The sequence below is a fragment of the Cryptomeria japonica genome, chromosome 6, assembly GCF_030272615.1.
Source record: "Cryptomeria japonica chromosome 6, Sugi_1.0, whole genome shotgun sequence".
Lineage (NCBI taxonomy): Eukaryota > Viridiplantae > Streptophyta > Pinopsida > Cupressales > Cupressaceae > Cryptomeria > Cryptomeria japonica.
The window spans coordinates 617,166,586-617,310,764 of NC_081410.1; the positions used below are offsets into that span (position 1 = coordinate 617,166,586).

Below are 144,179 nucleotides of genomic sequence, written 5' to 3' on the forward strand. Positions count from 1 at the left end.
AACATAAGGAAGAAAAAGGGAAGAAAAACCAAGAACAGTGGAAAAAAGGAATGGAGGAAAAATTGGAGAAGCTGGAAGCTCAGATTGGTAATCTTGAGGAAGGAAAAATAGCTATGAAAAACTTTCTGATGATGATCCCAGACATCCTTACCTCAATTACTAAGAATTTAGAGGATATTGCCAAGTTCCTTGAAGGTTCCAGCACCCCCAAACCTATAGTGGATCTTGATATGGATGAGGATACTATTGAGGGAGGAATAGTGGAAAGTGCTCCTGGTGGTGCAGCGAAAAGAACAAGGGAAAGCATGAAGAAAGTTGTTGCGGCCTCTTCCAAGGATATCCCTAAGCTTAGGAATAATATCAAAGATTTGCAAGGGATTAGCAGAAATTTGGCTAGTTCCCTAAAAAAAATGAAGTAATTTATTTTCTATTTCGTTTATGTCTTAGTTGGACTTGGTTGGTTTTGTTGGGCTTTTTTGTTGATTTATGCCCATGATTATGTTGGGTTTTTGGCAGATTGTCTTTTCTTGTTGCTTAATGCTTTTATCTCTTAAGGATGTTATGTAAAGGGTTTTGGGATCCCTTCAAAACTTGATTTTCCCGTAATCAAAAACATTCCTCAAGACATTGGTATCCCTACCAAACCCAGGTCCAAACATATGCCTTCCATGTCATCCCTTCAATCCATTTTAGGTTCTTATATCCCTTCATCCCTTATGTAAGATCAGGAAAGGAACACATCTTTGAGCACCTTCCATCCATCAAAATGACCTTAATTTAATTCCTATCCATCCATGCATTTCTTTCCCCTTCTCTAAGAAATTTGGATGCCAAGCATAAAATTCATAAACTGTCCAAAAATCCACATGTATTCAAGGATCAACGTGTCCAATCTAATCAACATGTCAAAACAAAGAAAAATATGATCCAAAAAGAAAAATAAATTTCCAAACGACCACAAAGGTCTATTGAGAAAATAAAATCAAACTCAAAATCTATATGGGTTCCTAAATCCCTTGCGCAAGCAATGAGTTCCAAGGAACCACAAAAGCATAAAAAATCAATAACCATGTAGATTCCCAAGCAGCTCCTTGAAGTACAAAAGTCTAAAGAAATCCAAATTGGCATCCAAAGTTTCTATTCCTCCATCCAAACCTTTCTATTTTATTCGTCCATCACCTTCATCCATTTTTGTTCTTTATGTCCTAAAATCCCTAGCCATTCCTCGATCAAAATCTCAATATCCAAAATCCACTTTTCCTCTATCAATCCACCACCCCTCAAGGTGTGTGCCAATGTTAATCTTTCCAGCATTTCCATTTTCTCAAGCCCAATTATTCCACCCCTCTATTATCCAGCACCTATTTTTCATCATTTCATCTAGCCTATCCAATCCTTATTATAAATCATCACCTTAGTCCCATCTCAATCCCATGTCATTATCCCGCCAACATCTTTGAGATTACTTTTAATAGTCATGGTCCATTTTTCAAGGCTACTATACAAAAAAAAGATGCTTGTGTCTTTCTTCCATCCCCTATCATGTGTCCATCTTCTATTGAAAAGTCAAAAATCAAAAAAAATGAAAAAAGAAAAAAATGAAAAAAAAATATCCAAAAAAAGAAAGAAAAGAAAAGAAAAATAATTCCTCCACTAATGAAAATCTGGCAAACAAGCACCTTGGGCAAGTACCATGATGAAAACCTAGCAAACAAGTGTCATGTGTAATATGTGAACATCTTTCATACCATACTTGGGGGCAGGTTTTATCCTATCATATCCTTTTGTCCTTCATTGCTCCATTATCCTATCGTACCCCAATCATGCCCTCCATTATCCTATCATCCTTCATGTCCATAATCCATTTTCCACCTTTGATCTTGACAAGGCTGGGCATCTTCATGAATGTCATGCATCCTATTCACAGCTTTCAGTCTATCATATCTTTTGGTCCTTATCCATTTTCTTATTACAACCTTTCATCCATATTCTTTGGCTTATTGCAACCTTCTACCACTATCCCTTAGCCTATTGCAACATGTTGTCACTGTCCCTTAGCCTATCACAACCTTCAATCCATGTCCCTTATCCATTTTTGCTCTTGCCTATCCTATACACATCCTATCATCGTCCATACACTCTTTTTTGTCCATTGATCTTGATCTAACATAAGCACGTAAAATTGAAAATCATGGTTTCAAAAACCTTTTGAAATGTTCGTCAAACCATGTCATTGCTTTACATTATCATATCCAGTCCTTTCTCCCATCACGCAATAGCCCTTGGAAATTGACTCCTTTGTCTCCATAATAAATGGCCTCTATCTTCCCTCTATCCACCAACATTTCAGCAAGCTTATTTGTCCATTTGTCATATTCCTTGCCTTGCTAGACAATGGGGGGAAAATCATTAAAAATCCCTAAAAATCAAATAAAGTCCTAAAAAAAATAACTAAAAATCAAATAAAGTCCTGAAGAAATCACTAAAAATCAAATTTCCTGAAGAAATCACTAAAATCAAAAACATATCCTAAAATAATCAAAAAAAATTGTAAAAATGTAATGTTCTAAAGTAATCCAAAAACATCATAAAATTGTTAGACGGTTCAAATAACTGGAAGACAACTGAGAGGGGGGGTGAATCAGTTGTCATAGATTACCGAAACCTTAAGCAATTAAAACTTTAAAACCAGAACCCAAAACATTAATACTGGAATAGCAATTAAACCAATTAAGCATAAACAATAATCAAAGAATAAATACCATCCACATGACACCAAGATTTGTATATGGAAAACCCGATAAAGGGAAAAACCATGGTGGGAAGTGTACCCACAGTTAGATAATACTTCTGGAGTAAGTATGTGAATTAGAATTGAGGGGCCTTCACTTGTAGAAAGGCCAACAGCCTAGAGCACACTCCTCATCACAAAAGGAGTATCACTGACTACATAGAAATCCAGAGTATAATCTGGAGAAGTGATTGAACTGCAAAGATAGCATCTTCTATGCTTGAGTATAGTTCTAGTTAAGCTAAATCCCAGAGGACTAAATCCTCTTACATAGACCCAATTCGATCTCCAATGATCAACCAAATCCTCTGCCTAAATGATATTACATTATTCGCACATTACATATCCATTTCCCATTACCACATATGATCTACAATGAGATCTTACATCTATTTATACAAACCCTCGACCATAAACAATCAGGTCGGCCACCAGACAATAAACCAATTACATAATTACAAAAAATATCATCCTTAGACCAAACAAACAATATTCAACACATAAGACATCCCAGAAACGTATCGAGAAGTCCAATCCACACGCTTCATTAAATCGGTCCATAACCTAGACCAACTGGGACCCAATATAGGTCCACACGCTAAAGAAATGATCTCCATCTGCCAAGTCTCGAACATGATCATCAACAGCATCCTGAAACTCCACCAGAAGATGCATCGACTCCACTTGTGCATATCTTCAAGGATCTTCATCAAAAGCGTTGTCGGTGAAACCCTCGTCGGAACCACAAGCCAAGCTTCCAAGAAAACAAGACAGCATCCGATCACCAGACCAAAACCAACTGACTGAATATGAACATGAGTATTATGAATAAGCCAATTCTATAGCCAAACCATACCGGATCATGCCAGATTCAAACTAACCAAAAACTACTCAGCCTATCGGGACCAAAAGGGTGTCAGTAAAGCATCCAAACAACTAGTGTTGGCATCAATAATAAAACATCAATGCAACACATAATCAATTCCTCCAAATGGCCAACAATCTCCCCCTTTGGCATTGATGGCAACGCTAGATTGAAAAACATCTAAGTACCAAGAAATACCAAACAAGTCTCCCCCAATGGAAGACAGCCAACAATCTCTCACTCAAAGATATAACAATGAAGTTCTGAAATAAAGACCAAACTCCCCCTGTGAATGATATCTCTGCAAATCTCTAAATTACACATATATCTCTCCCACTAATGTATACAAATCTTTAAGTCTTTCTTTTTCACATCAATATATCTCCCCCTTTGACATCAATGCCAGAAATCTGACAAAAAATATCAAAGCAAAAACATAGACCACTGAATCACAAAGCTAACTACTCCCCCTAAGTAATAGCATCCCCACATCAGTGTCGAAATGAAAAGTATCTCTGATAATGCATACGAGACTGATGTCAAGCCGCATCAATCAAGTCTCTACCGGAGGGGCAAAAACTCCCAATCTGTCTCTAAAGTACTCAAATGATTCCTTAGGCAAAGTTTTAGTGAAAATATCTGCAATCTGCTCTTTAGTGTTCACATAAACCAATCTAACTTCATTTGCTTCCACCTTTTCCCTCAAAAAGTTATACTTGATAGATATGTGCTTTGTCTAAGAATGAAATACCAGATTCTTTGATATGTCAATAGCAGCAGAGTTATCACAGTGATTAACTATTGGTCCATCGCAATCCACCTTTATATCTTTCAAAATTTGCTTCCTCCACAAAACCTATGTATAGTTAGTAGCATCAACAACACACTTAGCTTCAGCGGTAGATAAAGAAGTGCATGATTGTTTCTTGTTGATTCATGAAACCAACTTCTTTCCAAGAAAGAAAGCTCCACCGGAAGTACTTTTTTGGTCATCAACATCTCCAACCCAATCAGCATATGTATATGCACATAAAGTAAAGTCATCATCCTTAGGGTACCACAAACCATATTCTGATGTACCTTGTAAGTATCTAAAAATCCTTTTCACTGCACTCTCATGATTTCCTCTAGGATCACTCTGAAATCTTGATACCATACAAACAACATTCATTATGTCAAGCCTAGTCTGAGTCAAATAAAGCAAACCTCTGATCATGGATTTGTATCTTGAAGGATTTACTGGTGTAGAAACATCTTTTATTGTCAATTTCTCACTTGTAATCATAGGAGTACTTACCGGTTTAGAATCTCCCAAACCAAATTTCTTCAACAATTCCCTAGCATACTGAGTTTGACAGATAAAAATACCTTTATCAGTATGAATAATCTGCAAACCTACGAAAAATTTCATTTCCCCAATCATAGACATTTCAAATTCATTCTCCATATTTTTAGAAAATTTGATGCATAACTTATCTTCACCTCCAAAAATGATGTCATCAACAAATACTTCAATAATCAGTATATCATCATCAGTGACCTTATAATATAAATTATTGTCAGCATTACCCTTAGTAAAACCAAGCTTCAAAAGATATTTATCCAACCTTGCATACCAAGCTCTAGGTGCCTGTTTGAATCCATATAAAGCTTTCCTTAACCTACAAACCATATTTGTATCATCTGATAGTGAAAAAACATCAGGTTGCTCAATATAAACTTCCTCATCAAGATCCCCATTCAAAAATGCACACTTAACATCCATCTGATAAACCTTGTAGTTTTTATGGGCAGCATAGGCAAGAAATAGTCTCACAGCCTCAATCCTAGCTAGAGGTGCAAAAATCTCACCATAGTCAATTCCTTCCTTTTGAGAATATCCTTTACAAACCAATCTAGCCTTATTCCTTACAAATTGACCATCCTCATTCAATTTATTCCTAAAAACCTATTTAGTTCCAATAACATTCTTATTTTTAGGTCTGGGAGCCAAAGTCCATGTGCAATTTTTCTCAATCTGATCTAATTATTCTTCCATAACTTTCAACCAATATTCATCTTTATATGCCTCAATTACTGATACCGATTCAACTTGTGAAATTAAGCATACCTCATTAGTTGCCAGTCTTCTTCTTGTCATTACTCCATTGTTCTTATCCCCAATGATCTAATCTTCTTAATGATTCAATCTCACATACCTAGGAGTCCTCTAACTCTCTACTCCTCTTCCCAGTTCTTCAGTTACTGTATAATTTTCTGATATTGTCGGAGTAACTGGCTCAACACTTTATTTCGATAAAGGTGTTACCGGTTCAGATATAATCGTTTCCACCATCGGTTCCTTCTCATAAACTTTGATTTTACCTCTATTCAGTTCATCCACCTTGACATTAGCACTCTCAATAATTCTCTGCAATCTCTTGTTGTAACATCTATATGCTTTTCTTTCATTAGAATAACCAAGAAATATGCCTTCAGCACATCTAGGATCAAATTTTCCAATGATATCATCTCTCCTGATATAACATTTACTACCAAATATTCTGAAATACTTAACTGTAGGTGTATTGCCATACCATAATTCATAAGGTGTCTTACTAGTTTCTCCTTTGATATGTAGTTGGTTGAATGTATAAATTGTTGTGCTCGTTGCTTCTCTCCAGTAGATATGAGGTAGACTAGCTTCCATCATCATTGTTCTAGCATCATCCAAGATAGTTCTATTCTTCATTTCCACAACTCCATTCTACTGAGGTGTCAGGGGAGTAGAAAATTATCTCCTTATACCATGCTTCTCATGAAATTTATTAATCTCACTAGATGTGAATTCTCCACCATGATCTGACCTCAAACATTTAATCTTCAATCCTGTTTCAATTTCCACTTTAGCCTTAAAGATTTTAAACTTTTCAAATGCCTCAGATTTCTCCTTTCGAAAAGTAACCCACATCATTCTAGAATAATCATCAATGATTAGCACTAAATATCTATCACCTTGAAAACTTTTAACTCTAGCAATACCACACAAATCAGTATGAATAAGATCAAGATCATCATTAGATTTATCTTGTATACTCCTAAAAGAGGTTCTGACATGTTTTCCCATTTGACATTCTTTATATATCGGATTATAGGGCTTCACAATCTTAGGTATATCTCTAACTGCCTTAAATTTGAACTGATCTTCACAATGCAATCAAAATTCACATGACATAGCCTTTTATGCCATAGTCAACTTTCATCAATCTATGTAATCAAACATGTCTTCTTATCAGAATTCAATTGAAATATATTACCTTTTTTATGTGTACCGGTTGCAATCTCCAAACCAGTTTTGTTAATGATTTTGCATTTTCCATCCTTGAACTGTAATTGAAATCCCTTATCCACCAATTTTCCTACACTCAAAATATTATGTCTTTAACCTTCAACATAATAAACATTATCACTATTGTTCTTACCATCCAATGATATAGTTCCCTTTTCCTTTGATCATACATGCTTTGTCATCTCCAAATCTAACCAGAGCATCATCAAATTCTTGCAAAGATAGAAACTTCTCTTTATCTCTAGTCATATTATGTGAACAACCACTGTCAATTACCCATTCATCCTTGTCTTCAATTTTAGCAGCAACTGCCTTCTCTTCAGGTACATTCTCTTTCAGTGCCGAAACATCTTCCTTAATAGCCAGGAACACCCATTCCTTCCTATTGTTGGAACCACTAGCAGAGCCTTCTGTCGGTTCATCATCAGAGTCAGTAATGCCTTCCTCATCCGCTATGTAGCATGATTTGCCTTTGTTTTTCCTGTACTTATACTTGTTCTGATATCTAGGGTTAGGTTTAAATGATCTTCTAACTTTTTCTTCAGATGTTGAATTCCTTTCAGGACATCTAGATGCAAAATTACCAATCTTATTACATCCAAAACATTTAAAAGGTGATTTTCCTTCATACTTACTTCCTACCGGTCCTTTAGGTACTCTTCTAGCAAATAGTGCTTCAAGTTGCTCAAACTCTTCATCTTCTCTCTTCATATCATCCAATTCTTTTGCATACAAAGATTTCCAATCTTGCTTACCGGTTGATGATGCAGATGCATAAAAAGCAGGTTCAAACTTCACAGCTCCAGAAGGTCCAAATTCTTCAAGCTCAAAAGCAAATAATTTCCCAACCAAGGTATCTATATTGATAGATGTATTAGCTATTGTTCTCAACGCATTGATAGCAGTAGCCTTTATCTTGTAATCTAGTGGTAGGTCTCTCAAAACTTTAGAAACAATTTCATCTTCACTCAAAGTTCCACCACAACATTGAATTCCCATAACAATCTCATTTACCCTTTCCATGAATGCAGTAATCCTTTCATCTTCTTCCATCTTCAGGTTTTCATATCTCACCCGGTAACCATCAAGTTTAGCAATCTTCACTATAGGGTCACCATCATTAAGAGTCTCCAACTTATCCCATATAGCCTTTCCAGATGATTTGTCGATTTATCCCATTATTTGTTGATCAGAAAGTGCACACAAGAGGGCTTCTCTTTCTCTACAATCATTCTCAGGCTCCTTATCCAGGTTTTCCAGAGGAGGGTTTCCATATGGTGGATTATGATGTGTTACACCATTATGTGTGATCTCCCAAATCTCCTTGCCAAGATGTTGGATTATGAGGTGTGACACCATTCTGTGCATATCATCAAGGATCTTCATCAAAAGCTCTATCGATGAAACCCTCACCGAAACCACAAACCAAGCTTCCAAGCAAATAGGACAGCATTCGATCACTGGACCAAAACCAATTGATTGAATATGAACATGAGTATTATGAATAAGCCAATTCCATAGCCAAACCATATCGGAGCCTACCGGATCATGTCGGATCCAAACCAACTAGAAACTACTCAACCTACCGGGACCAGAAGGGTGTCACTAAAGCATCCAAACAGCTAGTGTTGGCATCAATGACAAAACATCAATACAACACATAATCATTTCCTCCAAATGGCCAACAAAAATGTCCTGAAAAAAGCATTAAAAAATCAAAAATTTACAAAAACCCTAAAAATTGAAAAACATGAAAAATCCAAAAACAAACACTTTTGTTTCATTTCACCAATAAACTATCCCTTTTGTACATAGATAGACATCTGCATAGACATCAAACAGATGACACATTAAACATTGTTCTTAATGAAATCATGCATCAACAGATGAACTATTCAATCAACCAAGCATTCAAACTGATCAAATTTGTTGCATCAATCAAAACAGCATCAACATCAATATCATTGGTCCTTGTCAACATTATCATGGATCTTATAAAGGATGTGTTATACTCAAAACCAAACTATGTCCTGTCTTAGACGGGGTATTACATTGTCTGACACCAGGCAGCATGATTGTCCTTTATACACAACATTCTCACTTCTAGCAATGAAGATCAGGATGTTTGTTTGAACTTGTGAATCTATTTTTTCTTTGATTTATCTTTGATCGTATTCCTATGCTACTTGATGGTGTCACAAATAATTTAGAGTGGTCAGGATGGCTCATGATCATTTTTGTTTTGTTTTCTATTTGCAGAGTGTTTCATAAATTTATGGGGCAAGTATGTCTTGGGTGTCCGTGATAAGTACGTTCGCTTTGTGAAAGTCGTGCATACCTTAACCTTTGACACACGTATTATCTTAGGCAGTTTTTTACGCATTCCTTGTCTGCAATGTGTTCATTTTACACAAACGGATTGCATTATCACCCTGGCCTTCAATGTCATGGTGCACTACATCCATTTTGCAATATTAAATAGGCTCTCATTCAATAATGTGCACTTGTGAAGACAAGGTTTCTTCACCATTTTTCTTTGTCTAATTTCCACTTACTAACATTTCTTCTATCAATCATTCAACTCTTTATCTCTAATCAATTAACTATGCTTTTGTTCCCACACATTTTTCTAACATTTCTTCTCTTCTTTCGAGAGATCATTCTGTAGACGTCTAAAAATGGTCAACGCTTGCAGAGTCATACTTTAACATTTGTGCATTGCCTTATTTTAGGGTTTTTGAGTTGCATTAACATTTCTTCTATGTTGCACACTTGGTCTTTATCATTTGCGAGCATCGAGTCCTTCTTCTGCATTCCTCATTTTTCTCGCTTTCGAATTTGGTCTTGTCAATAACAATCTTCAGTCATGATTTTGGTCGATCTTATCCTGTCGCATCAATGTGCGTGCTCATTTGTCATATTTTGGACATCGTCAAGTCGATTTCATTTTGGAAATCGTCAATCCTAATCGATGATAGAATTAGGGTTTTGTCCTCTTGTCACCTTGCGATCGATTCGTCATCGATCCTTGTCCTCTTGTCAATCATGTCATCTTGTGATCGATTCATCATCGATCCTCATCCTTGTCAATCTTGTCATCTTGTGATCGATTTGTCATCGATCCTTGTCCTGATCAATTTGTCATTTTGCGATCGATTTGTCATCGATCGTTGTCCTTTTCAATCATGTCAATTTGGATCAATTAGTCATTGTTCCTCATCAATTGGCGCCTATCAATTTGATCTCTTTGTCAATCTTGGTCAATTTGTCAACCAATCTTAATCGTTTATCAGCATTGGTCCTTTGTCAATCAAAATCATGATCAAATCAACATTAATTTCTTATTGTCTTGACCCAATTCCTTGTCCTCTTATTTCTAGGGTTTTATGATTTGATCATTTAATCCTTTTCTTCTTCTTTGTGGGTTAAATAAATCTATTTATTTAGTCCTAGGTCTTTTTCATAAATTAATTAATGGATGAAAACCTATTAATTAATTCACCTAATTCCTATTTCATCCTTTTCCTCAATTTTTTCCAATTTACTAATTTCTCCTAATTCCTAATTTCTATTTCTCCTATTTTCTTCAATTTTTCTAATATTTCCCCTAATTTCATGGGAATGGCATTTCAATTTTGTCATAATTTGTCATAATTTGCCAATCAATCAATCTTGCATGTCAATTTTGTCATAATTTGTCAATCAATCAATCTTGCATAGAAAATGTCAATTTTGCCATAATTTGTCATATTTGTCATTCTTGATTTGAAATTTCCTTTCAAATCTCTTCATGCTAATCTTGTCATCTCTCCAATTTGTCTATAAATTGGATGATTTTCTTCAATCAAAAAGGCTAATCACATTTTCAGAGGATCAATCACGCTTCTAGTATCCTTACGCTGCCATTTCATCTTGTCAATCTTGCTTTCATACTATACTTTTGCACTTGTAGGTGAGATCCACAAACAAAGTAATTTGAAGGAGAAAGAAGGACAATGGATAATTATGGAGGAGATATTCGCGTTTGTAATGCTTTGCATTTGGTTTGATTATCTTGTCTTCATACCTCTATTGAATGTTTTTAGGATTTCTTATCATTGCAATCTAGTTTTTGTGGTTGAGCTAGTTTAATATCTATTTGCTTTGATGAATTCCAAATTCCTATATACATTTTCTGGTGAACCTGATGTGAACTAACCCCTTAACCATGTTTTTGAGTGCTTTTGAGCTGATTTGCAGGTGAAAACCCAAGAAACAGGGCAACTCGAGGCTTTCTGGACACTTATGCGCCTATGTAGGAGGGGTATGCGCCTATGTTAAGGAGATCTGTGCCTGTGTCAAAGAGATCTGTGCCTGTGTCAAGGCATTTTGCGCCTATGTCAAGGCATTTTGTGCCTGTGTTGAGACATTTTGCGCCTGTGTAAGGCTAGAAATGGAGGTGAAACCAGTGTTTTTACTTGCAAATTACTTTGTTTTCATTCTATTCTTATATTCTAGTTTTTCTTTGGTACTGATTCTCTGTGCAGCATCTTGGTGTTACGTGTGACGAAGACTAAAAATGAAACTACTAACAAATCTTATGTAGGATGCGGTCAAAGACTTTTATTAAAACATCTTGCATGTGATTTTTTAAAGTAGTTGCACATTTAATTTCTTAAAGGTTAATGAACACCATGCATGCTTTGTTTGCTTTTAGTTTGATTGCATGTTTTAACCCTTAGAATTGGGCCTGCCTCCCGATTTGCCTGGCACTTCGCACAGGCATTGGTGAGAGGGAATGACCCTAAGTGGTGATGGGCTAAATCCAAGCTCTTTCAAACCACTCTAAATAATTGTGGATGCAACGAAAGTTGTAGACAACGAGTGCTGGAATGGTATTGCGATGATTTATTTGCCGGATCAATACCCACCTAAACAGAAGCCCTTACTAGAATCTCTTGTTTTTAGAGGCCAAAATCCTTCTATCTGTTGGCTAAGGCATTGTGATACGCGCATGCCGAAGACACCTCTCATATACTCCTTAGTTAGAGATAGCAAGTTCTTGGGAAGTGATGCCCCTTGAACTCGAAGCTTGGTATGCCCGAGAAGTGAGTGCATTGTAAGGGGGAGCCTAAGGGGGAGCCAGTGCTACCAAGCATCTAGCTATCCGGCTAAGTGTTGTATTTTATGGTTAGAGGACTCAACAGATATTTCCCTTGCCAGCCATAAGATTTGTTGTGAATGAGCATGATTGTCTTGGGTCTAAGTCCAAACATCTTATCTTTTGTGATTGTCAAAAGTTGAATTATACAATTGTCACAAAACATCATGTGTCAAACAAGTCCAAACATTGTCCAAACAAGGTTTTAAAAAGAGAACATTCATCCAACAAAGTTCAAAACATTTTCAAAACATGGCTTTCAAACACATTGAAAAACTTTGTCTCAACATTCATGTCACTTTAGGCTACGTTTTGCATAGTCCAACTTAGGTCCTAGGGCATATTATCATCTCCTTTCATTTTAGTCCTTTTCATTGCCAGCGTCCTCATTTTGCACTTAGGTCCAAGATCATTTTCCCTAAGTTTGTATTTCATTGTCATATCCAAGCTAGATTTCCATTTAGGTGACATTCATGCATTATCCTTCTCATGCCAAAATTAGGTCTTGCCTAGGTTGTATTTTGCATATTCCAAGTCATTGGTCTTCGCATATCCTTGTCATTGTATGGTCATCTTGTCCTGGCTTCATCTTGTCATATCATATCCGTAGATCATTTTCATGTCATATACTAAGTCATTGTCATAATCATTGCCTTCTTGCATTTAGTCTTAAAAATTTGATTTGTCAAACTTGGAAAATCAAAACTTTGGATGATACCCTAAGTTGTTGTTAGGGAGTCTTGACCTTGTCTAAAATTTGTCCTTTCATTAATATCATTTTGTCAAACCTAGCTTAGTATCCAAGCATATAGGTGAGACATTGTCAATTTGTCCTATTGTCATTTGGTCCTTTGTCCTTTAAGGTCTTGGCTTCATTTCAACTTCCCAAGGTTGAGTCTTTAGGTTTGCATTCCAAAAAGTTTGTCCAAATCTTGAAAAACAACAAAAACATAGGTTGCATTCTTGCCATAGATTACATTTTCATTTATTTAGGTTGCATTTAGTTGCATAACATTATCAAACCATAGAAACTCAAAGGTCCAAAGCAAGGTCACATTTTCATTGCATTTAGTTGCATTTTGTTGTCATTCCAAAAATTCAAAAAGTCCAAAAACATTTTAGTTGCATTGTCATCCTTTTAGGTTGCATTTGTCAATCCCATTAGTTGCATTGCATAGTGACATGTTTGTTGAAATGAGGTCTCAACCTTCTTACGAAGCCATGTCATCACAATTGAGCAATCAATGATGTCAATCCAATCTCTACATGTCTCATAACTTGGATCAAACTTATCATGATGATTTAAATGTCCAAATACAAAAACTAGAGGAGAAACTAGCTCAAGAAAAGGAGATTTTGGAACAAAAAGTGAAAAACATTGAGAAGAATAGATCACAAATGTCCAAAATGTTTCAAAAATTTCCAAGTCAAAATCCAAAGATTGAGCCAATTGATGTAAGATCTCTTATTGAATGATCAGACATACCAGCTCTCCTCTCACAAAAAGAGATGATGAAACAATTTCAAGAAAAAAGACAACAACATTATGTGCCTCCACAACAAGAACAAGAAGGTGTTTACTATCAATCAGATTTTCAACCATCACAACCAATTGTTCAACAGTTCCAACATATACAACCAACACAACCAATGGTCCAATTTCAACAATATGTCCAACCAACTATACAATGTCAACAAATGGTTCAACCAATGGTGGAATATCAATGTCAACAACTACAACCAAACATTCAAAAACAAAGGTTGCAGCACACACCAACCCAAATTTCAAACATGTCAGAACAATTGAACCAAGTCCAATATCAAAACATGACATCAAACCAAGACCAAATTCTTGCCAAGAAAGTTAAAAATATAAATCCAACCATGTCAAAACCTCACAAGGATTCAAATGTGTCTCCAAAGAAAGGTGGCCTTATTAGACAAATCTTAAAGAGAGTCCTAAGTGATTTTCCTGAGGATGATCAAAATCATACACCAATGTCTAGCAATGGCTCATCCATCCATCAAGAATTTGACCCTCAATTTGCCTCCACTTCCCCTCCCATTCCATCATATTTTGAAGTTTCACAAGAGCAATTTACACCATCGCCTCCAAATGATGTATCAAATAATGCATCCTCCCAAGGATTGTTTGCCACAGAAATATATGCTAATCAATTCATTTATACAAATCCCTTGTACTATTTGGAAATGCAAGATTTAATGCCATCAAATGCTTCCCTTTTAGAGAGTCCCATTCAAATTCCATCCCCTTCATGCCAAAACATTGATTCCTTGTCAGAATCCCCCATGCATATCCAAAGTCCAACCCCATGTCAAGAGGATAATTTAGAGCATGAAGAAACGTGTCTTAAAAAAAATCAAGATCAAGATCCTAAAACCTTATCATCCCATCCAATTATTGACCAGGACCCCATCTTCCTAGACACTCATGATGATTCCCCTATTCTTGTCCATCCTATCCAAAGTCCTATTGACACTCCATTCCTTGAGAAAGATCAAGATATCCCAGTCCATCCAATCCCAAACGATCCCATTCCATTTCATGAAAAAAATGTCCTTTCAAATCCCATTGACATTCCAGATATTCCTTCCATCCTTTCCGATGATCCCATTAAAAGTCAAGAGCAAAGCACCTTTAAAGAGGATTCCAATGATCTTCCTCCTTGTCAAGATCAAATTATTCCTTTAAATCCTCCACAAGATCCTTTTGTTCCTCCATCTCCTTGTCTTAATGCTCCATATACACTCCAAGATCACATTTCTTTTGATGATCCCATTATTTCTCCCATTCCATCTCTTGAAGAGCATGTCATTGAACCATGTCCACCACACAATCCTAGTCCCCCTCACAATCCTAGTCCCCCTCATGATCCTAATCCCCCTCATGATTCTAACGTGTCAGTGCAAGATGTTCATGAACCCTCGACATGCATAATGGGTTCTTCCACTTTGGTGCAATCCGATCCACTTCAAGATCTCATTATTTCTCTCATATCATATCCACCTCATAATGGACTCGCGTCTTCTTCCCAAAGAAAAGAGTATCCTACAAGTCAAAATATTCATAAAGGCAAAGGAGTAGACCTTCATGAGAAAGAACCCCTCCATATCAAAGAAGATCTTAAGGGTCATGTCTACACAACTCACTCTCAAGACGTTGGTATCCCTCCATCAAAATCAAAACATATCCCTTCCCTATCATCCCTTCCATCCATCTTAGGTCCTTATATCCCTTCGTCCTCTATGCAAGGTCAGCAAAGGCACACATCCTTGAGTAAATTTCATCCATCCAAAAGAACTCCATTTCATTCATATCCATCCATGCATTCCTTTCCCCCTCCAAGCAATTTGGATGCCAAGTGTAAACGTCATAAGTCTAGCAAGCCACATGTATTCAAGGATCAACATGTCCAATCTAATCAACATGTCAAAGCAAAGAAAAAGATGATCCAAAAAGAAAAGGAAAAATCCAAAAGGTCACAAAGGCCCATTGCTCAAAAACAAAAGTCAAAATATATATGGGTTCCTAAATCCCTTGTGCAAGCAATGCACTCCAAGGAACCACAAAAGCATGAAAAACCAAAAACCATGTGGATCCCTAAGCGGCTCCTTGAAGCACAAAAGCCTAAAGAAACATCAAAATTGGCATCTAAAATTGCTATTCCTCCATCCAAACCTTCCAAGTCTATTTCTCCACCACCTTCTTCATTCGTTTTGGGCCCTTATGTCCCAAAATCCATAGCCTTTCCTTCCTCAAAATCTCAATATCCAAAATACATTTTTCCTCCATCAGTCCATCACACCTCAAGGTGTGTACCAATGTCAATCTTGCCAAAATTTCTATCCACTCAAGCACAGTTCTTCCAATACCCTATCCATTATCCAATGCATATTTTTCATCCTTCGATCCCTTTGATCCCATCCTTTGCATAAATCCTTGCCTTAATTTCATCTCTTTTTCCATGTCCTTATCCTACCAACGTCTTTGAGCATACTTTTAAAGGTCATGGTCCATTTTTTTCAAGGCTACTATCCAAACAAAAAGATGTTTGAGGCCTTCTTCCATCCCCTATCATGTGTCCATCTTCTATTGAAAAAGTCAAAATACAAACAAACAAACAAAAAAAAAAAGGAAAAGGAAAAAAAAGTAAAGTAAAAATAATTCGTCCACTGGTGAAAACCTGGCAAACAGGCGCCTTGGGCAAGTACCGTGATGAAAACCTAGCAAACAAGCATCATGCATAATCTATGAACTTCTTGCACACCACAATTGGGGGCAGGTTTCCTCCTTCAGATCCTATTGCCCTTCATTATCCTATCATACCATGTCATACTCCTCCATTATCCTATTGTCCCTCATGTCCATTTCCTCTTTCCACCTTTGATCTTGACAAGGCTGAGGATCGTCATGAGCATCATGCATCTTGTTTGCAGCTTTTAGTCCATCATAGCTTTTGGTATTTATCCATTTGCTTATTATAACTTTTCATCCATATTCCCTAGCTTATTGCAACTTTCTGCCACTATCTCGTATCCTACCCCGACCCTCAGTCCATGTCCCTTATCCATTCTTGGTCTTGCTTATCCTATCCATATCTTATCACTATCCATACACTCTTTTTCATTCCTTAATCTTGAACTGACATAAGGATGCAAAATTTAAACATAGTTTCAAAAACCTCTTGGCATGTCCCTCATGCCATGTCACTACTTTACATTGTCATATCCAGTCTCTTGTCCCATCACGCAATAGCCCTTGAAAATTGCATCTGTATTGTCTCCATGATAAAAGGCCTTTGTCTTCCCTCTATCCACCAACATTTCAGAAAGCCTATTTATTCCCCTATCATATTCCTTGCCTTGCTAGACACTGGGGGCATAATCCAAAAAAAAATCAAATAATGTCCTGAAATAATCCAAAAAAATCAAATAATATTCTAAAATAATCCAAAAAAATCAAATAATGTCCTGAAAAAAATCCCTAAAAATCATATAATGTCCTGAAAAAATCATAAAAATTGAAAAATGTCCTGAAATAATCAAAAAAATCAAAAAAATGTCCTAAAGTAATCAAAAAAAATTGAAAAATGTCCTGAAATAATCAAAAAAATCAAATAATGCCCTGAAAAAAATCCCTAAAAATTAAATAAAGCCCTAAAAAACGAACAAAAAAATTTCAAAACATCAAAATCCAAAAACAATTCCTTTGGCATTTTGCATTTTGACAATAAATGGTTCCCTTTGTGCATAGACAGATCGTTGAGCATACATCCAATGACAATCAATCAAACATTGTGCTTTAATGAAATCATGCATTAATAGATGAACTTGTCAATAACACCAGACATTCAAACTGATCAAAATTGTCATATCAATCAATCAACATCAATATCATTTGTCCTTGTCATTATTATCATGGGTCCTATACAGGGTGTGGTATACTCAAAAGCAGACTGTGTCCTGTCTTAGACGGGGTACCGCATTCCCTGGAACCAAACAGCATGATCATTCTTGTGTTCCACTTTTGACAATGACGATCAGAATGTTTGTTTGACTTGGTCGAATTTGTGAGTCTTATCTTTTTACTAATTTATCTTTGGCTTCGATCATGTTCCTATGTTGCTCGAGGATGTCACTGAGTGATTTAGAGTGACCGGGATGGTTCATGGTCCCTTTTTTCTTTTCTTTGTTGTGTTTGTTTTTTGTGGAATGTTTGTCACAAACTGGGGCAACTATATCATTGGGTGTCTGTGATAAGTACGTTCGCTTTGTGAACACCGCACATACCTCGACCCTTGATGTATGCACCCTAGGATGATTCACTCATTCCTTGTGTGCAATGTGTCTGTCTTTTGCAAAAGGGGTTGTGTTTCAGCTCTGGCCTTCAATGCCATGATTCTCTGCATCCACTTTGCTACATTAAATAAAAGGTTCTCACCTACTTTTGTGCATTGGTGAAAGCAAGTTTTTCTTCATCTCTAACTGTCCTCTGTCTCATTTCTTCTTACTAACATTTCTTCCGTCAGTTTGGGCAGTCAGTTCGATCTAGTTCTCTGATCTCCACAAAAAAACATAAGCTGCATCATGCATTCATATTATATCAAGCATTTTATCCATTTCATATTATAAATGCATCAAAAACACATAAAAAATATATTCATACATGTTCCATAATGGTGCATAAACAGTGCATAAGCCATCCATACATGGAAAGTACACATCAGCCATAACACATTGCATTCCATCATATAGATGCATATCATCTCATATATCAAAACAATATCGGAGTACAAAGTTGGACTGTTTGTCCTACGTATGGCCCGCAAGCTGAGAACATAATGTCAAACTATATATGTCCCGTCATAAGGAGCACGTGCCTCTGTCACTGGGTGCTCCCTCTGTCCTCCTCATCCCTACCATGTCTCAAGGATGATGTCCCTCTTGTCCCTGGTCTTGGCTGTGGTGGTCTCCTAGGTCCACTCACCCCCATGTTGCTCACTGACCTCCATGAACGTGGCCTGCTCTTTGTCCTCGATCGTGACCGATATAACGTTGCTCTCTGCTTTGGAGGAACTGCACTCTCATATAGTGTCCTCCAATGGCATATCTCATCTCTAGTCTCTACCAACATCTATGCCATCTCACGTGCACCGGCATCCCTAATCGACCCAATATACTCGATCACTCTCTACTCTGCTTGCTGTGTCTGCGCTATTGCTGTATCTCGAGCCGCTGTCAGTCTGGCTATCTCTATTCTGAACTGATCATGCTCTGTCCTTAAGATAGCATTCTGTCTCTCTAATGTGGCAATGTAATCATGTTGACTCACTATGGTGACCCTACATGTATGCATCTCCTCTATGCTCGTTGTCTCCTGCCCTATGAGTATATCCTGCAATGCCTCCTGATTAGCTGGATCTGGCTCATCCTCCTCATCATCTCCATCCTCATCACCCCCTCCGTCCTCGTCATCCTCCTCATCCTCATCATCTTCGTCCTCATCACCCCCTCCGTCCTCGTCATCCTCCTCATCATCATCACCTCTATCCTAGTCATCCTCATCATCTCCCTCCTCCTCTCCAGCGAGTGGGAAGTCCTCCTATCTCCTAGGTACCGAAATATTAGGATCCGTCAATGGCACTGGCCGTCGTCATGCAAACTATCGCTCATACTCCTCTGTCGTCCCGACGTCCACCACATCTGATCTCCAATCCCATTGTCTTTGTTGTAGCTGTGTGAAGTCGGCATATGCTATGTGTGGCTGAATCATCCTCCCCCACTAACTCGTCTCTCTGTGATATCGGGCAAACTGTCGTCTGACTCTCTCTGGTAGGTACATCTCAATCACTCTCTGGTGGTTCACTGGTCACCCAATCAGGTATCTCTCCTGTTTGCAATACGGTAGCTCATCACTATCATCTGACCATCGAGGTCAATCAAGATATGGCCTCCATGTGAAATCTCTCAATCTGTCTAGCTCATGTCGCCAATACAATATGTATCCGAACGGACCCTGTCTCAATGTACACCCATAGCAGTACACATATGGTCGATGCGGTACTACCTATCTCTCTGCAATCGGATGACATATGGCTATGTGCTCAAATGCCCATACCTGTAATAGTGTGACCCCACAACTCAAAGTCTGCACTCTCTGATATGCTATCTAGTGCAACTGAAAATATAGCATGGCAAGCACACATGGTCCCCATGCATATATAGTCCCCTCTGTCACCATCCGCTCTAGCACTCTTCCCCATCCAATAGGGAATCCATGTCCTCATCTGTCCCCTGCTAATAGGCATGCTATAACCACGGCTATCACCACATATCATTGATCGTACTCTGCCGCCATAGTCTCCCAGCGGATCTCCCTCTCTACGATATCAAGGTCATCTGCATCGCACTCAAATAATCTGCACAACGAGTCTCTCCCTGTCACTGGGTCATATACTATCATCTCCCCATGAATCGGAATGCAGAGGATACGCCACATGTCCTCTAGTGTCACCATCGCCTCTCCAATCGGCAGATGGAATGAGGAAGTCTCTGAATGCCATCGCTCTGCCAATGCGGTGAGCAGTCCTGTGTTTGCCCTAATCTTGGGCATGTATGTGATGTAATATAATCCCACTCCTGCTAGTGTATCTTTGTTAGTACTCCTGAGTCAGTATCGCAACATGAAACAGTCGGGTCTGTTCTCCCGTGTAATCAATGGATATTGTTGACTCTGCATCACAATTGGGGCACACTTTGTCAGTTTTAGGGTTTTCTCCTAAGGGCTACATTTCCTTGTTTCATGCACAAATCAGGGTTTTTCTTATCTATTTTGACCTATCCTACCCTTATCCCTCTTTTCAGGATCATCTGCACGCTGTTTTCGGTCAAATTGGTGTTTTTAGTGCACAATTGCGCCTGTGTACCCTGTCCTGCACCTGTGTACCCTACACAAGCGCAGAACATCCTCACACAGGTGCAGAATGCGCCCACACAGGCGCAGATGTCCATTTTTCCATTCCCTATGGGCCCTGCAATGTCCCACAATCAAGTAAAATTCATGAAATTGACAATATGGGTTTTTGAGATACATACTGCTGCTCCCACGTCGTCCGGTCATCTGTAGGTGTGTACACATTCCCCAAGGTGATCTGCCATTGGAATGTTCGCCATCTCTATGCAAGGGTCTTTTTCCAGAGCAACAATTCCTCCACTTTGGCCAGTGCAAATGAACTCTTTTCATTCTCTTTGTCTCCTATATAGCTCTTTGTCAGTACCTAGATGGATGTGCATGCTCTCCATCTTATGCTGGTCGCGGTCTTTTCAACCTTCCACTACTTGTCATTTGTGTATCCGATCTCCGATCTTCAATCCGTTCGATCCTATCATTTTTTGTCATTCTTATCGATCAATTGGCCTCTTTTCTGGATGTTTCCGGCCAATTCCTTGAGGGGGCATGCATATGTCATTGTTATTATCTAGGGCATTTTCATTATTTTTCTTTGAAACAACGCTTAGAATCGCATTGTCTCAAAGAGGGGCAAAATGTAGACGTCTAAAAATGGTCAACGCTTGCGGAGTCATACTTTAACATTTGCGCATTGCCTTATTTTAGGTTTTTTGTGTTGCATTAACATTTCTTCTATGTTGCGCACTTGGTGTTTATCGTTTGCGAGCATCGAGTCCTTCTGCATTCCTCTTTTTTCTCACTTTTGAATTTGGTCTTGTCGATAACAATCTTCAATCATGATTTTGGTCAATCTTATCCTGTCGCATCAATTTGCATGCTCATTTGTCATATTTTGGACATCGTCAAGTCGATTTCATTTTGGACATCGTCAATCCTAATCGATGATAGAATTAGGGTTTTGTCCTCTTGTCAATCTTGTCACCTTGCGATCGATTCGTCATCGATCCTTGTCCTCTTGTCAATCTTGTCATCTTGCGATCGATACGTCATCAATCCTCGTCCTTGTCAATATTGTCATCTTGCGATCGATTTGTCATCGATCCTTGTCCTAGTCAATCTTGTCATTTTGCGATCAATTTGTCATCAATCGTTGTCCTTTTCAATCATGCCAATTTGGATCAATTAGTCATTGTTCCTCGTCAATTGGCACCTATCAATTTGATCTCTTTGTCAATCTTGGTCAATTTGTCAACCAATCTCAATCATTTATCAGCATTGGTCCTTTGTCAATCAAAATCATGATCGAATCAACATTAATTTCTTGTTGTCTTGACCCAATTCCTTGTCCTCTTATTTCTAGGGTTTTATGATTTGATCATTTAATCCTTTTCTTCTTCTTTGTGGGTTAAATAAATCTATTTATTTAGTCCTAGGTCTTTTTCATGAATTAATTAATGGATGAAAACCTATTAATTAATTCACCTAATTCCTATTTCATCCTTTTCCTCAATTTTTTCCAATTTACTAATTTCTCCTAATTCCTAATTTCTATTTCTCCTATTTTCTTCAATTTTTCTAATATTTCCCCTAATTTCATGGGAATGGCATTTCAATTTTGTCATAATTTGTCAATCAATCAATCTTGCATGTCAGTTTTGTCATAATTTGTCAATCAATCAATCTTGCATAGAAAATATCAATTTTGTCATAATTTGTCATATTTGTCATTCTTGATTTGAAATTTCCTTTCAAATCTCTTCATGCTAATCTTGTCATCTCTCCAATTTGTCTATAAATTGGATGATTTTCTTCAATCAAAAAGGCTAATCACATTTTCAGAGGATCAATCATGCTTCTAGTATCCTTACGCTGCCATTTCATCTTGTCAATCTTGCTTTCATACTATACTTTTGCACTTGTAGGTGAGATCCACAAACAAAGTAATTTGAAGGAGAAAGAAGGACAATGGAGAATTATGGAGGATATATTCGCATTTGTAATGGTTTGCATTTGGTTTGATTATCTTGTCTTCATACCTCTATTGATTGTTTTTAGGATTTCTTATCATTCCAATCTAGTTTTTGTGATTGAGATAGTCTAATTTCTATTTGCTTTGATGAATTCCAAATTCCTATCTACACATTCATTTCTTTCATATATAAACGATCTCTCGAGGGGAAATCCCACCTCCGTCTCTCGATCTACTGGGGCATGAGCTTTTTAATTATTCTTTGAAACAACACTCAAAATCGCATTGTCTGAAAGAGGGGCAAATTTTAGACACTCAAAATTGTTCATCGCTCCTATGTCGCTAACCCAATTTTTAACATGTCTTCTATGTCGCATTTGATCTTCATCATATGTTAACATTGTGTCATTCCTCTAGTTTCAGTCCATTTCAAATCCAACCCTAATCAAAATCATTATCAATCTTGGGTCTTTTTCGATCTTTGTCCTATTTTGTTGTCAACCTCAGTCAATTGTCATTAATTTTTATTATTTATTAGCCAATCAATCATCACTATTGGGACATAATTCAACAATCGGGTTGGTATCTTAAATTATTCAAATCATTTCCCCTAAATTAATTAATTAAATAATTAATCAATCCCCTTTCTTACTAACATGTCCTCCCTTTTGAATAAATAAATGAATATTTATTTATTCTTTCACTTTTTTCTCTACAATTAATATTTTTATATTAATTGGCTAATTTGAGTTATGAGTGGAATTAATAATTTTAAATTATTAATTGCACCTCATTCTTGTTTAAATGAAATATTTTGAGTACAAATGGAAGTTTCCATTTTCTTTTTGATTTAATGTTTTTTTCTCTTCACTTCTAATGGTAATTTCCCTTTTAACTCATTCTTGCATGAAATCTCAACTGTTGGATTGAGTTGATCTTGTCCGTTAAATGTGTTCTCAAAGTCTATAAATTGGGCTCTTGTTTCCTCATTTTGACATCTTAGTAGTTTACATTTATGTTATCATTCTATTGAATCCATATACTTTTAAATCTTCTAGTATTCTCACCTATCACGCTTTTTCCCTTGCTTCATATGAGTTGCATAATGGATTGAGCCAACATACCAACATAATTAGAGGAGAAAGAAGGAGCAGTGAGGCCATCGTCAAAGGAGCTTGGATGGTTTGACTGCTCAATTTATTCATTTAATTTATGCTTTTGATGACCTTATTGTGAATTTGTTTGATTTTATATATTTATGTGTAATTTCCTTGCTCTAGAAACAAACCCTATCACAATATCCTTTCACCCATTCAATCAAGATCAACCTATCCCTTATGCCAATTGATGCAAATCAATGACTGAAAATTTAAAAGGGTTATCAATCATTGCAACAAACTCAAGTACAATAATTTAAACCTTCAAAAACATAAAAATTATAATAAAAAGCTTGAAAAAGCATCATTTTTATTCACGGAATCCCTTACATAAAAAAAATATATGAAAATTGCACACTCCATGTTGGTGTTGGAAATAAGCCACACCCAGACCGATGATGGACTGGTCCAAGAGGGGCCAGTAGCTCAGTGGTAGAGCACTCCAACAGTGTATGGAAGGTCCTAGGTTCGAGTCCTAGCTGGTCTGTGTCTCAACATGGTATCAGAGCCAGGTCCAGGCTAGGAGCCCCAAGAACATGAGAGGTGTGGCTTGAGGGGTGTTGGTGTTGGAAATAAGCCACACCTAGATCGACGATGGACTTATCCAAGAGGGGCCAGTAGCTCAGTGGTAGAGCACTCCAGCAGCGTATGGAAGGTCCTAGGTTCGAGTCCTAGCTGGTCCATGTCTCAACACTCCTAAAGATGAATATTAAGTCTATTTACTCGAATCAAATCTCAGTCCAAACACTTTCGCTAATCATTTTTAAAATCAACAAGAAAACCCACTTGAAATAAACACAACAAAATTTTAGCTAGAGGCAAAAGGATTCATCACAAATCTCTAAGGAAACTACTTTATCAACCTTCTGGAAAAACTATCTCCTCCTTTGTAACCTTTACTCTTCACAATAATGGGTATTTTTAATTCCTGTCCAAGCCGATCCATGTTCAAAGCTTTTCCTCCCTAGTTTTGGTGTTGGATTCCTCTTTGTCCCTCCACTCCCCTTTTGCAGGAAAGAATCTTAATTCTTTTCTAAATTTTATGTTTGGCATCTTCATCCATTAACTACACCTATGATGCTTGGACTCCATTTATTTGCAAACAAGGCATGTTCATATTTTGAAATTAGAGTTTACAAAAAAAACTAAATACTCCTCACAGGCATGGGTGCGAATTTTTCCTTTTTGGCATTTCTAGATTAACAAAAATTAATGATACACATATAATACAATAATATTCAACATTTAAAATTTTCCACATCAGATATTAGACTTATGATACGCTGGAGAGGTAGACGAGATAACTATATTGTTCCTACAAGAAAACCAAAATACCTCACAAAAAAATTAAAATAAAATAAAATCATACTTTTGGTTGTGCAGGATTGCCCATGCACCCAAATGCTCTTGCATCACATTACCCATGCAATGAGAGTTCCTATATGTGTATATTTTTCATTGTTAGTTTTACACATTGAGCTTATGATTGTATTTTATGTGTTGTATATGTTTATGGCATCAATTTAATAATGTTTTGTATGCCTTAGAGGTATGGATGATTAGATTCATTACTATTAGTTGTGGTTTCTATTTCCCTCCATTTATGATTGTATCTTGGAGCCTTTTTTATCACTTGGATTTTATGCTTGTGTTCTTTGGATTGGTCTATTCACCTTGGCTTTTTCCTTTTCTTCCAAAGATGGTATGTTGGGGAGGATGACAGAATTTATTTTTGGAGATGGAGGACATCTTTAATGTTATTGCAAGTATCATGATGGAGCATGAGAGCATTGTGGATAATCATGTGGTTTCATGTATTGCTATGATAGTGTACTTTATTGATTGACCCTTATGTAATGTATACAACAAATGGTATAATGTTAGGATAGGTAATGTACACCTTTCAAAACATTCTTTTAATTTAATTATGTATTTTTCATATTTATTTGTGATACATCCTAGATGATGTGTTTATCCACTTAAAATATTTTTTGGGGTCACTTATAAAGTTGTATGTAACATTGGATTAAATATTTTATGTGGGTCACACTTGGGAAAAATATTTAATCTTTATATCAAAAAGCAAATGTGAAGTCAATAGTTTTGTGAACTCATGGTTTTTTGTAGTCACGTGGTTTTACTTTACCACTTGGTTGTATTTGTGTGAGTCTGTGTCAATAAGAGAAAGCACATGTTTAGTGGTTTAAGGTTGGCTTATTCAGGTTTAGTCTTCATTGTCATTTTTTTGAGTCTTTCTTTAAGGAGTGCATTTGTGAAGTATGGCATCGTATATATAGTTGCATGCTTGTAGAAGCTTCATGTTTAGAGGTGTTCATGGAGGCTTTCTAATTGTTTGTAGTGTTTCATTATTGAACAGCACATTGAGCATGGATGCTTTGGAGGTTGGGTTTTCTCTGTATGATGGTTTTCTCAAGGCATATCATGTGTTATCTTTGTATGTCTTTGATCTTTTCGTATGGTTACTTTGTATCATATATGCATGATTTTCTCTCATGGAAGGATTGATCATCGTGGTTGATTTTCCTAACATTGTAAGGCTCTAAATGCAACACCTTATGAAGTGTGGATAGGTAAGAAACCTTCTATTTTGCATTTAAGGGTTTCTGGTTGGAGCTTATCTTCGCGTGCCTAAAGAAAAGTGGAAGTCGAATCCAAAATTTTAAATTTGTATTCTCACTAGATATGGTGAGAATGTTAAATGTTATAATCTTTGAAATCAACTGAGCAATAAAATTATGTATTCTTGAGGTGTGATTTTCAAGGAACTTAGAGTAATTTTTTACCTTAAACAGCCAAAAGATAAAGAAAAAGGGAAGGAGGGCGCGATTTGAGACTCGGTAAGAAGATGCACCTCAAGAAAAACAAAGAGATGGATTTCAGGATGTGGAGGAAGAGGAAGAAGAGGGTTCAAATAAAAATTATGAAAAAATTAAAGAGGTCGGAAAAGATAACCAAGAAAAAATTAAGAAATCTTAAAAAACAATAAGATCCATGTACTCATATTCTGATGAGATCTACAAGACAACAAAATCTAGCTGACAAGTATATCCCACAAAATTCTATTATAAATTTGATTAATGGGGTACTAATGATGAATTGATATTCCATAGGAAATATATACTTAAAAATGATCGTGAGGCTTGACAACAAGCCATATAGGATGAGACGAAGGCCTTCAACTCTTTTAATACTTGGGATCTTGTTATTTTCCCAAAAGTAGAAAGGCAACTAGATGCAACTAGGTCTGCAAGAAAATTTAGAGAAAAAGGTTTATTAAAGAAGTGCAATATTAAACTAGTGGCCAATGGATCCTCCTAGAGAAGGAGCTAATTTTGATGAAATGTTTTCTCCTTTTGGTAAATTGTCCTCAACTAGATTCGGTTTATCCATAGATGTTGCTAATGATTTTGAAATTAAGAAAACAAATATTGAAACTATATTTTTGTATGGATACTTGAGAGAGGAATCCATAGAAACAACCTAAAGTTTTAGAGGTAGAATATATTTTGTGTGTGTATTAAAATGATCTCCTTATATTTCAAATAAATCACCCTATATATAGTATTAAAAGTTTGATTCATTATTTTATGTTTTGTTTTGTAAGGATTGAAGACCATTGTGTTTAGGTGTTATATATGGATGACCAAATATTAATTATTGCCTTGTATGTGGATGATATGTTATCTTTTAGTAACACCAAGGGTATGTGTAGTGAATTGAAAGCTCAAATTTTAGGTACATTTGAGATGAAAGATCTAGGGGTAGCAAGGTACATGTTGGGAATGGAAATTAAAAGAGATTAGGTAAACCAAAGCATTTTTTTATTATGGAGTACGTTAATACTATTTTGAATTGATTTAGAATGCAGGATTGTAGACCAATTAGAATTCATTTCCCAGTAAACACTAATATTTCATTAGGTATGTGTTCCAAAAATAAAGATGATTTAAAGGATATGTCTAATTTTTCATATGCTAGTGCACTAAAAAATTAATGTATGCAATGGTGTGCATTAGGCCAAATATTTTCCAAGTAATGAGTAGTAAGCAAGTTTATGTCCAATCCTGGTAGAGAACATTGGATTTATGTAGCACTTGTGTCAAAAAGAGCAACAATGTGTTACCCTTTAAATATGTCTCTGACCCTAAACAAATCATTTCTCTCAAGACTAGAGAGCCTAGCATGTATACCTTTACTTCCCTTCTCCTTTCCAAACTCTTTTGTTAATTTCTCTTCTTCACTTTCCTCTATTTCAGATTGTTGATGTAAATTTCTTTATTTGAAACTATTAACTAAATATGCCTCTAGTTGACTATTTTTTCCCTTTTTCCAAACACTTATGTCCTAGGGCCCATGGTTCCTTGCATGTGAAACAAGTATTTTTCTTCCTTAGCTCCTTTTTCAATTCATCTTCCACCTTCTTCAAGGAGGGCTCTTTGTGTTGAATGTTCTCCTTGATATCATGCTTCCTACCTTTTCCATCCTAGAAGGTCTTGAAGGAGGATTTTTTTTCGAGACAACAAGCTCCATACTCCTAGCCTTCCTCATAGCCTACTACAAAAACTTGGTGGATCAATGACCTTAACTCATCCTCTAATGGGCTCCATCATTCCCTCACTAAAAAGTACTACTAACCTCCTCTTTGTAATATTAGGAACCATAATGGATAATCTCTAAAACTCTAAAATGTAGACACCCATAGTATTGGGTTGACTTAACTGTGCTAGCTCTTTGGAATGTAACTTTAGGTCCTTGTCAAATCTCCCCTTGAGTTTGTTTGTGAACTCATTATAGGTAGTGATCAAATTGTGGCTAAGTGTAACTAGACCATGATATCACTACTCATAGTTTGTTTCGTCCAGATGCAAAGTGGCAAACTTAATTGCCCCATCCTCTACCATGGGCTTAAGAGCCAAATAGTTACCTAACTTATGAACCCATGCTCTGGCTATGCATTTGTCACTATCATCGAAGTTTGGCAAGGCTTTGCTCAATTCCTACTAATAGTCCCTTTGAACTGTTGGACCCCATATTTTCAATTCATCATCTCCTCTCTTCTTCCTCGCATTCAAGTACTCATTTAGAGTTAAATGGTTATGAATCTCATTTAGCAATGTTGCATACTCTACATAACCAACCCTCACCTCATCAACCAAGGAGTTATACCTCTGGAGCAATTTGTAATCCCTCTCTATGAATGAAAAAAGGTTGAAGGGGTCTAAGAACACCTATATGTTTATTTGTGTTGTGATGGTTTGAAAATTTTGTTTTAGAATTTTGGCCCTAGGTGACCTATAAAATTTTCTAATTCATCTTAGCAAGCATATGGGACATCATATCTAACATGGTATCGAATTTTATCTTCACTGTAGTGCTAGGACTAACTAAAAAAACTGTCCTTGCCCCTATCACCCACGTCACTAGAAGGGCTAGATAGATTGGGTGCAGAATCTAGAGTTGTCATTGTTACTAAACAACCCCACCTATAATCTCTAATCTCCTGCAAAAGGATTTTCAAATGGAGCTTGTGGTTTTGATTTAGTTTGTTCATGAGTATAATACTAGATTATACTTCTGCTACAACCAAGTGTTAAAAGCACAAGCTAGTAGGAAAACCAGTTGCCACTAAACTATCCAACCTAGGAAAAAACACAAAAACAAAAACAAATTGACAAGATATATTACAAAACAGCAATTAAAATGATAATCGGCTATTATAAGTAATACATCGTTTGGTGTTAACAGAGGCAAATATCAATTTCAAACACACGGCAAATGGCATGATATAACACCAAACTAAGGATTGTCACAAATGCCTTGCACTGTCAAAGGGCTCGTAACTCCTTTTGAATGCTGGTATCACATCTAGTTCAAGTCTGACATAAATTTGCAATGTTAGGATACTCTGATTTGCAATGTTAGGATACTCTTCTAATCAGAAATAGAAAAATGGAGCATGCCAAGCAGTTTGGATTTAGGGGTCAAAACAATGACGAAACATATCAAATACCTCAATTCGGAGAAATGTATGTATTAATTATTATCATTCATTAAATAAATATACTTTGAGAAAGGAATGTCATAGATGAGCATCATTCTATAATAAAAATACCTCATTTTGGTAACAACAAATTCCCCTTGAATAATACTTTTATATCTAGCTTGAAAATTCTGTCTTTTCTATGTTTAGCAGGTTTGAATGAATGAATTAGCATATGCATTTTAAACTAATAGGTTATTGTAAATTTGACTAGAAGACCCACAACAAGTATGCCTTCTATAACTATTTATTAATCGTTGTAATGTCTCCTTTTGGAATATTACTGATTTGTGCCTTAAACAATAATATTTACTCAAAATATGACACTAGATTTATCAAATATTCTAAATGCAGGATACATATCCAAATCAAAAGATCATAGCACAATACCCAAAGTAAATTAATCAATCATATTGAAAGTTGATCAAGTCATGAATTCCCTGTAAATACCTTACAAATCTTTTAAGTTAAAAGACCCCATATCTAAATCAACAATGATGAAACCAAAGACCCCTACCCTAGTTTGTCAAATGCAGGAAAATCCCCCTCCCTCCCAACCTTAGCCCACCCAATGGGCCCAGACCCTGTCCGATTTGCAAGTTCTAAATAGAATTTCAAAATTGATGGCTTCGTATTTGCTAGACTATTGCTGATTACAATTCAATATTTCAATATACTTGAAAGCTTTATAACAAAATCCTGCTTGAATTGACTATATTTAGTGCTGTTTAGTTTTCTGACTTGCTGTTCTAAATTGAGGATCTGAATTACTTCCTTGTTCAATGTAAATTTTGTGTTATGTCTGCTGCTGAATACATTTCTCAAATGATACTCAAATATGAATTGCCGATTGATTTAATACTTGAAATATGAATTGCCGATTTAATGATTGTTTGCTTGAACTTTGTTGATTGATAATTTGCTTGATTCCCTCATTCCCCATTGATGATCAAGGGATTTGTTGATTATTTGCTCGATTCCCTCATGCCCCATTGATGATCAAATGATTTGTTGATATGAATTGAATGGTTGATGTTTGAATGATAGATATTTAAATGATGGATGTTGGAATGATTGATGTATGTAATAGTTTGTTGTTATCAAATAGCTAAACAATATTTGGAGAAATATTTGGAATAGTTAATATCATTCATTAAATAAATGTACTTGGAGAAAGGAATGTCATAGATGCTCATCATTCAATAATAAAAATACCTCATTTTGGTAAAAACGAATTCTCCTAAAATAATACTTTTATATCAAGCTTGAAGAATTCGCCTTTTTATCGTTTGCATGGCTGAATGAAAGAATTAGCATATGCATGTTAAACTAACATGTTATTGTAAATTTGACGAGAAAACCCACAAGAAGTATACCTTCTAGAACTATTTATTGAACATTTAGTTTAAATTTATGTATTCCTATGCATTTAACATAAATGTATCTCATTCAAAGACTTCGAAGATTTGAAATGAATAAGGTACAAGATTAAATTAAATATGAAGAAGGTACAAGAAGAAAAAACATGAGTAGCTTGATCAATAATGTGATTTTTGAGTTCCAATTCTGTCATCAAGAAAGATATTCAGCATGATGGTTGTACATGCCTCCATTGTGCGAACGGTGAGAGAATGCCAATATTCAAAAATTTGTACAAGCAGATTACATTTGATAAACAAGAGGATGGTCAAAATAACGACATAAAACATCTAACCCCTCAAAAATACTCGGAGAAAGGATGTCATAGATCAGTATCATTCATTAAAAAAATATCTGGTCACAACAAATTCCCCTCAAACAATGCTTCTATATCTTGCTTCAAGCAAATCATTCTTGTATGTTTGCACTGCTAAATCAAAGAATCCACACATGCATGTTAAATTGACAGATTATTTAGCTTTAGTGAGACGATTTGCGAGGAGTTTGCTCTATAATAATTTATAGCAGACTAACATAAATGGATCTCAGTCAAAAACTTCCAAGATTTGCAAAGAACAAGATACAAGATTAAATTGAATATGATTGCCTCTGTTTACAAAAAGAAAACCAAGAGTAGCTTAAACAATCTTGTGATTTTTGGGTTCGAATTCTTTCATCAAACAAGTTATTCAGCATGATGGTTATTGTACATGACTCTATTATGCAAGCATCGATAGGGCACCAATATTTGACAATTGCTGTAAAAGCAGGCTACTCCATAGAATTTTTCAACTGCCCGCATGGCCAACATGTTTACATTACCAAATTGCCTTCTGAATCAAGGATATATTAGAGAAGCCATTTTAACTTAGGAACAGCAATTAACTTAACAAGAGCAAAAGTGAAAATCTCTGATAGGCACCCTCAAGTTGCTGCCTATAGTAGAGCAGCTACTATTTATCTGCATTTCTAAAGAATCATTTCAAGAAGATAAATGACAAATAAACTTCTTAAACCATAACAATAAGGGTAATTACTGCTGCTCTAGGTCAGGGCGATCTTCATCTGTACTGCTTTGGGAGAGCCTGTAATACAGAAGCATCATGGTGGCCATACAAGACCTGTACAAGTACCAATCAAGAAAATTGATTAGATCAATCTCAACTTTCAAAAACAATTGCCATTCTATTTCTTAGAGGAAAAAGCAGAGTTGAAATAAGTACAGAATTGCAATGAATAGTAGTATTCTCCTGGGATCCACAGTGGAACGCCGCCGTCGAGAATGTCCCTCAATCAACTCATCAGTTGCTAATCCATCTCGGTCTTCTTTACGTGGAGTCGTTATGGGCAAGGTAGACAATGCAGGAGACCAAAAAGGTAGCAAAACCCTCAAGAACTTCCTATGAAAACCACCTGTCAAATGCACCCAAACTTTGAAGGTTAAACAAGTTATAAGTTTGAAACCAGACAGCTAGTAAAAATAGTGATTGATAATGCATGTTAGCTTCCTACATAGAAAATGGAAAACCTAAAAGAAATATATTCGCATCTGAATAAATTCTGTAGAGAATTTGAGCATAAGAAAACTTCACAACCAATAGCATCATAAAATTGTACAATTAAATCCATGCACTGACTGAATTAAACAATAGATATTAAAAATATGAATTACATTTTTAACAATCATATATTCCTAATCATTATCTCATAAAAACAGTATATTCATAGTTAGATGTCTAATCATAAAATAAACATGCAAAAAGATTGTGCCCATACGCATAGCAAATTACAACACTAGAATTGGATATATGTTTTATTATTCATGAATCGAAATTTACATTTGTTATATGCTTTGTGCCAAAGAACAGACACCATTCAAGGAAGACACTTATGAAATATTTAATCTAAAAATTCACACTACATCAACAAAGTTCAGTCCGAGTATATCTCTCGTTATCTCACATCAAGATCAAACAATGAAGACTGACCATTTTTTATGTTTCTACCAAAATGCGGTTCAAATTACATGTAAAATTTCTTCAGCTAGAAAACATAAATAATTCATAAAGTTTCTTGTACAGATGTGTCGAGCAATATCCTTACGATAAAACTATAAAGCGGATGGATTGCAATACAGATGAACAAGGTACATGTATGGCCTACAATAGTTTGAAGTATTTCAAACCTACCTGCAAGAAAAATTGCAATCTCAAGTCTTTGTGCAATGCATCCCTTCACCATGCTGCTCAGTCATTGAACCCTCAAGTCAGGCTTCTCATGGCACCTTTGAGACTTGATCCAAGGCTATGGGCACTATTAAAATTGAGACTCAGTTCATTGTAATTTCCATTTGTTGTTCAAGATGCTGAAATGTTGAAACTACTGTAACAGAATTTAATAAAAGCCATGCTGAACAGTAGAATAAACCCTTATGTACAGCCCATCCCCTGACTTCAACTGGAAACCATGGGAGATTATTGTGTTTTGTGATGAAGCAGCTTGAAACATTGTCATATTTCTGCAGATGAGGTTTGAGCAGAAAGCCTAGGAAGAAGAGTTGGTGGGGCAATGTTCTTATGTTTTATGATGAATTCAAATAGAAATTACATGGTGATAGGAGGAGATGGGTATTGCGAGTGAGGAACACGTACGGATGGGTGTCTTAAAGAGGGGAATTGGGAGTAAACACAGGTTCATGAAAAGGGGGTTGAGGAAAGACTTGGAAAAAATAATATTGGTAGTATATAAATCATGATGGGAGAAGGAAAGATCAATTCAAGAAGAGGAATAAAGGAAGTAACCTCAAAAAGCGAAAAAACCATAAAACAGATTCAAGGGTAAATAGAAATAAGAGAGGAGAAATGATGGATGGTAACAGGTAGGTGTGAAAGGGGCTAAGTAAAATTCAGGAAAATTAAAATGGTTAAAAATATGAGTATATCAGAATTGTTGATAGCAATTTCAAATAGTTTTAGGTTTCAATGCATATCCTACAATGGATTTTTAGAGAAAGGTAATAAGGACCCTATTATCTAGACTGGTTAGTGGCATGCTTAGAAAAACGATTTGCCACTATATTCTTGTGTCGCTTTTCATGGCAGAATTTAATTCTCTAGAACTTAAGAAGTGGAGGGTGGATGGCATTGAACTATATTTGAAGGGACAAATGGAGATTCTCTGATTGACAGATTGTTGAAGATGAAATTCAGGATAGACACTTGGATATAGAGTCTGACAATGGATATGATTACTTTGAACTTTCTAAGTCCCCCTCAATATGCATATAAAGCTTTATTTGGAAGCTAATTGAACTCTTTGGTAAAAACCTCATAGCACAAAATAATTGTTTGATATCAAAGCCTATCCATTACCAACAAATTTAGAAGGTTTGCCCTTGTGGACTCCATAGAAAACCCCTAATTCCTGCCAAACCTGGATTTATAGAGGCGGACCCATCAAAATTGAGTTGCTTGTATAGATGGGAGAGAAGCAACCAAGAGCAAGGCAGAACTTGGAAATGACAATTTTAAAGTGAAACGGAATATCCTAACATCCAAAGGTAGATAAGGAAAGAATTGCCATTAATAATTGATTCAATAAGGGAAACCTCAATTATTGTCTTTGCCAATCCATCAAAGGTTCATTGACTCCTTTTGTGCCAAATATTCCAAACAGCAAGTTAGGATCCAATATTAGAGTGTAAACCCAAAACACTAGGTTCCTTTGAGTTATTGATAATTGTGAAAAAGCATTGGGTTATATGCAGCTTGCATGTGTAAATATGTACCTTGCATATGTAACTTGCACTTATACATACAAAAAGTAAGATTTGATCATCACTTGTATTGCATGAGTAACTTGCACTTATACTTAGTCATGTTTGTAATCATTTCATTTTCATGTAACATGTAATGCGGACAGTGAAGAAATAATGTTATCATCAGTTTCTTATACACTTTAGCTTTATCAATATTCTATGCATTGTGTCTTGCAAATGTCTTGGAAGGAAAAAAAAATGAATGAAGTCTTAAAACTATTCCAATCGGCAAGAAATCAATACTTCATTACATGTTACCACTTATTAACTTAGCAAACAAATTCAAAAAAGAATGAGAGGGTAACCATTACAAGTAAGGATTGCCGATCCTTCTTATTCTTCACAAAATGTGGTGATAAGACATCATCTAAAATCCCCTCTACATCTTCCAACAAAAACTTAGCAAACTAACCACCATTAAACAACTAAAATCTCTTCTTCACACTTCAAACCCATCAGCACAATTCGCCCAATCTTCAATTTTTGAAACACACCTAGCACAAAGGGTATCAAACAATCGAGGTTTTGTAATGTCCCCTTTTTTACAACCTCTCCAACATCTTTGGAAGCTCCAACTTTCTTAGAAAGTACCAGTTTTTTCAGAATGGATTTCAGAAAGTGGCATTGTGTTTAAGTGATCAAGTTGAATCCGCCAATTCTTGCCAAGAGCAATTTTGACATTTTGGGTGCTTTCCACAGTTCTTGATAAGTATTCTATTTTTGAAATATATCAATTTTCATTAAGTTGGATTTTCAATGAACTTCAAAGTATGATGCCAATATTAGAATTTGCTTTCAGACTATTCCTATATTTTCCACAATTTTGAATAGATGTGCTGAAAAAAATAAAAATATTGAATAATTAATATTTAAGCTATCAAAAAGTGAATTAGAAGACAACTTATATTAATTATTTATAGAGATGAATTTTAAGTGACTTAAGTGGTCGAAAAAGTAAATAATAAAATGAAGTCACTTTTATGGAAGGATTATTATTAAAAAGTAAAATTTATTATATAATTTCCCAAAAGTTCCACAAGGAGTTATAAAAGGAAGGTGAGGAGATTCATTTGATTCATTTTTGATATATCTATTTTCTTGAAAACCCTATTGGGAGCTTGAGTATTTGTTCAACTGTTCAACCTAGGACAAAAAGCCTAAGGCAAAACTTGGTTTTGTGGATGGAAACCTACCTAGCCAATCCTCAATGAATTCATTCAAAATTCACAAGTATGCCGAATATATTTAATTTATGTGAGGATTTGTGTTGCAATATTATTTCCAATTTGAAATGAAAGTTTGAATGAAAAGACATAAGCTACAGTCACTGCTACAATGATTCTGTACCTTCTACAGTTATGTTTGTACTTGCTACGGTGATTCCATACCTGCTACAATGATTTTTATACTTGCTACAATGATTTTTATACTTGCTACAATGATTTCATACCTGCTACAGTGTCTTCCATACCATTTGCAAGGGTTTCAGCAGTGAAATGGGAGTTATACAGCAGCAAAGAGTTTATTATTTCAGTCGTTGTTATTTAGACTCTAGAGTATAGGTTGCTGGATTGTCAGTGATTTCAGCTTATATTTCTAAGGTTCCAAAGACAACACCATGCTGGGGCAGTTTTGGGCAAAGTTGAGATTGCAATCACTATTATAGGCATATTCCAGAAGCTACAGCAGCAATTTATGTTCATACACGCTTGGGTCATAAGGGTTTACAAGTATAGTTCTTGAAATAAACACTATTGAATGAAAATGACTTACAGAAGAATTTTTACCAGCAGATTGAGTTAGTAGGACAACTGTTTGACAAAATGTCTGTGAGCTTAAGTGGAATGTCATAGATTGAGGAGAGGTTAAGTTGTTATCTGAATTTATGGGTACACACACATCAGTTTTAACTTTTGAAGCTTTCTAGTAAGTTTCAGACCTTGTAAGAGCTGTACCAATCCACTGGGAAGTCTTCTCTATCTCAGCAGGTGTATAAATCTTGTGAATTCTATTCTGGGCTAAATGCTTAACATCCATCAGTTTTCAGTCCAGCCTGCTACAGGACGCTCATATCCAGTTTGAAATCATGCATTTCAGTTTATACAAAGAGCTGCAGCAGTGTATGGTGTCCATTCTTATATGAATGAAGAGATGAAGCCCAGCTGCTAAGTGGGTTTTACAACAGCAAAGAACTTCAGTTTGAAGAGTTGCAATCAACAAGCTTCCATTGTATAGAGTTTCCACATTTGTAACAATTCCATTATCAAGTTTCAGATCAGCATTTTGTTATTGATATCATTGGTATGTATCACATGAATTCAAATAAGTAGGGTGTTTCCAATTTGTTTGACAGATTGCCTATGAAGCGTGTAGCATGACAACTGTATGACAAAATGCCCATAAACTATTGAAGGTCTACAAGTACTTGTGATTATGTTCATATGGAGCTAATATAGTTGCAGCTGTCCTAGACATTAAAAATCATATATTCTTCATTGGTACCACATTTCCTAATTGTTTGACAAAATGCCTAGGAGTCAGGTTTGAAATATTTGCAAGTTACTTGAAAGAAAATTGATAGGAGACATTACAGGTTCCTAGCCTCAATTGCGCGATGCCCTTTATGTCATAGGTGTTAATGTTTTAGCAGCAGGAGATTTCATTATGAACGCGTTGGTTTCTTCCTACACTTCAAGAGAAGCTGATGTGTAACGGCTTCCTTAATAACTGTCACCGACCTGCACATATGAATTGAGGCTTCGTGGGAACCTCATGCGTGATGGCAGCAGTTTCTTTCCTCTTCGCATTTCATCCGATATAAAGATTGTCTCTGTGGCTTATGTAACGGCATATATGTAACTGCTGATAAGCTTATGGTGTCTTTTGGCCTTCCGTCTACCTCCGACAAGAGATATTTTGAGCCTTGTCTTCTCTTTAAAAGGCATGTTGCTGTTTGTGCTTTAGTGGGGGGGTGAAGTTCTTGAGAGAGAGTCTATATTAGTGAAGTTCTCAAGAGAGAGTCTATATTAAATGTGATCATCCGTGTTGACTGTAGTGTAGAAGCTTTCAGTTATTCTGAGATGTTATCGGCTTATAGTGCTGATTGTTAAGTGTTAACAATCTTGCTTAAATCATTGCTTGATTAAGCTTGAGAGCATTGTATCAGATTTGTGTGTTTAATAAAGTTTGATTTTTGGTGTGGCTGGGTTTTTCACCCTCAAGTGGAGGGTTTTCCCAAGATAAAATTTTGTGTATCTTGTTCTTGTAAGATTTTCTAAGTTTCAGATTGTTGTGTCTTACCTTTCTTATTCTAACATTAACATGGTACTAGAGCTAGGTCTGAGGCCGTCTCAGGATTCTTGGAGGGTTGCTTGTTTATTGTTTGGTGTTATTCAAACTATGTTTTTTTGAAGACTACACCTTTCTCTAAGTTGCGACTTCATTTCTTCCTATTTCGGATTTCTTGAGCGACCTTCGGATTTCTTGAGCAGCCCTGCAAAACTCAGTGGGATCTCTGCAATGTGACTAATCTGGGTATCACATCGTGTGAGGTCCACTTTATTGTTTTGGAAGGACAAGATCATGGCTTCTCTGTGTCGTTTCTCTTATCTGGCATCTACATCCTATCAGCTTATATTTGTTATGATCATTTATCACATTGTTGTCATTGCTATAATCTGCGATCTCTGTTTTGTTCAAAGGATAGAACACTCAGTATGTGGTGTATTTGAGTAGACCTTAATGCATACCAAAAGATTCCTGATATAAAGAACAGTGTTGGATGAGTCTTATGAGAAGATAAGACTCAGCTATAGGACTAACTCAATGGGAACCGACAATAAAGAGATAAGTTTCTTTTATGTTTGAATGATGTTCATGAATTTTTATAACATTGTAATAGTGAATCATTATTTCTATTTGTGCTTGTTATTATGGGTGGAGGCTACACATGTTCTAGGTGCATAGCATGTGTTTGTGAACTTCCAACTGAATGTTATATCTGAGCATCATCTGAGCTATCATTACATTTCAGACTGCTGGAAGTGTTGGTCGCTCTACTGATGAGAGATTTGGAATTGGGGTATGCTCCAACATACTTCTTGACCGCTACAAGACTAGAGATATTAAAATTGAGACAAGAGGGCTCTCCCAGTGAGCAGGAGCCTGACATTTCAGCTTCAGAGGGAGCCTAACATTTCAGCTTCAGAAGGAGCCACATCATCATGAAGATTTTGTTAATACATTCTTCTCTACGATGGGCAAATTTAAGGTGAAAGCACTTGTAATGCATTTTTCTTTGTGACGAAGAAATTTGAGGTGAAAGCCCTTGTAATGCATTTTTCTCTGTGACGAAGAAATTTGAGGTGAAAGCCCTTGTTGCTTTTTCCACTCATGGGAGTAGCCATAGTGGATGTCATGTCGAGAGACTCCATGACAACATCACATTGAGTGACTCCATGATGAGAGTTTGTGTTTATTTCACACATAGGAGTAGCCATGGTGAACATCATGTAGAGGGAATCCATGATGCTATCACGTTGAGAGAATCTATGATAAAGTTTTGTTTTCTACACATATAGGTGTAGCCATTGTGTTTGTCATGTTGAGAGACTCCATGACTTGAAAATTTGTAAATGATATCTCCGTTGCTAAGAGGGAGTGTTAATGTTTTAGCAGCAGGAGATTTCATTATGACTGCGATGGTTTCTTCCTACACTTCAAGAGAAGTTGATGTGTAACAGCTTCCTTAATAACTATCACCAGCATGCATGTATGACTTGCGGCTTCGTGGGAACCTCATGTGTGCTAGCACTGGTTTCTTTCCTCTTCGCATTTCATCCGATATAAAAATTGTCTATGTGGCTTATTGTTGTGACATATTCACAAATCGCCCCATGCAAATGGGGACCCCTACTTTTTTGCTTTCTGGGGTTTGTTTCTAGGTCTTTTAGGGTTTTGTCTGTTAGCCCTTGCATGTTGGGTGTTGCCAGAGGGATTATTAAGAGGGCAGGCTCTGTTTTAGCTAAAGGTTAGTCAGTGGATGCTCTCGGTTAGGGTTTCTTTGAAAGACTTCCTTAGGGCCTGGTTTTGCTCTTGTTGCTAATTGTGTCTTGCTTGGTGAGTATCATTCTTGAAGGTCTGAGCTAGGTCAAGTTGGTGAGTGATGAAGTCTAGAATGTCATCCTGATCTTCAAATGCCCTGAAATTTGGCTAAGTCTGGAATGTCCTGATCCTGAAATTTGACTGTCTGGAAAACTGAAGAATCCTCCAAAAACTAGAATTTGCATTACAACTCCTAGAGGTCCGAAACCACTCTCAATCATCCTGACAGTATATATGGAATATAACTTTAAGTATAAGAAAGAAGAAAGATATAAGGAAATGTCACTTATACTTAAATGTTATATTCCATAAAATGATCCTAACGGAGAGGCTAAAATGTCAAATTTCGCTCTTGACCCTTCCAAAGGGTCCAGAGCGAAAATTCACCAAGGACTCAGGATCTCACCTAAGTCAAAGAGTGGTTGAGCGAACGGGCAAGGATATAGAAGGAAATGGATCTAGGATCAAGTCTAAGACAAAGTCAAGTCAGTTTGAAGGCGAATTGAGCCTAGAATAGGAATTTCACTCCTGACCCTTCCAAAGGGTCCAAAGCGAATTCCTCTACAAGACACTCCACCTTGACCCAAACTATAAGCTAACCCATTCCTAGGCTTGAATTTAGGTAAAAGCACTTGTTTGAATGAAGAAATGTGAAAAAATGAAGTCAGGATCATAGCCTAAGGTGAATTTCGCTCCTGACCCTTCCAAAGGGTCTAGAGCGAAATTCATATAAAACCTTATTTTCTTCACAAAATCTCCAAATGGATGCCAAGGTGAACTTGATAGAGATCAAAGGAGGCCTAACAAGTTATGTCCAAGCCAAGGAAAGGAGAAGGGAATCAAGAAATGAGCCTAAAATGAGAATTTCACTTCTGACCCTTCCAAAGGGTCCAGATCGAAAATCCTCCTAGACTTCATTCCCTTCCTTGTTTGACCAAATTTTGACATCCAAGGCATCATGAAAGGAAGATTGGACATGTTTTTTGCCTTGGAGAATGTTTGAAGCGTTGAAGAGTGAGGATTTTGTCCAGAAGGGTGAATTTCGCTCCTGACCCTTCCAAAGGATCCAGAGCAAAATTCCTTGCAAACCTATTTTTTGACCTTGCTTAGGCCTTAAACCTTGTTCCTTGGGTGAAGAGGGATGAAATTTTACCTTGCAATGAAAATTGGGATTGAAAGGATGAAGAATCAAGTCTAGAAATGGAAATTCGCTCCTGACCCTTCCAAAGGGTCCAGGGCGAAATTTCACTAAACCACCTTTTTTCCCAATTTTAGGCCAAGGCAATTGCCAGGGTGAATTGAGATGGGAGAGGTCCTTAGGAGTAACTTCAAGTTGCTATAAATCATTGAAATTGAAGGAATTGAGCCAAATCAAGAATTTCGCTCCTGACCCTTTGAGTGGGTCCAGAGCGAAATTTCTAAAATCACCTATTTTCCCTGCAAGTCTAGTCAAACGTTAGGTTTTCATAGCTTGGATGGGTGTGAGGAGACATGTTTTTGCCTTTTGAAGTTAATTGATGTTGAAAAATGATGAACATTAGCCCAAACCAAGGATTTCGCTCCTGACCCTTCCAGAGGGTCCAGAGCGAAAATCCTAGGATCACCTATTTTCTTTACAAGACAAGTTAGGTTTTTGGTTTTTATGGCCTAGATAGGAGTGAGGCGAGGTGTCCTCAGTCTTGGAGGTGGATTGGAGTTGAAAGAATGAGGAAATAAGCTCAAAACAAGATTTTCACTCCTGACCCTTCCAAAGGGTCCAGAGCGAAATCCTAAAAACCATCTTATCCTCCAAATTTTGTGCCAAGCCAGGCCTAGACCAAGGTGAGAGATGCCCTTGAGATTGCCCTTGAATTGATTGTTGTCTCCAAAAAGGATGATTTTGGGCTAGAGGAAGAAATTCGTTCCTGACCCTTCCAAAGGGTCCGGGGCAAAATTCATTATAGGTCCTGTCCCTGGCCATGATTTCTAGCGAAATTCTCTTTTCTAGTCATTTTGAGGTCAAAACTTTGGTTCCTATGGCGTATATGGAAGTGGAGTGATGTATTTTTGCTTGGCAATGTAGATTGGAGTTCAAGAAATAAAATTTCAAGCCTAGAGGAAGAAATTCGCTCTTGACCCTTCCAAAGGGTTCAGAGCGAAAAACACTAAAACCATCCTTTTCTCCAAATTTTGAATAAAGTCAGGCCTAGACTAGGGTGAGAGAAGCTATTTGGAATGCCTTGGAAAGATTTTTGATCATTAAAAATGCAAATTTTGAGCTAAAAAGAGAATTTCACTCCTGACCCTTCCAAAGGGTCCAGAGCAAAATTCTTCAATCTACCTATTTCCTCCTTGTGTCAAGTCGATATTTTGAGCCCTAAGGCGTGGTTGAGGTTGAAATGATATTACTTTGCCCTGCAAGAGGAATTGAAGTGAAGGAGATGAGGAATTGAGACCTAAAACTTGAATTTCGCTCCTGACCCTTCCAAAGGGTCCAGAGCGAAATTCCCAATTTCACCTAAATTGCTCATGATGAAGATCAGGAGATGGATTCCCACACCTTGGTGGAGAGAAGACTAATGTATGCTTGCCTTGGAAGGCATTTTGGAGTAGAGGCATGATAGATTGTTTCCTAAAATATAAATTTCGCTCCTGACCCTTCCAAAGGGCCCAAAGCGAAATTCTTAAAACCTCTATTTTGCCCCAAATTTACATCAAACTTGGTATGGATTGAGAATATAGAGATCCTTAGGCATGCATCTAAGCAAGCGTAGTCGCAAAGTGAGGTCTAAATGAGCCAGGAATGCAAAATTCGCTCCTGACCCTTCCAAAGGGTCCAGGGCGAAATTCTTATAAAGCCTGTCCCTAGAAAGAATCTTGAGCAAACTTCATTTTGATATCTTCTTGTTGATGATTTAAGGTAGAAAATGCTATGTTGAAATGAATTCGTTATATGACCTTAATCATCTTTTGGTTTGTCTTGCAGATGAAAGAAGACCAGGCCAGATCAAGGGCGACCTCCTCCAGTCCAGCATCATCAAGGACGACCTTCTCCAGTCTAGCATCATCAAGGACGACCTCTTCCAATCCGGCATCATCAAGGACGACCTTCTCCAGTCCAGCATCATCAAGGACGACCTCTTCCAGTCCGACATCATCAAGGATGACCTTCTCCAGTCCAGCATTTCAAGGAAAGGTACACCACCCATCCTACACATCAAAGACAAAGGAGGTTAAAGCAAGGGTCCGTTGAAGAAGCAAATAGTTTCAGAAGAGTTAATTAAAATTATCTTCTCAGCATCATCAAAGTGAACATCTACCAAGTTACAAGTGCCAGATAGGGTGGCGTCCCAGTCATCATTCCTCCTGTTGGATTGGTCCACCTCAGTGTGTCCAGATTCAATGCACCTAACTCATCGAAGATGACACAAACTTCGATGTACCTGCCCTAGTTATCCATTGGTTGAATATTCCAGAGAAGACATGTGTCCAAACAATGCAATTATTTCATTGGCTAGAATTGAGTTTGTTGTAACAAACCCTAATTAGGGTTTTCATTGTAAAATCTCGGCCATTGATCTCTAATTGATCCGAGCCATTGAATTGTATTGAGAGCACTATATAAGCCCTGGCTCCTCATTTGTAAAGGCTAATAGTTAGTCAATAGTTGATAGTGGGTGAATAGTTAGCTAATAGTGAATAGTCAACTGATAGAATAGCAATTAGAGTAAATTAGGAGGACAAGGCAAGAAATTGTTGCCAGTGATTGTAAACAAACTCCATTTTCATTGAAGTTATGGTGAAGTGTGTTGTTTCGTTGCAATATGCATGGTCTCTTGTTGAATCTTCATTTTAGATGATAGATAATTAAATTGAATGAAAGAAGTTGTTGAATGCACCTGTGTCGAATCCGTCCAATCCATACCACTAGCATCTTACTGATTGTAAGTGCGCCCTGCGTGGTCAACTGGCATAAAATGAGCTTAATCTTAAGTCATTATATGTCTATTGTTCATGCATTATCTTGAATGGTGATCAGTGTCTGATGGTGTACGATTTGAACGTATTGGAAGCATCCCTTAGAAGATCGCACTGAGTTGGTGTCGGATTGTTCAAGCCTGATGGTGAGACCCAGCCCAGTAGGACTCCACCTAGTCGTTCATCCATCTTCTCGCATTCTAGGTAGTAAAGTAGACTTCCTGAACCCTGCATCTTTTACCATTTGTTTGTCTTCCAGTTAGTAAATAGGACTTGTGATTCCAGCAAATCAGACGTTCAGGTCATCAAATGTAAGTCCCCTTGTGATTCCACGAGTAGAGATCCTACCACGAAGAGCTTATCCACGAGAAGAGATCCTACATAACAGAACCTTGAAGCTTCTCCGATTGATCCTTCTGCGATATCTTCAGCATTCGGGAGCTTTATTCAAGAGAGGATGAGGTACCTTTAGATATTTTATTTTGTGTTTGGTCGTGTACAAAAGACACATCAACACTTATGTAATGGCATATATGTAACTGATGATAAGCTTATGGTGTCTTTTGGCCTTCCGTCTACCTCCGACAAGAGATATTTCGAGCCTTGTCTTCTCTTTAAAAGGCATGTTGCTGTTTGTGCTTTAGTGGGGGGGGTGAAGTTCTCAAGAGAGAGTCTATATTAGTGAAGTTCTCAAGAGAGAGTCTATATTAATATGTGATCATCCGTGCCGACTGTAGTGTAGAAGCTTTCAGTTGTTCTGAGATCTTATCGGCTTATAGTGCTGATTGTTAAATCATTGCTTGATTAAGCTTGAGAGCATTGTATCAGATTTGTGTCTTTAATAAAGTTTGACTTTTGGTGTGGCTGGGTTTTTCACAGTCAAGTGGAGAGTTTTCCCAAGATTAAATTTTGTGTATCTTGTTCTTGTAAGATTTTCTAAGTTTCAGATTGCTACATCTTACCTTTCTTATTCTAACATTAACAATAGGTGCATATTGCATAGACGAATTTAAAATTGAATCAAGCCAATTTTCTCAGGAACAAATTTAGAATCCGCTTTCATTTTGCACTTGTATATTCCCTGCAAAACTGGAAAACCTAATCCAGGCCCATGTGTCCCTCTCAAGGGAAAATGTATCTTGAAAATTTGATGAAGATACTGTTGTGTTGCAAACACACACACCCCATGGAAAATGGGGATCCCCTTTTCTGCTTGTTAGCTTAGTTGTTTGCTTAGATTTAGTTAGCTTGGCAGTAGTTATAGTCTCCAGCTCCTGGGAAGGTTGTGACGTCTTGTCCTTAGGGTGTGTTTTAAGTCAGGAATTCAAGTCTTGAGACCAGAATCCGTGAACAAACATCGCGACTGTGAATTGAGTGCAAAATTTCACAATGTTGTCAAAGTTGTAAAATGTTGTCAATATTGTCGTAATTGTCAAAAATGTTGTCAAGGAAATTTACTGCTCTTCAACTCATTGCTTTGTATGAAATTCTTTATTGAGGCGCATTCGATTCTCCAAGTGCTCAAGTATTGCAATCCTGCCAAGGTTGGAAAAGGACTAAAGGACAACAAGACAGAAGAAACAAGGAGTCTAGAAGGCTTTAAAACAACTTGAAATTCAACACGATGCAAAAGTTTTGCATGAGTACAACATTGTGGTAGTTTGCATTTTGGCTATTTGCATGGTGATTTATGGACAGCTAGAAATTTGTAGACACTTGGCTCCTAAACATGCCACATGACAGCCTTTGATTGTTTCCACATAGCTTATCTAGAAAATCAAGAGTGACAAGTGTCACAGTCATGTGAGTTCCTGCCAAGTTCCAGTTTTTTATCGTTTAATTGAATTTTTAATTTTAAATGTGTTTTTGGGGGGAAATTGGATTTTGGTACATAACCTTGGCAAAGCATTTACAGTGCTCTTCACACATCACCATCTCATTTCATTTGGCAAGGTCTCCTTTATTTCAAAGGTATGTTGAGAAATGCAATGGTAGTTGGACCCTCTTTTGTTCCCATGGAGAACTTAAATTGTGTGCCACCCACGTCAACAAACAATATTCAAATCTGAACATATCGATAGAGAAGGTGAGGCAAGAATGGATTAGGAGAGGTTATTTTATCATTGTAAATGGGTGGACTGATGTTTGACATCGGCCACTCATTAACATTATTGTTGCATGTCCTACAAGTTCATATTTTCTTAGAGTTGTTGATTGCTCTAGGAAATGTTATGATGCTAATTACCAATTTGGCCTTCTGAAAGGAGACAATAGCGAAATTTTACTTGTGTTTTTAAGTTAGTTTGATAGTTGAGAGTGCTTACAAACACATTTTTCGGACTCCATGGTGTGTACATGCTTTGATAATGCTTTGAAAGACAGTGGCAAAATATATTGGGTGAAGATAGGAGTTGTCAAAGCTAGAAACAAACAAACATTTGTATGTAATAACCATCACATTTCAGTTGCATTATTCCAATCTTATTCAAAGAAAAAATACCCAAACCAATTGAGACTAGATATGCTAACTATTTTAGTTTACTAGAGAAGATGTTGGAGGTGAAAGATGCCCTACAATCAATGGTGGTTTGTGGAGAATGGAAAATTGGGCTCAATCAAAGACAAAAGAAGGGAAGATGATGAGAGAAAAGGTGCTTGATGCGTTTGGTAGTCTAATATCAAGTAAAAAGAATTATTTTATTAATTATGTTTCTAACTTTCTAGTATTTTACTTTCTACTTTGTTTGTAATATTTTATTTTTACTTCAAAATTTAAATATTGTTAATGTCTTCTAATTTTTTATATGTTGATTGTCGATATATTTTATTTTTACTTTAAAATTTAAAGTTTTCATATCTCCTAGTCTTGGAGAGATTCAGAGACTTTTGAAAGCATGTTTCATCAAATGAGGCAAGCAATTCGTGACAAGGATCTTACATTACAATTCTATATCGCCCATAGCAAGCCTAATGTAACAAAGACATTGAACACAATGAACAACCCCTCTTCGTTGGCTGCCTATGCTTTCATATCTCCTAGTCTTGGAGAGATTCATGAGCCTTTTGAAAGCATGTTTCATCAAATGAGGCAAGCAATTCGTGACAAGGATCTTACATTACAATTATATATAGCACGTAGCAAGCCTATTGTCACAAAGACATTGAACACAATGAACAACCCCTCTTCGTCGGCTGCCTATGCTTTTAGACCCAAGTGGTACAGAACTAAACCTGGCCATATCATTCCTTTTGAGGATGAAGTGATAGAGTGGTTTATAAAGACCCTTCATAAAATGTACAGCACTAGAGGCTAGGATGTATGTGACCACTGTTGCAAAAAAAGTTCTATTCAATGGTGGATATTCATAGAAAGGATGCACCAATGTTGAAGCAACTTGTTATTTGTCTATTCTCACAAATTGCTAGTTCCTTGTGACAAAGGAATCGACTAACCTCTAAATTAGCAAAAAAGCTAGTTGTAGTTCATAGTGCCTTGAGACTTCAAGATCAGCAAACTACCAAATATCAGCAGCACATTGGGATGCTGATCATAAAGATGCTAGGCAAAATTAACAAGGAGGTGCAACTAAGATTGGTTCGGCTTCCATTGGATGAACCACTACTTCAACTAGAAAGTGACACAAATAGCTCATTTGCCATCAATATCCCTCATTTGATATCAATATCCCAAATGAAACAATCATGTTTTGATATTTGAGACTTTAAAGTTAAAATTTTCCCTTAAAATTTTAACAATGAAACTTAAATCAGATATTTTATTGCTGTTGTTATTTTATGTAATACACTCATACTGCTGCTATACTGCTGTCATGATTAATTGTTGTTATACTGCTGTCATATTGCTCTTATACTGCCCTCGTGATTAATTACTGTTATACTGCAGTTATAATGCTGCCATTAACAGTTATAATGTTGTGTTTGATCTTGAACTTGTATACATCTCTCTCTCTCTCTCTCTCTCTCTCTCTCTCTCTCTCTCTCTCTCTCTGTTGCTGTTATGATGCTGTCATAACAGTTATAATATTGTATGATCTTGAACCTGTAGATATATATATATGTCCAACATTACATTCTAAAATGAATTCGCATCATAGATGAACTAGATTTTATTAGAAAAATTCTACAACTCAAACATGGTATATTAAAGCAAACACTTGTTAGAAAAGAAATATACTTGAAAATACTAACCACGTCGAGTATACTTTCGTTTGCTTTCATCATCATCATCATAAGTGGAGAATGTTGGATTGTATTTATCACCCCGGTAGGAGCCCTTTCTTGTTGTTGCCCCTGGCTGAAATTGACAACTCCCAGGAACCACCCAAATATTCTTAGAAATCAACTAAAACTAAAGTCGACAGATAGTTTCTGTCTACAAGCCTTACAAATCCTAAATTTTCTGCATTTGCATTTCTATTATCATTATCATTGATTTGTTTCAATGCAAGGATGAATTGAAAAGTAATTAAAAAACAGCGCAAACTTACACCAGCTGTATTTGGAGACTTTGAGAATTGAGGATCAGGAGTCAATGCAGATTGGAGACCAACAGGGATATCTCCATCTATCTCAACAATATCTGAACTTAAACTGATAGAAGTGCCTGACCTTGTTCCAGACAAAGATGAATCTCCCAATGCATTTGTCTCTTTAACACTGGCATTTCCTTGGGATGAAGCGGCAGCCATATTAACAAGTGGACCAGATGCAAAGGCTGGTGGAGCAGCCCGAGGCTCATATGATTTACCAGCACTTAGATCATTTCCTAAGAGATTCTTTGCCAATTCACTCTGCTGGGATAACAAGTAGTACCATTAAAATCTATGCAATCTCAAGAAGTTCATTGAAGTATTCATTTTCAATTCTGGAGCAAGGAAAGAGGGTTTCTACAAAACTACATGTAAACAAAGCAATATCATAAGTTCTTTTTGTTACTAAAAACTAGAAATGCCATCAACTCAAAGAAGAGCAGTCTTGCAACAAATTGTTTGGGAGATCAGTAAACTGTTTAAATAGTTTTCTAAAAAAATTCTCATCAAATGAATATAAAATTATAAATCAAAAAAAACATGTGTAGGATAAGTAAGAAGACAATAAGTGCTACTGTTTATTAATTACAGAGAACAAATGAGAACCATATGCTAGTGCAAGACGCTCGAAACATCAAACACACATTAAGTTATCCACCATTACAAACCTATCTGACCATTTAATCCTAGGTTATCCACAATCACAAACCTATCCACTCTATAACTTCAAAGGTACAATCTTTGAACATCACACTAATGTTATAATACCTACTATATATACCTTGAAAATTGATCAGAGCCCTAAGAATCACTGTAAAATAAAAAGAGCTGTCAAAACTATTCATCTAGCTCACTGGCATTCTCAATGACAATGTTAAACCAATGTTGAAAAACTCTCCACAAACTCTTTCGATTCGCAAGTAATCCCAAGTCAAAATGCCAGGCAAGTTACTAGGCCCCAAGTAAATGCAAAAAATCATGAATTTCTATTAAAAACTCCTCCAAATTCATATAATTTATTTTTTCTTGTTTACAGTTAAAATAAGACGATTTTCATTGGTGATAAAGGTTTCAAAGGCATTAATTTGGGCTCAGCTACCCCTCAACCCCATTATGGGCAATGCCCCCAACCCCCCACAAGGTGCACTGCTCCTTGAACCCATGAAGGGACCCCCCACAAGGGGCACTGCTCCTTGAACCCATGAAGGGCACTACCCATCCTCATTGGAGGATCCACCCCCAAATCCCCACTAGTTATTGGAATCTGTCAAACAAAAAACTTGATTACAATGAGGGGGTGACAGGGAATTGTGATATAATTCTTGAGTGTGCCAACTTAAACGTTATTATTGTGCAACTTGCCGAAAATCTCTTTATATGAGGCAACTTCTACATATGACATGGCTAGTGGGGGTATAGTTATAACTCATTTAGAGTTGAACTTGTTTTTTGGTCTATGGTATGTAATAAATTCTAATTTTGATTTATATATGGTGGAAATTAGTAATATGTGTGTTTTTGAAGAATATTTTTAAGCATTTACGTATATAAAATGTTCGATAAAATTGCCAACATATTGCCGAGCTTTTGCCGAGTCTTTAAAAATTTGGGCCAAATTATTGCTGAATTTTTCTCGAGTTTTTGCAGAGTCTCAAGGTTTTAAAAATTTCAGGCCAAAAAAGTTATTTCTGATTAAGAGTTTTTCAACTGTGTTAAACAATGTTTTGATACCATGACAAAATTATTCAATCTCTTTGAAATCTTAAACAAAGCCTTGACAAGGATAGATTTTATAACTTTTAAAGCCATTGCATTTAAGCAAACTTATCCTATGACAGAACTAATGTCTCAAAATTCAACATCAATGTGCAACTGGGAGAGATCATATCTGCATGAAGTTATCTTACTAATATCTATTGCTGAAGGTTATGGCATTGTTAGTGTAGTCAGCAGTTTATGCCAATTGTTAATAAATAAATGTTTTGTTAGCCGCAGTGTTATTTGAGTAAGTATTAGTCAGCTAGTTATGTAATCTTGTCATTCGTTCCAAACAAGTAGTTGGATTTGGTAGTTCCCAGTGGTTGGATAGTATTTATGGTACTATTTTTGTTGTGCCAGGAACCAGTTGATCATTGTACATATTGCATATGGTAATGAATGATACATCTTTCTGAAACACTCATATATGGCATCATTACATTCTGTTACTTCATGTTTTGCAAATGATATTTCTATTTACTTTGCACATTGAAAAATAAGTTCCCTACAGGAGTAAATAGTTAGAGAAGGTATACAAGATACAAGGCCAACATGCAAAAAGACAAAGCCCATCATTTTGGTAAGCATACAAAACAAGTATACATACTACATGACAAAGTGCTTACATTTTAGCTGATTAGCTTAGTGTCAATAGTTTTACTTTATATTTTATGTGCATTCTGACACGTCTTGGTAGTAGGTAGACCTTTACAATACCAAAATAATTGAAGGCCTTTTGAAACGCATTATGATCAATACAGCATTCATATCCCAAAGAATATAATGATGATTGGATGCTTCTCAATGTAATAACTCATCCAAGTTCACCAATAATTTGAGTTCTGAAGTATTGAAAACTAAGACAAGTGGAATAGAAGTGGCTTGAGGTTCAGCAAAGAACACAGGTTTAAGAAATCATAAGGTATTCTAAAACATCCTTTCACCCTTATGAAAGGGCTAAAATTTTGGGCATTGTTGTGCTTCACTTTTCACCTCACCATGAAAGTAATTTATGAGAACAGATGAGATTTGATTGAATCCTAGAAAAATGTAATGCAACTTTTGGAAAGGGTTATCCAGAATATTTGACTCCAAAAAATCCAGAGTCAATGTTGTGACATGATGAGGATGGTGCTATGCTTGTTGGGATTATGGTGTCTCAACCTTGCAAATCCTAACATTGACTCTGTTGTATTTATTTATTATTTTAATTAATTGCCTACAATTGTCTAGTTATCTAGTGGGACCTACAAGCTTGGTGGCATTCTACTTGGCGATGACTGTATGACACGTATGTTGCACATATGGAGGTAGACATCCCACTTTGAGGATCCTGAAAAGTGTCAACCTATGACAGATTCTTTGATAAAATGGACAAGTGGCAGGAGATACCTTTTGCATGGAGAAGGTGGGTGCCCAAGTTGGGTTATGATAAATTGTAAGAGAATAAACTAATAATAGACTGTTGTGACAGATTCTCTTACAACTGTAAGTGTTGTCAATTATGACAGATGTAAGATGCGTAAGAGCATTTGTCATGCCTCAAAATAGTATATTTTGGGTGCCCAACTTAGGAGGTTTGAATAAAGATTCGTTTGGAGATGTACATGTGTCATTTGCATGCTTTTTGATGGCGGAAAAATAGGGCCAATTGTTTTGCACGACCCCATCTTCTTGCTTCATCTAGAAGCTTCCTTCTTTGTTGTATTTCTCTATATAAAGTAGCCTTGAAGAGTATTAATCATGTAATGTTTGCAAGTGAAGTGTTATGCTACCAAAATCGATTCAGAGTGTTGTTGGATTGATTGTTGGAGACTCCTATTGAAGAAGCAATGTAGTGCTATTGTATTGTAACTGTTGTTTCAGTAATGCAAAGTATTGTGCTTTTGAAGTGTGGGGTTCTTCTCTCAAAAGAGTTTTCCGCACAGTATATCTTGTATTCATTATTGTATATCTTTATGCCTGTTCATTATCCCCTTATGAATGTGTTTCTATTTCTGTAATAGTTAAGATTTGTAAGAGAATTTGCAATATCTCCCCTACTAGATTAGTGTTCGGAAGCAAGTTGAACAAATCAAATGAGCATTTCACACATCGCCCCATCACAAATGGAGACCCCCTCTTTTGCTTTAGCTTTTAGGTTTTAGTTAGGTTTGGTAGTAGTCTAATCCTTTAGATAAGATGTAGTTGAGTGGATTTGCTCTTCAACACCTTGGCTATGAACGACATATGATGATCATTTCATTTGATCATCATCATCTAAGATAGAGACAATGAGGCAAGCATGGAGATCATCTTGAGGTTGAAATCATTGATGCAAGATGAAGGCTTAGACTGCATAAGGAAGCTTTAATAACAACTAAGGACCCTTTGAGTTGGCAAGGTGGTTGCTTCTGCTCAAAATTTGGCTAAATTAAGTCACAGTCAGTGACCCCCCAAAACCCCCACCTGACCTTAGCTGTCAGTCAATGACCCCCAAAAAGTCCAAACTTTCTTAGCTAACAGTCAATGACTCCTCCAAAGTTCGATCTCTCTCTTGCTCAATCAGTGCTTCCTCCAAAACCTGATCTCTCCCTTGCTCAATCAATGACTCCTCCAAAGGCCAATCTCTCCCTTGCTCAATCAATGATTCCTCCAAAGCCCAATCTCTCCCTTGCTCAGTTAGTAACCCCTCCCAGGTCCGATCTAAGATGAGGATACTTTTGTTGAGTGAGATGAACATTCTTAAGAGTCAATGCTTGAAATTTGATGGAGTGGAAGTGATTAAGTGAGGCTAGCTACTTTTGAGCACAGTGAGTGCCCTACTAAAAGCCCAATCTTCCTTAGCCAATGCCCTGTCTAATCCACGATCTCACTTGAAGATTAGTCAGTGCAGGTGAAGACCCCCGCCCAAAGATGGAAGAAAATGTTGAAATTAATGATCAAGTAAATGATGAAAAGAGGATAAATCCAAGGCATTAAGCATGAAATGAAGATTAAGGAAGATCAACAAGTTTGGAGGTTCAGTCGATGACCCCCTGGAAGTTCGAACTTTCTCAGTCAATGAACCCCAAAAAGTTTGAACTTTTCCAGTCAGTGGGGTACCAAAAGTCCGAAGTTTCTTTGTGCCCAATCAGCACCTCACCAAAAGCCTGATCTACCTTAGCATCTCAGTCGATGACCCCTTGGAAACCCGATCCATCTCAATTAGTGCACATGTAAACGTCCAAACTTTTTTAAGATTGTCCAAATCAGCGATGAGGTATGTTTTGAGCGCTTATGCTTAGAAGACCTCGCCTAAGAAGGAGATGAACGTTTTCATTTAATTTTAAAAGAAAATGCAAGTTGGCCTTGTCTTCGAAAACTTAATTGCAAAACATTTAATAGAAACATCAAGTCAGCCTAATGCATTGAAAGGACACCTCTTTACACCTCTATAAAAGATTGGATTGATCATTCCATTAGATCAATCCACGATTTCATCCTTTCATGCATTGATTTCTTACTTCATCAAGTGACAACGATTTTGATCAGGCTTCAACACCTAGCGATTTTGACAAGGCGAAGTCATTCAAAGGACAGTGAACTCCATCAAAGCAAGGCGAATTGCATCTAAAATCAGCGAATCACTTATCAGCCCACCGAATCGCCATTCAAGAACAGCAAATTCATCATCACAAATCAGCAAATTCAATAATAAGATCAGCGATTCTACATCTGTAATCAGACAAACATCAGCATTTGATATCAAAATCACATCAACAAAAGGGCAATTTTGGCCAAGTTAGCGACATATTTGAAGTTACTAGCCAGTCTAGAGCTTATTTGCAGGTCTGAATCAGGTTTTACTTGACCATTTTTCATTGAAATCAGACCTTAATATGATGCTGGTACAGCTTCAGGTCTAAGATGTTTATGAGGTTTCAGTCATAAGATGCTTCTTTTATCACATTTTGATCATCTAGCATGTTTAAAGGCGCAATTCATTTCATTAGATGGTAATTTTCAGATTATAGACAAGTTTAGGGTTTATATTCATGCCTAGGGTTTGTTGATGTGTTTTTTGTACACATACAAACACAGAATAAAATACCAAGGTATCTTATCCTCTCTTGAACAAAGTTTCCCGACTGCTGAAGATCTTGCCGAAGGATCGATTGAGTAACTCCAAGGTTCTTGTATTTAGGGTCTCTACGTGTGGATAAGCTCTTTGCGGTACGATGTGATTTTGCTGGAATCACAAGGGAACTTACACTTGATGACCTGAACGTCTGATTTGCTGGAATCACAAGTCCTATTTACTAACTGGAAGATAAACAAATGGCAAAAGATACAGGATTCAAGAAGTCTACTCTGCTACCTAGAATGCGAGAAGATGGATGAATGACTAGGTGGAGTCCTATTGGGTTGGGTCTCACCATCAGGTAGAACAATTCAACACCAACTCAGTGCGATCTTCTAAGGGATGTTTCAAATATGTCCAAATCGTACACCATCAGATACTGATCACCATTCAAGATAATGTGTGAACAACAGAGGTGTTATGACTCGAGATTAAGCTCGTTCTATGCCAGTTGACCATGCAAGGCGCTCTTACAGTCAGCAAAAGGCTAGTGGTTTGGGCTAGGTAGATTCCACGCGAGTACATTCAATAAATTCTTTCATTCCATCTAATCATTTATCATCTACAATGAAGATTCAACAAGAGACCATGCGTATTGCAAAGAAACGACACATTTCACCATATCTTCAATGAAAAGGGGGTTCATTTACAATCAAGGCAACAATTTTTTGCCTTCTCTTCCTACTTTACTCTAATTTCTATTCTATTCACAATTGATCAATAGCTATTCTAACCTCTATGAACTAACTATTAACCTTTACAAATGAGGAGCTTGAGCCTTTTATAATGCTCTCAATACAATTCAATGGCTCAGATCAATTTGAGATCAATGGCCGAGATTTTACAATGAAAACCCTAATTAGGGTTTGTTACAACAAACTTAATTCTGGCCAATGAAATAATTGTATTATTTGGACACATGTCTTCTCTGGAATATTCGACCAATGGATAACCGAGGTAGGTACATCGAAGTTAGTGTCATCTTTGATGAGTCAGGTACATTGAATCTGGACACGCTGAGGTGGACCAATCCGACTGGAGGAGTGATGACTAGGATGCCACCTTGTCTGACACTTGTAACTTGGTAGATGTTCAATTTGATGATGTTGAGAAGCTAACTTTAATTAACTCTTCTGAAACTATCTGCTTCTTCAACGGACCCTTGCACTGACCTTATTTGATTCTCCTCTATCTTTGACATGATGGATGGGTTGTGTACCTTTCCTTGAAATGCTGGCAACGCCTTTCATTGTCATCTTGTGGTTCCTTAGTGTGGCAAAGTGAAGATTCTAGAGGTAGCTGGCAATTCCTTGAACACCTTGAGTCTTCCCTTTTGCCTGTGGAACGTCCTTGACAATGATGGACTGGAATTGGTCGTCCTTGATGATGCTGGACTGGAAGTGGTCGTCCTTGATGATGCTGGACTGGAAGTGGTCGTCCTTGCCCTGGTTTTCCCCATCTACAAAATAAACATATGACATGTTCATTTCAACAAAGCATTTTCCACCTTAAATCATCAACAAGAAAACTTCAAAATAAAGTTCGCTCAAAATCCTTCCCAGGGACAGGCTCTATAAGAATTTCGCCCTGGACCCTTTGGAAGGGTTAGGAGCGATTTTTGCATTCCTAGCCAATTTAGACCTCATTTCACCATTATCTCACAGCTAGCCCTTTTGCCTAGCTCAAACAGGGTGAAAAATAGGAGTTTCAAAGGATCTCACCCTCGACCCTCTGGAAGGGTCAGGAGCGAAATTCTTGACTAAGCTCAAATTCCATCATTCTCCACTCCAAAATGCCTCCCAAGACAAGCACATGCTAGCCTTCTCTCCACCAAGGCTTAGGAATTCATACCTTGACCTTCATCATGGGCAAACTAGGTGAAATTGAGAATTTCGCTCTAGACCCTTTGGAAGGGTTAGGAGCGAAATTCAAGTTTTAGGTCTCAATTCCTCATCTCCTTCACTTCAATTCATCTTGCAGGGCAAAGTAACATCATTTCAACCTCAACCACGCCTTAGGACTCAAAGTCTTGACTTGACACAAGGAAGAAATAGGTAGTTCGAAGAATTTCGCTCTGGACCCTTTGGAAGGGTCAGAAGCGAAATTCATGTTTTGCTTGTCTTCTCCTACCTAGCTCCATTCTTTTCACTTTGTTTCCTCTAGACTCCTTCATTTGAATCCATTTCTCAACTTGGCAACATCTACTTAATCCTCAAAAGCCTTGAAAAGGAAAATTCGCTCAAAAACCTAGCCAGGGGCAAGACCTATCCAGAATTTCGCTCTGGACCCTTTGGAAGGGTCAGGAGCGAATTTCATGTTTAAGCTCAAAATTTGCTTTTTTGGTGATCAAAAGTCTTTCCAAGGCAATCCCAAGAGCTTTTCTCACCTAGGCCTAGGCCTGACTTCACACAAATTTTGGAGAAAAAGATAGTTTTAGGGTTTTTCGCTCTGGACTCTTTGGAAGGGTCGGGAGCGAAAATCTTGTTTTGAGCTTATTCCTCCATCCTTTCAACCTCAATCAAGTCCAAAAGGCAAGAAAACATTTCTTCACACTCACCCAAGCTATAAAAACCCAAAGTTTGACTTATCTTGCAAGGAAAGTAGGTGATTGTAGAATTTTCGCTCTAGACCCTTTGGAAGGGTCAGGAGCGAAAATCTTGGTTTTGCTCAATTCCTTCAAATTCATGGATCACTAGCAATTTGAAGTCATTCCTAAGGACTTCTCTCATCACAATTCACCTTAGTCTGCACTAGGCTTGGCATAAGATTGAGAAAAAAGGTGGTTCTAGTGAAATTTCGCCCTGTACCCTTTGTAAGGGTCAGGAGTGAATTTCCATTTCTAGGACAAAATCTCCACCTTTCATCGCTTTAAAGCACTCCCAAAGGCAAAAACATGTCCATTCTTCCTTTCAACATGCCTTGGGTATTAAAATTTGATCAATCGAGGAAGAAAATGAGGGCAGATTTTCGCTCTAGACCCTTTGGAAGGGTCAGGAGCGAAAATCATGATTTGGGCTAGATTGTTCATTTTTCAAACTTCAATCTTGTTTTGGGAGCAAACATAGACCATTCTCCTTGCATCTCCATCTTGGTCCTAACTTTGGCAAAGTGGAAAATGAGTGCTTTCAAGAATTTCGTTCTGGACCCTTTGGAAGGGTCAGGAGCGAAATTCACCCTCTAGGCTAGAATTCTTCATCTTTTCACCTTTACTCACTCCCTAAGGCTAGAACATTCAAAAAACACCTCCTAACAAGCCTTAGAAACTAGGAATTTGGCCTTGATAAATGAGAATTTGAAGTTTAAAGGGATTTTCGCTTTGGACCCTTTGGAAGGGTCGGGAGCGAAATCCCTATCCCTGGCTAGTTTCTCACTTCCCTTCATCTCATTCCCTTTCAAACTTGATCAAATCAACTTCCTCTTTTCACAATCAAGACAATCCATCATCCAACTGGGTCTAGGCAAGGTCAAACTAAGTTTTTAAGGCCAAAAGAAGGCTAAATTGAAGATTTCGCTCTGGACCCTTTGGAAGGGTCAGGAGCGAAATTCTCCTCCCAGATTGATTCTCATCATCCCAAGGCCTAAAACCTTCTCTCCAAGGAAAATATACATCAAAACCTTCTCATCTATGCCCCAAAAGTCTAAAAACTTGATCACATCAAGAGCAAAGTGGGGAAAAGGTAGATTTCGCTCTGGACCCTTTGGAAGGGTCAGGAGCGAAAATCATGCCTTAGGTCAAAAATCTTCATCATTTAATGCTTTCGATCACTTCTTAGGCAAGAAAAAACCTTGACCACAAGACTTCTTGAGCAAACAAGGTGAAGAATAGGTGTCTTCTTGGAATTTCGCTTTGGACCCTTTGGAAGTGTCAGGAGCGAAATTCACCTTCTGAGCTAATTTCTCACTTATTTTCTCCTCTTCATACCTTGGACAAACTTCATTAGGCTTCCCTCCATCATGATCACATGAATTTGCTCTTCAAATTGACATCTAGCCCAAGAATTTGGTGAAAAATAGGGTTTTATATGAATTTCGCTCTAGACCCTTTGGAAGGGTCAGGAGCGAAAATCATTTTTGGGCTCAAATCCTGACTTCATTTTCACATTTCTTCATTCAAACAAGTGCCTTTTCCTTCATTCAAACCTAGGAAAGGATTAGCTCAGAGCCCAAGTCGAGGTGGAGTGTCTTGTGGAGAAATTCGCCCTGGACCCTTTGGAAGGTCAGGAGCGAAATCCTCATTTTGGGCTTAATTCACCTCCTTTTCCACTTGACTTTGCCTTAGTCTTGATCTTTGATTCCTTCCTTCCATGTCTTAGCCAAATTTGCTCAACCACTCACTGACTTCCTCGAACTCAAACGGGACACCACCAACGAAACTAAGCCTAAGGAAGACCTTGAAAGAAACCCTAATTTGGAGCATCTACTGACTCATCCTAGCTCAAGCAGAGCTTGCTATCTAGCGATCCCCCTAACAGCACTCATCATGCAAAGGCTAACAGACAAAACCCTAAAAGACCAAGAAAGCAAACCTTAGAAAGCAAAAAGTAGGGGTCCCCATTTATAATGGGGCGATGTGTGAATACGTCACAACAGGGTTTTTACTAATTCAGCAAGATGTTGATGATCTTATATGCTTTTTAGAAGGAATTACTAACCTAGATGCATATAGACATTGAAATCATATCAAAACCCTATCTTAGACACCTCTTTCAGGTAGAACATGGCAGCCTCGAAGGCAGAAACGATCTCAAGGCAAACCCTTATTAAGGAAGACTCAAGAGGAGTGATGCCCGAATCAAAGATCACATCATTTTGGAGCAATGTGGGAGACACCAATCTCAGACAAATTGACATGAAGAAGTTCCAAGGTCCTCTATACACAAGTAAGCCATCTGGATTCTCAAAGAAGATGATTGAGAGAAGGATAGTGAATGCAGCAGGTTTCCTTCCAGCTATCCAATGCAATGAATTGATAGTATTATGTGCCAGACATTACGATGCCAGCGCTAGAACGACAGTGGCACCTGATGGTAGGGTACTTGCTTACCTATCTGAGACAACCATCGATGAAGCCTTCCACATCTAGGATCACAAAGGCATGGTCTACAAGAGCAAAGAAGGAGGGCAAGCAATCTATGAGGATGATCCCGATAGATGCCTGGGTATAATCAACAAGTATTGGGTATTGAGGACTAGACCTGGCCTATCAAAGGTACCTAGCCAGCTACACAGAATTGATTTCAAGGAAGAGTTTGGTGATTTGATCACTCTACTTAACTATGTTACAGGAAGTCTCAAGGATATCAATTTGAGAACTAGATGTTCTACTTCATGGAGCCAATATCAATTGGAAGAGAAAAGATCAACTGCGCAAGAATCATAAGCAATAACATTGATATACAGTTGAAGAGACTCCAATGCACTAAGACATTCTAGAAGAGTTCATATCTTATATATTCACTTGCCAGAGCCCATGAGTATGCAGGATTAATGTATAGAGGTCTAGTTGGAATGGGAACTGGAGAGCTAAGAGCATGTAAGTCATATGCACAACTACACTATCCTAGCAAAGCACGTTACAAGAGGGTGAACGACGCTTTTACCGTGCACTTGACAAGAACCTCGCAAGGCGGCATACATCAAAGACTATCTCCACAAGCAAAAGAGTTAATAAAGAAATCCAGTGCTTGGTATATCCAATTTCCCAAGTTCAACTAAATTAGAATTCAAGGATGCTCTTGTCTACCTTACATGCTACCGCGCTATCCTACCGAGAAATAATACTGCTCGAATTGGTGAGACAATTAATCACATATGACAAAGTGCAAAAGAACGGACACAAGACAGGAATTTCTTTTCCCATCTCAGTCGGGCAATCATTGGAAGTGTGTCCATCCTACAAGCGACAGAGAAATCAGAAGAAGAGTTAAGATCCCACTTCCTTATTCCATACTTCTCTAGAGATAAATTTGATCCTTACAGCAACATGAGAAGAGCCAACGAAAGGAAACAACCATAAGCTACAATTGGAAGACTACCGGATGAAGGCCCAGGATGATTTAGACATGAGGAGGATGTGCTCAAGACTACCAATTGACATCGTCAAGATGTGTAGAGTTTTCGATATCCCAGACCACGCACAAGATAGTGGAAAATGCCTTCAGCCGGTGTACGAGCAAGAGAAAGACAAGGAAGTGAATGTCAATTAGATTGATGTAGAGATCAAAGATTTGAAAGATTTGATGAAACCAGTCTTAGCATATACACAATGATGGGTAAACATCCAAATTCAAAAGTTGAAAAGCTAGAATACATTGCTGACTTTTGAATTAATGGGAGAAACAGAATCAGCTGAATTTTCAACCCGTTACGGAGACATTTTTGGGTGTTTAGCGCAAGGCCCTATAACTATATAGTATATACTTCTCCTTAATAGCATCGATTTATTTCATAAAAAATAATGTATGCAGCATTAATCAATATAAATTCACAGCCATTTCTTGCCTAATATTGACAGTCATAGTTTTATAATTAAAATTCTAAACAAAATATAACAGTCATTTTTAATTTTTTATGCATAATCCACTTGTTTTTTGGTTTATGCTATGTATTGAACTCAAACTTTGATTTATATATCATGGAAATCAGCATATGTTCTATAAATTTGGTGTAAATGTGTATTTTTGAATAATTTTTTTTTTTAAATGTATTTTCAAATGTTCGATAAAGTTGTCAAGTTATTGCCAAGTTTTTGCGAGTCCCGAGTTTTTAAAAAAAAATTGGGCTTGTCGAGTCATTGTCAAGTCTAAGTTTTTCAACTATGCTTGAAAGAACTCAAATCCTCATGGTAGCCTATGATACTTTCGTTTTCACTGGAGATTTCACCATGCCGAGATTGCAAGCAATGAAGAATCTACCTAAGCAAACTTTGGCTAATGGTGGAGTGTTGAAAGATGGACGGTCGCCTAATTTTCAGCAATGGTGTAACTTGCTCCGAATGGGGAAGGTTATTTCCAAAGACAATGGATGGACTAAGTCATTGATGCAATAAACTTGATAAATGACAAGATAGTGGAGGTGGCCGAAATCATACTTGTGAAAGAACTAAATGAAGGAATTCAAATAGATGTTGAGCAGTTGGCTAAGAGAGTGAAGGTCATATTCTTTGGAACAGCCGGATCGCCTTCAGAGAAACAACTGGATGATATACACTTATCCATGGTACTTCCCAGCAACACTAGAGATTTTGGGCCACGATGGGAGAAAACCTTTGCCTCTGCTTTAGATGAAGTGAGCTTCATGGAAGAACAGTTGAAGAACATGCCTGTTGCTCGAATAACAAAAATTGAATTCATGGTGTCCAGATTCGTTGAATTTGCAGCAAAGGAAAAGGATAAGGGCAACAAACTTCTAGAAGATAGTTTGTTATGATCCCATGTGGCATCAATTTTCTTATTGGAGGTTTTTTCCTCAATATTTGTGCCAAATGGATATCACATTCCCATTAGCCGATATTTAATAATTTGCAATAAGATTAGGTTTTGTTGTAGCAAACCCTAATTAGGGTTTAGGTGGCAAGATCTTGGCCCTTAATTTTGATTTGATCTTGGCCATTCATTGTATTTGGGAGCACTATATCAGCCCCACTCATTTCATTTGTAAAAGATCGATTAGAAGAGTTTTGAAGATTTGTTTATCAGATGCTGCCAAAATTAATAAAATCATTGAAGTGTTAGTGACTTAGTGTTTTGGAACATTTGCTTGTTTCTTCATCCTTTTATGAGAGAACTTAAAATTTAAAAAGAAAAAAAAAAGAGAGAATAGAATTTGCTTTTAAGTATTTAGTAGAATGAAAGATGCATGTGCATGATTGATAGTGAAGCTCCTATTGTTCATACTACTAGTATTTCATCAATAGTGAAGTATCTCGCGTAGTCAACTAAACCTATTTTTAGTCAATCTTAACTTCAATTACTATTTCTTCATTGATATGCTTCATCTTAAAGGTATCTATGCTTGTGGTAGTGATTTGAAAATCATCAAGCTATCCCTAGAAGATTGCACTAGCCTTGTGGAGATGTTCATGGCATGTCAAAGAAAAGCTAAGTTGAGCTCACTTGAGATTGTCCATCACCCTTGCATTCTTAGCATTAGTTTAGCATTCCTAAACCTTACTCCTTTTTCACTTTTTTTAATCAAAGATCATTAGTAATAGTAGTAGGAAAGAGCGATATTACAACATCGTTCGTAGAGCGGCATTCTGTGATAACCCCCACGATATCACTTGATGCAAATCATTAAATAATATTAATATCCTAAAGAAGAAATAAATCATTAAATATTGTAAATAAATGATTAAAATATTAATGTATTTAATATATAAAATAATCAAGAAAAATATTATTAAATATATTATTAAATGTCAATATAAAAAATAATAAAGAAAATATATTTAATATATATATTAAGAAAGTATTATTTGATATTTAAAAACATTTACGAAGGCAATATTTAATATATAGCATATTTAAAAAAAAAGGGAAACAACGAATATTTAATATATAATAAGTCCCCCCCCCTAAAACTCATTAATACCCCACCCCCACGATCACCCCCGCATGAAGGGGCGCGAGGGTAACCGCAGCCATACCCCACCCCCACAATCACCCCCGCACAAAGGGATGCGACGGTAAACGCAGCCTGGGCTGCGGTTACCCTCGCACCCCTTCATGCGGAAGGGGATCCGTGAAAGGGCACGTCCCTTCACGAGGATTTAAGGGGAAGGGAGGAGGGAGAAGAAGGGAGGGAGAAAAGGAAGGGTGACGAGGCACTGCAGAAGAGGTTACGGGTAGACAGGTAAGGGATTTGGTATAATAATAGTTGTTGCATTTATATATAAAAAAGTATATATAAATGCTATTCTATATATTATATAGGTTAATAGGAATAGTATGTATTAATAAATATAGAGATATAAAGATCGGCAATGGATTATTATATATATTAATAAGGAACAATTAATATATATGCATTAATAAATACAAATTCATAAAGATGGATATTGACATTATATATATATATATATATATATATATATATATACGTTAATACATAGAGAAATAGTTAACATATATATATATATATATATATATATATAGGAAGGAAGAACTTGTTGTATGCATATATAATGAATGATTCTTAAATAGTAAAGAATGATAGGAAAAATACATATCAGGGTAATAGGAATGTATGTTAAGGAATACATGTGAGTAATGGTTAATGAACATTTTATGAATATAGGTAGTGAATACAAGACTGTACATGTGGATTATAAAATAGGAAATAATAAATGAAAATGCAAAGGAATGTATTATGAATGAAATCACATGAGGGAGGCTATAGGGAGGAAACTCTCTTAGTCTAAGGGGGGATTATGATAATCCCTAGGGCAGTATATACTGAATATCTATATGCATATATACACGGCTTGGTTGATTAAGTTCAACCAAGAAGAGAAGGATCTGGTCAATTCCCTTGAGGACTTGGATGATGGAGGCATCACTCAAGACAAGGAAAGGCAAGGGTCTTCCTTGGCTGGCTTGGGTGTAAGAGGTTATACCCAAGACAGGACTCAAAGGTCGAGCCGATCCCCTCTGAGGACTTGGGTGATGAAGGCATCACCCAAGGCAAGGTAAGACATGGGTCTTCCTTGGAGGGCTTGGGTGTAAGAGGTTACACCCAAGACAGGATTTGAACTCATCTTCGATTTCCTGGAGGGCTTGGAACCAAGGAGTTCCAAGAAGGCGAGCCTCACGGCCGCCTAAGGACATACTTTGTATGGCATTCGTATCCTTTTTATTAGATGAAAATTATGATTATGTTAATTGAGCATTGAAGTTAGATTGCAATTTAAATTACTTATATATATATTTATATGTTTGTTATGTTCTAACAATCTGTTCTGCAGGTTAATGATCTCTAAATAGTAGGGACATTACACATTCCATAAGCTTGAGAAGTTTCACTTTCAAGAACAATTATGTAAGTCCCTTTAAAGGTACAACAAACACATCACACCATTGAAGCTATCCAACACGTCAAGTCCCGACATTGTAAACCTTGGAGTTGTCTCAAGTGATCCCTTTTTGTGTTCAGCATTTGAGAAGTCTTTGGTCAAGAGAGGATAGAGTATTCAATACTTTATCCTGTGTTCGATCGTGCATGGAAACCACGTCAACAATGACCTCATGATCTCAAACTTAATAAATAACTACAGCAAGTTGGATGGAAATTTAAAGCATGATAGCATTGTTTGAAATAACAAAACGTTTATTTGATGCAAAAACACAAGAATATTAAACATAATAGAATGAAAATGAAAGAAAGATGCTAAATCTGAATTGGAAACTAAAATGACAGAAGTGGTTGGAGATTTAACAGAGAACACAGATGCACAATATCATATTGTTCTTTAGGAGAGGGCATATTGTTGATGTGCTTTTTAGGCACATACGAAACACAGAATAAAATAACTTAATTATCTTATCCTCTCTTGAACAAAATCTCTCAAATGCTGAAGATTAGCTTAAGGATCATTCGAGACAACTCCAAGGTTCATGAATGTAGGGTCACTACGTGTGGTTAAGCTCTGTTGGTTGATGTGATTATGCTAGAATCACACAGAGACTTACATTCGAATGCCTAAATGCTTGATTTGCTGGAACTGGATCATTTGGTGTTGCTATATGGTGATGCTCTTTGTCCTAAACTAGCTTGATTTTGAAAAATGGCAAAAGGTAAAGGGTTGAGAAGGTCTATTCTAAGGCCTAGAATGTAAGAACATAGATGAATGACTATATTACTGAGTGAGGTCTCACCATCAACTTGAACAATTTGACACAAGCTCAGTGCAATCTTCTAAGTTAATGCCATCAAACATTGATCACCATTCAAGTTAATGCATAAGCAATAGATGAATAATGATTTGAAGTTAAGCTCATATCATTCCAGTTGACCACACAGGGCATGCTTACAATCAGTAAGATGCTAGTGGTATGGACTAGGCGGATTCCACATAAATATATTCAACATATTCCTCCGCTCAACCTAATAAATATGAGTAAATCGAGAAGAAAAGACCATGCGAGTTGTTGAAGTAACAAAGCAAATTCACCATAACTTCAATGAAATCAATTGTTCTTTACAACCATGTTTGGCAACAATCTTTGCCTTCTCCTACTCTAATTTGTATTCTAATTGCTATTCTATTCTCTCCTATTACTAATTATTCTCCAACTATTAACCTTTACAAATGAAGAGTCTGAGCTTTTATAGAGAGCTCATTTACAATGAATGACCAAGATTGATTTTCCATCAATGGTCAAGATTTTACAATGAAACCCTAATTAGGGTTTGTTACAACAAACTCTCCTTAGCCAATGAGAAAATTACATTCAATGAGTATGGACCAATAGATAAAAAGGGTAGGTGCCTCGGAGCTTGTGCCATCACTGGTGAGTCAAGTTCGTTGAATTGAGACGTGTTGATGTGGACCCTTCAGATTGGTGAAGGTAGTGATTGGAACGATGACTAAAATGCCACTTCAACTCGCACTGTGTAGGTTTGATAGATCATCATGAAGGAATATCTCTTGGTGCTCAACATTATTTAGCTTCAGGGATGATGACGATGATCTTCTAACTTTGATTAACTCTTCTGAAACTGTCTTCTCGAATGCCTTGATCATGGAAGTGCAAGGTATAGATCTTAGTTTTGAAGTATTGATGATGCCTTGAAACGACCTCTTGATGTCACTACTGCCTTTCTCCTTCGGAGTTTCAAACTCCTTCTCTTGTGACTCCCTTCATGTTGCTGATGTTGTAGATCATGTCTTTGTGTAAGTGAATGCCTCTTGTGTGATCTCCTAATTTCTTTCTTCATTTCCTGCAAAACAAACAAGCGAGTATCAAATATACTTGATATATAGATTTAATTAAAGCATATAAAGAGAATTCACCCCCATAAAGGGACACTTGAAGTTGCTTTTTGCTCATGAAAAGGAGCTCTTGAAGTCTACTCCTAAGCCTCTGCTCATGAAGTTCACCTTACTTCTCATAAAGTGATCTTTGAATTTTCATCCTTTCAATTCAAAATGATTCTTTCCCATCATCAAATCTCTTTCAATGTAGTGGTCTTGTAGTCAATCTTGCCAATTCACTCTCAATTAGGAACACATGAAGTAGAATTAACTCCGTAACTTTTCCCCTTGAAATTCACCCTTGAAGCTCAGAACATGAAGATCGCTCCCCTCTGTCCATTCCTGAAGTTCACTTTTATATGTGAGTTTGTGAAGTTTGTTCATGAATAGATAAAATTCGCTTCCTTGCTGTTGAAATTTCCAATCTGTACTTGAAATTCGCTGACTGCTACTCAAGAGAGAAAGAATAATCATTTGATTTGATGCTAAAATGATTATTTCACTCTTACCTTTATAGGCGATCAAGGTGAAAGGTTGTGCGTTTTCCAATGTAGACCGACTTTGTCACATTAAAACAAATAAAAATTAGCTTTGACCAACCTGCCCCATTTGATTTCAAATTTGTTTTGGGTACCTAAGTCATGCATTAGTCAATTTCACTCCATTTTATCAACTCATGAAGTTGCTTGTTATATGGAATTCGCTCCAACTCGTAAACTCCTCAAGTTCGCTTGTGATTATCAACTCATGAAGTATAAAATTCGCTCCTCCTTAGTAATTCATTTCCAATGAAGCCACCTTGATTGGACTTGGATAACCACTGAAACGATTCAAGTCTCAGATCTGAACTTTATATTGCCACCTTGGAGGTCAAACTTGCTGAAGAGTGACAAATTCACTGCCCTTTCAATCACTGTTGAAATATCATAACTCAATATCGTGGTCCTTCAAGCTCATCAGCTGAGTTCCAAAACAAAATCTCCTTGATCATATATCAGTGAGTGAATCAGATTGCCTTTGGGGTGATCTCTGATGATTATAATGCCAAAGTGAATTCATTGAAGTAAAAGATCAAGACTGCTGCCTCAAAACGATCAGAAATTGATCAATATCACAGTTGCTGCTGTATGCACTAGCTGGGCGATCCTCAGTGAATGTCTTCAAAAAAAATGATTTCACCACCTTTGAAGCGAATCTTCTCTTGTGAACCTGGAGATTTGGATTAAATTTACAGTGAAATGTGCTTTATATTCTCCATCCTAAAGTTTTAGTGGAGCCCAAATATGCCACGGGTGTGAAAAGAGAGTGGAAAGGTGTAATAGAAAAGAGGATATTGTGGCAAAGAAGATGGGGTGATGTGGTAAAGAAGTGCCATGGAGGGGATAAGGTGGAAGGGATGAAGGGGTAGAATGAGGTGGATGCTCTCCCTTTTATTTAAAATTCATTAAAAACCTTTTCTTTCATTTCAAGGTTTTGGTGGAGCCCATGCAATGCAAAAAACATTCTAAGTTCCCAATCCAAAAGTTAGTGGGTCCCAGCAAAGAGTCCTTTAAAAACTTATTTATTTCTCTATTTTGGAGTGTGTGGGACCCAGCATGTAATGTGATACGGTGGAGAGAAATAAGAGGTGGGAGTAGTAGGAAATGTTAAGGGTAGCTGCTACGTGGAGAAAGTAGGGGGAATGGGATGTTGGAGGAAAGGGGGACATAAGGGATATAAATGATGGAAGTAGGAGATACGTGGGGTTAGGAGGTATAAGGGGTAGAGGATGGAGTTAGGGGAGGTTAGGGAGTAAAATGTAATGGGAGGTATAAGGGGGTAATGAAAGGGTAGAGGGTGTGTAGGTTATCATGGGATGGGGTTTAGTCTAAGGGAAGGAAGGGTAAGGGGGTGTGAGATGCAGGGTAGAGGATGTAGGTGTGAGGTTATAGGTGAAGGGTAGGGAGGTATAGGTAAGTGTAGGTGAAGGGTAGGGGATGAGTATGCTAGGATGGGAAGAGGGTTAAGTAGGTGAGGGTATAGGTGAAGGTAAGGAGGTGAATGAGACGGAAGGGGTGATGGAGGTAAAGGTAAAGGTAGTGGAAAGGGTAGGTTAAGGATGTGGGATGGAAGTTAGGAAATATAAGGTAGGTTATGTAGGTGAAGTAGGTTAGGATATGGGGATGGGTGGAAGGAAGGGTAGATGGAGTATAGAAAGGTAGGTGAGTAGAGGATATGGTAAATGGAAGTGAAACGTGGTAGGGGAGGTGGAAATGGAAGGAAATGGAATGGTGAAATGGTGATGACAATGATGAGAAATGGAAATGGGGGTGATCGGGTTTGGGCACCCACAGGTAGGACTAGGAGAAGTGGAAGGGATTAAGCCTTCGCTGGGCAAAAGGAGTGTTGAACCTCACTTCATTCTTAAGAGGGGGAATTGATCAGCTCCTGAGCAACTACGAACAAAAGGTTAATAGCAAAGACTCAACAACAACTAACAACTAAGCTCAGACGACTAACCTAGAAAGAGAAAAAGTGGGGGTCCCCATTTGCAATCGGGCAATGTGTCAATACCTCACAACACATTGTCAATAGAGTTCGACAATTTGACAAAGGAGTGCTTGAGTTTGGCAATTTACCAGGAAAGAAATTTATAAGAATAGATAAGATTTAGTTGAATACTTGGAAAATATAATGTGGCCTTCAGAAAGTGGTATCTCATATATTTACTCTGGCAAACACTGATGTTGTGACATGATGGGTTAATGCTATGCTTAACTTCCAAAGAAAGCTGAACAAATCAAATGACTATTTTGATGTGAATTGGAAAGTAATGACCTCATGATCTCAATTCTTTAAAAATAACTCCATCAAGTTGAATACAGATTGGAAGCATGATAGCATTGTTTGAAATGGCCAAATGTTTACTAGATTTCAAATACAAGAATATTAAAAATAATATAATGAAAATGAGATAAAAATGCTGAAGGTGTTGGAACTGGGGGACCCTACCAATGATTGATGCCATTAAACTGAACAATCATCCCTCTAAGGGAAATCCAGGCCCTGTGGGCATGACAACACTTGATTAGAGAAGAAAAAAGCAATCTTGTGCACGTCTCCTCTCTCCCTATGGATATCTACCAATAACATGGCTGATACGCATGCTTTGCTTCAGGTTCTGAAAGGTGCAAGCATGCTAGATATCACAAGCCTCATAGTGGAAGATAATTCACAAGTATTCGTCAATGTCATGGTGGAAGGGCATTGTAATGAGTGCCTCCTCAACACCATCCTCAAAGAAAGTTGTTCTCTTGTGTTCCCCTTCAACCACCTTTCATGGGTTCTTGTGTTATAAGAAGCAAACAATCTCACAAATCACGGCTTGGTTAATAAAGGACTTGTCATTAACAATTGTCCTTTACTGGATAGTTTAGAAACTATTATTAATGATTAAGGGAATTGATAATGCACTTTATTGGAAGTTATTAATCTACATGGTAATTTGGAGATTTGATTGCCACACAAAGCAGCATGTGACAATTCTTTCAATGTGGCTCACTCAATCTATCACTTATTTCAGGACCTTAGATTGGATTCGACATTCAAGTTTCCTTTTACCTTGTCTTTGTTGTGCTTTGTCTTTCTGCATTATTTTCTCTCATGGCTTCTAAAAATGAATAGACATCCAATAATGTAGGACTTAATTTTGCACACAAGTTTCTCAAACCTTTGGGCATGGGTTCGCTTCACACTTTCAAGGAGCTTCAAAGTATTTTCTTAAGGCATTTAAACCACATTGTCAAACATCACATTATCTATACCTGCCTACGTCATATCTCCTTTAAAGACTTGCAAGTGAATGCAGGAAAGGTGGATTTTGGGTATGAGAATGCATATTTCATCTCAATATTGATGACAAGGCACATCCACCTTCCTCCTCTATCTAGAGGTTCCAGACAACCCCGAAGGATGGCCTTAAACCCTTGGCACGATTCCCATAGTCAGCATAAAAAGACTATTATGTTTTGACTAGTTTGTTGGCCTCAAGTTCGTTTCTTCGTTCTTAGTAGCAGTTCCCAATGGCTTGGTTCTAACTAACAACCATTGGGTTCCCTTATGTATTGAATAATTGTAGACAAAGAAAGCATTTAATTTTGGCTTTGGCTTCCTTGATCTACATATATGTACACAAATGCTACTGAATTAAGCTTATATTGTGTTATATTTTGTTCATATATATGGTATCCATTGTTAGTTTCTGATGTTAATTGCAAATAATAACTCCACTAGATAAGAGTAAATGCACCCCAACTTGGAAGAAGCCCTCTACAAATTGATTTAGGCTCTTTCTGCAATAAGGTTTGAACACAGTGGGAGCACCTATAGAGGTGCTGTTGCTAATGGGCATGTTGGAGGTGCAATTGGTGGTAGCCTTGCAAGCACTTCTAAGGCTTGGGTTGTTATAGATGATAGTCATGGCAAGGTTGTGCCTTCTTTCCCATTGACCGTATCTTCTCACAGCTCCATTTAAAGGTCCTCACTCCACTTTGCATATGTCAGTGCAAATGAAGGCAATGTCTCCTACCCTAGAGAAGCTTATTGGTAGAACCCATTTTCTTCATCGAGCTATGTTCACAGATATTTATGTGGACCCTATGACTTTTCAACTATGGTGTGGCTTCAATAGGCATTGAGCACATGTCTCTCAATCATAGGTCAAAGATCAAATTGAATCTAGTGGCCAATCTTCTTTGGTAGGTACTTTTGTTGGTTCGATATGCATCGGGCTGTAGGATCAAGAGACCTCGTATTGCCACCACCGATCTCCCTTTAGGTTCAAACTTGATAACTATTGCTTCTGCACAAAGACATTCCAAATTGCTGTGCACACCATTTTAGGGTTTTGACCTATGTTGAAAGACAACTAGAAGGATACCATGCCCACTGCAGAGACCGATTAGACTATGCTAGTGAACCACAAACAATGCCTTTAGCCATTAGTGTTGTGTATGACTACTTATGCACCTTGTGCTCCAAAGACCTATGTCATATTCAAATATTTTCTATATTTTGGCCTTTTCCTAATTCTTCAAAGCAGCGATAAACATTTTAATTACTTTGATGGTGTTCCCATATCTTTGGCAACATGGGTATGCCTACTGGTGGCTTGTGAGACCATGTCTAGTGCTTAAAGTGCTATTGAAGTTATATACTGGCTACGCAAGGGATTCATACTTATTGTGTGAGTTTTGTCTTGATCCATACCTTGCATTAATTGCATTGACGGGCAAGACAAAATGGGCTATGTAATTAATGCAAGGTATGGATCAAGACAAAACTTGCACAATACATATGAACTAAATGCATTAAGGACAAGGTGCTTTTGCATGACACAATGTAGTCATTTACACTATGTGAGTTGGTGGTTCTCTAATGCAGGTGGGGAACAGAGTTTGAATTAAACGCATTAAGGATTTCCCTGTTTCTGCAAACAGGCCTACACCTTGCCAATGGCTTCCTTGAGTACATAGGCTTCTGTCCTGTGGCTTGCTACACTCTTGTACAGATCCAAATATGATCTTTTCACTGTGCAAGTGTGGTTCTCATGTCTACAGCTGTACTTTCACTTTGAGTAGTCTTGTAATTACTACTACAATCTGATGTGTGGCTGGACTGGCACACCCATGAGACAGATTGAATTATTGTAATGTTATATAAGCATATCAAGATGTAATAAGTTTGATGGCCAATTGGCTTGCTTGAGGGCTCATCCTTATAGCAAAACCTTTTAAATTTTGATCAAATTTAATCAAATGCATTTACACTTGTAGATGATGAGGGTGTAGGGGACACCCGCACACATACAGAGATTCTCTAAAACAACTCTTATAATTTCTTTAAATGGTTGGTCATGAATTACGTGTTAGTGCTGGAATAATTTTCTATTTCTCAGTTTTCTCTGTTTTTCTGGTTATATAATTTGCTACAAGCCTTTGTGACCTGCGTGTTATGTATTTATTTATGTCATCTAAACCGTGATAAACCATCTGCAAAGAGGACATAGAAGGCAGTTAATCGATTAGGACAAGTGGACTCTCATATGTGTATGTTTGTGGTCCTTGTCATACCAAAGATTCATAGGGAAAATAACCTAGGCACAGGCTGAGAAAATGAAGAACGTGTGAGGAAGGAAATGGGATTAAAATCATAAACAGAATAGGATGGGAGACCAAGTTTGGTAACCACTATCTGACAGGAAGTTTTCCTTAGTAGGGGGCATTCAAAAAGATCTCGATATCATGGAGAGAATCAAGGAGCTCATGTTGCCCAGATGCAAAAAACTTGTTTCTCTTTCATCAAATGATAATCCTCACAGGTGGAGGGTACAAAAGGAGGACTATGGAATAGAACAAAATAATATCTCCTAGCCAAAGATATACATTATTCATCCCCCACTGTTCAAAACTGTAGTACCATAGGCATCGTTGATTATGAAATATTCAATATAATGAAATATATTAGAATATTAGGAAAGGAATCAAGGAAAGCAACTTAAAGAAAACAAGAAAAAATCCATACAAAGTTCGCCTGAAGAGAGAGAGAGAAATAGTCAGACAATATTAGAATGGCGGATTGCATACACATTAGCATACCCAGTAGCAAGCATCAAAATAAATCATGAGAGAATATTGGAGGATACTGAGGGAAGGAGAGATACAGGAGAGGTAGTGTACGAAGTTAAAAGTCAAATAACGTGATCAGCTACAGGGTGTTGAGGAAAGATCTAAAAATAAATGTTGGAATCAGGGAAACATGGGGTCCCATTAAGAATGTGAAGGCCATGAGATTCACTTAACTGGGGAAAGACATCATGGATGCTAATATTGCCAAGAGCAATGGCACCATCCAAGCAATAGTAGTATGAAAACATCAGAGATAAGTTAAGGAAAAAGTCCTCACTCAAATAAAGAGTTAAATTTATAGAATTAAAATGTGTGTACATTACTCGACAGAATCACAAAACTATTTTGGATGGTCCAGTGAATCACTTAGCCTAGAACATTGAGACCCTTTATGTTATTTGCAATACAATCTGTAATAGACAAGTTCAAACATGTTAGGCAAACAAAAAGACTAAACAATAAAGAAAAAATAACAGTATATTAAACATAAGGCTAATAGTTTATAATACAATACCCAAAGCATAACCTCTACCTGAGAAATAGCTTCTTTCAATTTGGTATGCAGAGCAGATCCCGGTTCCCTTATGCTTTTTGGAGGCCATACCTAAATCATGCAAGTATAATCGTTAGACAAAAATATATTATACAGCCAGTTTTTCTTTTCTAAAGCTTCAATATTTGACTTCAGAGATTTTATTAATAAATTCAGTGACTTGGACATACAAGATTTAACCTAATTTCAAAGAGCAGAAGGATCACCTCAAAAACCAAGTTTGTTATGTTAATAAAAAGGCATTTCAGATATAAAATGCATGCAACAGTGACCAAAGTTGGCACCAAATAAGTAAGTTACTGCAAGTATTATGTTAGACTTGATAGTTTGTTAGATATCAAACTTCCAGTGATTCATAAATGTGAGAGATACAAGAAAGAAGTTAAAACCCAGAATGCAGATAATCCATAGTTGTACTATCATTTCCTAAGTATAGATACCAAGTATTTGTAGTTTACCCTAGAAAATTAATACACTTTCCAATAGGCTTTTTCAAATTAAAAAGCTCCCAATTATTACTTCACATTGTTCACAATAAAAATATCAGCTACCCATAACAGAAAAGACAGTGGATGGAAGTGCATCACATTTCAAAGTAGTTGTACTCATATTGCATCCCATGAAAAAAATTGAATTTTCATCACAGCATTAAGCTCAAAATATTTGTCTCAAAATAACCAAAATAAAAAGATTCAAATCCCCAAGTAAACACACAAATCTATAAATTCGTCAACATGAAAAGAAAAAGAACAACCATAGCAGTGACAAGCTGAGCAGCAGACAGAAGCATAGGTTTATCCAGCTCATCTCCCAACCACTTCCACCAACACAATCTGCACTAGGGACCACATCCGGTCTGCTCTTTATTTCACTCAGTGGGCTATTCATTTTCTTGCTGCTTGGAATGGCTAAGAGAGATGAGCTATTCATTCTCTTCATTTATGTTTTTCCATATTTGAAACAATATATCAATGTGAGAAATGTACCAATTAGTAGGAATCTTGCAAGTGGCCATGTGAAATTTCCAAGCACAAGCCTTTTCATGTAAGGAGTTGGGTCAAATGATTTGAAAAATGATGAACCCAGCGCCAAGTATCTCAGATCCTTGGGAAATCCTAGTGCATGCCCATTGCTTGCAAACTAGGAAACAAGAGTTTGAATGGCCCAAATGAAGGAGCTTCTCCCTGGCCACTAGGCCTTGATATAGCAGGCACCAAGCAAACTGTATCTTTTGGGTGGATTACTCATTTAAGGACGATGTTGGCCAACTCATTCACAAGGTGAGACATGGCCTCAACTCTCAAGTTCAACAATCATCATACAGATACGTCACAAGCTGAAAAAGACCGGGGAAAACTTGCTTAGGTGTGAAATTATGTTCTCGGCAGTTGCAGAAGCATTTAGGAAGACTTATCTTATAGCTAATTTGACATAGACTTGCAATGGCATATAAAAGTCAGGTGTACTTGTAGTTATTCTTTCAGTTCACAAAATTGCAATATGTTGTAACTACCACCTTGATTAGCCATGGTCTTCAAACTATTGATCATAGAATCATTCCACTCTAACCCACTGTAGCATTGATTGATCCAGAATGGACGAATTAAATTGGTGAAATTAGCTAGCACAGACATTAAAGGTTTCTAATGAAGACTCCCTTGTGTAATAGACACTCTTAAGACATATTTTGTAAAGAAAATGATAAAAAAACAAAGAACTGAATGTAACTCACTATAAACAGGAAATGTTACAATTTATAATTGTTGCTGTAGATTAACAGCTTCCACAATTGACTCAACAGTTCCTAAATCATCTCCTATAATAGTGGATCTGCAATAGAACTATAGATACGTTGCCTGGTTTATTCATTATTCCTAACACTCCCCTTTAGTGAATAAACTAAACCAAATATTTAAATTCATTACAATATATTGTCTTTCATCTGCATACAATTATTCTTGTTGACTGTCATTGCACGTTGCCAAAGGATCTATGCCAGTGTTAAGCAAAACCGGGCCTTAACTTGACAACCATTTATTTGTTGGCTGCCAATAATTTGTTGGAAGGGTCTTATTCTGTGTTGCATTTCTTCCAATACTGTCTACCTCATTCGTAGGCTTCTACCATACGCAGACCATATTTTCAAATATGGGCGAGGTCATCTTATAACACCTCAGCTTTAATCACCTCTCAAACAGATCGGTGGCATGGCTTGTAACCATGGCTTATATATTTCTTTCCTCCTCACTCTTCACACTGTCCTATTTTCATCATTGGCACCTCCAATAAGCCACGTATAATTCCATGACATTTACAATGCAGTTATTAAACTACTCACACAGGTTCTTCACATGAACCTCTCAGTGCAACTCTCAAAGGCAAGATTACAACTCACCATTATAACTTTCTCACAATAATAGAATATTCATAACACATACAATGGTGTGATTCACATAGCAAATACTCAAAAAAAAATTTGCTTTCATACAATCCTAAATGCTCCACATTAGAAAAATACTAAATTCACAATGCAAAAATTAAACACAATCAACAGATCCACAGCTTAGTGCACCACCAAAAACACAATGAAGGATTCAACGAACCAGCTGTAACAGAGGGCACCCCATCACAAAATCAACGCCTATATTCAAATAAGTGTTGAACGATGATGCCTCAATCTCAACAGCAAAACTGAACTGCTAATTTCTAACTTGTCACAGATCTTCTGACAATCAAAGTGCTGCTATGAAATCTCTCCCACCACTGAAATCAGAACTCTAAACGAATATAAGATGCCTCAAGCACAAGCCAATCAAAACACATCCAAAGAAGCCATTTCAAAGTGGCAAACCACAATGGGAGCAGAATAACAAACAAAAACAACAAAGCGATGTTGCTGAAGTAGAAGATTCTCCACATGCGGAATACGTGCTTCCAGCTCACACTTCAGAAGATGGTTCACAATCAACCTCAATATGGTATGTGGGCTCAGGTGCTACAAAGCACATGATTGGACAGAAGAAGTGGTTTCTCACATTGAAACCTCATCACGGTACAATCACTCTTGGAGATGATACCACCTATAACACCAAAGGTATTGGTGACATCTCTTTGAAGTTTGGCATACATAGTTGCAGACTTACAAATGTTTTGTACATGCCAGGACGTACCAAAAATCTTCTTTCTATTAATCAATTTCTTGATCATAACCTTAGAATTAAATTTGATACAAATCAGGATAAAAAGATGTCTTATCAAAGATAAATCTAAAAATGCAAAGATTGTTGCCGGTGCTACTGAGATTGGTAGAATGTTTAGGCTTGATGCCACTGCTATTAGCCAAGCCTTAGTGACTAAGAACAATGAACTTTCTATGCTTTGGCATCGTAGATTTGGTCATTTGAGCACTAGTTACTTGTCAAAACTTAGCCAGAAAAGCATGGTCAAAGGGCTTTCGTCACTTGAGAAGTCGAGTTTTGTTTGTTCTAGTTGTATTGCTGGAAAACAACATAAAGCACCCTTCTATCCAAGTGAGCATTGTGCCAACCAACCTTTGAGGCAGACTATCGTGCAGCAAGTGAGCATATTGAATCTAGGAATTTGTTAGTCTGTATTAGATAATATTTTTTATTATTCAGTTTCATATGGAACCCGTAAGTTCCTCATTTATAGCTATTTTATAGCTATATAAACATTCTATTCTGTAATTGTTTTACATTCAATGATATTCTTCTGATAGAAAACATATGAAACAGAGTTGCATAGGGCAAACTCTCAAAGTAAAATGGAGATATAAGTGTTCTGGGTGATGTGGACACTCATAAGGCTGATGTCATGATGAAACATTAAGTATTGGTTACATATTCAGCACCGGCTGAAACTGTCAAACTAGCTTGACTGTTGCTGAATTCATCAGTGTGTAATCAATGTATGAAGGACGTTTTTGTTGCAACTGAAACCATCCCAGAGAAGACCCAATGATAGAGTCTACATCAACCAAACAGCTAAGCATTTAAGATTCGGACATTTTGACTTTGGAAACTCTTTGACTCCTTTTCATCAGTTGTTGCAGGTCACATTCTATAATATTGTCATACCCACACATAAAAAATCATATAGGTTCTTTTTCATGAGAAAATGTTGATACTTTCCAGGCCTAGCCATTCAATGCGAGCTCTAGTTAATTTCATCTTGTAGACAGATTTGGAATCTTTACAGTGCTTTGAATGAGATGCAAATTGAAACTCAAAAGATAAAGTTATGATGGCAAGAAGGAAAGTTGCAGAGTCCTAAAAAAAGTGCAATTTTACTTGGGAGAGAAAAAGTGACCAAAGTGGCATGCATTTGAAAAATCCTACAACCCATCACTGGCATGCCCAAAATCTTTCAAAATCAAACGACGTAGGAAGGACCTCAGTCATGTGACAAACCGCTAGTGTCACAAGGTTCATAAAACACAAAAGGTAGCAAGAGAACTTGTATCATGTGATTGACCACAAAGTCACAAAAATGGCAAGAGTGCACAAATCATGTAATCCATCATTAAAGTGTCATCAAAACTTCAAATTCGTAAAAATGGCAACACTTTCATCAATTAAAACTAGGCATAGCAAGGCCAAAATTTTGACAGATGTTAAATGTGCCACTAAGGGATGAATCACAAGACTATGCAAAGTATTGCCAAAAACATGAATAACTGACAAACATAGTAGTGACACGTGAAAAAATTCAATCTACCAAACAAGTGTCAATCATCAAAAGTGCCAAAATGGGCATATAAGCCCAAATTGCACAATTGAATAAAGGAAGGCCAGGATTTTAGGACAGCGAGGGTGCGGAGGGGGGGGAGCATAAAAATTGTAAATGAAACATTAAAAACGTGAAAATGATTGAATTGAACATTAACAATGGTGGGTAGAGGTTCGGAACTATGGGAGCAAATCAAGAATAAGTATAAGAATCACAAATGAAACTTTGGCATACTAAGTAAAGTTTTAACTAATTAACATTACAAACATGGCAATGATTGTACTAATCAATAACAATGGTGATTGGAGGTTTGGGGTCAAGGGGTAGTTACCTTGCCCCCAACAGGGGTCTAGGGTCAGAGCCCCCAATAGGGTCAAGGGGCGGCAGCACAAACAAGGCCTCCAAAACCTCACAAACCAAGAAAATGAAGATTATGGGGTGTTTTATAGAGTTCAGGAGGCATTGGTGGGATCCAAGGCCATTAGGGTTCAGCCTTGGGCACTGATTCCAAGGAAAAATGTATTTTTTCACTTTTCTATCTACTGGCCACGAGAGACACTTGTGCATCCCCGAGACAGTCCCAAGGATGTCCAGGCATCCCCAAAGTCTTGGTGACATCCAGAGAGTCTCAGGGAAGGTGGCACTGTGGCAGAGGGACGTCTCCCCCAAGTCCCCCCATCACATATACCATTTTGCCATTCCCAATTGCAACGAGCAAAAGAAGATGGTAACGTTTTCAAAGTTTGCAGAACATCATATGATAAAAAGAAAGCTTACACTTACTTACAAGTAATTCAACAAATACTATAAAGCTCACGGGATAAAGGACAGTTTACTATAGCTTATACACCTTAATCAAATGATGTTGTAGAAAGTAAGAACCAAACCATGCCCAGAATGGCTTTAGAAGTCTACTAAAAGAAGAAAATCAAGGCTGAAGTTCTAAATACCATGGTATATCTAATGAATAGCATAGAAGTCCAACCAAATCTCTGCAAGATTTAACTTGAGAAGAAGCCTGGACTAGCAGGAAACCTAAGGTAAGACATTTTGTAAAGATTGGATCTATAGCCTAATGTTCGTATTCCTGATGTAAAATGAAAGAAACTTGATGATGATTCTTAAAAGGATCCTTGTTGGATATTCTTAGAAAAATTAAAAGAATATAGATGCCTAGATCCAAAAACAAATAAAATCATCTCAAGCAGAGATGTTGTACTTGATGAAGATCTTGTTAAAGACTCTCCTAGTCTAGACTTTGCTCACTAGGAATTAAAGCAAAAATGGTGAAAATCAGAAGAAAGACAAGAAGAGTAGGCTACTTCAAATCATCAAAAACAGATAATGAAGTAGGCCACAATGATTATGCAGATGAAGAAGAGGAGGTTATCCATACACTAGCAGCTGAAAAAGAACCAAGAACGTGATCTATAAACACTTAACTTAGTAAAAAGGTAACTATATGTTTCAAAAAATGTTGCAGTGCAGAGAGGGAGTAGAGAGGAGCAAAGGAGTCTTTGATTGTTGATGATATGGACAAATTGGTGTAGACTGTCCAAGGGAGGGTTAACGCTTTGGAAGGAAAGATGAAATTCCCCATTCACCACAGGGGCTAATCAAATCCCCATGGGAAAAAGGCCAGGGACTAACATTCTGAAAGGCACTGAAGGGAAAGGTTTCAATCAACCAGACAAGCAATCTTGGAGATTTGGTAGAGGTCGGCAGCAATGGAACAACAAAGGGTATAGGAGGTTTTGGAAAGAGGCCAAGAATTTTGAGTGGAAACCCTGCCAGGATCCCTTTCCCTTCAAAATGCCACACAGCAAAGCAATGATAATCCCGCCCAAAATACTTGAGAGTAGCAATGAGCAATTAAAAAACAGGGTCTTCTTAATCAAATGGATGGGGAAAGAATCTTTGAAGGATAAAGTCATAAACTGGTGGAAAGATAACTGGGGAGATCATGGCTTTTTTCTCATTGAATGTACATCTAAGGAATTGAAAGGAGAAATATTGGACGGTGAACTGATGGTTTTGGAGGATCTAGGTTTTTATATCATTGACTAGAAGCCGAATTTTAATCCAAACAACCATAGGATTGGGAAAGTCCCAATATGGATAAGACTTTACAACCTACCTTCAGAGTATTGGTGTGAAGAAGCCTTGAGGACAATCAGGAAGGAATACAGATCCCTAGTCAAAATAGATAGGGCGAATGGAGCAGCAAAGGATAGTTTGCCGAATCAAACAAAGGACTCTGCAGTGGTGGATGCCACAGAGAACATGGGGTGGTCTACTTAGATTGGGGAACCTATCTACTGCCTCTCCCAATCGTGTCTCCTTACTAACCCATAAATGATTGTTTCTATTCTTTAGTTTCACTTCCAACAACCAATCATCGTAGGGATTGAAGAGGAAAGCACGATAGGGTGCCCAGAAATCATTCACCACAACTAAGCCCAAGGGCGTGGTATAATACCCCTTAGCCCACAAGTGGCAGGAACTCCCGTCCATCCAACATGGAGTGGTCTGCTTAGATTGGGGAACCCGTCTACTGCCTCTCCCACTCGTGTCTACTTACTAACCCATACATGATAGTTTGTAGGAAAATAAATAGATTAAATCAATAATTATAAGAGTAATTAGATTAGCAATTCCCATTAATAACCAGATTAAAGATACAGAAGAGATTATATTTTAAACAATTGTACTCAAAATCACATTGCAATATTGCATACAAATTACTTGCTAGATCACAAGTTTTATGTTTTCTGAATGCAGACTATGCATACAAGATATGATCTGGTTTGATGCCTTTTCTCCAAATGAAGTTCTTCCTTATATTCCCCTCAAAGAGGACGAATAGACACCTTTCTTACCTCTTCCCCAAATGAGGTGTCTTCTCTAAAATAATTGCTGCCTCTTCTAAAGTGATCTCATACCTCTTCATCCATCGTAACTTTAGGAAATCACTTTGTTCAATGATTTGTTAAGTCTAAAAGATTGTCGATCAAGGGAATGAATATTATTAACTCCTTTGTGTCGCTGTCATCTTAAATATTAGAAAATTCTAAGTCTTACAAATAAGAATATTTTCTGAGCATTGACATGTATCTGATTTTATAATTTTTAGTCTCATTTAGGGACGGATGGGAGATGTATCATGGTGGGGGCATAACGGGTGATTAATACATGCATAGGCAACTTACTTAGGTGATTAATACCTATTCATATATACCTTTAACTGGGTTGATTAATAGAGAAGTCGGCTACCCTTCTGATTTATTAATTTAATTATAAGACAAAGGCTGTGATCTAGTCTTCCATTAAGGCCAACTATCCTTAACTTGGTGGACTATTGATTTCTTTTTATTTTATTAGCTAGGCCTTATGGTTATTCAGCCTACAGTCTGATTGAAAAGAAACAATCTCATGGTGGGGCATGACAAATCGAAAAGTGATAATCTTGTGTTTGATATTCTAATAGCAGATTCCATAGATGGCACACTCGCCGAAAACTCGGCGAGTGACAAAAACTCGCCGAGTTTTTGGACCTGGCGAGTAGTAATGACTTCTACTCGCCAGGAAAACTCGCCGAGTTTTTGCCAAAAACTCGCCAAGTTTTTGGCGAGTTTTTGTCAAAAAATCGGCGAGTTTTAAAGAAAAACTCCCCTGGGTTAGCATAACAGCAAAAAAGGGCCAAAAATACATGCATTTTTTGTTTTTCTATATGGTTTTGGGTTGAGAAGGGGGAAACTCACTTGGAAGGGCCACCCTGAGAGCCCACTATGCCCTCAAGTAATCGCCGAGTTTTTTGGTCTGTCCGTCAGGATTCATATATGGAATATAACATTTAAGTATAAGAGAATATTCCATATATACTGTCAGGATGTTTGAGAGTGGTTTCGGACCTCCAGGAGTTATAATGCAAAATCTAGTTTTTGGAGGATTCTTCAATTTTCCAGACTTAGTCAAATTTCAGGATCCTTCGGCGATGCCCCTTGACCCCAACTTTGAGTTGAAAGTTTGAAACTATGAGTATGAATGATGAAATTTCAAATATGATGAAAGTTTGAAAGTAGTTTTAGCTAGAGCTGGGGAGAGGAAGTTGTATTTACTTTTGGTTTTACAAAAACTATTTACTATTTTGCTTCCAGCCATCAGCATTTCTCATGAGGATGCGATTTTGTAGACACTTTGCAATCAAATATATCTAGAATCAGCTTGTTTCTTTTGTGTTATCATTTATTGACTCATTGGATGCATCTTCTCATTAAATTTTGCAAAAAAAATGCATTTTTTATTAAAATTAAGTGTGTTTTTACGTTGCCGAGTTTTTCGCCGAGTTTTTCCGAGTTTTTCCCGAGTTTTCGCCGAGTTTTTTTCTCAGGGGCTTGGCGAGTCGAGCCGAGTCGCGAGTAGTTCAACTATGGCAGATTCCATTGACTATCAAATTTTGTTTCAAAATCCATTGCCTAATTCAGAATTCATAAAGCTAAACATAGAAGCACAAGTTTCAAACAAAAGTAGATGAAAGCAGCCAAATATTATGTTCCTCACCATGATAGTGAAACCATACAGGACTAAAGTCCTTTAGAATGTCTATATAGATTTCTGGACCTCTCTCCCAAGTTGATAGCTAAAAAGCTTAAAAGTCACAGCGACTGAGAACACAATACCAGGGCCTAATGTAGCCCTATTGAATTTCTAGTGATAGCCAAATTGGCAATAGGTAGTTTTAACACCATGTTTTCAGATTTTAATGTTTGTACTTTGTACCTTGGATAGCATTGCTTTATAACTATTTGCATTGTGGTTATCTTTTGACAATATGAGGGGCATAACCTATTAGTTGTTAGGTATTTGGTAGTAGAAGTTCGACTTCACACATTTTCCAACCATTATTTGTACAGAAAGCCAAAAAATAAACATTTAAAAAAGCAAATGATGATTTGCAACAAACAGACACAAAAGGTCAATTTTTGGTGGTTATCATGCACAAGGTTGAAAATATTGATTTAAATATGTACTTCCAATGAATAAACTATAGCACAAAAAATGCAACAAAGAAAACAACCATTTACATAGGCAAATATCAGAACAAAACTTATCATTCCATACAAAAATTTCGTTATGTCAGATGCAAAATATTTCTCAAAATGTACATAATTCCAAAAGTTAAAATTGTTAAAGATATGGGAAAAGATTTTCAAGGTAAAGAAGAACTCAAGTTAAAATGTTATACCGGAGATGAACAAGCAGGACAAACATATCCTGCTGGAGCTGTGTGAGGAGGAAAACTTTCGAGGTGTGACACCATACAATGTGTATGCACAACATCTAAATTCAATTGCAAATTTTACCAGAGTAAGAATTGTGTTCCAGAATCCATAGTCATGACAAACTAATGAAAATTCCATAATACAGTGAACAAAACTATAAAAGAATCAATAATATTTTATATTATTGCTCTAAAAGACCAGTCTTACGTAAGCAACCCAATCTAGTAGTGACCGCTCCATCTTCTAACACTTTCTGGCATACACTACAATTAGGGGGCCAGTCATAGTCTCCATCTATCACCCACTCTGAATAAGTCCGAATCTGTTAAAAGCATATCATAAAAATTCAAATTATAAATTACAAATTGCAGTATATGGAAAATAATGAACTTTTTTAAGATTTTTGAATAACGAGACAACAAAATAGGTGTTTCTCAGAATAAAAAACAATGACCAAATTTGCTTTGAGAATAGATCTAACCATGTTATGAGGTGATGAAAATCTGCTCATCATGATACTTAAAGATATTTCAACTCAGATGTTCCATAAGTTTAATAATTGAACTTATGATACCACTATGAACAACTTGAAGAAAAACAAACCTTAAATAATTAATAAGACTGTGACTAATTTCAACAGTACATATTTCATTTTATTATATATTATAATGAATAAGCAAAAGAAACTATCATTCTATATGCTAAGTTCCTTATGATCATCACATATTGTTAGGAACTCATCCTTTCTTCCATCAATAATGTCCAATGATGAGAAAAATTTCTATCTTAGTGCATCATTGTCAAATGCATCAAATTAATACACATTATCTAGTGTAAGTGTCTTGTATCATATTTGTTTTAAGTACATTCTCAAATTTTCCAAGCTCTCTAGACTGATTAAAAGAGATACTAAAGTTCTTGTATTCCAGATACTTCTCAATTTCTAATGTATCTAAATTTATTCAGTGTTCTAGTATGCAAGCCAAAAAAATACTTTCAACGTTCATAAGATTTGTATCCGAAGGGATTATAGACACAGTCGATGGGAGGAAGCCTAAGACTGTCACTTTACTTAGAATTTGGCAGCCTGTGACTGACCAGCCATTTAATGTTAACAAGTTTTGCACCTAAAAGCAATCAAGATATACTTGATGGGGTAAAACCTATGGCTCACGTTACTTAAGACTTTGGATTGTCTCTGGCTGGACAGCCCCTTTCTGGCAATTAGTTTTACTTGCATGTGGACACTCTTAGTCTTCGCTAAAAGGGCTCAGTGTTCATCACCAAAGCATTATCTTCAGCTCTATACTAAATAAATATAGTATGTTGCTTCCTTTTTTCTGTTAGAAGGTTATCCCAGTGAATTTATTTTTCTCTCTATAGAGATATCAAAGTCAGTAATTTTGGAAGCAAATCAACCTTCTTTGTGAGAGGAGGCCTGATAAAGCTTAGGTTTGCTAGGCTGTTATTGGGAAAAGCATGAAATACGGGACTACAAATGTTTACACATCTAACATCAAGCACCCATGCTTGAATTATTTTGTATTGTATAGCTTTACAAATTGTAATATCTCCTTTTGGGATGTTCCTAAAACTTGCCCTAAAATTACAAGTTCAACTAAAAATAAGAAATATGGTACATTCAAAATACAAACTTACCAATTACAATTTCCTTTTCAACATAAACTTTGTTTTAACAGTTAACCCCTGCAATAATGTTAGTCGACATTTGAAATATAATTCATAAGACCAATTATTTACATAGGGTTAAGGATCCCACAACATATAAGTGCATAAATATTAATAATCATCTTAATCTGTTTAAATAAGATTCTATAATAAATCCTGTGATGGCTATCTGAACTTTAGAAACCAAAAAGCATCTATAGTTTCATTTCCCATAATCAACCATAATAGGGGTTGGAGAAGAAGCATAATAAAGCACTTGGAATATTCACCACAACTAAGCCCAAGGGCACAAAGCATCCAACCAAGACAACTCAACCCCTTGGCCTACAAGTAGCAGGAACATCCAACCAAGACAATTCCGTCCAACTTGGGGTGGTCTACTTAGAAGGGGAACCCATATCTGCTCTCCCAGTCATGGCTCCACAATAGGGTGCCTGGAACATTCGCCGCAACTAAGCCCAAGGGCGTGGAGCATCCAACCAAGACTACTTGACCCCTTGGCCCACAAGTGGAAGTAACTCTCGTCCATCCAACTTTGGGTGGTCTACTTAGAGGGGGAAACCATATCTGCTCTCCCTATTGAGGTTCCTCTCTAATCCTTATATGATTGCTTGTAGGAGACAAATAAAAGATTAAATCAATTATATAAGAGTCTAAGCAGCACTTTCCATTATTGATCATATCTATGTACTCAATTATGTTGTGTACCAGTTACCTGTTAATTCTAACATCTATCTTTTGCTGAGTATTTATATTTCTCAAGGTCTGGTCTTATTTTATAAGTACAGGTTATATATATTTATATTGGAATTTCTGATCTTATTCAATCTGCTATTTCTGCCTTTTGTCAATTTGATCTGCTTCTCTCCTGATGTCTTTCCTCCAAAAGACATTCGTCCTTATATAGCCTTCAATCGATGATGGAGGGTTATGCCCCTTCCAATGGTCACAACCCTCTCAAGAGTGGGGTCTCTTTACAACTGTCCCTTTGCTCCTTCACTAACAAATTGCTGTTGTTAACTTAACGATCCCGTTGCCTTATGTGAAATCTCTCTTTAACAATACACATACATGTGCTTTAACCTATTGTATATTCATCACTGTGCATACATCAGCCTATGCATCAATGCTTATATATTTTTTTAAAGGTTTGAGCATGGGGTCGACCAGCATATGACTCGGCCTTATTCAACTAATTTTATCTTAATCTTTAAATAATATACTGTTCCTTCACATACCTCTCATCCTTAACTACTTCACCTCCTTAAATATATTATCTTGGGCAGTCAAGACATCCATATATGTCTTGTGAAAGCAAGGTCAGCCAAGAGTAATTATTTAGTTTAGATCCTAATGTGGATAAGGTGAGTCAGCAAGGATAAGATTAGCACGTCCTTCTTCATCCAAAATAGCGATCACATTTAGACATGGAATACTCCTAGTCTCCTACATATGGGGCAAATATAAGGAAGTCAGCTAGCATAAAACTGTCTTGCATATGATGAAGTCATCTATACATACTTTTCTCATATTGTTAGCAATGGAATGCCTTAATTTCTGGGTGGAGCATTACAATCTGCCCTTCCCAAGATTAATTGTCCTCCAGAAATTCTAAAGTGGAATGATTATGGAAAGAATGTTCAAAATGGCCCTCAATGGGAGAAGGCTTGGTCAATGCAATTTCTACCTTTGCATTTCATGAAGCTCTATCACTTCTGATGTGCTTATTCTGCTATTATGTCAAATTGAAAATTTGATCCAAGATATGTTTTCTTGCCCATAACTAACCAAATTGGCAAAGTTTGTAATCCTAAGACGAGTTTTCCCTCATCCTTAAAAAGGCATCTTTGAGACAATGTGGAATAGGGAATATTCCATATATTAAAATGAGGATCAGAAGCATGACACACATCTATGGCCTAAATATAAAGGTTTAGAGATGGTTTTGCAAACTATGGACTCCAGGGATGTGGATGCGATGCAACGGACCACAAATTTCAATATTGTGTGTACTTTGAATTCTCAATTTGAAATGACGGCCGAGTAATTGACACGTCGCTACAGTTGCAAGTACTGAATTTCACAATATATCACAAACTGCTCTTAGATTTTGTGTTCTTAGATTCTTATCTATTTGAAGAAAACAGGATGGATGGAGAATAAATTTAAAACATACATTGCTGAACTTGATAATGGATATAAGCCTGTTATGTGCTCATTTTGATCTTCAGAACTGAATTTGCTATAACTAAAATGGCCTGCTCTAGGACAGCAGATTCAAACGTAGAAATTGGGTTCCAGATCAGAATGCCATAAACATTCAAAATGCAAAAAATGCATCACAGGATGGATCAGCTTCTCAAGTTTAACCTTTATGCCATTTTGGTATGCTCTATAATTGAACGGCTCCAGAAACGGCAGAAAATTGTATGCATGACTGATGATTGCAACTGACCTTGGTTGGTATGATAGGTTAGGTTAAAATTGGATGTTTCAAACTCTAGGTTGCAAGATTGTATCGTACAGCTCAGTCTGTCCAACTGATTTACATATCTTAATATCCCTTTGTGATTAATTAATTTTGATGGGTATAGCTCAACACATATTGCAAGTTTTCTTACCTAGATCAAGTAGGCTACCATTCAAATGTGGAGTTTTAATTTTGAATTAGTATAATCGTGTTGTTGTAAACGCATCAAGAGAGTAAAATCGCAACTTGAAAGACTCTTACATTCTTTATCCTTTACTCCATGTAAGGGAATAGAATTCAGCTCTTTGCAATAACTGCCAGCTCATAATCTTTTGATCCTATTGTAAAGCTTCAAACTTTTCATTGTAGTATTAATGCTATAGGTCCATCCTTATCCATTTTCCTTTCCTAAATGGTTGGTTCTGTACAATATAAATTATGTATTTACCCTGCAGGATGGCAGAATCCTTGCTATGATACCTATGATACCAATTGTAATGTCCTCTTTCGGGAGGTTCCTAAATTTTGCCATAAAAACACAAGTTCAATTAAAAATAAGTATAGTACATTCAAAATACAAACTTACCAATTACAATTTCCTTTCCAACATAAACTTTGGTTTAACCCCTGCAATAATGTTAGTCAACATTTGAAATATAATTCATAAGAACAATTATTTCCATAAGGGTTAGGGATCCCACAACATATAAGTGCATATATAATCTGTTTAAATAAGATTCTATAATAAATCTTATAATGGCTATTTGAACTTTATTAACCAAAAAGCATCTATAGTTTTGTTTCCCATAATCATTAGGGGTTGTAGAAGAAGCATGATAAGGCGCCCAAAATGTTCGCCACAACTAAGCCCAAGGGCGCGGAGCATCCAACCAAGACAACTTGACCCCTTGGCCTACAAGTAGGAGGAACATCCAACCAAGACAATTCCATCCAACTTGGGGAGGTCTACATAGAAGGGGAACCCATATCTGCTCTCCCAATCATGGCTCCACAATGGAGCACCGAGAACATTCACCACAACTAAACCCAAGGGCGCAGACCATCCAATCAAGACAACTCGAACCCTTGGCCCACAAGTGGCAAGAACTCTCGTCCATCCAACTTGGGGTGGTCTACTTGGAGGGGGAACCCATATCTACTCTCTCTATTGAGGTTCCTCACTAAACCTAATATGATTGCTTGTAGGATACAAGTAAAAAACTAAATCAATAATATAAGAGTCTAAGCAGCACTTCCCATTACTGATCATACTGATACATAAGGGATTATTTAGACAATGTACTCAATTATGTTGCGTACAATTTATCTGTTAATTCTAAAAGCTATATTTTGCTGAGTGCTATTTATATTTCTCAAGGTCTGATCTTATTTTATAAGTGCAGGTTGTGTGTGTATATATATATATATATTTCTGATCCTATTTGATCTGCTATTTCTGCCTTTTTTCAATTTGATCTGCTTCTCCCCTGATACCTTTCCTCCAAATGGAGTTCTTCCTTATATAGCCTTCAATCGGTCATGGAGGGTTATGCCCCTTCCCACAGTCCCAAACTTCTTAAGAGAGTGGTGTCTCTTTATAATTGTCCCTTTGCTCCTATTAGAATAATTAATTCTTTTAGTCAATTACCTTTTTAGTTGTTCTATTAATGGTCATTTAGTTAGTCATTTAGCTTTTTACTTCGTCGTCTTAGTTGTCGACTTATTTAGCTTTTTGGTTCATTTAGTCTTTTAAGTGCAACTACTGCTTCTTTTATAAAAACGCATAATTTGCTTTAAAGTGTTTAGCTTTTTAGCTTTATTTAACATTTTGACTTCGTGTTGAAGCTTTAGTTTAACGGTTCTCTTTTTTAGAACACCATCTTGTAATTCCTTTATATACATTGTATATTCGTAATTAATTTATCCAATTATTCAATACCATTCAATTATTTTTCATGGTATCGGAGCGGGTCAATGGGGTTTCATAAAATTTAGCGAATTTTTTAAACGAAAAATTCGAGCTTCTACCTAGAATGTTTTTCCAGAAAAAAAAAATTTAAGATTATTTTTTATATGAAAAAAATATTTGTTTTTTTTAGGCGAATTTTTTTTTGAACATCGTAGGTTGTTCTGTAAGTTCGAGAGTTAGGGTTTTTTTTGGAGGAAGCGCAATTTCTTCTGAGCCGTTACTTCTAAATTGCGACTGTTTTTTATGGATACCTGAAATTTTATAGGCTGCGATTTTTTTTTGGCCACTCTTTTCACTGCTTTGTGCAGCCTTTCCGAGTCACATTTTCAGCAGCGACGGTTTTTTCCTAGTGGCGTTTTTTTTCACAGTTGCTCTTCAGAGATTTTCGGCAACGATTTCTGTTGTTTTTCACGCAATTTTTGGGTCCGAACCTGCGTGCCGCTATTTTCTTGCGATGTCATCCAATCTGCCAGAAAAGTTTGGCCGCAACATGCATTTTTTTTACTACGTCCCGACCTAGTTTCTGTATGTGTCAGGTCTGAGTCTTCCTATGAAGCGATTGTTATTTGTGACAAGGTTTCATTTGCAAACCACCTTCAGGTCATGGTTCATGAGTTTTGCAAAAGAATTTTTTTGTAATATATATATATATATGAAGCGACTGTTATTTGTGACAAGGTTTCATTTGCAAACCGCCTTCAAGTTATGGTTCATGGGTTTTGCACAAGAACTTTTTTGTAATATATATATATATGTTTTGGGTTTTTATAGTTCTTTGTCCTCACAAAAAAATTATTTTGGGTTTTCACGATTTTTTCATCAAAAATTGTTCGTGGGGTTTACATCATCTGTAATTCGCAAATTTTGCAAGAGATTTTGTTATCCTAGGGTTTTACCCTTTTTTCCACAAAAACGATGATTTGTAACCTCAGATTTATGGGTTTGTCAATTTTGTCCTCAAAAATCGTGAATTCTCTTTTGGAGGGTTCCTATTTCAGGGTTTGCCGATTTTTTCCACAAAAATCATGCTTTGTTGCAATCTGTTTTGGGTCGCTCCTAGAGTTTGTTGGGGCGAACATCTACAGCCATGATATCTTGCAGTCTGTTTTGGAGTTGCTGGACCAAACAGTGCTCAGTACTCTTATGCAAAAGTTTTTGTGGTTTTTTGCTAAAATCGTGTTTGTTCCTCTTTGGAGAGTTTGCTGATCCTCAAAATCATGGTTTCAAGCTCAGTAATTCACGCGTAATAGTTCTATAATTCGCATGTGAGGGTTACATCAGTTGAACGGAATCAACTATTCTTCATTAACACTTTGCAGATCCTGGGAGGGTCTCCACAGCAACACAGTGTTCTTGCATTTGTGATCAAAAAACCTGTAGTGTCTTATGTCGGGTACGTTGGATTTTGAGTATTAGACCAGCAATCAGACTTTCAATATGTAATTTCAGATTAGGATTAAGTGAATAAGACTAGTAAATGAAAGAAAGAAATTAGTGCACAAGAGACCAACTCAATTACCTTGGGAAAACCTCCAAGGAGGAAAAACCCAGCACTAAAGACCCACAGGTCAGATTATCTATTCAATTATGAATTGTAATAATACAATACTTAGCTCAAAAGTGAGATCTTCAAACTGCACACTTGCATGAATCAGATCTGCCCCTTTTAAACACCAGGTCTGCACTTTAACATTAACCAGATCTGTACCTTGACATGCACCAGGTCTGCTCCTTTTAACAGCTGAATCTGGACATTCACATGCACCAGGTCTGCACTTTCTTGGCAACTGAATCTACACTTTCAGTTTGCAATTAGGGCATAGAGATCTTCACACAAAGTTGAATCTTGTGTTATCAGCAAAGTCTTCAACTTTGCACAATAATATTCGCACTTCTAGGTATCAAGGTCGAACTTAGATTAGACTGAATTTGCACCTTGACTGAAGTATTTCACATAGACTGAATTCGCACCTTGCTGGAGTTATTTCGCATAACTGAGAGCATAAGCAAAACTGAATGTATTTGACTTGTGAAATGTCTTTTATTTATATGCATCTTTAACCCTTATTTGTGAGTCGGCCTCCTTTAAGTTTTGGCGCCAATATTATTATGGCGTGTGTATTTAGGATAGCGTGAGGAATAGGGCAGGGCCTAGACTTGGGGCACATTACCCTTTAGGGCCCAGACCTAAAAGGGTTCGGATGTTGCCTTAAGGCAATCCGAACCCTATATAGCCCTAGTTACAAACAACAGGGTACTTAGTTGATACAATGACCATTAAGGGAGGGCATTAAAATAATTACTTCTTTTAGTCAGTTACCTTTTTAGTTGTTCTATTAATGGTCATTTAGTTAGTCATTTAGCTTTTTGTTCATCATCTTAGTTGTCAACTTATTTAGCTTTTTAGTTCATTTAGTCTTTTAAGAGCAACTATTGCTTCTCTTATAAGAACACATAGTTTGCCTTTTAGTGTTTATCTTTTTAGCTTTATTTAGCATTTTAAGCGTTTTAGCTTCATGTTGAAGCTTTAGTTTAACAATTCATTTTTTTTAAATACCATCTTGTAATTCCTTTATATGCGTTGTATATTCGTAATTAATTTATCCAATTATTCAATATCATTCAATTATTTTTCATGGTATCAGAGCAGGTTGATGGAGTTTCATAAAATTTGGTGAATTTTTTAAACAAAAAATTCGAGCTTCTTGTTGGAATGTTTTTCCAGGAAAAAATTTTAAGATTTTTTTTATATGTTTTTTTCAGCCGATTTTTTTTGTGAACATCACAGGTTGTTCTATAAGTTCGAGAGTTAGTACTTTTTGGAGGAAGCGTGATTTCTTGTAAGCTGTTTCTTCTGAGCTGCGACTGTTTTTTATGGATGCCCGTAATTTTCTAGGCTGCGATTTTTTTTTGGCCACTCTTTTCACTGCTTCATGCAGCCTTTATGAGTCACATTTTCAGCAGCGACATTTTTTTTCCCGTGGCATTTTTTTTCATGGCTGCTCTTCAATGATTTTCAGCGGCGGATTTATGTTGTTTTTCCGCACGATTTTTGGGTTTGAACCTACGTGTCGTTGTTTTCTTGCAATGTCATCCGATCTACCAGTAATGTTTGGCCACAACATGCATTTTTTATACTACGTCGCGACCTGGTTTCTGCACGTGTCTAGTCTAGGTCTTCCTATGATGCGACTATTATTTGTGACAAGATTTCATTTGCAAACCGCCTTCAAGTTATGGTTCGTGGGTTTTGCAGCATCTCTCTCTCTCTCTCTCTCTCTCTCTCTCTCTCTCTCTCTCTATATATATATATATATATGTTTTGGGTTTTTATATTTGTTTTGCCCTTACAAAAAAAATATTTTTCTAAGTTTTCTGGTTTTTTGCTATAAAAAATCATGGGAGGGTTTTAATAATTTCTTCAAAAATTATTTAGGGGTTTTATAATTTTTCCCCTAAAAAATTATTTTGGGTTTTCACAATTTTTTCCTCAAAAATTGTTCATGGGGTTTATATCATCTGTAATTCACAAAGTTTGCATGAGATTTTGTTATCCTAGGGTTTTACCATTTTTTCCACAAAAACGATGATTTGTAACCTCGGATTTATGGGTTTGTCAATTTTGTCCTCAAAAATCGTGAATTCTCTTTTCAAGGTTTCTTATTTTAGGGTTTGCCGATTTTTTCCACAAAAATCGTGCTTTGCTGCAATTTGTTTTGGGTCGCTCCTGGAATTTGCTGGGGCGAACATCAACAACCATGGTATCTTGCAATTTGTTTTGGATTTGCTGGAGCAAACAAAAATTTTGCAATTTTTTGCTAAAATCGTGTTTGTTGCTCTTTTGGAGGGTTTGCCGATTTTTCCTCAAAATCATAGTTTCAGGCTCAATAATTAGTCGGACGGAATCAGCTATTCTTGGTCATTAACACTTTGCAGATCCTGGTAGGGTCTCTGCAGCAACAAAGTGTTCTTGAGTTTGTGATCAAAAGACCTGCAGTGTCTTATGTCTAGTACTTAGTTGATACAATGACCATTAAGGGAGGGTATTAGAATAATTACTTCTTTTAGTCAATTACCTTTTTAGTTGTTCTAATAATGGTCATTTAGTTAGTCATTTAGCCTTTCAGTTCGCCATCTTAGTTGTCGACTTATTTAGCTTTTTTTGTTCATTTAGTCTTTTAAGTGCAACTATTGCTTCTTTTATAAGAACGCATGATTTGCTTTTTAGTGTTTAGCTTTTTAGTCTTATTTAGCGTTTTAAGCATTTTAGCTTCATGTTGAAGCTTTAGTTTAATGGTTCATTTTTTTTAAAACACCATCTTGTAATTCCTTTATATACGTTGTATATTCGTAATTAATTTATCCTATTATTCAATATCATTCAATTATTTTTCAGCTCCTTCGCTAACAAATTGTTGTTGTTAACTTAATGATCCTGTTGCCTTAAGTGAAATTGCTCTTTAAAATGCACGTATATGTGCTTTAACCTATTGAATATTCATTGTTGTGCATACATCAGCCTACGCATCAATGCTTATATATGCCTTTGTTTAAGGTTTGAGCATGGGGTCGGCCAGCACAAGAGTCAGCCTTATTCAATTGATTTTATACTTTTTATCCTAATCTTTAAATAATTTGCTCTTCCTTCACATACCTCTTATCCTTAACTACTTCACCTCCTTTAATATATTATCTAGGGCAGTCAAGACGTCCATATATGTCTTGTCAAAGCATGGTTGGCCAAGAGTAATTATTTAGTTTAGATAATGATGTGGATAAGGCTAGTCAGCATGGATAAGATCAGTATGTCCTTCATCCTAAATAGCTATCACATTTAAAAATGGAATACTCCTACATTTGGTGCCAATATAAGGAAGTCGACTAGCATAAATCTGTCTTGCATATAATGATATCATCTATAGATACTTTCCCTGTATTGTTTGCAATGGAATGCCTTAATTTATGGGTGGGGCACTACACAAATCCTTTGAGATCCCCTGTTAAAAGTCCATAGTAGCATTAATCGGCAAAAGATTGGAATAATCTGGAAAAATCGTGAAACTTTTGTGTGATGTCCCCTTCTAGTTGACATCTGTCAGCTGAGTAGATTAGCCTATCACTGACCCTCATAGGCTGATGAGTTTGGTTAGAGGGTCCTCCGGAGTTTGATTCGTCATCTTCAAAGTGAGCACTCCAAGACTAGTTTTCGTTTGAGGTCTCTAGGACTCTGTTTGAGATACTTTCTATTTTTAGAAGTCCTACTATTTATAGCCAGTGGGTTGGGCAAGGGCAGAGTATGGTTTGGCAGTCTCCAGTTTTGACGGTAGGCAATTCTGATGAATACTTAGAGAGATATTAATATTTAACTATTTTAATTAAATATTAATTGGCGAACTTTAATGTTTTAATGTTTTAAAAGTCACTTTAAGTTATAACTTAAGTGAGGGTCTATTTCTCATCAGATGGGGCCAATTTTTATATTAAATTGAAAGTGATTTATTTTTGACACTTCAATAGTCAAAAATAAATAATAAAAATTAAAACATCTTTTAATGCCAAATCGCACCCTTCTTGGGAATCGCACCAAACCCTAAGTGGAGAAGATAAAAGAAGATTTTAGGTCTTCTTTTCATTATGCTGAGTTTTGATATTTTGGATTTGAGCTCTGAGAGGAGTTTTTGGCAAAGGGTTTTAGCAAAAGATTCTTTTGCAATGATTGGAGGTATCGGTGCAAGAAAACATGGGATTCTTGTACAACGGCATCAGAGGCTGTGAAATATCAGTTGATCTTGCTTATCCAGTTGGTTTCATTCAGGGACCAAGTTTGTGCTAATTAATCAAAGAATCATCGTCAGTCTTCAGTGTTTTGATTTGCAGCAGTGAGAGGGAAACAAAGGTACACAAAGAGGATATTATTAGGTGGATGTGGGGATTGTACGGCTGCTTGGGAGTTGCGCCAATCACCTGCAGGAGGCTGCGATCTGCATGCTGGAGGGTTACAAAAAATATTAAAAATTGGTATAAGTGTGCCTAGCCTTGACTTTCCCATCGAGCTATCATACAAGCTGTTCAGGGCAGTCTGGAAGAAATTACAGCGTGCTGTCATAATGGATTGTGTATGGCCAGCAAGAAGGAAATAAGAGGTTTCAGAATTTCTTGGTATTTATCAGCTTCCTCTTTAGCATTGTTTGTTTATTTATTGAGGATAAATGAATGTTGAATAAATGTAATAAGGGTTTGGTTAGTTTACTATCGAATTATAATTGATTTCTAGCAATTTCCCATAGTTGCTTTTTGAGCTTGTAATGGTCAAAATAATACTTGTTGTTCAAAAATTTGCAAAGAACAAACTTAAAACGCAACAGGTTCAACTAAACCTCAGTTGTCAGAGTTGAGGGCCTTTTTGAGGTTCTTACAACAATATCAGAGCTAAATCCTACCATCCTAAGGGTTTAGCAATTACATGCAGTCACAAGAAGCGGGTTCACACAGGTATTACACACGCAGAAGAGCCCTCCTTGAAGGAGAACAAAGCATTGACAGGCAGTCAGACACTATGGGTGACAGGCATGCAGGCAATCCACCCAGAGGCCACAGAGTTGAGGATGAGGAGACAAGAGAATTTTTTAGGACTATGGCTACGGGGCAGCAACAGGTTGCTCAGGCTTTACAGGCACTCACCACCGTGATGGAGCATATGAATCCTCCAAACCGACCCAATCAGGACCCAAAGGACAATAGGAGTGTAGCCAATATTCCTAGACCTCACAGGGCAGCTACACACACAGTTGACAAACCTTCAAGGCCTAATTTCTTGGTAGAAGAACCTGAGGATGTTGCTAGAGCTGAGGCAAAGCCTGTCTTTGTTGATAATGTTATGACAGTACATGATGAGTGGAGTCTTCTTCCACCTGATGTTAGGCAGAATCTGAATTTTGATCAGTTCATGAGGCAAAAACGGGAGGTAGAGAGAAATAGGCAAGAGAGGAGGCCTTGTTTCCAACATAGAGATCTTGAGTTTGCCACAAGCAAGCTCACTCTACCTTATTATGATGGCAGCGGTGCAGTTACAGCTAGGTCCTGGATCCATAAACTGGATACCTACTTCACACTGAGACCCATGATTGAAAGGGATGCAATTAAGTTTGAAACCTTACACTTGGACGGTACTGCACATGAGTGGTGGCATAATGGACTCATCACTCTCCAACATGATGAGATTACCACCTACCAGGAGTTTGTTGATTTGTTAGTAGAGAGCTTTGATAAGAAAGATCCTGAGTCTTACTTCCGGGAGTTAGCACAGCTGAAACAAATAGGGAACTTGGAGGCGTATGTTTTAGAGTTTTTGAAATTGTCATGCATGGTAAATGACATGTCAAATCAGTGGTTAGTAGTCTTGTTTATAGAGGGACTCATGGAGCCCTTGAAAGGTTGGGTCAAAGCATTTGATCCCCCAACACTTCTACTTGCCATTAAAAAGGCACGAAGTATGGATGTGACAGCCACCCAGAATAAATTTGGATCAAAAGGATCAACATCTTTCAAAGACAATAAGAATTTCAGCAAAGGAAAAGAAAAATCAGACTTTAGAAATGATTACAAACCAAAGCCAGCAGCCCCCCCCTTAGATCGTGAGACACTTAACAATTTAAGGCAAAAGAAACTATGTTTTTATTGCAAAGATCCATATGATGCCAACCATGACTGTCCTTTGAGGCCTAAGGGCAGGGCAAACAGAGTAATGTGGGCATATTATGAAGATTCAGAATCTGATCATGAAGGTCAGCCTGCTGGTTCTGATGATTTAGAGGCTGAAAATGACACACAGTGTCCTCCGAGACTCGACAAGATGGATGCAGAAGGTGATGAACACCTTAAGGAGGTACTTCTCACGAGTATTCAACAAGAAGGGTCATTCAAAATGAGAGGAGTACTTGCTGGTCAGAAAGTTATTACCCTGCTGGATATCGGAGCCACACATAACTTTATTGATGCCAAGTTAGTGGAGAGGAGAGGAATCCAAACGGAGGAGTTTGAGGGCATCCGTGTGAGGGTGGCAAATGGCTACACTTTAAAGTGTAATAGGATGATTACACAACTCCCATTGCGTGTAAACAATTATGAGTTCAAAACTGATTTCTATGTGGTTCAAATGGGCGATACAGATTTGGTCCTTGGTATAAGGTGGTTGCATGAACTAGGCAAGTTTACACTTGACTTGCAGGAGATGAAGATGTCTTTCACTGTTGATGAAAAGACACATGTGTTGAAAGCGATTAAGGACAGCAACTTTAGGATGATTACACTCAAGCGGATGGAGAGGCTTGTATGCCATGATCAAACTGAGTGGGCAGCAGAGTGTATGATCATGCCCATACAGCAGGATGCTCAGAAAGTCGATTATCATCCTGACATTTAGATACTGAGAACCAAACATAACAAGGCTTTCAGGGAGGCCACCAAATAGGGGTTTTGAGCACATCATTGAGCTAGAGGAGGGTGCGAAGCCAGTAATGATTACTCCATATAGACATCCGAAGTGCCTGAAAGATGAAATAGAGAAAACCATACAGGAGCTTTTGGCTATGGAACATATTCGGCCTAGTAAGTCCCCCTTTGCTTCTTCAGTTGTTTTGGTGAAGAAGAAGGATGGCACATTGCGGATGTGTATTGATTACAGGGTCCTTAATAAGCATACGATCAAAAACAAATATCCCATTCCGCGTATTGATGAGCTCATAGATGAATTACATGGGGCCTGTTATTTTTCAAAGATTGATTTGAGATCAGGCTATCACCAGATTAGTGTCCGTGAGCAGGATATTGAGAAGACTGCTTTTCGTTATCATTATGGACATTTTGAGTCTGTGGTTATGCCATTTGGGCTAACCAATGCTCTTGCTACTTTCCAGTCCACAATGAACAAAGTCTTCAGACATCAGTTGAGGAAAACAGTATTGGTGTTCTTTGATGATATACTGGTTTATAGTTGTACTTGGGAGGATCACCTCAGTCACTTAGATACAGTTTTGAGCATTTTGAGTAGGGAGTCCTTGTATGCCAAGGAATCCAAATGTGACCTTGGAATGACTGAGTTATTGTACTTGGGCCATATTATCAGTGCAGAGGGAGTGCGGATGGATCCCGAGAAGATCTGTGCTATTGTAGATTGGCCTACTCCAGTGAACCTTACTCAGTTGCATGGGTTCTTGGGCCTATGTGGTTTCTATCGCCGTTTTGTTAACGGTTATTCACGCCATGCGGCACCTTTGACAGACTTGATGAAGAAGGGTGCCTTCTTATAGACTCCTGAGGCCCATAAGTGTTTTGAGAGGTTCAAGGAGCTCATGACTTCATGTCCAGTACTTGCTACACCTGACTTCTCGAAGCCATTTGAGTTACAATGTGATGCCTCTGGTGAGGGCATTGGGGCGGTGCTTATGCAGGACAAGCACCCTATTGCTTATGAGAGTAGGAAACTCCGTGGACCTGAGAGGATTTACAGCATTTATGATAAGGAAATGTTGGCCATAATGCATGCACTGGCCAAGTTTAGACAATACTTAGTGGGCAGCAAGTTCTGCATTAAGACTGACCACAATAGTTTGAAACATTTCCTTGGGCAGCGTGACTTAAATGGCAGACAACAAAAATGGGTCAGCAAACTTCAAGCTTATAACTTTGATATTTCCTATATCAAAGGCACACAGAATGTAGTTGCAGATGCCTTGTCACGTCGTCCCCACCTGAATTCTATGGTCCAGATAGCAAAGGATTGGCAACATATTATATTGGCAAAGTATGCCAAAGATAGTTGGGTTGCAGGTGTGATAGAGGGGTCAGTAGTGGACAGCAGGTATATAGTTGTAAATGACTTGATCATCTACAAGGGGAGAGTGTACTTGATCCCAGAATCAGAGTTGGGGAGTAGGGTAATGCGGTTCTTTCATGATGAACTGATGGCAGGACATCTCGGGTTTTTCAAAACCTACAGACAGATTCATGAGCGCTTCACGTGGAAAGGGCTCAAGGCGGATGTTCTACAGTATGTTAGAGAGTGCCCTGTTTGTCAACAGAATAAACAGGAGCATACATACCCTGTTGGTTTACTTCAGCCACTTCCAATTCCTAACAGGAAGTGGGAATGTTTGTCTATGGATTTCATCACAAGGTTGCCGAGAGCACAGGGACATGATTGTATATTTGTGGTTGTGGATCGTTTGACGAAGTATGCTCACTTCTATCCGATCACCACCACTTATTCAGCTATTCAGGTAGCAGAGGTGTTCTTCAGAGAGGTATTCAGATTACATGGCTTGCCTCGGACTATTGTCAGTGATAGGGACACTCTGTTTTTGAGCCACTTTTGGCAGGAGCTTTTCAGACTCTGTGGGACCAAGCTTACACCGAGCACCAATTACCACCCTCGGACTGATGGCCAGACTGAGATAGTTAACAAATGGGTGGAGGGATACCTCAGGAACTATATTTCAGGGCAGCAAAAGGCGTGGGTGAAGTGGATTTACCTCTGTGAGTATTGTTACAATACCACTCACCACATGTCCATTCAAATGACACCATTTACAGCACTGTACGGGTATGAGCCTCCTAGTTTCATTGACTTATTGCTGAGTGACAGTAGGGTGCCTAGTGCGGGAGACATGATACAGGAGAGCCAGGACATTGTGAAGACTCTTAAGGAAAATATAGCCAAGGCACAAAATCAGCAAAAGCAATATGCTGATCAGAAGAGGACAGAGAGGTCATTTGAGGTAGGAGACATGGTGTATTTGATGTTGCAGCCTTATCAGCAATATACTCTCAGGAGGAGTGGAGCAGAGAAGCTCAAACCACGATATTATGGCCCTTTCAGAGTAACCAGGCGTATAGGTGAGGTGGCTTATGAGTTGGATTTATCGGCAAATAGCAAAGTACACAATGTGTTTCACGTGTCACGTCTCAAAAAGGTGTTGGGACACCGTATTGTTCCTTCCACGGTTTTACCACCCCTGGATGATGAGGGGAAGTTGATACTCGTACCTGAGGCTATCATTGAGTTCAGGGAAAGGAATTTCAGGAGACGTACTATCACAGAGTACTTGGTGAAATGGAAGGATTTGCCGGTAGAGGATGCTACTTGGGAAAGCGAGGAGATCTTACAGCATCCGGAGTTGAGATTGCTTGAGGACAAGCAATTTCAAGAGGGGCGGACTATGATGTCCCCTTCTAGTTGACATTTGCCAGCTGAGTAGATTAGCCTATCACTGACCCTCGTAGGCTGATGAGGTTGGTTAGAGGGTCCTCCGGAGTTTGATTCGTCATCTTCAGGGTGAGCACTCCAGGACTGGTTTCCATTTGAGGTCTCCAGGACTCCGTTTGAGATACTTTCTATTTTTAGCAATCCTGCTATTTATAGCCAGTGGGTTGGGCAAGGGTAGACTATGGTTTGGCAGTCTCCAGTTCTGACGGCAAGCAATTTTGATGAATACTTAGAGAGATATTAATATTTAACTATTTTAATTAAATATTAATTGGCGAACTTTAGTGTTTTAATGTTTTAAAAGTCACTTTAAGTTATAACTTAAGTGAGGGTCTATTTCTCATCAATGGGGCCAATTTTTATATTAAATTGAAAGTGATTTATTTTTGAAACTTCAATAGTCAAAAATAAATAATAAAAGTTAAAACATCTTTTAATGCCAAATCGCACCCTTCTTGGGAATCGTGCCAAACCCTAATTGGAGAAGATAAAAGAAGATTTTAGGTCTTCTTTTCATTATGCTGAGTTTTGATATTTTGGATTTGAGCTCTAAGAGGATTTTTGGGCCAAGGGTTTCAGCAGAAGATTCTTCTGCAGTGATCGGAGGTATCGGTGCAGGAAAACGTGGGATTCCTGTACAACAGCATCAGAGGCTGTGAAATATCAGTTGATCTTGCTTATTCAGTTGGTTTCATTCAGGGACCAAGTTTGTGCTAATTAATCAGAGAGTCATCGTCAGTCTTCAGTTTTTGATTTGCAGTAGTGAGAGGGAAACAAAGGTACACAAAGAGGATATTCTTAGGTGGCTGTGGGGATTGTACGGCTGCTTGGGAGTTGCGCCAATCACCTGCAGGAGGCTGCGATCTGCATGCTGGAGGATTACAAAAAATATTAAAAATTGGTAGAAGGTGCGCCTAGCCTTGACTTTCCCATCAAGCTATCATGCAAGCTGTTCGGGGCAGTCTGGAATAAATTACAGCGTATGGCCAGCAAGAAGGAAATAAGAGGTTTCATAATTTCTTGGTATTTATCAGCTTCCTCTTTAGCATTGTTTGTTTATGTATTAAGGATAAATGAACGTTGAATAAATGTAATAAGGGTTTGGTCAATTTACTATCGAATTATAATTGATTTCTAGCAATTTCCCATAGTTGCTTTTTGAGCTTGTAATGGTCAAAATTATACTTGCTGTTCAAAAATTTGCAAAGAACAAACTTAAAACGCAACAGGTTCAACTAAACCTCAGTTGTCAGAGTTGAGGGCCTTTTTGAGGTTCTTACATTTTGAAATGCCGATTTTTTCCCCAAAAAAATCGTGATACTATATAAAATCGTTGACCAACAACTTTGACCATTTTCCAGACGAGTTTTGAGGGTCTACAGATTTGAACACACAGTTATATATCGATTGGAGGATCTGATTCGTGTCTTTGGTGTGTGAAAAATGGGGCCGTCACTTGAGCATCAGCATTCACTGGACCAGCAAGAGACGGCCAAAAAAATGCTCATCCAAACTGCATCGACCTTAATCTCCAGATGCTTCCTTGCCCATGCCGCACTGTGCACCTTTGCACATCACGCAGCTTTGGCAAAATTATTTTTTTATATAATTGTGATAATGTTATAATGTTATAATATTATAGTATAATAGTTATGATATAATAATGTATTAATAGTATAATAGTATATTTATCTAATTATAGATTAATAGTAATTATTATAGTATTAATCAATAATTAGATAAATATACTATTATAATATTAATAAATTATTCTATCATAATTATTCTATAATAAAATATTATAATTATTTTTACTATAATATTAATATAGTATTATAATTATAAATTATTATAAAAGTATATTTATCTAGTTATATATTGATACTATTTTAGTATCAATATATAATTAGATAAATATACTATTATAATATTAATACATTATTATATTATAATTATACTATAATAATATATTATGATTATTTTTACTATAATATTAATATAATCCAAGGTGGTTCTCTCTTCTGGGATATCACACCAAAAGTGAAGCAGCGTCTGAAGGGTTTGAAGCAGCGTCTGAAGGGGTTGTTTGGGAACTGCACTGGCATCCTCTTTAGGTGTGTAGCAATTATTTGTGGAGCGTGACTCCCTTGTGGTGATGAATCTGATGAGGAAAAGTTCATGTCCAAATTGGTAGCTATAGAGATTGTTGGAGAAGGTATTATCTTTAAGCCTGCAATTCAAGGAAATTATGTTTTTGCATTGTCATTGAGCCTCTAATGTGGCAGCAGAGTTTCTGTCTAACTGTGGGGCAGACCAAGAACCCCTTATGGCTGTTTACAGCAAAATTCCTTTGTCTTGGATGGAGAATGAAAACAATTTAATATTCAAGCCCCCTTAAAGGTTTTCCTTTCACTTTCTTTTTGATTACACATGGTCCTCTTCCAAAAAACCAGCGTGCAGACAATAAAATAGGCATCATTTCCTCTCGTGGCATAGGAGAGGTTTCAATTCTCCTTCATGTGAATTGTCTCTAGTGCCTCCGTCATGTTGAATGATGCATGGGAACAATAGATTATTCCTCCGTCATGTTGAATGATGCGTGTCTTTTGTGATATGTCGGTTCACTGTATTCCTGCATATGTACTCTGGTTAGCTAGGTGTGTGCTTTTGACTTCGGCAACTTGCTTGCTTGGTTCAAGATGACACATCATAGGAAGTCTTGTAAGGCCCACAACCCGTACCTGTGTGGCAGAGTGTTTGACAAGCATCTAAGTGCTATGTTCAACTGTCAAGAGATGTTCGCATTGTTTGTAGATGTTGTGCTTGATGAGAATGATCTAGGAGTTGCAAATGCCCACCCTCAAAATCTATCATTAGTTAGGATTTCATCTCTCAATTGGTTGAGGCAATGTCAAATGTACTACAGAGAGGGTGGCTTTTTTGCCTTCTGCTGCCATTTCACTGTGGGGATATGGAGGTGCTGAGTGTTGGTCTAGAAGTGCCTGTGAATGGTGACAATGTAGGTTTGCCTTCAGGTAGGAGTTCTGATAATGGGGCAGTATCCTCGGCAGAGAGATCCATCAATGATAGAGAATTGCTGCTGGTTCACAGGGAGATGCTGGTGCTTCAAGCCTCAAACCTTAATCCGAGGAGCTGGGGAAAGTCGTGGTCAAATGGTAACACACAATTTGTTGATTATAATTAGGGAATGGCGGATTCCAATTGCCTTGGGCAACATTAGAATCCGCCCAAGGGGGCCAGCCCCTTTCTCCAACATGTAGGGCTGGGCCCTATACCTCACTTCACTCCACGCTACATAATGAAACCCCATGCTACATGCATAATAACGTGCTTGCTTAAATAGGGCTGACCCTATCTATCAAGGCATTTTGGATTAAAGAGATTCAAATTAAATTAAAAGTAATTTAATTTATATTAGGCCGACATAAAAAGGATTTTGCATCACAAATATATAAGACATGTCTGCCTCATTCAAAATACAATTAATACACGTCCTTCAAGCGAAATACATATCTGCTAATGATACGAAGTTCACACATGCCTAAGGATGCGAAGTATACATCTGAGTTCACACATGCCTAACGATGCGAAGTATACAATCTGATTAATGCAAAAGCTGGTGAAGGAATTTATGCGAATCATCCCTGCCAATTAAAGAAGCAAACATCAAGTTCTTGCTGTCATAAAGAAGGCTGAGCTGTTCCAGAATTAAAGTGCCAGGGTTACTGAATCAGTGCAGATCTAAGACACATCAAGAGTGCAGATCTAGGGCTTGAGTCTGAGTGCTGATTGGTGTGTTGAAGGAGCAGACCTGATATACATGAAAGTGCAGACCTGTGGTTGATTCCATCAGCCCTAAGAGCAAACACTTCAGACATCTTCAAGGACCTAAGATAAGTGTTGTAACTGTTATATGAATATAATCCATAATCAGATCTGAGAATCTTTTCTGGCTGGGTTTTTCCTCCTAGGAAGTTTTCCCGGGGTAACCATGTGTTGTTCTTATTTCTTTGTTCATTTCTATGTCATGCCTAAATCTAGAAATCTCTAAATCTTTCAGCTAATCAAACTAAATTCTGATTTCTGAGTTTATATTAATCTGAAAGTAGTAAAATAACACAATTAAGGGCACCTTGAGGTTTCAATTGCCTCTACAGTTCCTACCTTCAGAGAGGGAAGCTGGTCAGACCACAGAGGTAATAGGAACTCTTCCACAGCCTCAAATATCCATATTTGGATGTGGCGGCACCTAGCTCCTTTGTGGGTCAGCTTCAGAATTCAGTGGCAGTGGAAGATTTAACAGGTTGGGGCATGGCTGAAGATACTCTGCCATTGCGGTTTCTGCTAGGTTTTTCTAAGGGTTTTTTTGCTGGTATTTGTTATGTCCAATTTTATGGTGCAGGATGGTGCTCCTTTCTGGTTCTGCGCCATGGTAGTTAGTTTTTGTTGAGGTGGTGGGCGGTTTTATTTTTAGGTGTTTAGTCAGTTTTTGGTATGAGCTTCAACTGTCAACTGTAATATCATAATATTGTAAATGTTCTTCTAGAGTGAAGGCCCCAGTAGAATCCCCAGCTAATTAATTTAAAAAAATGTCCTTTGAGATCAATGTCACAGGAGAATTGATCAAAGCATTCTTAGATGTAATATGATGAAAGAAAAACAGCAAGTGGTCATTTCAGTAAATTTTAATATAAAGAAGATTTAGGCACTTACCACGCATAATTGGTGTTCTGGAAAACAGATGCATTCCCCACAAACTGGAGCTTTATGCACAAAGCAATAAAGCTTAGTTGCCTGAAATCAGAAATCCTTTCAACATATTAATCTTCAGGGCATACATAATATACATAAAATAATAAATTTTATTAATTTAATCCACGAGATTACAGCATAAGAAAAAACAATACTAGTTTTTAGTAAGAAGGTAGGATTAAAAATCAAAACATTAAGGGACAAAATATGAACATGTAGAAGGAAAAAAAGAATAATGCAAAACAAGATTTTAATTTGCAGAATGTGCACTGACAAACCAAATGTTTATAACTGGGCTACCCAATTAAAATCCAATGGGACTAGCAAGCCATCAGGTTGGATATCCTGCTTGGAACAGGTTTGCAAAAGGAAGGACTATCAACCTCAAAAGAAAAAGCTGAGAAAAAAAAGTTGTTGTGCTCTGAGGTTCTCAATGCTCTTGTCAATAACATCTTTCTTTAAATTTTCCTGAGCAGCCTAATTTATATTTTGTTGTGCCTTTAGCAAAGTTTTTATCTGATAAAGTGTCTACATTCTGGAAAACTACTGATATTCTTATTATGAACAAGAAGCTGCAGAAGATTCAAAACATAACGAATTGCAAATTAGTAAATTACTGATCAGACAAAAGATATTTAGGTATTGAAATATAAAGTGTAACTCCCAAAACCAAGAAAAACATAGTTTCCTGGAAATCTAAATAGTCGGACACCAATCCAACAACCCTTTCCAGAGAAGTTTGTTGGCTAAATGTTCTCAAGCAAGGCCCCAAGATATTTTTAAAATGGCTGTTATAGTTATAATTTGATGTGATGCAATCTAACAAATTGACATGTAGCCATGAAATGGGGTTCTTATTACAATGATGCGCTGTGTTCAAAACCTGGCAGTTGTGGCCCCATATTGAGCAATGTCCATGCTAATGTGGCTTGTTAATGTGGCAAAGGATTTAGCTTCTAAAGAATCCAAATACCCAATTGCAATGTGATGAGTAAGTTGGCTTCACAGGCATGTAACATGATATGTATGACGGTGGATCATTCCCAATACTTCAAGAGTATAATTTGATGCAATGGTAATAATTCCATGGTTTATTGGTGAGTGATACAAAGTTTCTTACCACACATCCCGGTTCCTTTCTAGTTGAGATCTTCTCCACACAAATGTCATGTGATAAAAGAGATGAGGCCGATAACAGTGCCATGTGAACAATTTGATGGAATGGTAACAGTGCTAAGGTTCACTAAGAAGTAATGCAGAGAGTTATACCACCCATCATGGTTCCTTTCTAGTTGAAGTCTCCCCCATCTGAATGCCATGTGATAAAACCGACTGCAAGTTTTAGGCAACCTCAGAAGAATATATGCCTCCCAGAGACGCTATCAACGACCAAAACGATTCAGTGTTGTGCAATGCATTCCCTGAGGGACATGTTTCGAGAATGTTCCTAAGAATAAAAATTTTGGAGTAATAAATTATAAAAAGAGAATTTGGATTGCCTGCAGGCCATGGTCTAGTGGCAGGCAGGACAATTGATCTTTGACAGGATGATTGCCCCATTTGAAGCCTTGCTGAACATGTTCCCAGGAGAATTTCGGCGAATAGAAAACACTGGGACTTGGCTTCTAAGTTGAATGGTGATCTAAGCTTTGATCTTGCACTGCCCAGGCATTAAACCACCGGTGATGACTGCAGTCAGAGTGACACGGCGAGTGATGCCAATTTAGTGAAGATAAGACTTTAAATCAGGGCAGTTGAGCACAAAAGGTAAAATGTGGATTCTACCCACCCCCAACAAAACCAAATCCTATCATAACGAATCCCCGGTTTCCGGTATAGTCAGTAAATTGCACGCTCGTGCGATTTTTCAGAAACAGTCTCAGATAACCATCAAGAGACTGACAGCATATTGACAAAAAATTGAAACATTTCTGGAATATTCCTAGAACAACCCAAACATACTGGAAGAGAATAAATAATTAAATCACAAAATACGCGACTTCTATAAATACACAAAGCAGTTGTACAGATCAAAATGCGAATTCAATCGAATTCATTTGCAGCAATGAAGGGCAGAAAACAGGAAAGAATTCAGGCGCGACAATTAAGAAGGAAAAATAATGGGCACTCCTCAATTCACACAGATCTTCTATTCAGATAAATTAAGTAACATTGCATCTGATCATTGGCTATCAGTAAGGCAAGATCTAATAATTTATCCCTAATAGACACATGAATAAGCCTAAGAACACAATAAACCAATGAAGAAGAATTAAAACACGCATAGCAAAAGAACCCCTAGTTCAAAATGGGCGAGTAATACACCTTTTTGCATTTACAGACCACCATGGCCTTCACAGATTAGACTCCTTCTTGTACTCTGATCTCGCAGCACATTATTCGGATCAGATTCACTGACTAGTCCATGTAATTTTTAAGAGGGACCCTCGACAGGGTACTAAATTTTGCAGAATCCATCTGAGCTCATTGCTTCCTGTGGGTTTGCTTACTCCTCTTTTCTTCCTCAATTTCCTCCAATTAACCCTGGATCATTATGAAGAATGACAGTCAATTAAACGGTAGGGAAATGGTAATAAATCTCATTTTCGTATTTATTTATTTTTGTCGGAACTCCGATCGGCGTTGCAAAATTTTTAAAACTAATATACTGCGTAGAGGAACTTTAAGAAGCCTCGCTGTCCTCTTATAGATTTTGTCTTCGTAAGGCCCACCGGGGACGTGGCACCATATTAGGATCACGGAGGTGGCTATTTTATTTGTTCAATTGATAAATTAATTGAATATTTTACTATGTTATTATTATTGTATACTAATAAATAATACAATTCTAAAGCATTTTAAAACTAACATTTGTACATATAAGTTAATATGATGACGAGGTATATTATTTATTATCTATATAATATTATAATACAACTTTGAAATACATACAATACTATCTCAACATTTGATAAATATTTGAATTGCATATTTTTTTTATAGTCTATTAAAAGAAAGATTTGTAACAATTTCAAATTTGATAGATTTGTAGTAGATAATTTCTTTTGCTTGTATGAAATGAACGTAGAAAGAGTTTTTAGATTGTTTATTTTTTTATTCCTACACATTGAAACAATAAGTTAATGGGTTTATATAATAAATGCATGGTTGACATGAGACAATCATTTGATGTAGTAGTATACCGATGTCAAACTTTCATCTTTTTTATTGACGAACATAAATTGATACTTGGTATCTTAATAATATATATAATTTATTATTATATGTATTTTCTAATATTAAATAGTTAAAATTATACTAATCTTATATGCATCTAATACTGCTAACCTGTTTTTAAATATATAGTATATTCACGTGGCAATGAAAATCTAGTTAAACCAATGAAAAAAGCTAGGGGTCTGATTTTACAAACCTGTCTCTCCATAAATTTTAGAATGGTAGCAACTTCAATGAAATTACTTCTTTCAGTGTAAATTGTGTATTCATTTCACTGTAGATACATATGCATTTTTATTAATAAATCAAAAAAATTAGAGTTATTTCTATTTCTTTATGTGCTTGAATGATTATATAATGCCATCATCATGGCTTCTCTTAGTGTCATGGTCTCCATAAAGTTTAAGTGATAGCAAGTATATTTTGGTATACTTGCTTAATTTATAAATTTATAATTGAAAGGACATGATAGACATGTAATGGGATGGGATTGAACTTGTAGATGTGTTTTTGTTTACTATCAACCTAAATGTGTTATTTTATGATTGGATTTTAGGGTAAGCAGATGTAAGACAATTTAATCAAATTTGCACAGCATGTACCCTGGGAAAACCCTCCAACATGAGGGAGAAAAACCTAGCAACAAGTATCTCTATTATAATTATCAAATAAGAATAGCAAGATGCTTTTACAATGGTCAAACACAAGGACCAATATGAATCGCTTCACTCCTTGAAGTAAGATAAATAACTCGATCTAATCTTGAGAGTCCATGATCTGCTCTAGGTATGCGAACTATTATGGAAGTTATGTGATATGTGCTTGATGTCATTCAAATGCTTATGGGAAGAGATCCAATCCTTATTTATATCCAATCGAAGACACTCTTTCACCAAGGGTCGACCTCCTTTGAAACAAGGCGACTTTACACAAGGGTGGCGGACTTTTGCAAAGTCGGTCACTTAATAAATAAATATATTTTATATAATGAAGCGTTATTTAGGGTCGGCTTAAACAAATATGCAATTATATGCAAAGCCAATGGCTAATTGCATATTTGGATGTAGTCGGCCAAGGAGACTCTCGCCACTATAATCGTCAACAAAATGTATGTTTACAAACTAAAAATCAATTTAATTTTTTTTTTAAATAAAATACAAAATATAATGTAAACTTGATCATGCAAATCTAATCAATAGTAACATATTAGTTTTTATCTAATAATAAGTTATCCTCCTAAAATGACAAGGGAAAGAAGAAATGGAAAAAATTCAAAAGAGTTAATGGGTACAATAGGTAAAAATCTAGAATTAAATAAATTTCACAATATTGCCATACAAACTACTACTTACAAATGAGAAAGGAATGTTTATTGAAGTCAAAGTAAACTAAACTATAGACCTTTACATAACTGTGATAGAAGTCAAGAGCTATATTATGTGGGAGAAACAAAATGTATTTCTATTAATCTATTTTCCACTTAAACTTTCAATTGACCAATAGAAAAAAAAAAAAAAAAAACCTACATTAAGGGTCAAAAGAAATTTATGGAAACTGTCTATTGGGTCTTTGGAATGTAGGATGCCTTACCTTATGACAAAGATGACCGATCTTAATAAGTATCAAATAAGAAGAATTTTTCTTGACCACGATACTAAACATGAATTTGGTGACAGCCAACTTGAATTGAAAAAAATATGGCATTGCGAGGATCATCCATAAGATCATCTATCTTGTGTACTGGAAAAGATAATTTTGATTGTAATGCGATTAACCCTTTAATTGTAACGCAATTAATCCTTTACCAATAATACGAAGATAAAAAGCTAGTTTTTTATAGGATAATAGCACAAGAGCAAAGTATAAGCTCTAACAAGGGCTAGTGATACCAACTTCCAACAATTTGTAAAATGATTTCTTTTCATTCTTTAATGGTTGTCATAATGGTAGAGACGAGCAACAACAAAACACTGTAGAATGCAACATGTTGGAAAGCTACCAATAGCTAGTTTTGTTAATGGCATAGTTAATCTAATGAAAAAGTTATGTAATCATAATTAAGTATTTAAAATAATGAGATAGCTTATAACAAAATGTGTCGTATGTGACACCAAGGATCATGACTTAACACCAATGGAGACGATTATAAGTCCTCAAAGATTTTTTAAATATCATGTCTCAGCTCTCTTTGAATTTCATCTCAACTTTGCTCAATAATCTTAGGCTGAGAATGGTTATGAGATTGTAATTTATAACAAAATATATTGAACCTAATCCATTAAAATTCAATAGCTTTTTACAGTTGTCGATACTGAAAATTGTCCTAAGTCTTCGATGACACTTTTCACTAATCTTTTTTGTCTAAACTGATTAAAAAAAATTAATTATTTAATTAGTACTAATTTTCTTCTTCTAGTTTCCTACAATTAAATAATTCTTAATTATTTAATTATTGTTCTTCTAAACCATTAATTGAATAATCTTCATTATTTAATTAATATTCATCATTATCTCTTTCCAATCAATTAATCTTGATCTTAATCAACTAATCCTAACTATTCCTCTTGATTAAATAATTCATTTAGTTATTTAATCCCTTTATTCTAAGCTAATTGTTCTTACATGATTAAATAATTATTTCAATTATTTAATCCCCTTCTCCAAATTGTTTTAATTAAATAAATTTTTAATTTATTTAATTGTCATGTGTGGGTGAAATAAATAAATTTTATTTATTTATTTATGACCCCACTTTCTAATTTATATCTCCCTTATCTCGTCAACTTGCTAATTCCCCACTAATCTTTTCCTCTATTTCATTTTGGCATATTTGGTGAAAATAGATGTTTTCAATAATTATTTTCACTTAACTCTTTTCATTTCTATTTCTTCCTCGACATTGGAAATGCAGTTCCTTTTTATCCTCACTTAACAAGTCCTCTCGTTTAATCTCATTCATTGATTATTTTCAATCTCAAGTCAATCTTAGTCATCCAATCAATCCCATTTTTTCTATAAATTGAGCTCTCATTGCTCATTTTCAACAATCACGCTTCTAGTATCCTTATGTTGTGAACTTCACTTTGCAATCTTGCTTTTCACTTGCACTTGCTTTGTAAGTGAGATTCACAAAGTTCCATTTGAAGGAGAAAGAAGAACAATGGAGGAGTAATGAAGGAGATTTCATCATTTTGGTTTGTGTTTCTTTTGAATCTTGTCTTCATTTCCTTTATTGAATCTTGTCTTCTTTTGAATCTTGTTTTTAGGATCTTTTTCATTGCAATTTAGCTTTCATGGATGGCTAATTTATATTGCTTTAATGCTTTCCCCTATTTTCCTAGTCACATTTTTTGGTAAACCCGATGTGAACATGCAAAATCTAACAATTCTATGGATCTATTTGCATGTAGGTTTTAGATGTTGATATATGTTTGCATGCAAGTTTTTTACACTAATCCATTATTGCATGCAGGTTTTTTGCACTAATCCATTGTTGAATGCAAGTTTTTTGAACTAATTTGTTGTTGCATGCAGGTTTTATATGAGGATTTATTGTTGCATGTGGGTTTTATGGAGTCTACAGAATGATTTGTGCAGGATTTATTAACATGCAATGAACAACAATTCTTCATATAGTTCAATTAGGAGGTTTGAATGAATCCTACAATTCACACATAGTCTTAAATAGGATTTGGATCAAAGAACAGCAACAAATTTCATATTTCATGCATGAAAAGGGTTTAAAATGAATAACAATTCTCCATATAGTTTAATTAGGAGGTTTGAATGAATCCTACAATTCTCACATAGTCTTAATTAGGATTTGGATCAAAGAACAACAACAAATTTCACATTGCATGCATGCAAAGGGTTTAAAATGAACAACGAATTGCATTTAATCATGGTTTGAATTGATCAAATCCTTTTCAAATTAAGGTGAAATTAGCCTCATCTAGTCTTAACTAGGATGCAAATGGATCAATGAACTCATATCATGCAATTTTTGAAGCAAGATTGTTTGCCTTAGTGTAGAGCACATTTTGATTTTTAAAGGTTAAAGAACCAGTGTTTTCCATGTTTTCTTTTAGATGTTATGCATGCTTTAACTTTTAGAGGGCCTGCCTCCCAAGTAGCCTATAAGGTCGGGTGAGAGGGAACGACCCAAGTGGTAACAGGCTGAAGTCAAGCCCTTTCTAACCACTATAAAAAAATGTGTTTGTGATGAAAGTTGCAAGCGATGAGTGTTACATGTTGCCATAATGGCATTATGTCTTCCTTAGTGCCCACGTGGCACGTAAAAACCTATAGAGCATAACCTTTGTAGGCTGGGAGGCCTCCTTTAACGGAGTGGAAAATGTTGTTGATTATGCCCACTCAAACGGATACTTTGACTACAACTCCTTGTGCTTAGAGACCCGAACCCTTCTATTTGTTGACTCGGGCATTGTGACACGTGCATGTCAAAGATACCCCTCATGTTTCCTTCAATTCAAGATAGTAAATTTATTGGGAAGTGATGACCCAAAAATTTGAATCTTGGTATGCCCGTAGAAGTGAGTGTTGTGGAGGGGAACCAATGCTACCAAGCTTCTAACTATCTGGTTGAATGTGGTATTTTATTGCTAGGGGATTTAACAAATATTGTCCTTGCCAGCCTTAGGATTTGTTGTTGAATGTGCATGAGTGTCTTCTTACAAAATTCAAACCAACCTTTTTGTCTTTTGTGCTTGTCAAAATTGAATCACAAACAAAGGACATAATCAACATATTAGACGTTGGCAAACAAAACAATCTTCACAAGCAGTCACGATCAACCAAAGTCTCCAAACAAAGTTCATACAAAGTCAAGCTCAAACAAGATAGAAACATAAGTCAAACTTGGTCCAAAATATTTTCAAAGTACCCATCCAACATTTGAAACGATTTCATAAACATGGCTTGTCAAAACATTGGAAATCCTTGTTTCAAAATTAATGTCACTTATGATTAGGTTTTGCATAGTCCAAACTTAGGTCTTAGGACATTCAAATTGATTTCATAATAGTCATTTTGCATTGTCATAATTCCCTTTGCATCTAGGTTTCAAAATCATTTTCTTAGGTTTCAGTCCTTCATTTCCATTGAATTATCATTGTCATACCAAAATTAGGTCTTGGATTAAGTTGAATTTTGCATATTTCAAGTCATTGGTCCTCACATATCCTTAGCATTGCATTGTCATAAACCCTAATCTTGTCTTAGCTTGATTTTGTCATAACATATCATATCCTTAGATCATATCATTTCTTGAGACCATATCATATTCATATCATACCCTAGGTCCTTGTCATTATCATTTTCAATTTGAATTTAGTCCTCAAAATTAGGTTTATCAAACTTGCAAAATCAAAACTTTAGATCACACCCTAAGTTGTTGTTAGGGAGTCTTGACCTTGTCCATTTTTTTTCTTTTTATCAACATCATTTTGTCAAACCTAGCTTAGTATCCAAGTGTATAGGTGAGACATCGACATTTTGTCCTATTGTCATTTTGTCATTTGTCCTCTTGTCCTTCTAAGGTCTTGACTTCATTTCAATTTCCCAAGGTTGCGTCTTGAGGTTTGCATTTTACAAGTTTGTCCAAATCTTGAAAAACAACAAAAACATAGGTTGCACTCTCATATCTTAAAATTGCATTTAGTTGCATACTATCATCACTCCAATAATTAAAAAGGTCCAAAAATATTTATTTGCATTGTCAATCACCTAAGTTACATTAGTTTCATGCATCATCCTTAAAATCAAAAGTCCCAAAAACATTGCATAGTGACATGTCTATTGAAACAAGGTTCCAAGCTCTTATGATGCAACTAAGTTTGACACATCAACCGATGATTGGACCAATCAATAACACAATGCAATTAAGTTTTCATCCAAGGAAATCACAATTCTATCCAACCCAACAACAAGGCAATATCGATCAAACATTTTGTGATGAAACAAGTATCCAAATACAAAAACAAGAAGATAAACTAGCTCAAGAAAAAGAGATCATGGAACAAAAAGTGAAAAACCATGAGAAGAATAGATCACAAATGTCCAAAATGTTTCAAAAATTTCCAAGTCCGAAATCCAAACCTAACCATGTCAAAACCTCGCAAGGATTCAAATTCTTATCCAAAGAAAAATGGCTCTATTACAAAGCTCTTAACAAGAGTCCTAAGTGATTTTTTTGAGAAAGATCAAAATCATGCACTAATGTCTAGCAATGGCTCACTCCCGCATAAACAAATTGACTTTCCAGTGGCCTCTAATCCTACACCTTTTGAATCTTCGCAAGAACCTCCCATATCATCTCCTACAACTTTACAAGAGCAATTTCCACCATCACCTCCAAATGATACATCAACTAATGCATCCTCCCAAGGGTTGTATGCAATAGAAATACACGACAATCTATATCTTTATAAAAATCCCTTGTACTATTTGGAAATGAAAGATTTAATGCCACTGGATGCTTCTCTTGTAAAGAGTCCCATTAAAATTCCATCTCCCTCATGTCAAAGAATTGATACCTTGCCAAAATCCCCCATGCATATCCAAAGTCCAACCCCATGTCAAGAGGATAATTTAGAGCATGAAGAAATGTGCCCTAAAACAAATCAAGATCAAGATACTGAAACCTTATCATTCTATCAAATTGTTGATCAAGATCCCATCTTCCTAGACACTCATGATGATCCCCCTGTTCTTATCCAAGAACACAACACCTTTTCAAGTCCCATTGACATTCCACTCCCTGAGCGAGTGGTACAGTCACGGTTAGGAGGGACCTCTATGAGATCTATCTGGATCGTGCAACAAGAGTAAACACAATGAAAGAAAGACAAGATGATGGAGGTAATGTGGAATTGAATGGATTTAGATCATGAAAACTGATTACAAATGACCGGTAACATCTGGGCTACAAGATCCAGCTCACTGGCCTGCTACATACATGCTCAATTACAGAATCGGTCAACTCCGGACCTCTAAACCTTAAGATATATCTTCTATATTCTCTCTGATGAATTATGATGTTTAATTACATTGATTTATATGGTCTAGAGGGATCTGGTCGACCCAAGAAGAATCAAACAATGATGAACATGATGAAACGTGTAAAACCACCAGGTCGGCCTCCACCAAAGAGATTCCTCCAAAAAATCCAAAGGAAGAAGTGCGGATCAGAGGGAAGGTTGACCACACACCAAGGAACATTGGAATCAATGAACTAAAGCTCCATAAGCTACAGAAAGGATCCTCGTGACTCACCAACAACAAATAGGTCCAAGCGGTTCTAGTGTTCTAAGCCAAAAAATTACCTCGAAATCCAGAAGCGATAACTTGCCAGAAAAAAAGATCCAAATGTCCCACAATTTTGGAATAAGGAAGATAACCATGTTCACAAGCAAAATCCAACTCCGCAAGATCCGGTGAGAAAATGAAAGAAAATGCAGAAAGAAATGCTAAAACAAAAAACAAAAAACAAACTGAAAAAGAAATATTTTTGGTTGATGCAATATTGCCAAGAACTGGGGATGCTCCTGCATCAGACATCTGGGGTTGTTGAAAAAGTGAGTCCCTCACTTTGTTGGGTCAGGGGAAAACCAAGGCGGTCCACCTCTGCTTGATAAATCCAAGATGAATCTTCAAATGTTTTGTCCTTCCATTTCACAAGATGCTCCTTATAAATCAAAGAAAAGGGTTAGACATTCATGAATGAGGTATTAGAACCCAATGCTATTAAAGAAAATGTTAAAGATCATGGCCTCAGGGACATTTCTCAAGATGTTGGTATCTCTCATAAATCCTACATTTCTCCAGTTAATGCATTTTTTGCTTTTTTCTGATTTTTTAGGATTTCTTCAGGACTTTTTCTTATTTTTAGGATTTCTTCAGGACTTTTTTGGATTTTTAGGATTTTGTTCAGGACTTTTTATGACTTTTAGGAGTTTGTTCAGGACATTTTATGATTTTTAGAATTTTTTCAAGACATTTTATGTTTTTTAGGATTTTTTTGAATGTTTGCCCCTAGTGTCTAGCAAGGCAAAAGGGATTTTGAGTACATGAATGGATAAGAAAATGACGGTGGACGCTTTCAAGGACCATCTCACAACATTAATCCAAGAACGAGGTCCATATATAGCAATGTAAAGCAAGGATTTTAGTGATGTAAAGCAAGGATGTAGCGTAATGAAGCCATATGGTCCAAATAAGTGGCCATATCAAGAGGTTTATGGAAAACATGGTTTTGCATTGTGTCCATAGTGTTGATCAAGATGTCGATAGGGGACAAATAGGATAATCAAGATCAAAGGTGGTAATGAAGGATGTAAGCAAGCAATGGATAGGAACTAAAGGGCTTGGATCAAGTGTAATAGATAGGACACATGAACCCTGCAAGGATCCTTAACCTTGTGAAGATCAAAGGTGGAAAAGGGATATGAATGTAGATATTGCGAATGAGGGATAATGGGGGAAGAAGGATAATGGAGGATGTACATGGATTGAACTTGCCCCCAATGTAAAGTACAAAAGGATAGTGGATTACGCATGATGCCTGTTTGCCTGGTTTTCATCATGGTACTTGCCCAAGGTGCCAAAAGAAGTGGTTTTCACTCGTGGACGAAATTATTTCTCTTTACTTTTTTTCATTTTTTCATCATTTTTTCCTTTTTTTGAAGATAATAGAGGCATGACAGGGGATGGAAGAAGGACCCCAATGTCTCGCTTCTTTGGATGGTACCCTTGGAATATGAGTTGCAATAGACCATGGCTATGAAGGTATGCTCAAAGATGTTGGCAGGATAATGAAATGAAACTAGGGCAAGGATTTGTGCAAAGGACTAGATAAGAGGGATGGAAGGGTGAAAAAGAGGTGTTGGATAATGGATGAGATGTTGGAAAAATTGTGTATGGCTAGATGGAAATGTTGGAAAGATCAACACTGGCACACATCTTGAGGGATGGTGGACATATGGAAGAGAAGTGAATCTTAGATTTTGAGATTTGGATGGAGGAAAGGCTACAAATTTTGGGGCATAAGAACCCAAACTGGATGAAGGAGGTGATGGAGGAATAGACTCGGAAGGTTTGGATGGAGGAACAACAATTTTGGATGCCGATTTTGATTTTTCTTTAGACTGTTGTGCTTCAAGAAGTCGCTTAGGGATCCACATGGTTTTTAATTTTTCATGCTTTTGTAGTTCCTTAGAGCGCATTGCTTGTACAAGTGCCTTAGGAACCCATATAACTTTTGAATTTTCTTCTTTCTTTGTGGGCCTTTGTGGCGTTTTGTATTTTTCTTTTTCTTTTTTGGATCATATTTTGCTTTGTTTTGACATGTCGATTAGATGGGACATGTTGATCCTTGAATACATGTGGAATGCTTGATTTATGACTTTTATGCTTGGCAGCCAAATTGTTTGGAGGGAGAAAAGAATGTGTGGATAGATAGGAATGATATGGAGGTCTTTTAGATGGATGGAAGGTACTCGAAGATGTGTGCCTTTGTTGATCCTACATAAGGGATGGAGGGATATACGGACCTAGAATGGATGGAAGCGGCGAAGGAGAAGGCATGTATTTGGATTTAACTGGAGAAATGTAGGATTTATGAGAGATACCAACATCTTGAGAAATATCCCTGAGGCTGTGATCTTTAACATTTTCTTTAATAGCAGGGGGTTCTAATATACCTCGTTCATGAATGTCTAACCCTTTTCTTTGATAATGCATTCTTTGAAAGATCTTTTTAACAAAGGGTTTCTTCTTACTTTTGATGCTAGAGGCAAGTCCATTTTGAGGTGGAGGTGTCTTGCAAGGAATGATAGGATCGTGAGAGGGATTCATGGGCATGATGGACTCTTGAGGTGAACATGGAGGATTATGAGAAGGAGATGAAGGGATACTTTGATCTTGACATGGAAGAGGACCATTGGATGGAGTAGGAAGGGTGTTTGAATCTTCATTTTGAATAGGATCGTTTGAAAAGGTGGAAGAGGCATCATGATCTTGCTTAGGAAGTAGAGTAGGAATGGGATTTGGAAGGATGGTTTGCTCTTGAGATGGAAGGGGATCATCTTGGAAGAAATGGAAAGGTATAAGGGGATCATCATGGGATTCTAGTGAAATAGGATCTTTCTCAATCATTAGATGGGATTGAGGAGTTTTGGTGTCTTGATCTTGATTTACGATAGGACTTGTTTCTTCATTTTTCAAGTTATCCTCTTGACATGGAGTCACTTCTAAGGAAGGGATAGGATTTTTTATAGGCGTAGGGGATTCTTGGAAGGTCTCCATATTTTGACATGATGGGGAAGCATTTTGGAAAGGGCCTTCTAGAGTGGGTATGATTGGAATTGGAGTGCATGATGGCATAGGATCCGGGATTTTTAAATCATGTGAGGAACTTGTATCAATATTGGCATTAACTTGGATTTCCATAGGAGATATCCCTTGAAGGTAAACATGAGAAGTTTCATTGTTTGAAGGAGATGGTATGGATTGTTGTTGATAAATCTTAGGAGATGAAGACATCATGGAAGGGATGGAGGCCACATATGGAGCCTTTCTAGACATAGGTTCATGATTTTGATCATGCTTAGAAGTAGTTCCTTCTTTTTCCTTAGGCGATTCATCAGGGTCTTCAATTTCAATGAAACCATTATCAATGAGATATTGAATCTTATGTTTTAATTCCATATACATTGAAGTCTTATGTTTGTTATGCCTATGATATGCACAGTAATTACTCAAAACTACACATACCCATGTGGTCTTTTTAGGCAATATGATAAGATTGTTCTTAAGAAGCTCTTCCAAAGCTGACTCAATAGATTGCCCCAAAGGTGTAAACTGTCTATCTAGGGGATATTTGGAGGAAATGTTTTTATGTCTTGGTGAAGGTGTCTTGTGAGCTTGTTTGAGATTTGGTCTTTAATTGTCAATTATTTGTTGTTCCATCTTATGTAATTGTTTTAGTATTTCTTGAAGTCTGGTGTACTTGATATCATGAAGTTTTATCTCAAGAGGTGTCATTGAATCTTTTCGTTGAGCTTGAATGTCATATATTTCTCCGTTGAGATCTTGAATTTGTTGAGCTAAGGCAGCCATGGGCTTCTTACTATTGTCAAAAATTTTAGAAGAGTTTATGCTTTGAACAGGCATTTACAATCAACGGACCGAGAGCTAGATGTGCTACAGAAGTCGAGATCAAATTGTAGGTAGTTGTTCATTTAACATAGTGATTGAGTGAAGTAACTAAGATCTGGTCTGGTTTCAGGAATGATCTATCATGTGTAAGACGTTATCTAAGTTAACATAGGTTTGATAAGATATTGTTTGAACTAGCTTAGAGATGATCGACAAAATCATGCAACGCAACGACAGGGGTACACTATCAAGGTTGTTTATGCTCAAGAGGATGATAACTAGTTTTATGCTCGTTGTAGACTGGTTTAAGCAAGTTTGATTGTTTTGACTGACAAGATCAAGAATTCATACGACATAGGATTGGACAGAGACAAGATTCTGACAGACAAAGTTTCAATGACTCACGACTACCAATTTTTTATAAGGACTAAGTTTTTGATATTTGACAGAGACCAATTTGGACACAGATAGAGTTTATCACTGAATTATTTGATATTGCTTGATTTGTTTTCTCTAGTTTTAGTATTTCATTTTTAGTTTCAGGGATGAAAACACAGAAAACACGCAAGATATATAATAATTCAATCACAACACGTTAACCCTACAAAAGTTGGCTTTAGAGAAGAAATTTTTTGCTTGCTAGCTTAAGTACACACCCAATAGCTAATCAGAATATGATTGTTGAGTCTCACGCAATGGATTCTCAACGCCGTATTAGCTGACTTCAAACGCTAATGGGGGCACGATATGGCAAGTGTCTTGGGAGAGTTACTATCTCTCTTGCACAAAGATTACCCCCCTTTCAAGGTGAATTAGGTAGCCTCTATGTTATAGCTTTTAGTCAGGAATTCCATCTGAAATCACCCCTTGAAGTCACACAAGCATGATTGAGGCCTATAGCTCGACAAGGTACCGAAACAAGTTGTAGTCACATAAACGTGATTGAGACTGCGAGGCCCTACAAAATTCTTGATATGAGAGATCTCAAAGAGAAAACTCAAATAATCCCATCCTCTAAGACTTTAATCACCAGAGGCCTATTTATTATAGTGAGTTGGAATGCTCAGGTACAGTTGTACTCACTTGGGTCGTTCTCACAAGGCGATTACTTTTTCCCACTATGATAGGCCCGTTAAAGGTACACAAATCTCAAAACTTAGAAAAAAACTTCGAGGGTCTAGATTTCTGATTGTCTGTAAAAGACAAGAGCATACTCTCCTACCTCTCATATTTTTTTGAAAACACAAAAGACAAATTTTTTCTTTAACCAGATAGCAATTTAAGTGCCTAAAAATTAATTTAAAGAATACACGATGTTTGGTCGATTCTCTTTAGGCAACCTGCAAAACCAACGCATCGGTAGTCATGTTGTTTTTTATTCTTTGACAAGCGTATGTTTGATTGATAAATTCTTTGTCAAGCAGACCTACAAACATTAAAATCCCAAAATTAGTTGCCAAAATAAAATTAAAAAAATCATCAAAAGAAAATTCTAGCATGCAAACTGTAAATTAAACTAATCTAACAAGAATTTCCATTTTTTATGACTATCCTAGTTATGATAGTTTTGATAGTACTGCACTCTATTGTTTATAACTTTTCAACCAGGTCTAATTCGGAAAATCGCTTCGGTGTAAATGTAGAAAATTTGTTTTTACAGAACATATAAACTTTTTGTTTAGATCCAACGGTTCAATAACAAGTTATGCCCTCCGAACAAAGACCATTTTTGATTGTCATAGAAGAATAAGTAAAATGATAGTACTGCACTCTATCATTCCTAACTTTTAAACCTGAAATTCTTAGGAAAATCTTTTTAGTGAAACTGTAGAAAACTTGGTTTTCAACAACATATCAAAAATTGGTTTAGATCCAACGGTTCCATAAAAAGTTATGCCCTCCAAAAAGAGACCATTTTTTACTGTCATAGAAGAACAAGCAAAAAGAAAGATTTTTATTTGCAAATTTAACACATGTTTATTAGTTACAAAAACCAAACATTAAATTTGTTCAAGAAACATTATAAATCTTGTAGTTGTGGGTTCGAGCCCCACGGTGGGTGCCAAAAATGTGTGTGTGAAAAGTGGACCTGTATCTGTATCCGGAATACACAACACTTCAATTAAGTCATTAGATGCATGGTTCGACAAATATAAGCATGAATAATAAAACCATTACAAATCAACCCATTGCCTTCTAGTAGATGCGAGTTTAGATTACTCTCAGATTGCTAAGCTACCCAGTGACTAGACAACACCTAAACGAAGGATTTTTTAAATCTATATGAGCATGAATATGAGCTAAATGGACGCAAGATTTAAGTTAGATATGCAAGATTAATCTAACATGATTTAAGCAATATATGTATATTTAAGCTAAATGATTTAAGAAATATGAAATAACTAATATGCAATATCTCAATGCAAATTCTCAATGAACCTAGAGCAAAAATAACATAATAATAATATATTCTCCAGGATTTTTTGAATGAGAGATGACAGCCTGAATTTATAGAAAATTAAGAAAGAAACCAAAGGCTAATATCAAATGATGATGAGCGGTCAAGATTTTCCAAGAGGAAGCACAATCCAGGTGAATTGGTGTGATTGGATGCTTTTCTCAGTTTTGAAGGAAATTGAACTAAAATTAAGATAAAATAAAGAAAAAACTGATTTATTCTCTATTTCATTCAATTTTAATATTTAATTGTTTTAATTGCTTTCTTTGAGATTATTCATCAATTTCTAATTTGTTTTTCAATATTATCTCCAATTGATTTATTTTCTCAATTTTTAATTCTTTTTTGTCAATTAATCCATTTTTTGATTTATTTATCCTTTTGAAGATTTGATGGCAAATTGATTTATTTAATTAAATATGCTAGGATATTTAATAAAATAAATAAGATAATTGTTTAAAATGATTTACTTGGAATGATCAATTAATTAAATAAATATTTAATTAATATTGAGTGATTAATTTGCCATGTGACATTTGATGATTAAAGAATTAATTGTGTGCTCAAGATTTATTTAATTGCCTTTGGTTAGGACCTTGGTGATGTTGTCAAGATTAGGGGCCCATGGTTTAGATGACCATTTTTAGGGTATTACACTGAGTACTCCACCCAATCCTATTGTCCAAAATATCTTCGATTTGATTTGGTTCCTTCCGAGGCAACTATTTCTCCAAGTCTGCAATACTATCTTCACTGAATTCTGATTCATGATATTGATGTAGATATGCAATGTTGAATATAGGTGAAATACTCAAACTATCTGGTAGCTCCACTTCATATGCATTTCCGGAACTGAATTCCTTCAAGATCTTGGAAGGTCCAAACTTCCTCATCTGCAACTTATTATAGATTCCAACTAGAAATATTTCTTTTCTTAGATACACCATCACTTCATTGCCAACTTCAAATTCCATATGTTGTCTCTTCTCATTTGCTTTTCCCTTATAGTTGTTGTTCATATCCTCCAAATGCTTCTTAACCTGAATATGTAAGGCCTTCATATGATCTGCAAATTCTTCTGACTCTGCACTCCTCTTGTCTTCATTACTGATATTTCCCAATTTTGATATACCTCTAGGGTGTGCTCTGGTAACAATCTCAAAAGGTATTTTTCTAGTACTCCTGTTCACTGAATTATTGTAGGCAAACTCTGCTTGTGCAAGGATCAGATCCCAACTTTCGGTCTTCTCTCCAACTAAGCATCTCAACAAATTTCCCAAACTCTGGTTTACTACCTCTATCTATCCATCAGTCTATGGGTGAAAAGTAGAATTGAATTTCAAATCTATCTTCAGCTTCTTCCAAAGTGTCCTCCAAAAATAACCAACAAACTTATTGTCTCTATCTGAAACTATGCTCTTAGGTAATCCATGCAATCTCACTACTTCCTTGCAAAATAAGTTATCTATATGCACTGCATTTGATGTCTTCTTACAAGGTATGAAATTAGCCATCTTCAAGAATCTACCCACCACCAAAAATATAGAATCATGTTGGTATTATGGACGTGTTGCATTGGTTTTGTCATTGATGTCAACACTTATCCTTCTGGAAATCTATATTGTTGATTTGGCACTATGGTTATATTGGTTTACTATTGAACTGACACATTGTGTTCACCGGCAAGGTTAGTGACTTATGCACAGTCACCGATATATGCTCATCGATAGGTTATATGGTTCATTGGTACTAATGTTGACTTGTTATCATCTGGAGATCACTTTATTATGTCGAAGACATGGTTTGGATACTTGGTTTTGGTGTTTCGGTTATTGGTCTAATCGGGTTGACATATTTGTTGTTACCAACAGATAGGTCTAGGTTATTGAACGATATACCTTATCTATTCCAGATCATCACGACATATTATGAAGATGATTTATTGATTGGATATTGTTGTAAATGTATTGAGCCGACATGTTGTATTGCATCGAGACTTATTTGTAATTGATTTAATTGTAATATTCTTAGTGAGCCGACCTAGACATTTGGTCTTAGGTTTTGTATAAATGTAAGATCTCATTTGTGAGATTAAATATGGAATTATGGTATGGTCATGGTATGTGCGAATATTGAAGATCATATGAGCACATAATAGAGTGAATTAAGAAGACATCATTTGAAAGTTAAAGGAAGGTTTAAAGATGTTTATCAGAGTTTAAACCGGTACTAAATCCAGCATTGTAGATACACTTTGAAGTAGTACATTATTCTAGGATTTAACCATCCTATTGTAGTCATTGCAACTCCCATTTAAGTAGTGTGCTCTAGGCAGTTGGCCTTTCTACATGTGCAGACCCCATTTGTATACACATACTATCTGCAGTAGTATTATCTGATTGTGGGTAATGTTTCCCACCGTGGTTTTTCCCCTTACAGGGTTTTCACGTCAAAAATATTTGTGTTATGTGTTGTGGATATTGTTTCTCTTTCAGTTCCATGCATTAAGTTTCACCGGTATCGATATTAATTGCTAATATGTTAACCGACATTAAGATTGGTTTACCGATATTAAGTATTAAGTTGAATTAATTTATAATTGGGTTGAAATTCATTGACTACCGTTTCACCCCCCCCCCCCTTCTTAGTTGTCCTTTCGGTTCCTAAAAAATCATTCCATCTCTATGTCTTAGGCAATCCAAGTATGAAATCCATGCTTATATCCTCCCGAGGTCTCTCTGGTACTGTCAAAGGTTTGTACAATCCCACATTCTAATTGTTACCTTTTTAAACTTCACAAACTATACAACTCTGCACAAATTTCCTAACATCCTTATGAATTTGAGGCCAAAAGTATTGCTCACTCGCTAATGCTATTGTTTTGTCAACACCAAAGTGTCTGGCTAATCCTCCACTATGCTTCTCCTTTATTAGATTCTCCCTCATATAACTCTTAGGTATACACAACCAAAATCCTCTTAATAACATCCCATCCTAAATGAAATAATCTAACCACTGACTTCTATCTAATATAACCGGTTCTCTACAGACTTTCCAAGGTTCTGGAAAATCCAAGTCATCTTCATACAAGGTGTTCAATTCTTCAAAGCCTCATACTATCACTTTCATCTCCGTTAGCAAATTTCTCCTCCTACTCAATGCATCTGCAACTTTGTTTGACTTTCCACTCGTATGCTTCAACACAAAGGTGTAACTCTGCAAAAACTCCACCCATCTCATGTGTCTCTGATTCAACTTACTCTGATTGTTCAAATACTGCAAGGCTTGATGATCAATATACAACAAAAATTCCTTAGGCAACAGGTAATGTCTCCACTTCTTCAAGGCTTGAACTATGGCATAAATTCCTAATCATACACTGAATATCTCCTTCTTGCATCATTCAACTTCTCACTAAAATAAGATACTACTATCCCTTCTCGACTTAACACTACTCCTATTGTGTTCCCGCTTGCATCACAATCCACTTGAAATACTTTGTTGAAATCCGATAAAGCTAACACAGGCTGCTCAATCACTTTCTGCTTTAACAATTCAAAAATTTTATTTTCTCCGGTGGTCCACTTGAATTCCTTCTTATCTCCTCTCATTGTCTTAGTCATAGGGCTACAAACTGAACTGAAATTTCTGATAAACTTCTGGTAGAAACTATCCAATCCATGAAATGATCTAACCTCTCCAACACTTTCCGGTGTAGGCCATTCAACAATTTATTTTACCTTCTCAGGGTCCATCTTCAATCCATCCACAGATATCACAAATCCCAAATATACTAACTCTTCTTTCATGGAACTACACTTCTTAACATTTATCAACAACTTCTATACTCTCAACCTTTACAAAACTTGTCTTAAATGCAACAAATGCTCCTCTTTTGTCTTATTGAAAATTAGAATGTCATCCAAATATACAATAACAAACTTGCCCAAGAATTTCTTCAATACCTCATTCATCAACCTCATGAAAGTACTTGGTGCATTAGTCCACCCAAAAGGCATCACCAACGATTCATACAATCCTTCATTTGTCTTGAATGTTGTCTTCCACTCATCTCCTTCTGTGATTATGATATGATGATATCTACTCTTCAAGTCTATCTTTGTGTAGTATTTGGCTCCACTCAAACAATCCATTATGTCATCCATCCTAGGTAAAGGAAAGCGGTATTTCACTGTGATCTTGTTTATTGCTTTGGAATCGGTACACATCCTCCATTCTCCAATCTTCTTAGGTTCTAACACTGCTGGTAATGAACAAGGGCTCAAAATTTCTCTGATCAAACCTTTCTTTAACAATTCCTGCACTTTTCTATTCAACTCTCCATTCTCTGTCAATGTCATTTGGAGTGCAACTTTGTTAGGTAAACTAGTTTTGAGAATCAGGTCCATGCAATGATTGATACTCCTCACAGGTGGTAATCCAACAAGCACATTATTTGTAATGATGTCCTCATACTATGTCAGCAAATCCTTTATCTCCTCTGGTTGTTCTTCTTCATGATCTGGGTTCCTAGTCTTCTTAGGAACTAATGAAAAACACACATTCTCATGTCTCATTCCATCCAGGAATTTCCTTCCATCTACCAAACAAATTCTAGCATTCATACATACATCACTCTTTAGGGGCTCCTCCAAGGGTAACAAGGTTTGTTTCATCCCATTTGCTACAATTGTATATGTTGTTCCTCCCATCATGTATAGCCTATCTATCAAATTGCCAAGGTCTACCCAACAAAAGGTAACCAATATCCATAGGCATAATATCACACAAAAAATCATTATGATAATTCCCAATTTTCAATTTCACCAAGCATTGTTCACTTACTAACAACTTGTGATCATCCTGAATCCACGCTATCTCATAAGGCTTAAGGTCTTTCATTCTTTCCAACTTCAATTTATTCACCATTTGTTTTGAAACAAGGTTATCTAAACTACCACTATCAATAACTACTTTACAACACTTACATCTGGTCTTGAATAAATTTCTCCTTTGTAAGGGCTCTTCATCCTCTCCGATATGACACAAAGCTCTCCTCATCATCAACAGTTCTCCATCTTCTGGTTTGTTAGCTGATCTAGTGGGGATTTCTTCTATGAATGTTATTCTCATAGCGTTCTCTATCTTTTTACATTCAAAAGCACGATGTCCTTTTTCCCTACACTTAAAGCAAGTACCTCTAAACAATCTCTTATCTTGTCTTCTATCATCTTTTCCAAAACCTTCATTCCGGTAACCATTAGGTTCTCTCCTTCGATAGAAATTTATGTCATCCTTTCCGGTATGAGTTACCTTCTTCTCTTACTTCCTTGTCCTTGTTCTAATCTGTACAAGTTCCACTTCCTCCAGAATATCCTCTTCCTCCTTGAAATATTCCTTCAGAAAACCTTCTGCCTCTACCTCTTTATCTCTGCTCATGTCTTTTGTTCAACTTCTCTTCTACTTTCAAAGCATATTAGTAAGCTTCTTCAACACTCTACAACTTGATCAAACTGAGTTCATCCTATATAGGCATCCACAATCCATTAAAATATCTTGCAACTTGTTCAATCTCATCAACAACATGTTCAGATCTGATATTCAGCTTGCAGGTTGCTTCGGTATACTCCTTCACACTAGATTCTTTCTGTTTCAAGTTTTGTAACTTTCAAAATAGATTAACTTGATAATCAGCTAGCATAAACTTTGATTTCAACTTGGCAACCATCTGCTCCCATGTTTTGATCTTCTCTTTACCTCTTCTCTGTTTATCAACCTGCAAATGTTCCCTCCAAAGAGATGCATGACCTTTCAATAGAGTACAGGCATACTTCACCTTTCTTTCTTCTGCGGTGTTTTCAAAATCAAAATACTTCTCCATCTTTGAGATCCAATCCATTAATTCATCTAAATCCAATTTTCCATCATACTTCGGTGGGGTAAAATGTGGTTTAGTGTTCACCCTACTCAAAACCCTCAAGAACCTCTCTTCGTTTGGATCGACCATCGGTGGATTTGCTGCTTATTCCACTAGTGCTTCTTCTTCCTCATCTTCGCTCACATTCAATATGTCAACCTCTTCTCTGGGTTGTTTCAATGACTTCCAACCGGGCTACAATTCCTCTCAACATTTCCATCGTAGAAGGGTTTGCATTCCCACGTGCTCCAACATTCCTATTTCCTCTTTGTGCCATCTTTACCCTAGTCCTCTGCAGCTGCAGGTCGGATCCACAATCTGCCACCCCACAACAAAATCTTTAGGACAACACAATCTCTAGAACAAAATCTGGCTCTAATACTACTTGGTGCAGTCATGATTAGGAGGGACTTCTATGAGATCTATCTGAATCGTGCAACAAGAGTAAACACAATGAAAGCAATACAAGATGATGGAGTCAATGCAGAATTGAATGGATTTAGATCATGAAAACTGATTACAAATGACTAGTAACATCTAGGCTACAAGATCCAGCTCACTGGCTTGTTACACACATGCTCAATTATAGAATCGGTCAACTCTGGACCTCTAAACCTTAAGATATATCTTCTATATTCTCTCTGATGAATTATGATGTCTAATTACATTGATTTATATGGTCTAGAGGGATCCGGATAGCCCAAGAAGAATCAAACAACCATGAACATGATGAAACGTGTAAAACCACCAGGTCGGCCTCCACCAAAGAGATTCATCCGAAAAATCCAAAGGAAGAAGTGCGGATTAGAGGGAAGGTCAGCCACATGCCAAGGAACATTGGAATCAACGAATTGAAGCTCCATAAGCTACATAAAGGATTTGCAAGATTCACCAACAACAAATAGGTCCAAGTGGTTCCTATGTTTTAAGCCAGAAAACTGCCTCGAAATTCGGAAGTGATAACTTGCCAAAAAAAGATCCAAACATCCCACGGTTTTGGAATAAGGAAGATAATTGTGTTCACAAGAAAAATCCAGCTCCACAAGATCCAGTGAGAAAATGCAAGAAAATGCAGAAAGAAATGTTGAAACTGCAAAACATAAAACAAACTGAAAAGAAATAATTTTGGTTGATGCAAGATTGCCAAGAACCGGGGATGCTCCTACATCAGTGAGGTCAAGATATCCCTTCCATCATTTCCAATGATCTCATGGAAATCCAAGAGCAGGGCACCTTTAAAGAGGAATTTAATGATCTTCCTCCTTGTCAAGATCAAGGTATTCTTTCAGCTTCATGTCCACCACAAGATGCTACCATTCCTCCATCTCAATGTCCTAATCCTCCATATACACTCAAAGATCTCATTTCTTTTGATGATCTCATTATTCCTCCCATTTCATCTCATGAAGAGCATGTCATTGATCCTAATCCTCCTCATGATTTTAACATGTCAATGCAAGATGTTCATGAACCCCCTACATGCACAATGGGTTCCTCCACTTTGGTCCAGTCTGATCCACTTCATGATCTCATCATTCCTATCATTTCATATCCATCTCATAATGGACTTGAGTCTTATTCCCGAAGCAGAGAGTATCATACACATCAAAATATTCATAAAGGAAAAGGAGTAGACCTTCACAAGCAAGAACCCATCCATGTTAAAGAAAAATCTTAATGGTCATGGCCTCAATGACATTCCTCAAAATGTTGGCACCCTTGCTAAATCAAACGGTCCTCCAAAATCCAAACATGCACCTTCCCCTTCATCCCTTCCATCCATCTTAGGTCCTTATATCCCTTCATTCCCTATTCAAGGTCATCAAAGGCACACATCCTTGAGCACCTTCCATCCATCCAAGCAACCTCCATTTCATTCCTATCAATCTATACATTCCTTTCCCCCTCCAAGAAATTTGGATGCCAAGCATAAAAGTCATAAGTCGAGCAATCCACATGCATTCAAGGATCAACATGTCCAATCTAATCGACATGTCAAAATGAAGCAAAATATGATCCAAAAAGAAAAAAAAATATCCAAAAGGCCATAAAGGCCAATTTCTCATAAAGTAAAGTCCAAAGCTATATGGGTTCCTAAATACCTTGTGCAAGAAATACATTCCAAGGAACCACAAAAGCATAAAAAATCCAAAATAATGTGGATTCCCAAGTAGCTCCTTGAAGCACAATATTCAAAAGAAGCATCAAAATTAGCATCCAAAATTGTTGTTCCTTTATCCAAACATTTCAAATATATTCCTCCATCACCACCTTCATCCATTTTGGGCCCTTATGCCTAAAATGCCTAGCTTTTCCTCCATCAAAATCTCCATATCCAAAATCAACTTTTCCTCTACCAGTCCACTAACCCTCAAGATGTGTGCCAATGCTGATCTTGTCAACATTTCCATTTGCTCAAGCCCAGTTCTTCTAATGTCCTATCCATTATGCAATCCATATTTTTCATCCTTCCATCCCTCTAATCTAATCTTTTGCATAAACCCTTACCTTAGTTTCATTGCATATCCATGTCATTATCCTACCAGTGTCTTTGAGCATACTTTTAAAGATCATGGTCCATTTTTTAAGGTTACTATCCGAACAACAAGATGCTTGAGTCCTTCTTCCATCCCCTATCATGTATTCATTTTATGTGAAAAAGTCAAAAAGTAAAAAAAAAGGTAAATAAAAATAATTCGTCCATTGGTGAAAACCTAGCAAAAAGGCAACTTGGGCAAGTACCATGATGAAAAACTGGCAAATAGGTGTCATGCGTAATTCTCAATGAACTTCTTGCATACCATACTTTGGGGCAAGTTTCATTTTTACTATCCTATCACATCCTATTACCCTCCATTATACCATCATACCCCTATCATACCCTCGATTATCCTATCTATATCCATACTCCCTTTTCACCTATGATCTTGACAAGGCAGAGGATCTTCATTAACGTCATGCATCATGTTCGCAGCTTTCAACCTATCATAGCTTTTGGTCTTTATCCATTTTCTTATTACAACCTTTCAACCATATTCCTTGGCTTATTGCTACCTTTTGCAACTATCACTTAGCCTATCACAACCTTGAGTCATATCCCTTATCCATTTTTGATCTTGCCTATCCTATCCATATCTTGTCACCATCCATACACTCTTTTTTGTCCCTTAATCTTGATCCGACATAAGGGAATCAAATGAAAACATGGTTTCAAAAACCCCTTGACATGTCCCTCATGCCATATCTTTGCTTTACATTGTCATATCCCATCCTTTATCCCATCTCAGATATCCCTTGGAAATTGCATTCAGTTTGTCTCCATAATAAATGACCTTTGTCTTCCCTCTATCCACCATCATTTTAGCAAGCTTATTTGTCCATTTGTCATATTCCTTGCCTTGCTAGACACTGGGGGCAAAAATAAAAATTAAAATCAAATAAAGTCCTGAAAAAAAACAATAAAAATTGCAAAATGTCTTGAAATAATCCAAAAACATTGAAAAAGTCTCGAATAACACAAAAACATTGTAAAATGTCTTGAAAAAAGCACAAAAAATTAAAAAGTTCAAAAACCCTAAAAATTTCAAAACATCAAAAAATAAAAAAACAATCTCTTTCATTTTATTTCACCAATAAATTGTCCCTCTCGTACATAGACAAACATTTGAGCAGACATCGAACATAAAACACAATAAAACATTATGCTTAACAAATCAAGTATCAACAAATGAAATTTTCAATCAACCAAACATTCAAACTAGTCAAATTGTCTTATCAATCAATCAACATCAATATCATTTGTCCTTTGTCAACATTATCGTGGGTCTTATACAGGGTGTGGTATATTCAAAACTAGATCATGTCCTGTCTTAGACAGGGTGCTGTATTCCCTGAAACCAGGCAACATGATTTTCCTCTCATCAAATAAGCATTATCACTTTTGCCAACAAGATCAAAATGGTTGTTTGACTTGTTTGAATTTGTGAGTCTCATCTTTTATTGATTTATCTTCGATCATGTTCCTATTCTTCTTAATGATGTCACTGAGTGATTTAGAGTGGCCAGAATGGCCAATAATCTTTCTTTTTTTTTTTTCGTTTTCTATTTGTGGAGTGTTTCATAAAATTTTGGGGAAAACACACATAATGTCGTAGGATAGTTGAATCATTCCTTGTCTGCAACATGTCTTTTTTATGCAAAAGGGATTGCATTATCGCCCTAGTTTTCAATTCCATGGTGCACCACATCCATTTTGCCATATCAAATAAAGGCTCTCACCGACACTTTGTATTTGTGAAAGAAAGATTTCATCACACTAATCATTCTTCACTTCTCACTTGCATTTCTTCTATCCCATCAATCATTCTATCTATTCATCAAATCAATCATTATCATGCTATCTATTCTATCCAATCAATCGAGAATTTCTTCATTTGATATCAATCAACCCTTTTCTACAATCAAAAAATATTCTTCACTTCTTACTAACTGTTTTTCTCTTTCCTCATATTTCCTCTTTCACCTAACATTCTTCTCTTCTTTTGAGAGATCATTCATTTCTTTCATACATAAATAATCTATCAAGGGGGAATCCTATAGGTTCCATCCCGTGGTCTACTGGGGCATGATTTCTCAAATTTTTCTTTGAAATGATGTTCAAACTCGCATTGTCTCAAAAAGGGGCAAAATGTAGACATTGAAAAATTGTCCTAAGTTTTCGATGACACTTTTCACTAATCTTTTTGTCTAAATTGATTAAATAATTTTAATTATTTAATTAGTACTAATTTTCTTCTTCTAGTTTCCTATAATTAAATCATTCTTAATTATTGTTCTTCTAAAATAATCTTCATTATTTAATTAATATTCATCATTATCTCTTTCCAATCAATTAATCTTGATCTTAATCAACTAATCCTAACTATTCCTCTTTGATTAAATAATTCCTTTAATTATTTAAACCCTTTATTCTAAGCTAATTATTCTTCCATGATTAAATAATTAATTTAATTGTTTAATCCCTTTCTTCAAATTGTTCTAATTAAATAAACTTTTAGTTTATTTAATTGTCAAGTGTGGGTGAGATCAATAAATAAAATTTATTTATTTATGACCCAACTTATCTCTTCCACTTTCTAATTTCTATCTCCCTTATCTCTTCAACTTGCTAATTCCCCACTAGTCTTTTCTTCTATTTCATTTTGACATATTTTGGTGAAAATAGATGTTTCCAATAAATATTTTTCACTTAACTCTTTTCATTCCTATTTCTTCCTCAACATTGGAAATGCAATTTCCTTTTTATCCTCACTTAGTAAGTCCTCTCATTTAATATCATTCATTGATTATTTTCAGTTTCAAATCAATATTAGCCATCCAATCAATCCCAATTTTTTTATAAATTGAGCTCTCATTGCTCATTTTCAACAACCATGCTTCTAGTATCCTTACGTTGTGAATTTCACTTGGCAATCTCACTTTTCACTTGCACTTGCTTTGTAAGTGAGATCCACAAAGTCCCATTTGAAGGAGAAAGAAGAACAATGGAGGAGTAATGAAGGAGATTTCAACATTTTAGTTTGCATTTCTTTTGAATCTTGTCTTCATTTCCTTTATTGAATGTATTAGGATCTTTTTCATTGCAATTTAGCTTTTGTGGTTGGCTAATTTATGTTGCTTTGATGCTTTCCCTTATTTTACCAGTTACAACAGTCATTGGGAGTTAAGATTACAATTCAATAAACAAAAAATAAAACCTAATTCAATCTAAAATACATCTCAAAACATCTCCATTTCTCTTCCAATCCTCTCACCATAAGTGAGAGTGATGACATTGATTTACACAAATACAAAGTCATAATCACAATGAAAACTAAGGACAAATAATTAATTGAATACAGATATGCAAGTAATCATTTTAGCTAAAGTATTAGTTATAATTTTCCCCATACTACTCAACCATGTTTTACCAACTAAATAAACATTGAAGTGCTAAAGCTGAGGGAATCCATAGGCAATGCCTTGTATATAAGAGGAAAGAGAGCGATGAAAACTTTCTCTAATAGTTTTGATCTCCCCTGCAACACATCCAGGCATATAAACAATAACACCATAACCATACTATTTGCCCACTTAGTCCTCGCCTTTGAAGGTGGATACTAATGTTTTTATCCACTTTTTGTAATCAATTTGCAAGTTGGAAATCGTGCCATCATAAATGAGAAAATAAATAGAAAATATGCTATGGTTTGCTGTCATTTCATTTTCCAGACATTTTTTTTGTTTTTCTTTATTTTTTAATTTGAAATTAAGAATATTGTTTTTGCCAATTTGTTTCCAAAGACTTTTTATATCTTCAACTATTCATGGTATTGGCTTTTGCATTTTTTTAATTTTTTATCAACAACACATGAAAAGTTGCATGATGCTACAGTTGGCATCCTTAGAACAATTCAAGTGTCTGATTTGTGCTTACACATTTTGCATACATGCCTCCTGGGGCCAGTCACACAATTCCATCCCTCAATGAATGCGTTGGGCATAATTTGATTAGGACAAGAATTCTCAGATAATTTTCAAGCTAAACCACCTCACTGTCCATTTTTATCTATGGGGAATGAGAGAAGGGTTGAAAGTTTGCAGAGGTAGACATAATTCCATATGTGTAAGGGGAAACAAGAGTGAGATCTAACTGTGTTTCTAGGGGTGTCATTGTTGGGAAGATGCTTAGAATGGACCCATTCAATTCCAAGATGGGAGGACCCTATAACAACCTAACTGCGGTTAGCAAATTGACAATCAGTATTGGCAAGACACTGTGTGCAAGACAATAGAATGATGCAGCTTGTCCAATCCATTAGGCACCATACATATTTGTATTGGGAGACGCTAAGGGTCTGGAAACACTAGACGAACCAGAGGTGGATGTAACAATCATGTGGGTGTGATGCCAAGTCGTCCTCCTAATGTTGCTCGAGCAATTTCTACCCTTTTCATCTGCAAAGTGAAAGAAGACACTTCAAAGCTTTTATATATATGTGGAAAGATTTAAATCTATATATTTTATACAAACTTTTACTTGTTTCTAAAATTTTAGATTCTGCACACCAATATAGGTGGTGAATTATTTGGTATACTTTAACAACTTCTTAGCTTTTCAATTACTACTTTTAGTGAATTTAAAAAGTTAAATATTTGTATAGCAATTCTTTGTATATCTATTTAATCCCAAATTCTTTCTGCCTATCATCTTCATGATCTATTACAATCTTTCTCATCCTATACACTATAGAGTAATCAGAAAATCTAATTGTTACCACAAATATGGACATGACTTTCCATGCAATTACTGGAATACACTTGTATGATCCTATTTGGCATAACACAAATTGCCTTATCTCAAATCCCTGATTTTGACCAAATTCGGTGGCTTCCATAGTTGCAACAATAATGTCCTTTTCCTATTCAGATATTAGAATGGGATTGGGCATTGCAAAAGTAATTGGTATAGTATAGACTTACATAGAGCACATCAAATCAAGCTAAGGAAGTTCGAGTTTTATTTGGGTCACCCAAAATTCTACTAGATAAGCCAAAAATTCTATCTGCAATAAGTGTCACAACTACACATTCTACATCTCATAATGTTTGAGCTCTTAGACATGTTGCATTTGCATATTCATGTTTTCTCATTGTCATAGAGAATTTCTGCTATTTTTAACTTAAGCTTAAGGCAAGGACTCAAGTTGTAAGGCAACCCTTGTCATTTCTGGCTAAGTTCTTTAAAAGCCTTCTTGCCCATAAAATTTCCAAACAAAATTGAGGAAGAAGCATCACTAACAATAAATTGAGGAAGAAACATGAATTTAGAACAAGAAATTTTTAATCTATGAAATAACATTGTGGCATAAATGTGGATTGTGGGATAAGGCATTGTCAAGCTATAAGAACTATGATGGACTACAACTTAAACACAACAAAGTTCACCAAACAAGTATGTTACATCTAAACGCTTTTCTCGAGAAATCCAATTTCAACCTAGAAAATAATGCAATGACAACAATACTATAGATATAAAGTCATTTAATTATGAATTTTGTAGCAAGATCACAAGATTGCAATAGCGAGTGCCATTATTTATACATTAGATCCATTAATTTGTTCAACTCCTTGTATCTTAAACCTACATATAATGAAATTTAGGGCGGTCAGAGTGAAAGTGCAAATGCATTCCAACTAATATTTTAGCATTGATTTAATATTGTACTTCTTTTAGATTTGATTTCTATTCAAATATATTAAATTTCCACAGTTCATGATGTATTATGCTTGAAGTTCCTGGATTCAACTGTGTATATTTTGTTAGCATCAACATTTCAGATCACACTTGGAATGATCTATCATTAGGATGAGAGAGAGAAAACGAGAGAAAATTTGATTTCTATTGCTTGAAGATTCAATTTCTATTGCTCAAAGATTTGATTCTGGAAGATCATTTGGTTTTGAATGATTTTTCTATGCAAGTAGTAAACAACTTGCAGTCAGTTAATTTGTTTTGTCTAGCGCTCGACCTGAGGCAACTTTGTGGGTGAAAGACAGTAGAAAATATAGGCTGTCGAAATAGAAAACAAGGACTGACAAATCTAAAGCCCCACACATAATATAAAGTAATGCATTAATGGAACTACTTTTATGATCAAATACGATAGGTTTATACTTGCAAGATTTGTTGAAAGATTTCACATTGATTAGTAAATCGCTACTCTAGAATCAGTGTCTAGGATAATTTTTTAGCTTGTATTCAAGGACGTTTATCGATATAGAGATTGGTTTCCCGGCATGAGATAGGTTTTGACTGAAACCTCACGCTATATAGCCTATCGACTAACTATCAACTAAAAATTGAATGATTGCAATAGCATTAATAATAAATTCTAAACTAGTCACATTTCAAAATATTTAATATTTATAGATAAAATTACGAGATTTAATTAGTTATTTTATTTCAATTAAAAAATTAATTGAATATTTTCTTATGCTATTATTATTGTAAACTAACAACTAATAATACAATTTTAAAACATCTTTAAAAAATCTAAATTAATCACATTTCAAAATATTTAACATTCATAAATAAATTACAAGATTTATTAGCTATTTTATTTCAATTAAAAAAATAATTGAATATTTTATTGTGCTATTATTATTGTAAACTAACAACTGATAATACAATTCTAAAACATCTTAAAAAAATATAAATTTTAAAACTAGTCACATTTCAAAATATTTAACATTCATAAATGAAATTACGAGATTTAATTAGCTATTTTATTTGTTTATTATTTCAATTAAAAAATTAATTGAATGTCTTATTTTGTTATTATTATTGTAAACTAACAAGTGATAATACAATTCTAAAACATCTTTAAAAAATCTAAATTTATATAATTTCAAAATATTTAACATTCATAAATAAAATTACGAGATTTCATTAGCCATTTTAAATTTGTTTATTATTTCAATTAAAGAAAATTGAACATTTTATTATGTTATTATTATTGTAAACTAACAAGTGATAATACAATTCTAAAACATCTTTTAAAAATCTAAACTAATATAATTTCAAAATATTTAACATTCATAAATAAAATTAAACATATTCAATGAGTTTATTTGAAATCTTTGAAAACCTTGTTAACACTAAAGATATACATGCATTTTTTTATATTTTCAAACCCTAGTGACTATATTTATGAGTTTGTTGCTTTGCCTATAAAAACAAAAAAGTAAATTAGCTATTTGTTAGCTTTCCATTAAAGAGTTTATCAATTGAATGTAACAAAACCTAGAGGTTAGCAATGTAATTTTCTATGAATAACCAATTTTTTTAATTTTTTTTTTATGAAAGTGCAATTAACCCTCTATTCATTATAAGTCTCTTATTTCACTTTAGATATTTATTTATTGAAAATGACTTTTTGAATAATGTCTACAAACTTGATATTATATTCTTCTTCATGCATCATCATGTTTAATTTATTTGTCGTAAAACCTATAATTTCTTCTCCTACTTCAAAAATAGTAACCCAAGTTGAAGCAGTATGTTTTTGGCATTGAAGAAGATATATATAATTACATTCATGGGAACTCTTATCACATCTTTCACAATAGAAATTACTATTTCCATTCTTGTTCACCTTTTTTTGTGCATTGCCTACCTTCAATCTTGAAGAAGCAAGTACTGTAATAGAAATTGTCCACCTTTATGAAAGAAAAAGATAGCTTGTATCACAATCCACTCATGTTTATTAGATCTACCAAGTCTTTCACTCTTAATTTGTCTAATAGGTGAGATTTTCTTTGTAATAGAATATGAACTAAGATTCTTCCCTTGTGTATCAAACCTAGATCTCAATCATAATTGAGACTTTAGAAGATTTGGATTTATAAGAAACCATGTTGTAGTGATTGTTCCCACATTTTCCCTACTAAAATCACTAATTTCTCGAGTTTTTACAACAAGAATGGGGAAAAATCCTAAATTGCATAGTTCTTGGAGTTTTTGGCCTTCCTGGTTGTAGAAACCACCCACATTATTAACTCCACTCTACAACCTGATATGTCTTTCAATTGAAGAGTTCTTTTCTGAGTCTAAGTGATATTCTTTTTCAATTTTGTATTTGATGGATTGATTGATAAAACAACACCAATGATATCAACCATATAACTTTTTATGTCCTCAATTTCATTTATTGGTCTAAAACTAAAGTGTTGTTTCAGTATCAAGCTATCCTCTTCCAAACACAACTCAACTATGAAATTACTTTCTTAGAAAATTTTCCATTCATTATTGAAGTGGTTAATTTTTGTGTGCAAGTTTGAGGCTCCCTTTTGAGATTATAAACACTCTCTCAATCTCAATACAATCGTAGGATTGATTTGAGATGGTATCAAAACATGTTTCTCTTATTTTACCACTATCAAACTCAAATAATTCAAAGCTAAAAACTTTTCCATGTCCTTTTGCATTATTGAAATGATAAAGTTGACCCTTTGTAGTAACTCTAGCCTTTATTATCCAGCTACCATGGCAAATATTCAATATTTCAATAGGATTGATTCTTCTGAGAACCTCATTTCTTACAACCATTGGGGATTATATGGATTGTTGGGAGGATTCATGCCTACTTTATCATAATGCAAACATAGTGCATCAATAAAATAATAATAATAAATGAGCGACTTTGTAGGGTTCTAAATTAAAAAAAAGTTTCCTAAATTAAACATATAACATACAAAGATTGTTTAAATTAGAAAATGTTGTTATACTACTGAATCCAATTATTATAAGAATGCTTAGACAACTTAGAAATAAATGAAAGGAAAGGAAAGGAAAGTATATTTACAATTTAAACAAGTTTTAAATCCTCTAATTAACAAATGAGACAAGTACATTAGATTTTTATGGATTTTAAAATACAAATGTAATATTTTTGTCAAACATTTCTTTTTAATTATGTATTATTCTTTGTTGCATTTCTAAACATATTTTTAAAAACTAAGGACATTTCAGATATTTTTTAATTGAACTTCATTTATTCTTTTGACTATAATTTTTTCTTACATAATTTGATTTAAAATATATCCTATTGTTAGGTCTTTATCAAGGATTTTTAACCTTTAACACATTGTGAAAGAAGAGGAGGGAAGGAGAAAGAAAACTATAGAGGGGGAACATAGAGAGAGAACATGGGAGGAAAAGGTGACCTAAGAGAAGGAGAGAGAGAGGGGGTAAGGAGAGAGGGGAAGATAGAGAGAGAGAGAGGAAGAAAGGGAGGGAGGGACCTACAGAGGGTAGGGAGGGAGAAGAGGAGATAAAGAAGACTAGAGAGAGAGGGGGGGTGGAGGGAGCTAGGTAGACATAGCTCGAGAGTGAGAGACCTAGGGAAGGAGGATATAGAGAGGTGAGGGGAGAGGGAAGAGGGTGAGAGAATTTATAAAGAGACAGGGGCAAGGAAGGAGGGTAGAGAAGTGTAGAGGGAGTGAGATAGCTAAAGAGGAGCCAATAGAGAGGTGAGAGACCTCAAGGGGGAGATAAAGGTGAGATACCTAGATGGGAATATAGAGGGGTGACATACATGTAGGGGGGGTAGAGAGAGGTGGGTAATGAGAAATGGATTGAGAATTAGAGAGGTGGATAAGGAGGGAGGAAGAAACCTAGAGAGAGAGAGAGAGAGAGAGAGAGAGAGAGAGAGAGAGAGAGGAGAGAGAGAGGAGAGAGAGAGAGAGAGAGAGAGAGAGAGAGAGAGAGAGAGAGAGAGAGAGAGAGAGAGAGAGAGAGTCAATGGGGAAGGGGAGAGAGAGATGGGGGTAGGGGGGAGGAGATAGAGAGGGAAAGGAAAAAAGGGAGGGAGAGACCTACAAAGGGGAGGGAGTGAGAAGAGGAGAGACAAAAGAATATATATAGAGAGAGAGATGAGTAAGAGGGGATTGAGGGAGAGGTAGATATAGATGGAATGAGAGACCTATGGAAGGAGGGGATTGAGGTGAGAGGAGAAATAAGAGGAGAAGAGAGTTCATAAAGGGATAGGGGTAAGGGAGGAGGGATAAAGAAGTGTAGAGGGAGCAAGAGAATTGGGGGGCCGATAGACCTAGAGAGAGAGAGAGAGAGAGAGAGAGAGAGAGAGAGAGAGAGAGAGAGAGAGAGAGAGAGAGAGAGAGAGAGAGAGAGAGAGAGAGAGAGAGCGAGAGAGAGAGAGAGAGAGAGAGAGAGAGAGAGAGAGAGAGAGTCATAGATGGAGAGAGAGAAAGGGATGAGATAGATGGAGGGGTATAGAGAGAGGTGGGTAATGAGACATGGATCCAGAGGTAGATAAGTGGAGAGGAAGGGAGGGAGAGTGTGGGAGGGAGGGGTGATGACCTAGACAATGGAAAGAGAGAATAAGGGAGGATGAGAGGATAACAAAGATACAAAGAGGGGTAAGGAGATATGGAGAGAAGTGGAGAGGGAAGGAAAGAAATAGAGAGGGGAGAGATATAGAGGTTAGAGACCTAGATATTAGGGAGAGAGAGGTGAGAAACCTAGGGTCAAATATATAGGGGGGAGATAGAATGTGGAAAATGAGATGAGGAGGGAGAGGTAGTGAGGTAAAGAGGGGAGAGAGAGAGAGAGAGAGAGAGAGAGAGAGAGAGAGAGAGGAGAGAGAGAGAGAGAGAGAGAGAGAGAGAGAGAGAGAGAGAGAGAGAGAGAGAGAGAGAGAGAGAGAGAGAGAGAGAGAGAGAATGAAGAGAAACAATAAGAGAGGGAGAGATGATGGGATAGACCTATTAAGGGAAATGAGGGGTGAGAGAAAGAAGAGAGGGAGAGAGAATTAGGTATAGAGTTTGGGGGAGAAAGAAAGAAAGACAAAGAAAAAATTTCAATGCAAATTTGAAAAATTCTAGTTTGGCGCTCACCAAATGCAAAACATGCATTTTTCAAATTGTATGCCCACCAAATGGGTTGCATTGAAAAGCAACAAGCCTTTGACTTGGATTTTCCTTGGGCATCGAACCAAGAGGCTTGGACGACCATTTCAAGCCTGAGATGTGTTTTTTTGAAAACATGAAAGAAATTCTCACATTTTTTTTGTGCTCTCTATTAGGTTTGTACATGTTTGAACGAATACAAAAAAAAAACAATGATGTTAAGCTTTCTCTTAGTTATCTAACCATATAATTTTTTTAAAATTTTGATTATGTTAAGGTTTTCATCTCTAATTATTTTTGTTAGTGTGTACATTTTTTATCCAAAACCAACATGTGATATTTTGGGTATGGCTTTTTACTTGTTGATCGTATTTTGAAACAAAAATATATTTTTAGAAATGAGACTCCATTGTACACGCATTGAAAAAAATTAATTTTTGATTAGTTTTCAAAAAATATTATGGAGGAGCGTGCTCAAATTTCTATTTTTTTAGGATATGTCCACTCAAAAAATGAGTAAAAAATCATATATTCATAAAAAAATAGTTGAAAAATCTGGTATAAACTACATTGTGTTAGCTAATTTCTCACCAAAACATTTTTTCAAAATTCTAAAACAAAGTTAAAATTTTAGGGACACCACATCAAAAGCTATGTTATGTTTTTTCTAATAAAAATAGGACCAACAAATGTGATGCCCCTTTTTGAAACCCTTAATCTCCACCATTTTCAAAAGAAAATAGTGGTTTAGAAAGTAGATTCAGAGCACTACAACTCTTGTTGTTGTCGCATCTTCAAATTTTGAGTGTATCTATCTTCAATTTCTCATCGAAGTTTAGACTTTATTAATTTAAAAAAAGTGGCATCTTAAGACCCCCTTTTAGTCCCCCATCTTGGTAGACATACCCATGCTAAAAACCTAGATGTAGAAGATAGCCCATGATCATTAAACAACATTTGTCCCCTTAGGAAAAAAATAAAACCAAAGGTAAATATATGATTTATTCTCATTCCCAAAAAGAATGTGAACGAAGAAAGATCAAAATGTGTGTATCTAAGGAATTTCGCTCATGTCCCTCCACATTGATGTCGAAATTTGCTATTGCCAAGTCAAGTGTTCCAAGCCACACTAATGAAGTTGATAATTTAGAATCTATTAGAGATGTACACGTAACAGGTCTTAAAGACTCAACTTTTTCCTCTAAAGATAAATACATATCCTCTAAATGTTGTTGAAAAGTATCCATACTCATGTGCCAAATTGTGATGAATGATCACAAGGAGAAGAATAAAAGGGTTTGAATGACCCTGCATAACAAATAAATAAGAAAATAATTCATTAAAGAGAAGATAAATACAATCAATAGTGTCTCCCAAATCTAAAATATGAGACCTTATAAATATATCTGCAAAGAAAGATGATGTTTATCCTACTACACTAAATCACAAGTAGCCATGAATATAGTAATGTATCCTCAAAAGAAACAATAGATGGAGGATATGGAATACAAGGTTCAAGAATTGGATCATATTTGTGAATACCCAAGTTCAAGTAACCAAAATTTTCCTTAAAGTTAAAGCCTACAATAAAAATGTTATCATCATTGAAAGGATTAAATCCATCATGAGGAGTAAATTTTGTATAACTAGGATGCATGATAAAACATCCTAGTATCAATCATCTCTCTACTATTTGAAAGGAAGCAAGATATGTGGACATGCTTCCTACACCAACCTAGAGAGGGGAGATAGTGCAAACTTTTCTTAAAACCCTTGATAGTTATAATGAGGAAATGCACATACTATTAATAAAATAACATGCAATAAAGCAATAATACCATAACACAAGATATATGTGGGGAAAACCATTCTGAGAGAAAAAGGCCACACCACAAAAGCTTTCTCAATGTATTAACATAAATAATGGTTTTAAAATAACTTATAAAGAAATTATTTTTCATAGGAGTTTACAACATCAAAATTTGGAGCTATTATAGCAACACAACCTTACCTACAAAGAGCAGCATATAAACCACACTCCAAGACATCCAATTTATAGAGAATACAAGAATGGATGAAGCTTCTAGACA

General features: G+C 36.4%; 1 protein-coding gene across 2 annotated transcripts; it reads right to left on the reverse strand.

Annotated features, from left to right (window-relative positions):
• Window positions 1-31,726: 31,726 nt before the first annotated feature.
• On the reverse strand, window positions 31,727-108,504 carry LOC131056460 (uncharacterized). 2 transcript variants are annotated; one of them, XM_057990791.2, is made up of 9 exons: window positions 108,161-108,504; window positions 105,797-105,877; window positions 83,879-83,993; window positions 83,635-83,729; window positions 73,620-73,691; window positions 48,547-48,849; window positions 48,248-48,353; window positions 32,385-32,574; window positions 31,727-32,282 (listed from the first exon to the last, which is right to left on the reverse strand). In XM_057990791.2, exons 1-9 carry the CDS (start codon window positions 108,182-108,184, stop codon window positions 32,195-32,197), a joined length of 1,074 nt encoding a protein of 357 aa, XP_057846774.2. In that variant the 5' UTR covers window positions 108,185-108,504; the 3' UTR covers window positions 31,727-32,194. The 2 variants fall into 2 exon arrangements, with proteins under 2 accessions (XP_057846774.2, XP_057846773.2); XM_057990790.2 differs by having other exon boundaries at window positions 48,547-48,852; window positions 108,161-108,496.
• Window positions 108,505-144,179: the final 35,675 nt, after the last annotated feature.

Bases quoted from the DNA above. Each gene is read 5' to 3' on its own strand.
- LOC131056460 (XM_057990790.2), bottom strand. From the start codon at position 108,184: ATGGTGGTCTGTAAATGCAAAAAG. The intron at 83,994-105,796 runs GTAAGTGCCTAA...TGCTTTTAACAG, and splicing joins CAGAACACCAATTATGCGTG to ATTCGGACTTATTCAGAGTG. The intron at 48,853-73,619 runs GTAGAGGTTATG...TTGTTATCCCAG, and splicing joins TGAAAGAAGCTATTTCTCAG to CAGAGTGAATTGGCAAAGAA.